The following is a 126454-nucleotide window of genomic DNA, read 5'->3' as shown; positions in this document are numbered from 1 at the left end:
CATGTGACCTCAAAGGGTCCTTGACACTTGGCAAATAATTTAGACTTCGACATGGGCAGCAAAACGAGCACTGTATCTCCTGGTGCAAACTCCCATAGCTGAGTACCCCTGTATGTTCTAATGGTAAGGGGTGCAATGGCGCTTTTGGGGTGGCCAGTGAATTCAGCAGCTGACATTTGCGGCATGCGGCGAATGCCTGGCCAATAAAAACGAACCATTAGATGGTCTAGTGTTTTGTCCTGCCCTAAATGCCCAGCCATGGGATTATAACGAGCCATCTGGAATAACATTTCCCAACAGCTCTTTGGGACCACCAGTTGGGTTGTCTCGTCTCTAGTTTGAGTGTCAGGCATCACTCTGTACAACCTATCCTTAATAATTGAAAAATGGGGGTGGGAGAGCACAACATTAGGCTGGATTTGCTGACCATCGATTACTCTCACTTGGTTTAAGGTGTGTCTGAGGGTCCCATCGTGCGACTGCTCCAAGAGGAAATCCCCGAGGGGAATCCCTGCCAAGAGGGAAGGAGCGGGGCTCTCCCCACTCTCTGTGTCCCCTCTGACATGGAGCTGACGTTGATGGCCCTGGCACCACCTCCCCAGCCAATGCTGCGCACATTCCACACCATCTCTCATTACTGCAGGACCCATCCACAACGTTTCTTTCACTAATGTCTTAAACTCTTGTCAATTAGTTCCCAGGATCAGTGGATGGGTGAGGCAAGGACTATCTGCCACCTCCACTATGTGTTTTTGCCCCGGAAATTTAAGGATGATGGGCTCCAGTGGATATTCGTGAACATCCCCTGTACATACCTTACCTTCACCAACCGTGCATTTCCCAGTGCCTGCCCTTGAACCAAGCACTTGTGAATAGAGATGTGGTTACAGCCTGAATCCACCAATACCTGGTATGTACCCCTTTGAACACTTACCAGTATGCAGTATGTCCCTGCTTGATCAGGGGCAGCCTATGCTGCGTCACTGGTCCTGGAAGTGCCCAGGCTCCTGGCAGCGCCAGCAGACCCGCCCAGACTTGACTCCTACACTCGCGGCCCCAGATTCACCCATCTGTGGGAAAGAGGACAAAATTCAATTCAATTCAATTTTATTTGTATAGCGCTTTTAACAATGAACATTGTCTCAAAGCAGCTTTACAAAACATAAGAAACAAAAAGCATGCAAACAGAAACAAAAACATGCAAACAGTCCTAGATGTTAGACAAAATTATCCCTAGTGAGCAAGCCTGAGGTGACTGTGGCAAGGAAAAACTCCCTTAGATGATATGAGGAAGAAACCTTGAGAGGAACCAGACTCAAAAGGGAACCCATCCTCATTTGGGTGACACTGGAGAGTGTGATATGAACAATGTCCTTTCTGCATTTATTTATAGTCATGTAGAATTTTATGTGTATATTAATTTGGAGGTTGTTGTCTTCCTCAAAGTCCACATTGGGTTGGCAGCGTTGCTTTGAATACCCAAATCCTCACGAGGCAGAAACCAGCTGGAGCAGGTCCATCTCTGGATGCCTCAGGTTCCTCGTAGGGTTGGCCTCTATCTACTGGAGCTGGCACAATCTCTATGTGCCTAGGGATGGGTAGAAGAAGGGAAACAAGTGGAAAGGAATTAGCGTAGCTGCTGTTCATAATATTAGTAAGCCCTAAATCATAATGTGAAATTAATCAGATGTACTGAAGTACAAGGTTATGGTATGTGTTAAGTGTATGCCTGGCTAAAGATGTCTTCAATCTACGTTTGAACTGGGAAACTGTGTCTGAGCCCTGAACACTGTCAGGAGGGCTATTCCAAAGTTTAGGAGCTAAATACGAAAATGATCTACCCCCTTTTGTAGACTTTGATATTCTGGGAACTACCAAAAGTCTGGAGTTTTGAGATCTTAAGGAGCGTGGTGGATTGTGACATGTTAGAAGACTGGCTAGATACATGGGAGCTAAACCATTTAGAGCCTTGTACGTAAGTAGTGCTAGTTTATAATCAATTCTAAACTTAACAGGTAGCCAGTGCACTCTACAGAGTGTTTTCTTTTTTATGTTTGACTGCACTTCACCTGTCTCATGTATGAGGATTTCCATGCCTTTTGAGTATAGGTAATTAAAAGTGTGGATAACTCGCTTACTGCTGTCTTTACCTGTTGCTTTCTTTTCTCCCAACGCTTGGCAACCCACCTTTATTTCTTTCAACTCTGGGCAAAAAACCAAAGACACCTGCCGCACATTACATTAAGTCCAAACTGACTGGATACTGTTATGTGCCAAGGGAGGACGATATAACTAGAGACAGTAATGTACAAAACTCTCGCTTTTGTGAGGCAATAGCTAATGGGTAAGCAATGAGTGTGCTAATAGACACAGGGAGCTCCATGTCAGTTATTAAGATGTGTTTTGTGCCAGACAGCCTAACTTACTATGCAAAATGTGTGTTCATGGGGAAAAATGTACCCTAGTGCAGCTGTTACACTGATGATAGATGAACAAGTGTATTTATTGAGTGTTGGGGTAGTTGACAGGCTGCCAGCTGACATAATTTTGGGGTAGGACTTGGGTGTGCTGTTACAAGCCTCTAAAGCCTGTGTGCAAAATACTGTATCTTTCCCAGTGTTAACAAGAGCCCAAGCCAAAATGGATTTGCAGCCACTGCCAGACTTATGATACTAGTACTATGTGGGGTTGTGTGTGACCAATAAAATTTGAACTTGAATGAGAGATGAGAAGACAAATGAAGCTTTGAAAAGCAGCTGCCTTCATCTCTGCTGTTATAACATCGCCTTTAATCATTATCTTAGTGGTATAGAGCTCAACTGTTCATCAAGATTTCCAAACATGACTATGTATTCTCTGGCAAGGGCAGTGACACAGTCAATTAGTTGGTCCTTCTTGTCAAATTTGTCTTTCTAATTCTAAGTAGCAACAAAAGTAAGTAAAGTGGCAGGTGATCATAAGGTGACTGTAATTAAAAAGGGACCATAAGAAAAAAATTATAAATACAGTGTGGTGGAATGTCATGTTATTGCACAGTTAACACAGGGTGTATGAGTTGTACAGTCTGATATCAGTGGATATGAAAGACTTCCTGCACCACTCTTTGCTGCACTGTGGCTATATCACTCTGGAGCTGAAAGTGCTCAGCTGCATGATGAGGTGTTCATGGAGTTGGGGGGAGACACTGTTCATGATGAGCAGCAGTTTAGCCAGGATCCTGACACCAGTGAAGCCAGTGATCAGCTTAATGCCACACCACATATTCATGATATAATTCTGTTGCATCTTCATCTCCCGTTTCCTTTTGTAGGGGTCCTTGCATGCCCTTATCTTTCAGTTCTCTTTCTACCCATTTCATGTCATCCTTGTCCCTTACTCTAAAAGCACTCTCTTCTTGTTTCAGATTGCCTTCATCTCACTGGTTATCCAGGGCTAATTTTTGGAAAGCAGTGAAATATATCAGCCAGTTCAAACTTTAGTGCTAACAGAGCTACGTCAGTCCAGTTAAAAATTATTAACTTTATTGTACAGTCAAAATCTGGTAAATTTTTGTGAGTGTAGTTTCCTTCCTTTTATAACTCTCCTTGTTTGTGTTGTCTTTCTGTCATCTTTGTTCTGACAAGTTTCGGGTCCCATTTTAACCCAGTATGTCCTCACATGTTCATCAAATTTATCCCAGCATGCAGGATCCGAGCTATAGGTAGCGGGATTTGCGGCCTCCTGTGCCCTCTCAGCAGCAACAGGTGAGGGCATCATGGAGGGATTTGTGGCAGCTGGGACATGGCTAATTCCAGGGGTGTTGGTGGTACAACATACTGGTATTTTGGGTGGTTGAAGTCTCAGTCCCTCTGTCTCAGACTCATTATCTGAGTGAGATGGTTATGAGGCATGTTCACATGGCTACAGCTAAGGATCTCGTTGCAGTTGTTTCAACCATTCCAATGTTAGCCCTTAGCTGGTAGTCCTCCTGCTGTGGATCTTCATTATTTAGTTGACTAGAAATATCCAGTCAATTTAGGGATTTTCTTTGGTAGATCTTGGGCATGGTGTTCTTTCAGCCATTGTGCCTTTCGTTTTTGTGCTCCGCTATGTCAGGTTAGCGCCTAAAGGGTGCTGAACTACAGTATCCATCAGATACTGCATGTCACATGACCACCTCACATGTTCCACTGTTCACCTGTTTCCTGTTTCACCCTAATCAGCACCACCATTTAAGTTCCAGTTTTTTGAGTGTCATTTTGTCAAGCTTCTGTTGTTGTTGTCATGCATACGTGTCATCGTGTTTGTCACAGCCTTGCTAATAGCCTGCCTGTTTGCCTTGTACCTCGTATCTATGTTTATGGTTCTGGTTTCGTTCTGCTGTCCAGGAAGCCCTCCTGGAAAGGAACTGTTGTGGGAGCAACAGGGGAAGGGAAGTTGGGTTAAGGCCACTTGGGAGTGGCTCGACGCCATGCACCCCTTCAAAAATTTTTTGAGGGGGGCTACTACCCAGCTATAGCAATCTCTTTCTCTGCCACCCTGCTCCATTGAGGACATCGCTCTGCCACCGTGCACCTTTGAAGGTGTGGCTCTGCCACCCTGCTCCATTGAGGGTGTTGTTCTGCCACCTTGCTCTATTGAGGACGCCGCTCCTCCTCCCTGCTCCATTGAGGACATTGCTCTACCACCCTGCTCCACTGAGGGCGTTCCCCTGCCCCTTTGCCTCGGAGAGAATGCCATTACAAAACAGATCTCAGCCTCACCAAGGGCGTCAATTCATCTCCCTGCTCCGCCTTGGACATCATTATGCCACCTGCAACCGGACGGTAGTCATTGAAGCAGCAGGGTGACGACTTCTTCGGGACTGGAATGATGGTGGTGGCTTTGAAGCATGTGGGAACAACAGCCTGACTAAGTGAGATGTTAAATATGTCTGTGAAGACATCAGTGAGTTCTACTGCACAGTCTCTCAGTACACGACCAGGTATGTTGTCAGGACCCGGAGCTTTGCGTGCGTTGATCCTGCTGAGGGATCTCCTCATGCTGTGCGTGGACAATGTCATCACCTGTTCGCCAGGAGGAGGTGGAGTCTTCTGTGCAGTGGTGCTGTTTTGTGCCTCAAAGCGAGCAAAGAAAGCGTTTAGCTTGTTCAGCAGGGAGATGGTGCTGTCACAGGTCTGTGGCGGGGGCTTGTAGTCCGTAATGGTCTGTATCCCTCGCCACAGGCTTCGAGTGTCTCTGCTGTCGTTAAAACAATGAACTATCCTCCTGGAGTACTGTCTCTTAGCCTCTCTGATGCCTCGGGACAGGTTGGCCCTAGCTGTCCTCAGTCCCTCCTCATCTCCAGATCTGATGGCAGCGTTACGAGCCTTCAGGAGTCTGTAGACCTTGCCTGTCAGCCACGGCTTCTGATTGGCCCGAACAGTGATGGTCTTGGTGACCGTTACATCTTCAATACACTTCCTGATGTAGGCAGTGACAGTCTCTGTGTACTCCTGGAGGTCAGTGGTGTTGTTGTATGTGGCAGCTTGCTTAAACATATTACAGTCTGTGGTGCTGAAACAGTCCTGAAGAGCCTCTGAAGACCCCTCTGGCCACACCAGTATTTGTTTGCGAACTGGTTTGGCAACTTTAACAAGCGATCTGTATGCAGGCATTAGCATGACAGTGATGTGGTCTGAGGCACCAAGGTGGGGGAGGGGAAGAGCCTTGTAAGCTCCACTCTGGGTGGTGTAAACAAAGTCCAGTATGTTGTTTCCCCTAGTTGGAAAGTCTATGTGTTGATATATTTTAGGAAACACACTCTTTAGGTCTGCATGGTTGAAATCCCCAGCCAAGATGAGAAATGCATCAGGGTGGGCTGTCTGCTGCTCATTGATGTGCTGGTATAGTTCATTCAGTGTCTCACTCCTGTTGTTGTTACTGGAGCTGGGAGGGATGTATACAGCAATGAGCAGTATGGCTGTATATTCCCTCGGTAGATAGAACGGACGGCACTTAATAATCATGAACTCCGCCAGGGGTGAACAGTGTCTGCAGACCACAACAGCGTCACGGCACCAAGCATCATTGATGTAAGAACAAAGCCCGCCGCCGTGGAACTTACCTCCCTCGACGAGAACTCTGTCTGCACGATAGCATGTTAGCTGGTCGAGCTGAATGGCAGAGTCCGGGACGCTGTTGCTGAGCCATGTTTCCGTGAATACAAAAACACAACAGTCACTTACAATCCTCTGAGTGGAGCGCAGTAAACAGATGTAGTCCAGTTTATTTTCCAAAGAGCGTACGTTGGCCAGTACGATGGTGGGGATCACTGGCTTGTGTGGGTTAGCCGGTAGCCTAGCCCGGATACCTCCGTGCTTACCCATCTTCTGCTTCCTCTCACGCTGCTTGTGGCGCATCCACTGTGGGCAAGATACAGGAGTGGGGGTCGGTGATGGAATAGACCTCCGGAGCAGACCGAGGTCACGCAGCTCTTCGGCGTGCGCAGAGTTTAACTCTAAAAATGAGGTTCTACCGACGTCGAGCAGAAACTCACGACTGTATACACGCTTAAAGACAGACAGACGTGACGAATACTTACAATAACACTGCGACTTACAAGATAAAAAACACGAAAACACCGTTCTGTCAGGTTCTGTTCCGCAGCGTGTGCACACGCCGCCATCTTGAAGTACATCTCAAAGGGCACTGAACAGTACCCATCAGCCAATGCACATCACATGACCACATGTTCCACTGTTCACCTGTTTCCTGTTTTACCCTAATCAGCACCACTAAGTTCCAGTTTTTCTGTGTCATTTTGTCAAGCTTCTGTTGTTGTCGTTGTCACATATATGTCGTCGTGTTTGCCACAGGTTTGCTAATGGTCTGCCTGTTTGCCTTGTATCTCGTGTTTATGTTTATGGTTCTGGTAGCTTTCTGTTTTGTAATTTATAAATAAAATCTGCACATGCAGATTTGTGGCCCCTAGGCTGTAGCCTAGGCCAGCCTGTGCATTAATCCATCCCAGGACTCCACAATATGACTCCAACAAACAGCTATCATTCAGTACACTACAGGGCAGGGTTTTTCAATTGAAAAAGTTGAGAAAGTATAGTTACATAAAATTCCTTCCTTATAAAGGTCATGGGCCAGGTGTGATAAAAAGTTTGGCGTGTTGCTTGTGCATGTCCTGAAAAATGAATGTGACGCATCTGCGTGGTGCAGTATGTAGCTAAATTAAATAGTGGACAACCACATGACAACCACAACTGAACAAACAAACTAATCAATAATACTTATGTACTATTCTAGACTGTTACTGAGTACTAACACTAATGCTTTTCCTATTACAGTTAGTGTTTTAATTTTAATGTTAGTGTCTTAAACTTACCAAAAAGTCTGGTTTGGGTCCCACTCTTCATTCTGAAGATGAAACAGAATTTCCCCTTTAAGCATAACAATGACCCAAAGCATACATCCAAACGAACAAAGGAATGGCTTAACCAAAAGAAGATCAATGTTTTTGAATTACCTATCCAGAGCCCAGACCTGAATCCAACTAAAAATCTGTGGGATGACCTGAAGCGGGCTGTGCACAGGAGATGCCCTTACAATCTGGTGGATCTAGAATGTTTTTGCAAGAAGGAGTGAGAAAATATTGCCAAGTCAAGCTGTACCACACTGTCTCTTAGCCAGAAAGACTGAGTGGTGTTATATAATCAAGATGCTTCAACAATGTATTAGTTTAGGGGTGTGCACACTTATGCAACCAGTTTATTGTACGTTTTTTATTTTTCCTATTTTTCCCTAAAATGTTTCTGATTGTCTTTCACTTAATTCTTATATGTTGTAATTTCACATTGAGGGTTGAAAAAGTTCTGACATGATTTATTTCGTTTTCATTCTTTTACAGAAAGTGTGCCATTTTTTAATAGGGATATGTAGATCTGTACAGCACTCTGTGACATCAAATGGTGGATCAGTAAAAGTGCAGGGTGGCAATGAAACTCCACGATATGACTCCATATTAAGGATATGCATTGTTTTATTATCATACTGGAATGAGGAAATTGCAAATCTTGTGTGGACTACTCTAAACCTCATTTCACAATACAGGCTAGGTCTTTTTCCTTGGATTGAATTCATCAAGTCATGATGGTGAGCCACCCAGATCTGGTGAAGAAATTGCATGCAGAAGACTGACAATATTGCGTAACATCTGGTGTAGCGTGGTGTGGTAGGACTGAGTAATACATAAACAGACAAAACGCACAACCCCATGCATGTACAAAGATCTACCTCATATTAATATACAAACACTGTAACTACCCAAAAGTTACAGTGTTGAAGTTTAATTGCCTGAATTTCAACTGCCATTGTATGATTTATTATTTTGTTTTATTTATCGTCTTTTTATTTTAATTTAAACCCAAATTTGACAAAAACCACATAATCTTATAATTGTTACAAATTTAAGTCACTTCCTAGCTACCTAGTCACTGGCATTCTTTTATTTGTAGAACACGGACCTAAACGTGTATTTACCCTCTTATGGGTTCTTCTTCGTCTTCTTCTTCTCCTACTTCTCAATGTTCATTCAGATGACTATTCTTCATCTGAGTTATGACATATCCTCATGGTTTGGTTCCCCTCAGAATAAAGAAATTTGTGAAGTGTGTGCCTGTGTGTGTTTGTGTGTGTGTGTGTGTGTGTGTGTCATGACAGTGTACGAAAGCAACAAAGCAACATAAAGATTTGAATAAAAAAAGATTTGAATTTTAAAAGCTATTGAATTCTTAATTTTGAAATTTAAAGACCACTGAATTCAGAATATTGAAATATAGTAGGCTGAAAACCACACATCTGTATTTATTTATTTATTTAGAATTTTTATATTCAAATATTTTTTATATTCAATTTTTATATTCAAATCTGTATGTTGCTTTTTTGCTTTCATACACTGTCATGAAACAACACACACACACACAGTTACTTCCACACTTCCATATGCAGTGAGGCAGCGAGATAATTACCCCTCCATGAATTGCCACCATATCACGGTGGATGGGTTTGTGATCCTAGGAGCTATTGATGTCAGGGGCGAATAGCCCCTGGTAGGGATTCCCAAGGCAAACTGGTCCTAGGTGAGAGGCCAGACTAAGAGCAATTCATAGATCCTTATGAAAGAAAAAACAATTACCCAGATACCTCACCTGGAATAGGGAAACCGGAGCCCCTCCCTAGAGCCAGGCGTGGGGGGGAGCTCATCAGCGAGCACATGGTGGTGGGGACCTTACCCATGGGGCCTGGCTGGGCACATCCCGAACGAGCTACATGGGACTGTCCTCTTGTGGGCCTACCACCTGCAGGAGGAGTAGTAACAGTCTGGTGCATTGTGGATCAGGCAGCAGTCGAAGGCAGAGGCCTTGGCGGACCTATCCCTGGCTACTCAAACGTAAGCTTTAGGAACATGGAACATGACCTCTCTGGTGGGAAAGGAGCCGGAGCTAGTGCTGGAGGTGGAGGGATACAGTCTGTCGGGTTCACCTCAACGCACAGCATGGGCTCATAGCCCCCCAGTTCGGTGCTGGTATGTTGGAGTTTACCCCGGTTAACAAGAGGGTCTCCTCCTTTCGGCTTCATGCCAGGAGACATACTCTAACTATTGTTTGTGCTTATGCAGTGAACATCAGTTCAGAGTATTCGGCTGCCTAGCGGAGCCTAGCGGACCTTAACGTTCATGTGGGTAACGACAGCAAAACCTGGAGTTGAGTGGTTGGGAGGAAAGACCCGTCTGATCTGAACCAGAGTGGTGTTCTGTTATTGCATTTTTGTGCTAATCATGATTTATCAATAACGAATACCATGTTCGAAAATAAGGGTGTCAACTGATCACCACCTGGTGGTTAGTTGGATCAGTTGAGGGGGGAAGATGCCGGACAGACCTGGTAAGTCCAAGCGTGCAGTGAGGGTTTTCTGGGAGCGTTTGGCAGAGACCCCTGTCCAGAAGATCTTCAACTCTCCCCTCCAACAGAACTTCTCCTGCATTCCGAGGGAGGCTGGAGACATTGAACCAGAATGGGTGATGTTCCAGACCTCCATTGCTTACAGCTGTGGCTGTAAGGTTGTTGGTGCCTATCATGGTGGTAGTCCCCAAACCCGTTGGTGGACACCAGGGGTAAAGGGAGCCATTAGGCTGAAGAAGGAGGCCTTTGGAGCTAGGTTAGCTTCTGGGACTCCAGAAGCAGCTGACAGATACCGGCAGGCCAAGCAGAATGCAGCAATAGCAATAGTGGAAGCAAAAACTCAAATATTGGAGGAGTTTAGCGAGTCCATGGAAAATGACTTTCATTTGGCCTCAAAGAGATCCTGGCAAACCATCAGACAACTCAGGAGGGGGAAGCAGGGCTTGTCCATGCTGTTTACAGCGGGGATAGAGAACTGTTGACCTCATCTGAGGAGATAGTTAGATGGTGGAAGGAGTACTTCGAGCCTGCAGACCTTCTGAATCCCACACCTTCCACTGAGGAAGTACAGTTGGAGGACTCAGAGTAGGACCTGCCCATCACTAGGGCTGAGGTCACTGAGGCAGTTAAACAACTCCTTAGTGGCAGGGCTCCTGGGGTGGATGAGATTTGCCCTGAGTTCCTGAAGGCTCTTGATGTTTTTGAAATGTTGTTGAAATGTCCTGGCTGACATGCCTTTTCAACAATGTGTGTACCTCTGGATTGGCAGACTGGGGTGGTGGTCCCTATCTTTATGGAGGGGTACCAGAGGGTGTATTCCAACTTTAGGGGGATCCCATTCCTCAGCCTTCTTATGAAAGTCTATGCCAGGGTACTGGAGAGAAGGGTTTGGACATTAGTCGAACCGCAGATTCAGGAGGAGCAATGTGGTTTCCGCCCTGGCCGTGGAACAATGAACCAACTCTTCAGTGACCTCCAGCGTGCTCTAGGGCGGTTTGCAAAGCAGCCAGGATGAGGGTCAGAGGCCATGGTTCTCAGCCGGAAATGGGTGGGTTGTTCCCTTCATATTGGGAATGAGAATTACTGCCTCAAGCAGAGGAGTTTATGTATTTTGGGGTCTTGTTCACAAGTTAAGGTAGAGTGGAGCAAGAGATTGACAGATGGATCAGTGCAGCATTAGCAGTTATGCAGACATTGAACTGGTTTGTCATGGTGAAGAGAGAGTTGAACTGAAAGGCAAAGCTGTCAATTTACCGGTCAATCTACTTCCCAACCCACACCTATGCTCGCAAGCTTTGGGTAATGACTGAAAGAATGAGGTCGTGGATACAAGTGGCTTCCTTTGCAGGGTGGCTGTGCTCAGCCTTAAAGATAAGGTGAGGAGCTTGGATATTCAGGGGGGGACTCAAAGTGGAATCGCTGCTCCTCTACATCGAAAGGAGCCAGTTGAGCTGGTTTGGGTATCTGGCTTGGGTGCCCTGTGGAGGTGTTTCGGGCATGTCCAATGGGGAGAAGACCACAGGGCAGACCAAGGAGTAGATAGAGAGATTATATCTCTCAACTGGCCTGGGAGCACCTGGGTATCCCCATGGAGGAGCTGGAGGAGGTGGCTAGGGAGAGGGAGGTCTGGGCATCTCTCCCTAGACTGCTGCCCCCGTGATCTGGATAATTGGGAAAAAATGGATGGATGGATAGATGGATGGAAATTCAAATTATTTTTCTTTCAGGGATTCAGGTATTCAAAAAAATATTTACAAATATATATATTTTTTCTGTGTTCACAAATTCAGATTCAATAATTCACTTTTTAAATATTCAAAGTGCTCAAATTCAACCAGTCAAATTCAGGGTCCAAAATTCAATACAAAAAAAAAAAAAAAAAAAAAAAAAAAAAAAAAAAAAAACATCCAGGCTACTCAGGTAGGCAAAGGCAATCAAGCCAGGTGTGTCATTTTGAATCTCCTATCGTTAAATACCAACCCCATCCTACAGACATTTCCACACACGACAGTGTCTAGAGTTTACTCAGGATGGTGCAATATAGAAAAAACATCCAGTCAGCAGTAGCTCTGCAGACGGAAATGCCTTGCTGATGAGAGAGTTTAATGGAGAATTGCCAGACTGGTTTGAACTGACTGAAAGGCTACAGTCACTAAGATAACTAAGCTGTACAATTGTAGTGAGCAGAAAGGCATCTCAGAATGCACATGTCAAACCTTGAGGCAGATGGGCTACAGCAGCAGAAGACCATGTCAAGTTCCACTTCTTTCAACCAAGAACAGAAAGCTGAGGCTGCACTGAGCATAGGCTGGACAGTTAAAGATTGGAAAAATGTAGCCTGGTCTGATGAGTCTTGATTTCTGCTGAAGCACACAAATGGTAGGGTCAGAATTTGGCACCAAAAGCAGGAATCCATGGACCCAACCTGTCTGGTGTCAACAGTCCAGGCTGGTGGAGGTGGTGTAATGGTGTGGGAAATGTTTTCTTGGCATGCTTTGGGCCCATTAATACCAATCATCGCCTGAATGCCACAACTTATTTGAGTAATGTTGCGGAACATGTGCATCCCTTCATGGCCACAATTTACCCATCTTCTAATGCCTACTACCAGCAGGATAATGCACCATGACACAAAGCAAAAGTCATCAAACTGGTTTCATGAACATGACAATGAGTTCAGTGATTTTCAGTGGCCTTCCCAGTCACCAGATCTGAATCCAATAGAACACCTTTGGGATGTGGTAGAATGGGAGATTCACAGCATGAAAGTGCACCTGAAAAATCTGCAGGAATTGTAATCATGTCAACATGGACGAGAATCTCAAAGGAATGTTTCCAACATCTTGTGGAATCCATGCCACGAAGAATTGAGGCTGTTTTGAGCACAAACGGAGGCCCTACCAACAAGTAGCATAGTGTTCCTAATAAGTACTCAGTGAGTATGAATCAGATTAATAAAGAAATCTGTCTTTTATCTGTCTTCTGTTCTTTAGTAGGAGTGTGCAGTGGGGGTGTTGAGGAATGAGCAAATTATAAAGGGGCACACCTGATGCTCATTGTGTGGTTCTTACTCTCTCTCTCTCTCTCTCGCTCTCTCTCGTGTTTGCGGGAGAGAAGGGAGCTGAAAGACGATGTATACACTTAAAAGAATGATTCAGTAGTTCAATAAAGATAATGGCTACCCACAAATTAATATTTTTTGTGTTTCCTTTGCAATTGTTTAGTAGCAAAGTTGAAGTTAAAAATTATTACGGTCTGTGCCAGACTAAGGTAAGGAAAGTTTGGTTTCCACATTTCTTGTTTTCTGTTGGCTTTACGACCTAGGACTGTTGTCTTATGAAATGTTTTGCAATTTCATTTGTTTCAGTAATGTTTTCTTAATTCACCCTCTTTGTGTCTCTCAGTCAGATGTATGGGGTGTGTGTTGGTTAAGTAGTGATGTTAGATTCTGTAAATTTAGTCATTATAAAGACTGCCATGCATCTTCCCATTACTATTTCGTTTTTGGTTTGCACTGTATAAGATGGTCATTTAGCAGTAATCATTACAAATCACTGGCAAAATAAAACCATTTGAAACAGGCACATTTAGTGTACTCTGTGCAAAGTACACTGATCACATGTGAATTTAACAAGACTATTTATGTCACGGTTCATGGGTTCACAATTTAACCAGTTTGTATGCACACACAGACAATTCAACTGACTGAGAAACACAAAGAGGGTGAACTAAAAAAAGTGTTACCGAAACACTTGATGATATTACACAGTTCATAAGACAGTAGCCCTAGGCTAGGGGTTCCCAAACTAGGATTGCATGATTTACAGAAGGGAGAGAAACTCACAATTACTTCTTTTGTTTCATTCATTTATTTCACAAATTAATATGAAGAAATATTGAAGATTCTAAATTAATTGGGTACATGTTATTTTAATCTTTTTCACTATCCTGACAATAGGCAAATTTCCCTGTCCATCTACCTCTACTAAACCAAACTAGCACTGTGTCTCAAATCATATACTTATGTACTATTCTAGACCGTTATTGAGTACTAACACTAACCAGAATTTCTAATATAGTTAGCCAATTTTAAAAACCTTTTTTTTAAACGTCACTTTCGACCCTAACCAAATTTCTGTTTTGTGCACCTGTCTACTAGATTTTCTAGACTAGTAAATACTTTTGAATGTAAAGTCAGAGTTTTGATTTGAGATGCAGCACATGACATCAGTCACAAAGACAGAGGAAAGCTTTAAACTTATAAGCTCTGTCTCTCCTAATGTTGCTGTCCATAAAATCACAAAGCATTTTACAGACAGGGATGTTTTTGCTCTGATGCACCATCTAGTGAATGTAGCTTTTAAATCTTCTGGATGTACATAAGATATGCAGTGACTGCGTGAATAACAATGCGTTGTGAATAAAGGGCTGATCAAGGATGGGGTGCAGAAAATTCATAAGGTCCATTTGGGGTCTTTTGCTCAAAAAGTTTGGGAACCCCTGTCCTAGGCCTTAAAACAAACACAGCACAAGAAATGTTGAAAACAACCTTTCCATAACACTCAAAATTAAATCATTAAACTTTTTTTTTTTTCATATTGAATTTTGCAACATGAATTTGACTGGTTAAATTTGAGCACTGAAATTAGCGACCTGAATATAGGATTTTGGATATTTGAAAAATTAATTATTGAATCTGATTTTGCGAAGACTGAAAAAAAAATTTAAATATAGATACTTTATTATTTGAATTTTAAAATGTGTATCTCTAAACACAGAAAAAAACATAACTTGAATTCATTCAAAATAAATAAAAGCAGATGTGTGGTTTTCAACATAGTATATTCCAATATTATGAATTCAGTTGTCTTTAATTTTCAATATTAACAATTAAGTAGCTTTTAAAATTCAAATCTATTTTTTTTATTCAAATCTTAGTAATTTTTTGGCTTCCATACTCCATTTTCCAGATAAGAGTTTAATCATTTATAACACGCTCACAGTGCGTTATGGGTAATACACACACTGAGATTAGCAACGTATGAACACTACGACAACAAATAACTATCATCAGGAAGAACAGAGTGTGCACATACAAAAAAAATTGAAAAAAAATTCCAATAAAATTTTATTTGAATTATGGTCCATCTCTTCTGTCCACTGGTTTGGCTTTATCAATGGAATTGATGTCGACGTGGGTTCTTTAAGGTTCTACACTGGTTATTGAAGGTTCTGCACAGGTTTTTCAAGGTTCTGTATGGGTTCCTCAAGGTTCTACAGTGGTTCTTCAAGGTTCTACACTAGTTGTTCAAGACGTCTTTGAATAGGTAAGGGTTCTGAGCTTCCACAAGAGGTTTTACTTTGTGAAAGGGAAAAATTCTGTTGTGGTGTACTCCATAGAGAAGGACAAACCAAGGAAATCTTAAGGGTTCTAGATTTAATCATTTTTTTCCTATTTTTCTAGACTATAAGTCTTTCAATTCATGTGATTGTCAATATTTGAACCCATGTGATGTATTTTACTGATGCTTGCCTTGACCCCCCCTGGCTAAAGAACAGCTGACACACACACACACACACACACACACACACACACACACACACACACACACACACACACACACACACACACACAAATTCCATCCAGGTTTGTGAATGAGTCCTATGCCCTTGTGGAGGTTTGACTTCAGTGTCAGTAATGAATGGTGAACATAATAATACAGACTCAATACAAAATGTGTCACAGTGCCACCTACTGGCTGACAGGGATAGATAGATAGATAGATAGATAGATAGAGGGAACTTTCTGTCCTTGGTACCAAGTACTACGTTTGGTGAAATTGCACCACTGCTGATCACCCTGAGAACACCATCCCCTCTGTGGTGGTATGCATGGTGGTGGTAGCATCATGTTATGGAGATGCTTTTCATCAGCAGTGAAACTGGTCAATGTTGATAGACAGATAGACAGACACATTATCAAATAAGAACTTATGTACATATTTCATTTTCGTCTCCACACTGAAAACCATGAAACAGCGGTTTAAAATGCTTTTTTGAGAAGGTTCATTTGTCAGTGACGCAAACCAGGTGTTCATGTGGACGTGAGGCCAAAACCCACAGAAATAAAACTACGCTTTCAGAAATATCTGTGTGCGTGTGGACGCTAAGTCTGAGATTCTCAGAGTGAATCTGCTAAACCTGTTAGTGATGCTGTAAGAGAACATTGAATCAACGTGGCTCTGTATCTTTCTCAGCCCGAAGAGAAAAAGGAGTGTTTAACCCTCCTGTGGTGCACACTACTCCTCATGGCTGTGTGTCATTTCCCCCTCAGCCATCTCCTGAGGTTTTAGATTTTATCAGATTCAGCTGTACACACAGGATTGTATGCAGTATTTTAATTAATTGTTCCATTTGAATGTAAAGGTTACAAGGTGTTGTTTTGACTTTTATATCTCTCTGTGTGTGTTTGTGTGCCTTAAAATGTATTTATTTCAACCATCCACACCTCTACAAACCCAGCACAGCATTTCAGAGAGAGGAATAAAAATAGACAATAATGCAGGAAAGAGAGCAAAAAGAGGGTGAGTCAGTCATTGGAGGAGGGGCATTTGTTTTCTCTCGTGTGGAATATCTCAGGATGAAACTGCATACAGCACTATGAGAACTCAAACCAGTGTATCTTTCTTACTTTATTTGCTTTAGGAACCAGAAATTAGGAACCAGGAACTTTAGTTTCTGAGTAAAAGTTCCAGGAAAAAAAAAATTTGTTTCTGTTCCAGAGTCTGTACATTATTGGGAACAGGAGCTGTCTGAGACAGACCTAATATTATTAAAACCCATAGGTGTCATGTTGGCTAAAGTACTTAAATTAGCAACAACAACAAAAAATTGTATTGTCTGAGCGCTTGTTACTATATTACCTCCCCAACAGAGTTTTTGGACTGATGGTATTCCTAGTTTGTGACCTAGTGAGCCATTATCAGAATGTATTTATTGATAGACTTCAAAGATCTGGATAAGGGTATCTGCCAAATGCCATAAATGTAAATGTAAATGTGGAGTAGTGTTTAGGAAGCAATCAACAATGAACAAAGCACTATTGTGACTCAACCTATGAGCAAAGCAGAGCTCCAGATGGTTTTGGCACTTTGGGTAGTAGAAGAAGACTCTGATGTGGCACTGGAATATATATTCTTGTTGTGTGACAGTAGTACAGTGCGTAGCATTGGCTCCTCACATTTCCAGGATTCTAGGTTTGATCCTAAGCTTAGGCGAATGTCTCTGTGATGTTTCACATGTGCTCCCAGAGTTCTCTGGTTTCCTCCCACCTCCCTAAACATGCAGGCAAGTGGGATTGGCTAAGATATATTGTCCATTAGGGTGTGAATGTGTGTGTTTCATGAGCTGGAGGGAGAGAAAGTTTGCATATCTGTGTAGAGGAAAGGCAGTAAAATGAAACTTAGAGGATTCTGCACTAGATCACTTTCAGATGCTAGTGAGTTCCTGATTAACACTAATGTTGTTTTTATCAGTGTATCACAACATTGTGGTGAACAGCTGTTATCTGCGTGAATGAGATCAGATTAAATTTGTCACTGCAATACACACTGCTCAAAACATTAAAAAAACAAAAAAGCTGATCTTTGGCCTTGTCCCTGTGTGTGCTCAGAAACCTGATTTATTTCATCTCTCTGTTTTCTCTGTTGTTTTTATCCTCAGCATAGTGAGCGGTGGTGTGTGTGTGTGTGTCTGTGTGTGTGTGTGTGGGTGTTTTGTATATTTTGTTCCTTATGTTACTATGTATTGTACATGTAGAACAATTTACCTGAGCCTCAATATAAGCATTTCAGTATACATATGTCTTGACATACTGAATGAAAGATAAATAAACCTGACTTGACTTGATCTAATTTGGTGATTAACGCTATCCCATTGACTCATACTAATCCTAACTAGTCCTAACTAGTCCTAAAAGTCATTATTTCATCCTTTGTATCATATGATAATTCTGTTTGTGGGCCATTAGACTGTGTGCAGCCTTTCTGCTGCCACCTGTTGGAGACAAGCAGATAAAATCTTGAAAGTGGGATCATTTTTGTCTAAGAGTACAGTGGTGCACCTGAGGCTTACCTATATAAGAGCTTTCAGAAAACCTCATCTACTCTCCTGAGAAGACTACAGTGCAAGTCAAGTGGATCTTTACGGTCATCTTAACCATATACAATGTACAGTACTCAGTGAGATAGTGTAACATATAAATGATATATATCCCATGCTGACACAACATAAATCACAATTTAAATTTAACATTTAAAATTACAGTAAAGACACTGACATCACACTAAACACTAACAAGGTCCATAGCTGCAACTTGAAATTTTAAAGAGGTAGTGATGTGTTGTGGTTGTGAAATTGAGATGAAATTTTAAAGTGGCAGTGCAGTATTGCGGTGTGAACCTGAGATGAAATTTTAAAGCACCAGTGCAGTATTGTGGTTGTGAGCTTGCATAGCAGCTCGTAGTGCTATGGTGCAAACTTCCTGGTTGTCAAGTGTTTGTTTATGTTGCCATGTGTGTTTTGTTTTGGCTCATGCCTTGTCAATGGTTGTCTCCCTTGTGTGTCATGATTACTCTGATATTGTTGTTCTCTGATCACCTGACCTTTGCCTGTGTACTGTGTAAAGTTTCATTTCACATTTTGGATTTGTCTGCCTACTCATCAAATAAAGGCTTAACTGCACTTGCATCCTTCTCAGCCTCGCTAACATGGCAGAATACTTCACCACTACCATGGACACAGCAGGAAGGCAAGAGTGGCTTAAAACCAAGATGACCATGCCAGCGTTCGACTCAATCCATTTCCCCAATTTATGCAACACCCCAGCTCCCTATGAGGGTACTGAATTCACTCTGGATGGATACCTGCTACAGTGACAAGTTTATTTTGAAAGCTTGATGGACCTCAAGCCTGAGGAGAGGGAATGGCTGCAGTTCACGTTGTCCCTGATTACCAGCCAATCAAGCCAATGGGCTGAAAACCTGGTCGCCTAAGAACACCCAAGCCTGAAGAAAACCACCAAGTTTGTTAACCTCCTGAGAAGGGTGTTCCGGCTGCCCGGGTATGAGCTCCCAAGGCTGACGCTGCTACACAGAGGGAAGGGCTGGAGACGAAGGGGAGACGAAAGCTCCAGCCAAGCTCATGTCAGAGGCCGATGGTGTGGTCTCTCAAGCCAAAGCTCACTACGGAGGCCTACAAGGCAGCCTCACAAGCCAAGACCATGCCGGAGGCTGATGGGGTGTCCTCCCAAGCCAAGCTCAAGCCAGAGGCTGACGAGGCAGCCTCCCATGCCATGCTGAAGTTGAAGGCCAATGGGCCTCCCATACCAAGCTCCCTCCAGAGGCCGATGTGGCAACCTCCCCAGTCAAGCCAGCCAAGCTCATGTTAGAGGCCGACTGGGTCTACGTCCTTGCCGGAGTCAGGTCACTGGGATTGACCTGGGAGCCCGGCCCGCCAGCCTCTGGAATGGGCTGGAGAGGCTGCCCAGTCAGCCTCTGGCTTGCACTTGGATTGAGAGGCCATCCTGTCGGGCTCTCCAGCCAAGCACAAGCCAGAGGTCGACTGGGCAGCCTCTCCAGCCAAGAGCAAGCCAGAGGCCAACAGGGCGGCCTCTCCAGCCAAGGTACACGTGGCACGGTCGGCCACGCCAGAGGCCATCGGGGTGGCATCCCATGGCATGCTCCCTCCAGACGCCTATGAGGCAGCCTCTCCAACCAAGCTTATGTCAGAGGCTGACTGGATGGTCTCTCAAGCCAAGTGCAAAGCCAGAGGCTGACTGGGCAGCCTCTCCAGCCAAGCCCATTCCAGAGGCTGGCAGGCCGGACTCCCAGGTCAGTCCAAGTGACCTGATCCCGGCAAGGACATACCCGCTCTGCCACCTGACCTTGGCGAAGACGTCCTCGTGCCACCACCAGACCCTGGCAATATCGTCACAGGTGCACCACCTGACCCTGGCAAGGACATCGTTGCCCTGCCTCCTGCCAAGTGGTCCAAGTTCTGCTCCCAGGTGCCTCTGGGAAGAGCACCATGCTGGACAATGCCTGCCTCAGGACCCTGGGAATCTTGTGGATATTTTACCCGGGGGTGCTGGATCTCCTTGGGGAGTGTTAGAAGGCGCTTCGGGTTTTGTTTTGTTTTGTTTCGGCTTTGGTGTTTGGTTTTTTTATGCTGCCACATGTGTTTTGTTTTGGTTCATGTCTTGTCTCCTTCCCTGTCTTGTCATTGGTTGTCTCCTGTTTTCAATTTGCCCTTTGATTACTCTATGTATTTAAACTCGTGTATTTCTTTGTTTGGTGCAAAAAATTGTTCAGTGCTAAACTGATCAAGGTCAGGATGCTCTCTATGGTGCCCCTGTAGAACATAGTGAGCAGGAGGATGTGATTATGGGACATGCCATGTGTCCAAAACTACTGAATTACTTATAACTGTTTGGTTAACAGCTATGGAAAGCTGTTGTAACTGCTCCTTGGTATACCCATTACCATACATGGTTAGTGAGTGCAGTACAAAAGGTTTAAATCTATACTGTGCTCGGTTGTAAATTAGCCAAGTGCCATGTAACGAGTAGGTGCTAGCACCCAGAAGGCTGTGAGTTCAAATCCCAGGATTTGTAGAGAGATGCTGTTGGTCCTCTGAGCCCTCTGTGTTTTGAACCATCAGTTGCTTATATCTTTACCTGAATTCTACCTCACTTGTAAGTCACTTTGGATAGATGAATCAATGCCAACTGAATAAATACATATATGAAATAGAATTTCATTTTGCATATTTCAGATGCAAGTTACTTACAAGTGAACATTCTTTTTTTTAGGGTGCTTATGCACAATTTAGGGATGCAACCGAATATGAATGCATTATTTGTTTTGAACACATAATGCATTCTAAATTAATATGAATATAGATATGAACAATAGGCAAAGTATTTTTTTTTTTAAAGAAAGCTTTGCACTAGGTGCATGCATCGGGACTGTGATCCCACATGATGAAACAAAAGTCACACAAGAGCAAGATTTTTGCTTTATTATTAAGCTTTAAAGGACAGCTCACCGCTGCTCATGGAGAGGGTTGCCATGTTTCAGATAGTCCCACTCAACTACATCTCAAAACCATACAAAAAGGCATGAAATGTTCTGGGATAGTTGAGGTTAGATGTATTTTTCTTTAAAAATTTTTTTTTTTCAAACTTGTAGGTTCATTATGCAAGTCGAGCATGTTCTTTGGCCTCATTCTCCATTGCTATTAAAAGAAAATGTTCCCAGAAAATCATATGAGCATTATAATGAAGTGCTGGGGGTGCATACCAGCTCTACAGTAGATTCTGATAACGTGACAGTGAACCTTTCCTATCCTTCTGGAACCCAAAAACTGATGTAAATCTGTCAAAATAATATTATATGCTATTGTTGTCAACTGTATCCTAAATAAAAGTTTCTTGATTTGGGAAAGACATTGTTGCTTTGAAACGTTAGCTTGCTTATGTCACAGCACTTCTGGTTTTGGCCACAAAATGGCCGACAAGGACTCCACATCCCAGTCTGTCACGCCAGCACTGATAATGGCACAGAACTACATTACCCATCATTGCCAGCACATCACATGACCTGGTCACATGCCTTACTGATTACTCACACCTGTTTTCTGTTTTACCTAATTAGCACCCCTACATAAGTTTCTATGTTTTTGTTTGTTTTTTTTTTTGTCAAGCATTTGTTGTGAGTAACCTGATGTCTTGTGTAGTATTTCTGTGTTTCATACCACAGTTTCCTAGCTCTTGCTGATGACTCTTGCTTTTAGTTTGTTTCATGTTATCTACAATAAATTGCCTGCACTTGCATACGCCAACCCAAATCGGACAGCTTACACAGTCACATTAGACAGAAAGCTTTCCAGAATGTTCCACAGAGCACCTGGTTCAGGAGTTGAATAAAGTTGTTGTAATGTTCTGCAAATTGCTGTTTGTTGTTATAATATGTGAGCCCTGTTTTTCCCCAGGGTTTTCCAGTATTTCCCAGGCATACTGGCAGGGTTAACATTAAAAAAAAACATCTTGTATAGACCACACTCACTTCCAGTTTAACTCTAAAAATGAAACCAGATATGAATATTTTGAGTAGGAAACACATGCAGATAATAATATAGCTTTACAGTGCCTATAGAAAATCATCATATCCTGTGAAAACCTTTACCTTTTGTCACATTACACCTTGGAAAATAAAATAAATTAAGTCTAACTTTTTCGAGCTGCATTTACACATTATAACCCTCATCATTAAAGTAAAAATATCATTAAAAAAATTCTGGAGGATTATTAAAAATTAATCAGTGAAATGCCTGGTTTGGTAAAGTGATCAGCCCCTTAGAGTATACCATTATAAACTTGCTCAGGTGCAAGCAATCAACTTCCAGATTAAACACCAGGCTAACTGCCTCACCTGACATCGATAGTAGTGGTATTGATTACTTCAGAATAAAACGAGCTGTTTCTTGAAGATTCCACTGTTAGTAGTGCATGGTACGGCAAAGAATTCACCATGGTTGGGAAATTGTTTTCAAAAGACCTCCGGGATGAAGTTGTAGAAAGGCACAAAAACATTTCAAAGGCTTTAGCTATCCCTCAGAGTACTGTTCAGAGCATCATTAAGAAGTGGAAAGCGTATGGCACCACCAGCACATTGCCTAGATCAGGCCGTCCATCCAAAGTGGATGACAGAGCCAGGAGGACATTGATAAGAGAAGCTACCAGGAGGCCAAAGGCAACTTTGAAGGACTTACAAGGCTTTATGGCTGGGTCTGATCAGTCTGTGCATGTGATAACAATCTCCCAAGCTTTATACAAAGCTGGCCTGTATGGCAGGGTGGCATGAAAGAAGCCTTTCCTAAAAAAGTGTCACACTCAGTCTCGTTTGCGCTATGCAAAAACAGATTTGGAAGAGTCTGATACCTTCTGGCAAAAGGTGCTATGGTCTGATGAGACCAAAATTGACCTTTTTGGACTGAACTCCAAGCGCAATGTTTGGCGAAAAGCAAACACAGCACACCACCCAAAACACATCATACCTACTATGAAGCATGGTGGTGGCAGCATTATGTTGTGGGGGTGTTTCTCTTCAGCTGAGACTGGGCGATTGGTCAGGATTGAAGGGAAAACGGATGCTGCCAAGTACATCCAAATTCTTGAGGAAAACCCGCGTCCCTCTGCTAGACAGCTGAAGATGGGCAGGTCACTCACCTTCCTACATGACAATGACCCTAAATATACTGCCAAAACAACAACGAAATGGCTTAAGGATAAGAAGGTGAATGTCCTTGAGTGGCCAAATCAGAGCCCTGACTTAAATCCAATCGAAAATCTGTGGATGGATTTGAAGAGAGCAGTCCATTGCTGCTCACCACAGAATTTGACTGAACTTGAGCAATTCTGCAAGGAAGAATGGGGAAATATTCCCCAATCAAGGTGTGCAAAGCTAGTACAGACATATCCAGAAAGACTGATGGCTGTAATTAAAGCAAAAGGTGGCTCTACGAAGTATTAAATCAAGGGACTGATGACTTTTCCAACCTTGTTATTCTAGTTTTTTTGTTTTTTATTAATTTGCAGAACTGTTGTGTTTTTTCTTTCACTGGTTTGATGTTGTAAGACCAAAATTGTAAATAAAGCTGGAAAAGTTATTTGGAATGGGGTTTGATTTCAAGCTGTATGACAAATAAAGTACTATTTCAAAGGGGTATGATGATTTTCTATAGGCACTGTACATCCCTAGGACAATTCAGTAATCAGATTCCCTCCAAGAAAATAGGAGAATTTACATTTTACATTTGTATCTGTAAAAAATGCTAATAATATAGTAAGAATAAAGTATGAATAATAATAAGCTATAGTATCTGATTGTTTACAACAACAACAACAACAATAATAATAATAATAAAGAATTTTTAATAAATAATATTAAATTACAAACAATATAAAAAAGTATTATTATATTATATTATATTATATTATATTATATTATATTATATTATATTATATTATATTATATTATATAAAAAGTATTATTACAAATTCCCCCTCTCAGAACATGGTGTGTTCCCCAGCATGGAAAGTGCTGGTCTCTTTTTTAATAGTCTATAATCACTGCTCTCTTTTGGTTTGTTTATAGGCACTATGTACATTTTGTTTTTATTTTGATCCTTGTCTCCGCCCCATCCTGTCATTGGTGTGTTTCCTGATTGTGTTCAGGTGTTCTGTGTTTAGTCCTTCATTAGCCTGTCTTTACATAGCCTGTTGTGTTCTACTAATTGTGAAGTCTTATCATTTTGTCCGTTAAGAGCCTTAGGTTCTTGTTCCTGCGGGCCTCATTATTTCTAGGTTTATTGTTTGCGATTATGGGTTATCCCCTTTTGACAATGTCCTCATTTGATTGCCCTCTACCATGGACTATGACTTTAATTACTGGATTGCCCCTAATAAACACTATGCTGAGTATTTGCACTTGTGTCCTGCCTCATTAACCTGCATATTACAAGTATTCTTTAAAATGCAAAAATTATTTTATTTTTGCATTTTAAAGAATAATAAATATATATTAATATATAATAAATATATATTAATAAATATAAATATATAACAATAATAAACCTAAACTATATTTTTACTAAAGATTTTAAATAAAAATAAAATATTCATTAAGCATAAATCCATAGAAAAGATACTGGTAAACAAAAAAAAAACTAAATAACTGACTTAATTAATAATAAATAGTCATAAATAACTGACTTGATTATTACTATAAGAAGACATTTTATCCAGATTCTGTGTGATAAATGTTAAATGACACCTTTCAGAGATTTTTTTTTAATCAAATATCATCTATTTTTCATGCGGATCATCAAGTCTGAACCAGTTGGCATTTTCACTTGGTCCATTAAGTTTGTTGAACAGTGGTTTCCTTTTTACCCTCTCTGTGAGGAGCCTGTGTTTCTCTCAGCTCTCTAAATCTTCCTCTGTTTGCTCATTCACTTACTCTTCATCCCCACTGCTCTCTCTCTCTTTCTCTCTTCCTTTTCCTCTCTTTCTCTCCCTCCCTATTTAGATCTCTCTCCCTACCCAGGTTTCCAAAAAAGTAGTCAAGGGATTCTTGTTGTGTAAATCCCTCAGTAGATCCCCTCTGCATTTCCATATTATATTGTTGTCTTGTGTTTTTTTTTAAACATAACTTTGATTTTGAAAAATAGACTATGCATTTGTCTCAGAATCTAAAGTCAAAAATAAACTTGATGGAGCTGTTTATTTCTATTTAAAGGGTGCACTCTTGTGTGAAAATAATTCCTGACTGTTTGTTTTAAAGCTACAATCTCACTATAGACAACTGTCCCAATAATTCAGATTACCATCAATATTTGGAATGTCTTTGAACATTTTTGAATGACTATTATTTACGCACTATTTAGACACACCAACCCTTATCTGATAGCTTAGAAGTTAATGATCTCTGTGAAACAATAACCATACTAGAAAGGTTGTGAGAGGCAGAGAGAGAGAGAGAGAGAGAGACAGATGGAAAGGGAAAAGTAGGACTAGTGAATGATGTTCAGGTGTGAACACACCCCTTCTTTCTTTGACTTGTTTTTCTCCTCCTTGCTCAGGCCTTTATGGAAGTTACAGTAATTTTTCTGCTGTACTGGGACTTGACATGTAATTAATCACTGTGAGGTCACCAGTGAACGAGGATTTCAGCTGGGTCACTATACACTGTGAATATAAAGTAGCCTAAAATGCTGGATAGCGGCCAGGTTGAATTTTAAGTGACCTCCTAAAATCTCTGTTTCTCTCTCTCTGTCTCTCTCTTTTTCTTTCTCTTTCTCTCTCTGTCTCTTTCTTTTTTTTCTCCCTTTCTTTCTTTCTTTCTTTCTTTCTTTTTCTTTCTTTCTTTCTTTCCTTCTTTCTTTCTCTCCTTCTCTCTCTCCATTTAGCCTCCATCTCCTGACTCTCCATTTGTGTTCTGGGAAGAGTGATCATTACATATGCAGTTTGTTCACTCCTCTTTTCGGGTTCTGATTCTCTGCCCACTCCAAAAACGCCCACTGTCTCGTCTCACTATAAAAGCATGTGTCACTATCTAAGAGAGAGGGAGTAAAAAAAGTTGTTGATAAGGCATGCGTCCACAGAGCAGTGAAGGGTCATGAAGTTTAAAGTCCTGTTGTGTTTCTGTGTCCTGAGCCAAATAAAGCAGGGTGAGTATGCGAATGCAATGATCATTTTGTTCTGGTTAAATCAAACAGGTAAGACAGTGTTAGGTGAGATTTGTGGGAGTGTCTATATCAAAGTATGAATATTAGCATGCAGCAGCATGACCAGTAATCACTCAGTTCTCTGTGAAGTCAATCACAGTCAGTGGCAATGCACTTCAATATACATGTTTACTAATGTCTACTAATTTAACTGTGTAAAGTGTGTAGAAATCTTATCCAGTTTGACCATCAGAACCTGTCTAAGTGTAAAAAAAGATCTCTGACAGATAATACTGTGACAAATCAGCCATATATACTATTTATCTGTTTGTTTGTTTGTTTGTTTGTTTGTTTGTTTTTTTATCTTGCTAGCTAACTAGCAAGCATATGTTAGGTAAACTTGCATGAAATGAAACATGTAATTATATGTTATGTGCATATGATACATACATATCGCAGTTTGAACTTAAGAATAATTTATTTGCATACTCATACTGCACGTGCAAACTTTAACAACATTACTACCCTCATGATGACAACTAGGATCATGGTGACCTTGTATATACTATATGGAAGGGCTTCCAATTTTCTTTAGCAGACATAAAGTATCATGTTATAACTGCTATATCAGTTTTTGTATCCAAGAATGAGTTTCATTTCATTTTAGTTTTTCCATTGTATTTTTCCACTGTAATCACTTTTGCCCCATGTTGCTGCTCTATCGTATCATCTTAAGTCTGCAAATGTTCGCTTGATTCTTGGCATGTAGCTCCTTCATTGACTCCCTTATCAGTGGTTACAAAAAGTATATTCAACACACCATCAAATCATTCTCAACTGTAAAAGTTCACTGATCTAGCACAGGACTGAAGCAATACTTACAAACTCTTGATTTGGTCTCATGTTTGAAAGTTCAATTAGTTGACATTCATCATTTTTTCTCAATCAGACTTCTCAATGTTTTTCTTTCAACTCAACATGGAAAAGAATTAATTTTCCTGCTTTATCCTTTTATTTTACATCACACCTCAGGTTTTCATAGTAAATGTTACTAAACAAATGCAAGAAGAATAACTATATGTCTTGGACAGAAAAATGAGTGTCTTTCATTAGTTTAATAAATGACCAGAACAATAAATATTTGTCGGTAAGACATAAGAGTATGACGGAGTAATTGCACTTGGCATTAAGTCAAGGACTTATTACATCCCTTCTTTATGATAGATGATCAGATAACAAAAACGAATGATGGAAAGACAGAGGTTAATGGTTCTTATCTTGATGTTGGTTAATCCAACTGAAAGGAAGTTATCACTTGTACTGAACAGTGTGCAAATAGCATTGTAAAAAATCATATAAAAAACAACTCTCATGTCTTTTATGAATCAGGCTTTAACTGGGCATTATTGTTAAATGCTACTGTGAGTCAGATTATGTATTTATGATCACAAAGTGTGTGTGTGTTTGTATTAAAGACAACCTGGAAACAAATTAGACTTTAAAATCTTGTTAGCTCATGGTCTTGTTTAGTTTTTGCACAATTCATCTTTACAAATTAGTTAAAAGACAAAATTCTTCTTTCTCTATGATCTTTCACAAGTGCAATGATTTGTGTCACATTTTCGTATTTGACAGTGTTACTATGGAACATGTTAATCATGAATATTAATTGGAATAGAGCATGGCTTTTAACTTGTAACTAGTCCTGGCTGCACCTACAGGCTTATATCATTTTCAAGTCATGTCAAATGGGTTTTTATTGTAATTCCTCTATATAGCTTATATACTTTGGAACGAAATGTGTTTTCTCCAGGACCATGGTGCAACACGTAACAGCATGCAAGACTACATAAAGTGCAAATGTACAAAAGTGTGAGACAAGTACAGGACAATAAATATACAAAACAATAAATACAAAGAACAATGAGTACATAGGTGAATAAGTATACAGGACAGGACAATAAATACACAGAACATGGGCTGTAACTTTAAACTATTTTGTAGTGTAGCAACAATAGGTATAGCAGCAATACTGGCAGCAAAACGGGCTTCCATAAATATAAATTGACTGACGCAGCTTTGTAAAGTGCAGTTGTGCAATGTTTTTGAGTCATACTTTGTTAGGTGTTTGACTAGCCCAGATGAGCATTGGGAGGCAGCAGGGTGTTGAGTAATCTGACTGCCTCAGGGAAGAAACTGTTGCAGAGTCTGCTGGTGGTGGCACAGATGCTTCTGTACCTTCTGCCAGATGGCAGGAGAGTGAAGAGTCCATGGCATGGGTGAGAGGGGTTGTCTCCGATGCTGGTGGCTTTTTGGCCTTATTCCTGGGACTATTCCTGGGACTAAATTTAAATTTTCAGCTGCCTCCTCTAATGAGCCTGTGATGTTGGAGGCGAGCAGTCCTACATGACTGACTGTAAGGTTTTTTTTGTTTGTTTGTTTGTTTTGTTTTGTTTTGTTTGACATGGCATGCCAATGAAAATCTGATGGATAAAAATTCTGATGAAACTGATGAAATCTAACTCGAATATGCCGTTTCACTCAGAAATACATCAAGCTGTGGAAGAAAAATGCCTTTGATTTTTCACTTAATGTTGTCTTTTACCACTTGCTTTTTGTTAAATAAGTCCACATAGCAGTATTACTAAACAAGCTCTATGCTGATACAGTGGTATCATTTCCACCAAACTCAAGATAAACTCCACCCTAAAACACATTAAATAAATATATGTATTGAAATTGTAATGAGTTTAAAGATTGTGGTGCCAATTTTTCGGTATTTTCACTGATGTTACATGGGGCCATTGCTAGCTCAGTTATAATGGCGTTTAATAAGAGAACAAATTTCAACAATCTCAAACATCATAACCGGATAACTGGATAACAATCAGATCTCACTGTTAGCTCCTAAAAAGAAAAACTCAAGAGCTTCTTGTCTCACCCACCATGTTCCCATGTTCAGTGGGAAATCAAATATAGAAGTAATGAAGACTGCAAATGTTGGACTCACAGAGTTCCAGATGCAACACGGCCATATGATGCTGAGCTTCTGAGTTACAGTAGAGACTCTTGGCTATACAGTGATCTACAAGATGACCAGTGTCGTGGCAATTACAGCAGTAACAGCATGAAAGTTAAAGCATTAGAACCTGAGCAAAGTGTACAGATGAGGAGATGAGAGAGCTGGACAGACTAAAGACTAAGCAGCACGCTGCGTCACTCTCTTTAGTTTGAGATAAACCAGTGGCTAAATTTCAGCGGGTATTCGAACATGTAGGTAATGTAGGAAACTGTTATCCAAAGTTTAAACCAAAACAAGTCAAATTTTATGAATTTAATCATAAAATAAATCTTTTGTACCAAAGGACATCAGGAATTGGTTATATATATTGATATGCAAGTCATTCAGGGTGCATTTTTCCTTTAGGCTATTACTCAGTCAAGCTACAAACACTAACAAAGCACTCAATCAACAATTGAAGAAGAAGAATATTCAGTCAACACAGACTCTTTCTTCTGATAACTGTTGTAACATTATGTAATTCCTTTGTTACAACATTCTGGTTTGTATGTAAGTGATGTTTAATTACCTCTGCCCATTTCTGTCTTCTGCATCCCAGTATTTCCCACAGAGATATCTGTGCATCTGAGCTCCTCTGCTGTCCTGCCCTGTTCGTTTCAGCTTCCAGACAACGATGAACTTCTCAACGTCACTTGGTCCTTCAACGGATCCGTCATTGCATCCAATAATCAAACAGAAAGTGGACATCACTTGACTCTGTCAGCCAGTGGACTCAGTGGATTTTTCCCCCTGATAGTGTATAATGCTACTCTACACAATCAGGGGGTGTATGAGTGCCATGTAAAGAGCAATCTGACCAATTATTTCAACAATGTCACACTGATCATTTTGGGTAAGTTACAGGAGTTACGTATCGCCATGAGGATGATTCCATGATTTGGGTTGCCTTTTAACGATTAATTAACTTTTAATAAAATAAACCTTTTTTAAAACATGTGGTGACAGCAGCTGCATTTTTCTCTTAAATGAGTAACATGGTGGAATTTTTTAGCTTAGAATTTGCAAATACACTAAATAACCAAAACGTGGTTAACTAGCATCCATGCTATTGGCATGAAGACATTAAGGATGTTCTAATGATTTAGTTGAAATGTTTTTTTTTTTTCATAATTTAGTTTTGATCTATAAATTGGGTAAAAGGGTTGTACTTTCAAAGTGACCTTGTCAGTCAATATCACAATATTACAACTTATGCAAAAAGAATGAGAGAACATATTTTTATCCTTCTCCTGATCTTCAGATGACTTGTGGAATATTCCAAATATTTCACGGGGGGAATGTGTTCAGGTAACAGGGTTGAGTTAATTTTGTGGGACATCCAACAAAAAAAAATTTACATTTTTTTCATAACCTATAATGGATTACTCATGGAAAAGAATAGTGTCTTTTAAATACACATTACATACATATTTGTGAATTTAACTTCAGTGGTACACAAACGGAATCCCAATTATGGACTCAGCCATGAAATCTATATTCCTGTAAGCAACCTATAAGCATAGAGAAGAAGAAAAGACATAACATAATGTCTAGCAGCAGTAAGTAATGTCGACTTGACTTCTGGTAGAATTTTGAAGATGTTTCATCATTCAACTAAGAAGCTTCATCAGGTCTAGGTTATGCTCTACCACAAGTCCAGTCACTTAAAATGACCTGGACAATTAAACACCTTACAGGACAAACAAAAAATTTCTTTTTAGCACTTACTTTCTCATCTAGTGAGTGACTGTTCTGTGGGTAGAAGAACTTTGTTGATCAGAGAATAATGTCCAGACTGGTTCAAGCTGACAGCAAGTCTACAGTAACCCAAATAATCTTTTTCCAATCTTCAGCTGTCTAGTTTCGGTGAACTTGGGCCAGATGTAGCCTCAGATTCCTGTTCTTGGCTGACAGGAGTGGAACCTGATGTGGACTTCTGCTGTTGTAGAGCATCCACCTAAATGTTTGACATGTTGTGCATTCTGAGATGCTTTTCTGCTCACCATAGTTGTAAAGAGTGGTTATTTGAGCTACTGTAGCCCTTCTGTCAGTTTCTCCTTACTGACCTCTCTCACTAACAAGGTGTTTCCAATCAAAGAACTACTTCTCACTAGTTAGATTTGTTTGTTTGTTTGTTTTTCACACCATTCTAAACTATAGAGACTGTTGTGTGTGGAAATCCCAAGAGATCCACAGTTTCTGAAATACTCCAGCCAGCCTGTCTGGCACCAGCAACCATGCCACAGTTAAAATGGCTGATTGGATAATACACGAATGTGCAAGTATGTTTCTAAATCTCACTCTTCTTCATTCGCAGCTCCACCGTCCATATCCGTGCCTTCTCCAGAGGTGGTGTTGGGGCGAGAGAGTGCAGTAGATTGTTGGGCGAAAGGCTTCAGTCCTCCTAATATCACATTCTCTTGGACACGAGCAGGCAAAGAGATCAGAGCTCCTCAAAAAGCCAAAACAAACCACACAGAGGATGGTCTATATGAAGGTCTCAGCCAGCTGGTGTTCATTCCTGAACTTGCTGATCGAAACACTACATATGCCTGTGTGGTGAACCATGAAACTCTGGAGAAACCACTTGTGAGAGAGTTCAGAATAAACATCACCAGTGAGTTTCTTGTATTACTGATAGCCTGGGGGTCATCACTGCAGTCTATGTGTTTGAGGTGTTACTTTAACTTTATTTTTATCTTTCGCAGGAACATGTAAAAAGGGAACCTTACCAACATTCCAATGATTTTTTTCTCTTGTACATTGCTAATGTCTTAAATTGTATGCACTTAATACATTACTCTGCAGAATATAGCCCATTATACAGTTGGTTCCAGTCCACTAATTTGATTGGACAAGCAGCATTCCAGGAGTGCTTATATTTAGTATAACCGCATTGCGCCGTTTCACTGCTTACATCATTCTGCATTTCTGTGTTCGCCACGTACAATTCCAATTCTAGCAACAGTCCCATTGAAACTGTTACTACAGTAGTGTTAGTGATATCATCAGTGATAAATGATACATTTGTCATGAATATAACCTCTGACTTACAATATGAAAGCTTATCAGATAAAGATGGAAAGGAAGAAGGGAAGCCAATTTCACCAGATGCACCTTTAACGGGAATGTACAAATCAATGTGAGCCAGCTAGCTCAGTTATTAGTGAGTGTGGGTTCTTCAGGATTTATTTCCACTCACAGAGCAAAATAAACAAATTATTTGGTCATATTGTGTCCAAAATGTCAGTTACTAGATACTAATTTCTTATTTATAAAATTATTCTATAAAAGCAACATCACACTCCCAATCGTGTTGATACACTGAAGGTCTGTGGCCTCATGCCTACAGCTGAATGACAGCCGTGCCGATATTCAGCATAACCGCACTCTTGCTCGTGTGATATTGCTTAATTAAATCACAGCACTGGTGAAATCTCTCTTCTGAATGTGGCAGAAGGTGTTCGTTCAAATGAACAGCAGCTCTGACACTATCAGTGTTGGGTGTGAGACAAATCATTTCTAGTAACAGCTTACACAAGGACTTGTATGGCAGACATGTCACTTAAACAGATTAAAACATATATTATTTAGGTTTTCTGACATGGGAGAGTCTTCAGGACAGAGAGCTTTGCTTATTACAGTTTCTGGTTAACAAGATAAGTCTGAATTTCTTTTGTCTTTCTAACATCAAGAGAGAAGAAAAGATTAATGAGTGAACTCCTGTTTATAGCTGTTATAACAAGTGATAACAGGAACTGACTTGTATCATGGACATTCCACAACACTAAAAGTAACTAAAAACAGATCTTTAAAAAATATGCTGTTGTGTTTTTTTTTTTTTTTAATGCTGTGGTATAAGAGGAATAAGATATGCTGTTTTTGGAATGTTATTGGACCAGCATGCCCTGTTCTGTTTTATTATTCTTATACCACAGCAATTTGCCAATGCTAACAGTTTTTTTTTTATTTGTTAAAACAGTGTGTCATAAGTCTGTTTATAGTTACTTTTAATGTTGCAGAACATCCTTGAGACAAGTTAGCTCCTGTTATCAGCTATCAGCTTTATTTTCATGTTATCTTAATCTTATGTACATGTTCATATATCACTCACTACATACTGGATGTGTGTATGGCATGGGATGAAATGACACTAAAATTGGACTGACCTAATTTCTTTCAATCTTCCTGCTTTTCCTATCTTCCAGTCCTTCCCAAAGTCACTGTGTCTGTTGTGCCATCCTCTTCGCGCTCATCCCCCCTCACTTTAGCATGCGAAATCAACGGATTCTACCCACAGAATGTGTCTGTGCTGTGGATCAGGAATGGCACTGTCCTGCCTGAGACTCCTCAGATCCAACAGAACAATGATGGAACATATAGAATGCGTCGTTTTCACACTCTCAGCATCGAGGAGAGAGAGAGAGCTGGACAAGTGCAGTGTGTGGCTCAACAACCTCACATATCTCAACCAGCTTTGAGCTCCATTGACCCATCAGCTGCTGATTCGTTGGGTAACTTTCATAAATATACTGCATGTCAAGTGATTTTCACTTAATGATCTTTGTCTCTGATTCCTGAAAAGCATCAGCATTGAGAACAGTGTTAAGACTGAGTTTGGGAGAAGTTGAGATTTTTCATGTTTTATTGTCTTTTGTAATGTTTAATAAGTAAAAGGGCTATTGGCTTCTCATCAGTGTTTATTGTGCTTCTTTCTCAGTGCAGAAGCTTGTTCTGACTAAATCTGCAAAAGCCTCAGTGGCAATGATGATCATCTCCCTGGTACTCGTCCTTCTGCTTTGTTTTGGCTTCTCCTGGAAGAGAAGAGATGGTGAGATAGCATGGAGAAACAAACATACCTGAACAAACATGTTCCTAATTTTTCATGCCATTATAGAGTTTGTGTTGCCACAGCTCAATTCAGACATCGGACATCTGGGGTTGGACTGTTATGAAACTCTGTACCAGGGATTAGTGGTGTCAAACTCATTTTAGGCAACAGACCACATTACACTTAGTCCAATGTCAAGTGGGCCAGACCAAAAAAAACAAGTTTAGTAGACCAATAACACATCAAGATCTGTAGTTTCAATGAGCCTATGCCCAGGGTAGCCTCAGAGTCCTGTTCTTCTTCCACCTCAAGGTTTGGCATGTTGAGATGCTTTTCTGCTCACCAGAATTGTAAAGAGTGGTTATTTGAATTACTGTAGCCTTCCTGTCAGTTCAATTCTTCCAGTGTTACAGACTCAAGTCACATGGACTTGACTTGGACTCAGGTCACAAATTTCAACTCAACTTGACATAATCAAAGAAGACTTGTGACTCAACTATTATGACTTTTGACTGCACTTCGACTCGGGCCCTTTGACTTGTAAAGACTTGATTCTCAAAACCAAAGATTAAAAATGGTACATTTAACTGTGGGCAGTGAATCAATTATTTAATTGAATTATTTATCAGTTACTTTTTCTAATTTTCTAGTTTTCTAATATTAACTATTCTAATTTTTAGCAAATCAGCACCATTCTTCATTTCCAGGGTCAACATTCAAGCAGCCAATCAGCTTTCCATAGACAATGACAAAGATGAAAGACCGCTTTTTCACTGACGACAGAGGTACTTTTTCAAGAGCCATGCTCCTGAAGACAAAGACAAAGATTACGATGTTTGCAACAACAAAAGGGTTGCAACATGTAGAACCTGTGGCTCAAGAATATCAGATGCAAAAGGAACTTAAAATTTTAGCTATTATTTAACTTAGCTTCCTTGTGCTGTCTGTTGCAATGCGTCATAGGACCTATTCCTCTTATACCACACTCACACATGCATACCCTTATTCACACATTCTCTCTCTCTCTCTCTCTCTCTCTCTCTCTCTCACTATCTCATACACACACAATCTGTAGTTAATCTGTATGAGTATCTTGGATCTGCAAAGTGTTTCGCTGATGCACAGGCCAGTGTTCAAACTGTTGGCCTAATTCAAGTTTGGTAACAGTTGTGTTGAATAGCAGTTGTGTTGTTTACGTGATTTTGCCTTCATGGCAGGGTTTTTCTGCTTCTGTGTTCTTCTCAGGTATCCCAGGGGTATAAGTAAACAGAACTGGACAGAAAATAGAGGAACTGATAGGTCTGGTGTGAATGAATTTTTTTTTTCTATACAAATTATTACTCTGGCATTAAATTTGGTAAAGAGCACATTATGGCTTGTTTAGGACTGAAAACCTAAGTTAAGGAATTGTAACCTGACTTGTGCTTGTTAGTCTTGACTTGAGAATTGACTTGAGACTTGAATGCCAAGACTTGAGACGTACTTGGTCCCAACTCTGCATTCTTCTCTGACCTCTCTCATCAACAAGACATTTCTGTCTGCAGAACTGCCACTCATTGGATTTTTTTTTTTTTTACGTATCATACAGTGTAAACACTAGAGTTGTGCATGAAAAAACCCAGTTTCTGAAATACTCGAGTTGTTTCGGAAAGATATCTATTTACAGAGTCACACTTTTAGCGTGCTAATGAATACATAACACATTTTGTCAGTAGTTGAGTTTAGGGCCATGAGTTCATTGCTATATTCTGCCCCGTAGTGGAATAACAAATTCCAGCTCTTTTTAAATCTTTCAATTCAGTTACAGTCCATGGCATCTGGCTAGCTCAGTTGGTAGAGCATGGGACTCAGGATTGTGAGTTTGAGACTTGGGCGCCAACCCCAGCCTCTAGGGGGTACACAGGCCAGTGCGCTCTCAGTGTGGGTCCCAAGCCTGGATAAATGGGGAGGGTTGCATCAGGAAGGGCATCTGGCATAAAATCTGTGCCAAATCAATATACAGACAATGGAAGGTGATCCACTGTGGCAACCCCTAATGGAGCGGCCGAGAGAACAACAATTCTTGGTCCACAAGATGATTTTAATTTAGAACATGGATGAACCATATATTTGACACCCCTGTTCTATACAAAAAAAAAATCACCTTGACTTAACACTGAAAAGCTATAACATCTCCAAATATCTCTCTACTCCTTGTAGAGAAGCAGAAAAGTTTAAGTGTGTCATGCATCATTCTGCCCCCGAGGGTTGTGGTGGGACAGAAAGGCCGGGTCACCATCAGCATAGAAGGAAGAAGAGCAGATCAAGTCCAAACTGCCTGGTTTCTCAACGATGTCCCCATAGTAGATACATCTTACAGAGGTAACTCTCCCCACTACAAACCTTTAGAGGTAGAGATAAAATAATATTTAATATGTGATTTAATTATAAAGAGTGTGTACATGTATATAAATTAGCGTTCAACAAAACACACACACTCTACCAAGACAAGCATCAGTGCAGTCAGATCCTCAGTCACACCCAGATGAGAGACAAAGGTGTTTACATTCTCGCTAGAACTCTAGACACTGATCCATTTCAATTATGGAGGTACTGTATATGATTAACCATGTTAAAGAATTATGAAAGCAGAATATTGTTGATATTTTGATGGATCAATTGCGACCCTGACCAGGATAAGACAGTTACTGAAGATAAATGAATGAATCATGATAATGTCTAAACTGTGAAAAACATTAGCCAAACAATAGGACAAGATAAGATAAGATAAACTTTATTGATCCCACAGTGGGGAAATTCACTTATCACAGCAGCTCACAGACAGTTAAAGAGCAGGTATTAAAGAAAAAGAACTATATATATATATATATATATATATATATATATATATATATATATATATATATATATATATGTATATATATATATTATATGGAAATATAAAAAGAAATATATAATATATATAATATGGTATGAAAATTTTATATTGGGACTAACAACAGACCATTATTCACCCTCTGTGTCTCTTCCTGTGGAGAAGAAAGCAATGGCTCAAGAAGTCACACTCCAAGGGCATCCCGTATATCAGTATTGTCAGAAAAAGCCCCTCTGCTGGCCTCTACTGCTCGAGGTTATTACAAACTGCATATGCGGAAGCCCGTGCACTCGACCGGCCCCACCAAACAGCTCCTTTCCTCCTTCACCTTCATCCCCAACTTGTCTGTTCACAAGGGGGCAGTCTTCAAATGCCAGATTTCCTATAAAGGGAAGGACAAGATAGTGATGGAGAGAGTGTCAGAGAAGTTTACTGTTCTGTGTAAGGAAGCAACTTTTAAAACAACATTTTAAATTTTTGTTTTTATATTGCATATTTAAACACAGTGTAAGTTTTCTTTCAACAAGCAAGCTATTTTTTTTATTGTTTTTCTTCTATTGTTTTCATATACATATTCCCTTGTTATTATTATTTTTTTTTGACTGTGTGCATTACTGTTCATTAATTAACTAATACATTTTTTTGTAGCACCACCTGAGGTCTCAGAAATCCATCTCTCAGAGCCAAATGAAGAGACAGGTATGAGGCACACACACACACACACACACACACACACACTCACTCACACACAAATGTCAGTAACAGACAATCCTTTTTCCAGGTATTGTCATAATGACTGTCGAGGCCTCCCACTTCCACCCAGACGTCATCACCTTCCGCTGGTTCTGTGAGGGGGGAGAGCTGAGCCCCGTGGCTGTCCCCTCAGCCCTGGCAGCACCACGTCCCAATGCCCAAGGCTTCTTCTCAGCCCGGAGCCAGTGCAGGTTACCCAAGACCGAGCTGGAGACAGGAGGAACTGCAGTGTGGGTCACCATCCATCACATGTCTCTCAAACAGCCTATCACACGAAAGACCAGAGGTGAGAGCATGCAAGCATCCAAGCTATCAGTGTATGTAAATATGTTCTGTAAACATATACTGTACATTAAATTACAATAGATTTTATTTGTTTGTTTGCTTGTTTGCTTGCTTTCAATTAATATTTAGGTGTAAAACCTCTTATGTATATTCACACTAATGTGTAAATAACACTTTATTTATTTATTTGTTTGTTTGTTTGTTTGCTTGTAATATATATTTATATTAAAGTAGGAAACCTCTTACATATATCATATATCCAGTGGTGTGTAAGTAACACATAAATTGTTTGTTTGTTTGTTTTGTTTAATTGTTTATTTGTTTGTGGGTTTGTTTAATCTTTTAATTATTTATTTATATTTAAATTGAGGTGTAACCCTCTTACTTACTGTATATTCATTGGTATATAAATAACACATTATTTATTTGTTTGTTTGTTTGTTTATGTGTTTGTTTAATCATTTAATCATTTATTTATATGTAAATTGAGGCATAAATCCTCTTACATACTGTATATTAATTGGTGTATAAATAACACATTATTTATTTATTTGTTTGCTTTTAATATTTAGGTGTAAAATTTCTTACATATATCCAGTGTCATGTAAATCATATATTATTCATTTATATTTTTACTTTTGATTAATATTTACATGTAAAAATTCTTACATAAATTCAGCAGTGTATGTAAAAACATATGTATTATTTATTTATGTATTTATTTATGTATTTGTTTAACTGGTGCTCTATACATAAAAGTAGTACATATATAATATATGGCAAAACTAATTGAAAACTGAAGAATAGAAGATAGAATGGTGAACGTAAACAGGGCTAATGACAGAAATGAATATACGAATATGGCTCATAATATAGTTTCTTTTCTTCTCCTTGTACCAGGGTTCATAAAGAAGCCCACTGTATCAGAAATCAGCTGCGCACCCTACCCATCAAGCCCACAACAGGGACTGTTAACATTGGCCTGTAGAATCACAAGCTTCTACCCTCCTGACATTGCAGTGAAATGGCTGAAGCGATGCAACAATGGGGAGAGGGAAGTTAAGAAAGAGGAAGGGCTGGTGGAAGTATGGGGGCCCATCCAGACACAGCTGAGGACATTTAGGGCCATGGCTGTGCTAACAGAAGTGGAGAACGGGCTGAAGGACTTAGATAAGGATGGAAAGATTGTGTGCAGAGTTGAGCACTGCTCCCTCCTCGAGCCAATAGAGCGAGTCTGGACAAACTCTCACTTTGGTAAGGCAATCTCAGTGCACATTAATGCAATCTGTCATGTAGGAATAGTTTGGGTTATCAAACATGAATACCTCGTTCTTCATCAATATACCTCAAAATAGGTATTGGCTGATATCAGCAGCTATGATCCTGTATCGTATATTGATGCCTGTACTAAAGAAATCAACAAATAAAACAAAAAAATTAATACTGTGCATTATGAGTGTACGAGTAATGCAAATGGTGTTAAGTAAACAAAGTAGAAACAGGACATTCAGACATACAGTGGCTTTCATAAATATCCACCCTCCTTGAACCTTTCCACTTTTTGTGTTGCTGTAACCTACAACTGAAATGTACTTAATTGGGATTATGGCTGAATACAGGAGGCCATCCACCAAAAGCCAGTAACTGGATAAAGAGGAGATTAGTCATAGAAGTAACCAAGAGGCCAAGGGTAATGCTCAGCATGATGCTACCACCACCATGCTTCACTGTGGAGATGTTCTTAGATTGCAACTGTATTTTATACAACCTTTTTTTTTTTCAGAAAAATAGATTTGTCTCAGTTTTAAATAATGTAGTCTTTAGTAATATATTGACTGAATTAATTCTTCTACTGGTTTTTGATACATTATATCCCTTCCATACTTTTCTTTCAGCAAATCTTTCAGATTTAAGTTAATATGAATGTGGAGTCATAGTGAATATGGCTGTACTACACGAACATATTCATTTACTGTGTTTTATTTATTTACTAAAATAGTTTTGATAACTTTTCATGTGATCTTTCTTTTCTGCCCAGTGGCTCCCTCCATCCCTGCATCCTTGTCTGTTAACTGGAATAATGATGGTGTAGGGGTGTTTTCCTTGTGCCTGTCTGGTGGCATTCCACATCCCAAACTGCAGTGGGCTGCAGGGGGTTCCACTCTCACACCACTCATCTCCAGAGAGACAGAGGAAGTGACAGACAAAGCAGGAAGAGAGCTACACAGTGTCTGTGCTTTGGTGAAGTCCAAGGTACCACAAGGAAGCGAAGCCAACGTTCGCAATCTCCGAAGTGGACATCCATGCAGTGAGTAGGCTGTACATGTTATAAACTATGAGAGGTTATGGGGTTAATTATGTCTATTAAGGTCACTTTTAAATATCTAATAATAGTAAGTGAAGAAATCTGGCCTTGTTTCAAGTCACACATACTGTAGTGCAACATACAAGATAACCGTTGCATGTCTTCTGTAACTTTATCAAAACCATCTTTGTCAACATCTTAAAGACCATACCCTGCTTAATGAACTTTGTAAGATGAAGCCAATGGGATCAAGTGGACATTGCTGTAGACTTCAAGTTTTGAATTGGTCCAAAAGGCCATGACACAGTTAAAACAGCAAAACAATTGGTGAATGAAGCTGTGTATAAGTGTACAAGGGGCAATAATTTTAAATTTTAATATCGATATTAAATATTTAATATTGATATGAAACATATCAATAAAAAATTCATGATTCCATCTACCTCTAGCTAGTTAATCTAGTCAAGCCTGTTTTAGAGTGTGATTACATCAGACCTTTAAGTTTATTACTTGTCAAACAACTTACTTGTTTATTACATACAAGTTTATTACTTGTATGAAATGATCCCTCTTGAATTCTGTAACAGACTGTGCGATAAAGTGTGCTTGAAGTAATAAGGATTTTTCTGCCTATTAGCATGTTTCATTTTCATTTTGCCATCACTGCTAACGTATTTCTAGCTGTATCATGAGTTTTGCATCATCCTGTGCTGTCCTCCTATAGGTGGCTTTTAGATGAGTGTCATAGCAGTGCTCACACTCTGAGATTTTAATAATAAAATTCTGCTGTACTTGGTAACAATGACACTAAAGTTTTACACTGTATGACTTCTAACACGAGTTTGCTGTTGCAGAAAAAAAAATTGCACATCATAAAAGAAGTCTTTGGTCATGTGTTAAGATGGTCTTACAGTGTGATCTACCAGTGGTGATTCAGTGCCACGGCTTGTTCAAATCTGTGACTGGCAAATGCATTACGTGATTAATGAGAATAAACAGTTACCTAATTGTTTAAATGCAAAAATGATTGACAGACCCACACTTACGTACCTGCTCACTCTATTCTATTCACTCTAAACTGCAGCATTCCCCTACTTCTACACTTCAGAGTAATGAAGGGAAATTGAATAGTGAAATGTAGGGAATACCGGGGCATGAATACTGTCCAAATAACACAACCATGTCATTCAAAACAATTGGAGCATAATGCAATAACCACTCAGGACAGTACAAGTTACTCCACAATACATGCTAACTACACAGAAAAACAGAAACAGCATCAGTTTAACCCTAACAGCACAAAGACGCAAACCTGATTTCTAGTATATCATTCTTCAATCATCTTCAGTAAAAAAATAATAAAATAAGACCTAGGAAAACAAGGCTAGTAAATTAGTGCAGTCTATAAGAGAAACAGGTCCAGTTGCTTCAAATTCCTTCTATTAGGTTCCTATTTTATACTTCACAGGAATGTTAGACTGCAGGGGGAAAAAAATAGAGAATTGTGCATTAGGAACAAGCAAATCTAGTAACAAACTGTAGATTGAAGAATAAGTGTCATGTCCCCTAGCCTAGTATAATCAAGCCATACTAAAAAGATGTGTTTGTTTAATAGATTCTCAGTTTCCAGTATTGCAAAGTGAAGCAAAAGATGAGATGACAGACAGTGAAAGAGGACAAGAGAAGCAAACAGAAAGAGCTGCAGTGACACCAGACATCACAGAGGAGACGACAAGAGAAGCTGGACAGACTGAACTTGAGTCTTTGTACATAAACGCAGTATATGTGGGGAAAGAAGGAGGACGGGCAGAGAGAGAGTGTCTGAGAGTCACAGTGGAGATTACCCATCCTGCACTTCACCTGCCTGTTTACTGCACCTGGACAGGTAACTGACACGTGGCTAACACGAGCATCATTTTATTATCAATATCTATTAAACCAGGCCATTTCTTTAGAATTTATAGCAATTTAAATTCACCTAATATATTCAGTTTTAGATTATTAGAATATAAATGGTATTTAAAGAAATATAATAATTCAGAAATGTGACAGTGTCTAAAGTCACCTTTTTGTTCAGTATTTGAATTTTACAAAATGACCTGAATATCATGTCTGTAATATTATTTTTCAACCAAGTGCATAAAATTTTTCTTACATTGTTTAGTGTTGTTCCTCTCTAACAAGGTTAATAATAACAAGGTTCCTCTCTAACATTAGTTAACAATTTGTTTCTTTTTGTACACATTCAAAATATTTTCCTAAATATGTAATTTATGCTTCTGTTATTTTTACAGAGCCTGAAGAGGAAGTACACTCCTAATAATGAAGAAAAAATTATCCAACATTTTTTTTTTGCCTTTTTATTTTCTCCTTACATTTACAACTTACAGCATGTATTATTTTCATTTATATGTTAATTCTATAATACTATGAATTTCAGTTTTAGGACTAATAACTTATTTTTACAAAAGTGTTAAATTATGAAGAAAGTTCTGTGCTGTACACTTTAGATGCTTGAATTTACCACGTGCCAAAATGGCATGACAAGTTGCAGATGTTTATCTGTTGTAATAATACTGTTTATTGGTGGTTTGTCCTAATGTGTAACACTACTGTATAAAGGCGGTGTGTGTGAGAGGAGGTGGAGCGAGGGGTTGTGTATAGCATGTTAGTTATAATAAAGTTTTTATTTTGCAAAAGAGAAGAATTTTGGTCTACAGTGCCATTCTTAGACCTTGAGGAACTGGACAGTGGCAGTTGTTGGTATGGCATATGAAACTGAATGAAAGTAACATAACTGATAAAAGTAGTTTTGTGCATGTAAATGTGCATGTGAAGTAGAAACTGGGTTTATTAAAATGCTTTGTTAAATAAAGATAGTTGGATTTAAAAATGCAGATTTTTATAAAAACATAAATCAGGTTTACAATTTAGCTCCATATTCTGTCTTTCATTATCATTTAGACCATAAAATGATATCAATAACATGCAATGTTACTACATAAAAGAAGAAGTAACAACTATTCCTTCATAAGAAGGGTATAATTTTATAATATTACTGGGGTATTTTTACAGTTATCCATCTCGAGTACTACTGAAGTGTCGTTCATAAATGAGTCGACTCTTTGAGCCGGCTCTTTTAGGTGAACACTGGGAGCCGACTCGCATATCTGTAGCGCTGTAATTAAAGCTTTCTGCTCAGCATGTTCAGCAGTAAAGCCTTGGCAGTTATTTTAATACTGTATGTAGCAGGCTTAGTAATATAATAATGCAGTAATATAATAATACTGTCTGTCAATGCGACTTGAAGCATGATGGTTTTATGATTTATTTAAATACATTTTATTAAAGACAATGCAACGTGTAAGCTAATGTTATACAGTTAATATATAAGAATGTAGAGTAAGGTATTGAACATAGATAGGTAAGATCAGCGACTTTGAACAGCTTTGAGTGGAAAAAAGCTGGAAAGAGCCGAAAGAGTCGACTCTTTTAGGTGAGCTGAGTCGATTGATCTGACTCACTGAAAAGAGCCGGAATTCCCATCACTAGGATTCAGGCTCTCTATAGTCTGTTAGTTCCAGTGAATAAGGCGTGGCTTCACACTTTCTCAAAAAAGTTAAAAACATATATATGTTCATTTTTTTTTTAAACTAAAGCTGTTATGAAGTCTAAAATGGAAATGTTTGTGCATTAGCTGCTGACTCGCCCTGCATGTCCTCGCGCGCGTTAGTGCTGCTGCTGATGCGTTCCTCTTACATCACAGCCTCCCCTGGCTAACACTCCACTACATCACACACAGGCGATTATTTCTTCCTGGTTTGTTAGAGTATTAAAGTTTAGGGAAGTGGACACAGCAGCAGTCCGTTTAGAGAAGTGTTTATCGCGTGGATCATCTAACAGTGTTTCAGCTATACTTTTTTTTTTTTTGTAATTAACCACAAAGCCACACATGTCCTGTGCTGTGTATTGCTCATGTAATACTTTTCTCTTCAACCAGACCTGATCTGTTCTGCTCCTTCCTCTTTAAAACAGCAACTCGTCAACCTCACGAGCTAAAGCCTGACGACCTGCATGTACTTCACACACATTACTAACTGATCTGAACGACTCGCTTCATCGTTTTTTGACTAAAAGAACATTTGGTTGAAGGTTGTCAGAGATGGAAGGCTCCGAAAGCGCAATAAACCGATTTGGTCGTGCTATATGGACTGTCTGGGTGAGTGCTTGTTTGTTTGTTTGTTTGTTTGTTTGTTTTTCCATAAGTTTCATAGGTTTGTCAGCCAGTAAATTCTTGTGGCCTGTGTTCAGGAGGTAAAGCCTGTTTCCTGAAGGCATTTCAGACTACTAACTTTACCTCAAATTCAAGATCAAGATCAAATTATCTTTTCTTTTCTTTTTTTTTTTAAATTATTATTGTGGACCCTTGTCCTCAGGTTCTGATCCACTGATTCTGAAGCTTAGTCTCCAGTTAAGTACAACCGGCTGTCAAAGTAGAGTCTGTGATCATTATTTAATTTATCATTGATCATTTTTAGTATACTAAATATACTTACATACTTATTGTTATATTTATGATTAAGTTCTTATTGTTATTTATACTGGTGACTTGAATTGAATGGGTTAAATCCAAATGTCTGATTATAAATTGGCCTATAAATAACGTCAGCTTGGATCTAATGTGTTCTGTAAGTGTAAAGTTCAAGAATAAAAAGCGATAGATAGATAGATAGATAGATAGATAATGGTATTGAAATACTAGACAAAGGTATAACGGAGACTGAGACATGTATGCTATACAGCCAAAAGTATGTGGACACCTGAGCATCACACCCGTATGTGGTTCTTTCCCAAACTGTTGCCACAAAGTTGGAAGCACACAGTTGTGTAGAATGTCTTTGTGTGCTGTAGTGTTACGATTTCCTTTCACTGGTACTAAGAGGCCCAAACCTGCTCCAGCATGACAATGCAACTGTGCACAAAGCGAGCTCCATGAAGACATGGTTTGCCAAAGTTGGAGTGGAAGAACTTGAGTGTCCTGCACAGAGCCCTGACCTCAACCCCAATGAACACCTTTGAGATGAACTGAAACACCGATTGCACCCTAGACCTCCTCACCAACATCACTGCCTGATCTCACTAATGCTCTTGTGGCTGAATGAACACAAATCCCCATGGCCACGCTCCAAAAATCTAATGGAAAGCCTTCCCAGAAGAGTGGAGCTTATTATAACAGCAAAGGGGGACTAACTCTGGAATGGGATTTTCAAAAAGCACATATTCATGTGATGTTCAGGTGTCCACAAACTTTTGGCCGTATAGTGTATATTAACAAATAAGACAGTGTAAAGAGAAATTAGTCATTATGCGCAAAAATACCATGTCATGTAATAAGGTGCAGAAGGACAGCATCAGAATATGAATAAGTGCAAAACTACAACAAGCAGCAGCAGACATTCACAATGACCAAGTGGTGGTGATCTGTGTGTGTGTGTGTGTGTGTGTGTGTGGGAGAGAGAGAGAGAGAGAGAGATAGAGAGAGAGAGAATAAATTCTGACCAGTTGTTCATTCAATCTGAAAAGCTAGAGGTGCGGCTCAGTGGCTCAAATTATTAGCCAAATCATTCTTGTACATGTTTAAATAATGAGCTTCGTATTTGCGAAGTGAGATTACACTCATGAAGCAGTGCTAAGCGAGTGTTAAAGTGGTGAGCGGCACACCCCTCACAGCTTCAGGGTCCCTGGTTCATCTTGAGCTTGAGTTAAACTCTGCACAGCGTTTCTGTGCATAGTCTCCCCATATCCACATAGATTTCTTCTGGGTTCTCTGGTTTCCATCCACCTCCCAAAAACATGCCAGGAGGTGGACTGACTATGAAAAATTACCTTTAGGTGTGACTGTGTGTGTGCCCTGCGATAACATGGTGTCCCTCCCAGGGTGTATTCCTGCCTCTCACCCATTGTTTCCAAGATAGGCTCCGGATCTACTTCACTGACAAGGATAAAGTACATACTGAAAGTCAGTGAGTGACTTAAATGCCTGCAAAAAGTTTGAGAACCTTTGACGTAGGCTAGCTATGTGAGTATGTAATAGAAATAAACTGCCAAAGTCAACATCTTGCCAACATCTTGCATGGTTTCATGTAAAAGTTTTTTGTTGGAATATTTCTGGATTGATGAATATAATGTAAACCAATATTTGATCAACACGCCACTCAAGATTTCCATTTGTATAAAGAACTACACCTGTATACTGTAATGATTTTATAATAGCACTATCCAGTATCACCCAGAAGAGGCTAGGTTCCCTTTTGAGTGTGGTTCCTCTGAAGATTCTTCCTCATGTTTTGTCAGAAAGATTTTCCGTGGCACTGTCACCACTGAGTTGCTCAATAGGGATCTAAATCTGGATTTCTGTAAAGAAAATGGAAAGAGAATCAGGGTGTTGATATGAAAGACAGCATATACTGTGTATGGCAAGAAAAACAAAGAAGAACAATTTTTCTGGAAAAAAAAGCAAGTTCATGCACATATGTAGGATCTTTTGGAGGTGAAGAAGCACGTTTATATGCTAAAAGGACTGGGGGTGGGGGGGTGGTGGTATAGAAAGAAACATAGAAGGGATGGACAAGTTTAGACATGTGTAGGTGTGCAATAAGCAGGTTTTTACTCCAGCAACACCAGCTTACACTGCTGCAGCACATATCCTTGCACAGTTGATTCAATTCATCAAATATTTGTATGTAATACTGGTCTCCTGTCTGAAAAAAAAAAATGTTGCTGATATAGGCGCCTGAGTATCAGTTGCAAAGTCGTTTCCGTTTCAAGTCAACACCTAACTTATCATTTTGCTGTTTTGTAATAATAACTCAGGGCCTCAGCTCTGTAGGGCAGTGTTCAGTTTTGACTTTTGTAGCTGCTACTGTGTCTCTCCCATGATACACTGAGCAAGATGTCAAGGCTTTTTTTTTGTATTAAAAGCATAGCAGCAGATCCCAGCAGCATTTCTTGAAGTGATTCAAGAAAATTAAAAGGTTTACTGCAGATGCATTGTGAAATACAGTACCAGTCAAAAGTTTGAACACACCTTCTTATTCAATGGTTTTTCTTTATTTTTATTGTTTTCAACATTGTATATTAATACTGAAGACATCCAAACTATGAAAGAATACGTATGGAATTATGTAGTAAACAAAAACGTGTTAAATAACCCAGAATATGTTTTATATTTTCGATTCTTCAAAGTAGCCGCCTTTTGCTTTGAAGACAGCTTTGCACACTCTTGGCATTCTCTCAGACAGCCTCATGAGGTAGTCACCTGAAATGGTTTTCCAACAATCTCGAAGGAGTTCCCAGAGGTGTTGAGTACTTGTTGGCTGCTTTTCCTTCACTCTCTGGTCCAACTCATCCCAAACCATCTAAATTGGATTTAGATCGGGTGATCGTGGAGGCCAGGTCTTCTGATGCAGCACTCCATCGCTCTCCTTCTTGGACAAATAGCTCTTACATAACCTAGAGGTGTGTTTGGGGTCATTGTCCTGTTGGAAAACAAATGATGGCCCCACTAAGTGCGAACCAGATGGGATGGCATGTCTCTGCAAAATGCTGTGCTAGCCTGGTTGTGCTGTGCTGGTTCAGTGTGCCCTCAATTTTGACTAAGTCACTAACAGTGTCACCAGCAAAGCACCCCACACCATCACACCTCCTCCTCGATGCTTCACAGTGGGAACCACACATTCAAGAACTGTCCGTTCACCCTCTCTATGTCTAACAAAGACACGGCGGTTAGAAGCAAAAAATCTCAAATTTGGACTCATCAGACCAAAGGACAGTTTTCGACTCATCTAATGTCCATTCCTTGTGTTTCTTGGCCCAAGCAAGTCTCTTCTGCTTGTTATTCTTCCGAAGTAATGGTTTCTTTGCCGCTATTCGACCATGAAGGCCTGACTCACGCAGTCTCCTCTGAACAGTGGACGTTGAAATATGTCTGCCACTTGAACTCCGAGAAGCATTTATGTGGGCTGTAATCTGAGGTGCTGTAAATCGGCAGTTTCTGAGGCTGGTAATTCTAAAAAACTTATCCTCTGCAGCAGAGGTAGCTCTTGGTCTTCCTTTCCTGGGACGGTCCTCATGAGAGCCAGTTTCATCATAGCGTTTGATGGTTTTGGCGACTGCACTTGGGGATACATTCAAAGTTCTTGAGATTTTTCAGACTGACCTTCATTTTTTAAAGTAATGATGGACTGTCTTTTCTCTTTACTTAACTGAGTGTTTCTTGCCATAATATGGATATGTAGTAGTTGTAGTAGCACTAATAGGGCTATTGACTCTGTACCCACCCTTCCTCTGCACAAGACAACTGATGGTCTAAAGCACATTAAGAAGGCAAGAAATGTCACAAATTAACTCTTGACAAGGCACACCTATGGCACACACCGGTGACTACCTCGTGAATCTGATGAGAGAATGCGATGAGTGTGCCAAGCTGTCATCAAAGCTAAATGTAGCTACTTTGGACAATCTAAAATATAAAACATATTCTGGGTTGTTGAACACTTTTTTGTTTACTACATAATTCTATATGTGTTCTTTCATAGTTTGGATGTTTTCAGTATTAATGTACAATGTTGAAAATAATAAAAATAAAGAAAAATCACTGAAGGAGAAGGTGTGTCCAAACTTTTGACTGGTATTGTACATTTTCACAGATCAAACATGAGGTGATCAGTGATTAAATGCTGTTTTAGCAAAAGTTAACTAAATAATTCAACCCCTGCATTGCTGCTACAGTGTTATATGACCTTTAATAGTCTCCTTTTTTCATGTGCAGCCGTGATATTTTCATTACAAAGTTCATCTTGGAAATTTATTATACCATTCCAGATGCAGCAAACATGCAAGTGTGCAACGATGTGAAAAGGATCAGTACGTGCTGATTACCCATACTTTATAGGTGCTGATCCTACTCAGTGTTCATTACTAGCACTCTATAGAGCATGGGTTTTGAACGTCAGTCCTAATGACCCCCTGCCTTGCACAGTTTAACGTTTTCCCTACTGTCAACACACCGAATCCTTCAGATCGGCTAATTATTAAGCCCTTAATGAAGTGTGCTAGGGGTGTTGAGGGTAGACACAACTTCAAACTGTGCAGAGCAGGGGGTGTTCAGGACTGGAGATAAAACGTCTGCTATAGAAGTACACTTAGGAAAGAAAATATCTGCAGCTGGGAGCTTTGTAAGCTGAAAAATAGTGTTCCTGAACTAAAAATTGTGTTCCTGAACTAAAATACACTGTATGTTTCCTTATACATGTATCTCAACCACACTTATAAGTACATGCTACCATTTTAAGGTCTGGTTACCTCCAAAAGTGAAAAGGAAGAAATTTGCATTTAAAAATTCCACTCTGACTGCAGCGCAAGAGCAATTTTCACAGCCAATACAAGATTACAAACTGAATTAATTAGACTGACAACTTGGCTATCTAACAGCTTGATCAATGTGTGAAATTCACTGAAGAAGTCAGATCTTAGAGATCTTGAGATAGATCGACATTTTCTCATGCCGTCACAAATATATGTAATCATCAGCGTTTTTTTTTTTGGTTGTGTATTTTTTTTTAAATAAGTATCCATTCTGTCTTGCTCTCTCTGGACACATTATATCTGAAATGTGCCATATTGATTATAGCAACATAAAGTATCAAAATAAAGTAACTGAGAGGCACTGTGTGACATGCATATGATAACTAAAGGCCATGTAGCAATGTTGTACTAAATTGCAACACAGTAAAAGCATGAGCAAGACAGCTGCAAGAAATAAATACATGTGCCAGGCAGTATCCAGTATGCATTATACAAGGTTGTACAAGGTTATGCAAGGTTATGAGGTCAACAAAAAGTATGTGGCCCCTATCCACCCCCTCTCCATGATGCCGTACAGGTGACTATATTCCCTTTTTGCTAACATCGACCATAAGCATGTGACCAAACCATCTTAAACTAAACACAAAATACATGGCACTTACACTGACTTTGTTGTTTGCTTGTTTTTCACTGCTGTGTCTACAGGGTTACCTCACAGGCAGTGTAGGAAGATATCTCAGACCAGATGTCACAAATGAAGAGGCCCATAATGTGCATTTTAAACAAGAAGACACTGTACCAATCGGTAAGGGTCATAAGGAGTTAAAAGTAAAGGAAGAAGAAAAAGAAAGAATTGAAACAAAGACAAGTGAGAGAAGGACAAGAGAAGATCTGCAGTATCCCGGGGTTAGAGTGCGGGCTGCTGCTGTTCAGTGGGAAAAGGGGAACATTGCTCATGATGGTCATGAAGGAAAAGACAAGAGCAAACCCACTTGCGCTAGCTCAGAGGGCACAGACAAGAAATCGCAGATGAAGAAGGATAATGAAAATACATTGGATAATAAAAGTGGGTCAAGAAAAACTCACAGTAACCAATTTACTGAGCTAAAAGATTCACCTGCTTACATTGATGCAGACATAAAGTACCAAGACAGAACTGGAAGCGAGGAAGCTGATCTAAATGTTGAGAGGAGTGAAACCCATCAGGAACAGACAAATAAACTGGAAGAGGAAGAGAAAATCATGAGGAGAGAGTTTGATGAAACTGAAGAAGAACCAGTTAAAAGTGAATTTATTGACCAGGGCTTATTGGCCAAGGAAGCTGATCTAAATGTTGAGAGGAGTGAAACCCATCAGGAACAGACAATTACACCAGAAGAGGAAGAGAAAATCATGAGGAGAGAGTTTGATGAAACTGAAGAAGAACCAATTAAAAGTGAATTTATTGACCAGGGCTTATTGGCCAAGGAAGCTGATCTAAATGTAAAGATGAGTGACAACAGTCAAGAGCAGAGAAGGAAATCCGAAGAGGAAGAGGAAAGTGTCAGTGCAGTTATGAGGAGAGAGAATGATGAAACTGAAGAACCAATTAAAAGGGAGTCTATTGACCAAGGCTTACTGGCCAAGGAAGCTGATCTAAATGTTGAGATGGATGAAAACAATCAGGAGCAGAGAACGAAGCAGGAAGAGGACGAGGGATATGTTGATGAAATTATGAAAAGAGAGAATGATGAAACCAAAGAAGAACCAATTAAAAGTGAGTTTATTGACCAGGGCTTATTAACAAAGGAAGCTGATCTAAATGTGGAGAGGAGTGAAAGCAGCCAGGAGCAGAGAAAGAAACTAGAAGAGGAAGGCCTTGTTGAAATGATGAGGAGAGACAATGATGAACCTGGAGAAGAACCAATTAAAAGCAAGTTCATTGAGCAGGGCTTTCTGGCTGAGGAAGCTGATCTAAATGTTGAGAGGGATGAAAACAATCAGCAGCAGAGAATGAAGCAGGAAGAGGACGAGGAATGTGTTGATGAAATTATGAAGAGAGAGAATGATGAAACTGATGAAGAACCAATTAAAAGTGAGTTTATTGACCAGGGCTTATTAACAAAGGAAGCTGATCTAAATGTTGAGCAGAGTGAAATCAGTCAGGAACAAATAATGGAACCTGAAGAGGAAGATATTATTGAAATAATAAGGAGAGAGAATGATGAACCCGGAGAAGAACCGATTAAAAGCAAGTTCATTGAGCAGGGCTTACTGGCCAAGGAAGCGGATCTAAATGTTGAGATGGATGAAAACAATCAGGAACAGAGAACGAAGCAGGAAGAGGAAAGTGTCAGTGCAGTTATGAGGAGAGACAATGATGAACCTGGAGAAGAACCAATTAAAAGCAAGTTCATTGAGCAGGGCTTACTGGCTGAGGAAGCTGATCTAAATGTTGAGATGGATGAAAACAATCAGGAACAGAGAAGGAAACCAGAAGAGGGAGAGGAAGGTGTTGATGAAATCTTGAGGAGAGAGGAAGGTGTCGATGAAATCTTGAGGACAGAGTATGATGAAACTGAAGAAGAACTAATTAAAAGTGAGTCTATTGACCAAGGCTTACTGGCCAAGGAAGCTGATCTAAATGTTGAGAGGAATGAAAACAATCAGCAGCAGAGAAGGAAAGAGGAAGAGGAGTGTGTTGATGAAATTATGAAGAAAGAGAATGATGAAACTGAAGAAGAACCAATTAAAAGTGAGTTTATTGACCAGGACATAATAACAAAGGAAGCTGATCTTAATGTTGAGAGGAGTGAAAGCAGCCAGGAGCAGAGAAAGAAACTAGAAGAGGAAGGCCTTGTTGAAATGATGAGGAGAGACAATGATGAACCTGGAGAAGAACCAATTAAAAGCAAGTTCATTGAGCAGGGCTTACTGGCTGAGGAAGCTGATCTAAATGTTGAGATGGATGAAAACAATCAGGAACAAAGAAGGAAACCAGAAGAGGGAGAGGAAGGTGTCGATGAAATCTTGAGGAGAGAGTATGATGAAACTGAAGAAGAACCAATTAAAAGTGAGTTTACTGACCAAGGCTTACTGGCCAAGGAAGCTGATCTAAATGTTGAGAGGAATGAAAACAATCAGCAGCAGAGAAAGAAAGAGGAAGAGGAGTGTGTTGATGAAATTATGAAGAAAGAGTATGATGAAACTGAAGAAGAACCAATTAAAAGTGAGTTTATTGACCAAGGCTTACTGGCCAAGGAAGCTGATCTAAATGTTGAGAGGAATGAAAACAGTCAGCAGCAGAGTAACAAATCCAAAGAAGAAGAGGGAGGTGCTGATGAAATCTCGAGGAGAGAGTATGAGAGAGAAACTGAAGAAAAACCAATTAAAGGCAGGTTCACTGACCAAGGCTTAGACCCTGAAGAACAGGCAAGTGTGTGTGGTATGGGAGATACAGCAGTGGTCAGTCAGGGAACAACTGAGCATGAAAATGAAGCAAGTAAATCACGAATGGTGGATGAGGGTTTGTTTATTCAGCTGGCCTCAACATGGGAAGGGAGGGTCCCTTTAAACGACGGCCTCAAGCTGGAAAATGCCTTACTGTTGCAAGAAAAGGAAGTGATTGAAGTCAGCATTGAGGAAACAAAGCAAGAGACTGTGGGAAAATTGAAGGATGGATATCAGGAAGAGTTCTCAGTGTGTGAGCAGTTCACAGGCACTGACATTGTTGAAGAACAGAAAGTCTGTGACACAGAAATGAAAGAAACTTTGAAACAAACTGAAGTTATTGATAGAAGTGTGGATACTGAATGCCAACTTTTGGAGACAGCAGATATAGAAAATGCAGAAATATACAAAAAAGTGTCTGAGCCCAGCAGAATGTCTGAAGATGAGGACAATAATTTGGCTGTTACAATGAAAATGCAGCAGTTAGAGCAAAGTAACAAAGAACAAAAAGCCATATCAGAGGTGGCCCTGAATGTAGATCTCAGACAGTTAGATGATACAGCTCATGATCACAATGTACCACAACGGCCAGCTGTAGTGACTAAACAAGACTTTGAGGGTTTCATTACACGACCAGAAACAAGGACAGGAAACAAGATGGAAACTGTTGAAACCACATCAAAATTCAGAGCAGAAGTTGCTGCAGTAGATGTGAAGAAATCAGCTGAGGGAGAGAGTAGCTTTCATGAGCAGCCCATAGATAGAGAAGAGGTGGCTGTACAGGAAATAATGAGCCAGTGCTTGCTTGAACAAGGGTCTTTGCTAGAAGAATCAGCTGAATCAAGAATAAATGAATTGAGCTTACTGGAAGCACCATTTAGTCAGTCAATAAAGTCAGTTCCTATCGAGCAATTAGATGACAGTGCAGTTGAGTCTGTTGATGAAATGCAAAGTTCTTCACTGCAGGAACTGGATGAGTGCTCCAGTAAAGCTGAACTAAAAGTGGAAGCAAAGTCCAGCTCTCCTGAACAGACAGCCGAATGTGAGATTTCTTTTGTAGAGAACACTTGTGATAAGTCAATTCTCGATGAGACCCCATTAGCGGATCAGATAAATCAGGATGAGTGCACACTGCAAGATTCAACTGCTGAAGCTTCATCACATAAACTTCAGATTGGACTCTCAGAGGCTTTGTACTTGCCAGAGAGGGAATCAGAACAGGAAGCACTGGAGATGCAGAGAGATTCACAGAAAGATACAGAGGAACAAGAGAGGACTGGTGAGGCAGAGACTGGATTATTAGATGAAATAAAGGATGCTGCATCCTGTTTGGGAGTTGTGGAGGAAATAGCAAAGGAAAGAGAGGATAGTGAGTGGGAATTATTGAGAGAAATGGAGGCTCCTGAAAGAAAAGAGCATAAAAGTGAACTTGAAAGCCATGAGGAAATGTCAGAGAGCAGCATGAATGTGGAATTACTGAATGACACATGGGAATGTAAAAAAGAACTGGTAGCAGAAATGACAGATATTGAAACCATGGTAGTTTCAACAGGTGGGGAGATGGAGTCAATGAAAAAAATGGAAGAACCTATCACAGAGGAAGAAAAGGATAAGTGTCAGCTAGTCTTTTCTGAATCGGAAGCATCAAAGGAAATTAGCAAAGAGCATGAAGAAAAATTTGAACATGGAGAATCAGTAGTAGACAGTAAGGAGGACGTAGAGGAAAGAGGCAGACCTGGACTGAAGAGAGGGTTCGAAAAAATGGCAGGAGACAATGACGAGGATAAACCAGGAGTATTAACAGATCTTTTACTTCCATCACAGGTAAAATACTGATTAATGCACTTGGGGTAACATGGATTGATCGTTTCTGGAATTTTTATTTTAGTTGACTGCTGTTGTTATTTTTATTTCACCATTGTAGGCTTCATCCTTGGACTTTACAGTCCAGAAGTCGAAGATCGCTGTTAAAAACCCTCTCGTTCGACCCCCTAAAGACCCTCGTACGCTTATAAACATGGCTTCTGTAGAACCCTTGACTCCTCCTCAACCTTCACAGCCCGGCTTTCTAAAAAAGAGTCATATACAAGGTCCATCGGTACCAAGCAAAGGTGTGATTGGATTCAAACTCCCTGGTGAGTTGATAAATCTAGAGTAAGGCTAATTATTATTATCCAAAGACTTGCAAGTAAGTATGTCCAGTGTTAAAAGGCTTTGCTTCCATTGATTGACCAGAGGTAAGTGCAAAACAGTTATAGGGAGAACATGTTGACACTAAGCACAAACGTTCATAAAGAGACATTTATATAAAAAAAAACATAACTACACACAAGGATTGGAATAAAGATAACAAACCTTGTCAGATAAATGCTGACAGGCCATTTTAATAGGAACACCTGTATACCTGGCTTGAAACAGGACAAATTAGGCCATGTTAGTCCAATGTTCCACAGTTGCGGTGATCCTGTGCACATTGCAGACTCAGATTCTAGTTCTTGGCTGCCAGGAGCAGAACCCAAAGCAACTGCAGAATTGCTGTTGACTCGATGGTTTTTTTCCGCACCATTCTGTGCAAACTCTACAGATTGTTGTGTGTGAAAATCCCAGGAGATCAGCAGTTTCTGAAATACTCACACCAGCCAGTCTGGCTCCAAGAACCATGCCTCAGTTAAAGTCACTGAGATCGCATTCTTCCCCAAATCTGATGTTCGATGAGAACATTAACATGTTGTGTATCTGCACGATTGTATGCATTATACTGCAGCCACATGATTGGCTGATTGGATACTTTCATGAATGAGCAGGTGTACAGGAGATCTTATTAAAGTAGCAAGTAAGTGGATACACATACTTAAAGGTAGAATTCTGGGGTAATTTAAAATCTAAAATGTCCATTTCCATTGTCCAAATGTCCATTGTTTGCTAATCTGCTATAAAACTTTGAAATATGTTAATTTTCTGAATAGCAAGATGTGGTTTGTGCTATTCTGCTATAAAACTTTGAAATATGTTAATTTTCTGAATAGCAAGATGTGGTTTGTGCTTATTTGGGATTAAATTTAGTAATCTTGTTATGAGTCATGTTGAGTTCAACTGGAAATATGGTTCCTGTTTTAATTTGAATTCAAATATTGTTTGATTGCAATGCCTCATATCACTGCCCACCCTGATAGTCCATTCCATAACTCTGATGCACTTCTTATTGACTATGAATATTAAAATGAATTGCAGGTATATTCAGTGACTTGGAGAATGGTCAGTTATATCCATGTACAATGCAATTCATGTGATACTAGTGAGTTTATGTTGTTGTGGATGGTCCTACATGGATATCCTTAAGATCTGCACTTTATACAGTTTATCGCTAAGTCTCACTCTTGTTTCAGTGGATAACCTCACCTCGATACTGTAGATTTGTAGGTTCTAAGAACTGCTGCTGTAATCATAAAAACTGCCCTGTGCATATTCCAGGACTCTTATTCACAATCTGCCCATACCACACTTTTAACACACTTAAAAAGTTATATATATGTATATGTACATAGAAGAGTAATGATTTACTGTATAATCCCTTAGGATGGGTTCTCTCTTGTGTATGGTTCCTCGCAAGTTTCTTTCCTCCTCATGTTATCTTGGAGTTTTTTTTCTTGCCACTGTCACCTCTAGCTTGCTCATTAGGGATCTAATTTTACATCTGCTTTGTGACAATGCCTATTGTTAAAAGCACTATACGAGTCAAATTTGATTTAATTAAAATGACTGGATGTTTAAGAAAATGTCTACATCATTGTGCATTAGCATACGTTAGAGGACAACTGATAGTGTGATCATAATGAGGCATGTGTATATATAGTTTGCAAAAGAAAAAGGCTTTGGTATGCTAGCATTGGTACTGTGATGTTGTGAAATAGTGACTTCCTCTTATTCTGTTGTTGAGGTCTGGGTGCAGGTTTCCCTGCACTGAGAAAAACCGAAGCTGGAAGAAAAATAAGAGATGGGGAAGATTCAGAGAGTGTAACATCACAGGTACAGGTATAAAAATAAACTGCGAAACCAGAAATTTCAACTTAAAATATGTATGACATGTTCACAAACAGTAATTAGACTATTGGATTTAATGTCAGTATATTACTGGATTTGAATTACTAGATGTAGTAGTATAACTACAGTACCTACTGTTTATCATGCAGAAATCTGACTCAGGCTCACAGTCAACAGATGATAATGTCAAGCAAGAGACATCGCCTCCCAAACCAAAATGGACACCACCAAGACAACCTGGGTACAGCTGTCTATTTTATTCTGTAGATGGGTGACGAATTAAAGGAAAACCAACATAAATTGTGTTAGTAAGGTGTTGGGACACCACAAGCCACCAGAACAGCTTCAATGCACCTTGGCATTGATTCTACACATCTCAGGTCCAAAATGTGACTGCAAGGTTATAGTATTTACATGATTTACATGATTTTCATCCTCATTAACCAATTTCATGAGCCTTGATGGTCTGTGGATGGGGGCGGAGTCATCCTAGAAGAGACCACTCCCATCAGGATAGAAATGCTTCATCATAGGATAAAGGGGATCAGTCAGAAAAACTTTGTACTGATTTGTTATCAACTTTCCGTGCAAGGGGACAAGTGGACCCAAACGTGGCACAAAAAAAATTCTGTTCCTCCCATAGCATAACAGAGCTTGTGTTTTTTTTCCCCTTTGTCACCCACCTGTTAAAAAAAAAAAAAAAAACCAAAAACTGCATATTGAGACAAAATTAGACATTACTGCTAAAATCAGACTAGTTTCTTGTGTTTATGCAAATCACTTTTCCCCCTTCAACAAATGTTTTGTGTGGTGTTGTGTGTGCAGGATGGGCAGCCCCCTGATGATGGCAGAGCTGAAGAGCAAACTCAAAAAACCTGCAAAAGAGTAAAAGAAATTTACCAAAAGATGAATTATTTTTATTTTCACATCTGTGCAATGTAAATAAATTAGTGTTTAAATGATATATAATGTGTGTTTATAATTAAAAATATTTGTTGAAAATGATATACCTTGCTGTGGTGTAAGTTTTTATTATGATTAGATAGATAGATAGATAGATAGATAGGAGTCATTTTTTCCCCACTATTTTATCAGTGTATGCATTCTTGTTCCTCTGGCAGAGAAATTTTATCACATTACATCCATGGATATCTCTTTTTAACATCAGTTTCAGGTTGTAACACTCAACAATGTGCAAAAGTTGAAGGGGGTGAATACTTAAGTAACCAACTGTAGATAAGCAGATATGGTAAAAGTACAGTGTAGTACACACAGCTTCTAGAGTAACAGGACGTTTCGGACAAAGTCCTTCATAAGCCGTCCACATACACACACACACACACACACACTTTCCCCCAATATTATACTCTGCTGTTTGTTGGCTCTTTGAAGTGATGTGTCGTTCGGCAGTGAGTCGGTTCTTTTGAGTGAACGTTGAGAACCGACTCACATAGTCGTTTGGCTTTTTTAAATTATTTTTAAAAAACTAACAGTGTAGTTTAATCACATTAGTGTTTTTAACATCTGATCTGTTCTTGAATGGTGAGGGATGAGTTCATGGGCTCTGACTCTTGAGATGTGTGTTTGAGGCAGCATAACAACGGTTTAAACGGATTTTAAAATCGTTTAAATAAAAAAAAATCCGATTAAGAAGGTTATTTTGTCGATTAGAAAGTAGAGTAAGATTTCATGAAACAAGTTAATCCTTAGTTAAGCAAAGAACAGCAATCGAGTTTATCCGCTTTAGAAAAAAAAAAAAAACAGGTAAGGAGCCGTTTGCGAGCCGAAAGAGTCGACTCTTATTGGTGAACCGAACCAAAAGATCTGACTCACTGAAAAGAGTCGGTATTCTCTCCCCCAGGCGGCGAGGGAGACGCTTTCAGTCAGCGAGACACAAGGGCTGTATTCAAAATGTGATTCAATCCGCTGAATAAAAGCACTACAGAGTGTATGAAGGGATGGATTTTGCACGCTATTAGAAAGCACTACATGTGCAGCAGGGAGCTGTTTGGGACGGAGCCGCGGTCTGGGCGGGGTGATGAGGGGGGATGATGACGCGGGATGATGACGGAGTGGGGGTGAAAGGGGCGGGGTGATGACGCGAGGGGGCGGAGCCTCGCGCCGGTAGATGGTGTCGAATGAAAAAAAACGGCGAGCCGGTTGAAAGAAAAAAAGACTCGCGAGGGAGAAGTTTCCTGGGTTTTTCTGAACTCACCCTAAATCCCAGTGAAGTGTTTCAGGTAATTTAAACAACCGCTTGTAATCGAGTTGTTGTAATTGTGTTGACTTCAGTGTCGCGCAGTTGTAGGTTTTAGCCGAAGTGCCGTTGTCGTAAAAATGTTCCAGGCCTAGCTAAGCTAAGCTAAATTAAGCTAAGCTAACGCTCCCTTCCCTAAGCACAGGAGCTGACATTTTAATATTTAATTTTTTAACACGCCATCTGTTGGGGTTCATTTGAAAATTCGCGGGTCGTCTAGAACAATCCCTAAGTGTGTTTTAGCAGTTTGAATGCTGAGAAAATGTGTTAGAATTGTGTCCTTAACCTGTCGCGTTGATTAGCTCAGTTAGCTTAGCTGAGAAGTCTGGAACGATGAGCTAACGGCTCTCAGGGCTAGCATTCCAGAGCCGAGCGCCTTAAACACAGTACACCCCCAAAATATATATCTAAATCATTCATATATACATAAATATTAATAATAATAACAACCTGGCAGGTGTGGGACGATAATAAACGCGTATTTCAGCCCTATTGTGTGACTTAGCCATGCTAAGATAAGCTAGCAGTGCTATTTATTAGTGTTTGCGTCAGAGTTTGGTTCCGCTGGCTGGAACTGGTTTTTCACAGAACTCACTGGATCACGGACAAACACTTTCTTGTAACTTTGGAGATTTAAAAAAAAAAAAAAACATCAGTACCAGGTAATATAAGTTATTTACATTATTTTAAGCCATTGTGGGAGTTGTCTTTGCTGAGTAGCATTTTGTTTTTATAGTTAATGAATGAAGTTTGGAGTTTTAGCAGATTCGCCATTTTTCTTTTTTTTATTCACTTTTACTTTAATTTAATTTAAGGCAGGACACTACAGGTGGGTTAGGGGTTTATTTTATTTTTTAAGCTATATTATGATTAGTATTCTCGAGTTTTAATATTCATTTTAATATGCTTGTATTGTAACTTTTTAGAAAATTACAGTTCTGAAACATAAGGTTTCATAAACTTGCCTATTTAATAAAAAAAAAAATCAAGTCTTTTAATGTTATTAGGATTAAAAAATTTCAGTGTTGAGACACTCTGAAGAAGAAAATCATTCACTCTTCTAATAATGTGGGTTTCAACGTTAAATTATCAACATTTATTTTGGAAAATTAGTACCAGTTAGGGATCACAGTGAACTTTCATGCATGTATGTCATCTAATATATATGTATATGTATGTATATGAGAGAGAGAGAGCTTTAGTTAGTGTGTTTTTAAGGTTTATAAAGGAAACTGACGTGTGTGTATATCACAAAATGTGTATTTTAGAGACACGAGGTGATTGTGCATGCAAGTTTCAGGTTATAAGGTGGACAAAAACAGTGACATTAACACTTTTCTGTTCAAATTTTTATTATTTTTTGTTTTGTTTTGTTTGTTTATTTTTTTGCACTACAGTTTAAGATGAGCTTTGTTGTCTTCTATCAGATTGTTTCTTTCTGTAGTGTCTTGCCTTGAGGCGTACAGAGACAGGGTGGTGTTGGTGTTTTTCTGGGTGGAAACGTGAAGCAGTTTGGGGCTGAATCCAGCGCACCCTGCACACTCCCATTATAACTACACTACGTCTGCCTGGCGATCGCTGCGTATCTGCCTTTACTCGTCACGTAATAGCTGATCTAATAGCCTACTCTAGCTTTTCTTTTCTTTTTAGTCTTTTCCCCTTTTATTTATTTTAATCTCCTTGAAAGAAAATAGAGAGTATAACACTGTGTATATACAGCTATAATGCACAACATGGACATTGTGTTAATCTCTATCACTGTATAAATTTGCAGACTGAATACCGACTGCAGTTTGAACATAAACTCTGTAAAGTTTCTTTGATACATCTAGGGCTGGATTGTAAAAACCCTCTCAAATGTTAACATTTCCTGTTAATAGCATCTGTCGTTCTGAACAGTACATTTTTCCTGAACTTATCTACTTCATATCTCAACCAGAAGTCAAGTTTTAAAGTCTCACAAGTTTTACAAAGTTTTTAAACACTGTGTTCAGACACGATCCTCATCGTCTCCTTTGATTAATTCAGTCGTTTCTCTTCTCGTTCTGTTAAAAGCTAAAAGCTTGCTCTGCTGTCATCCGTACAGCACTTGCAAACGCGCGTCTCTGTTTTGACAATGTGACGACACGTGAGTGGCGAACATTTTAGATCGCTATCTAACAGCTTGACAAAATCCTGACGTTCACTCTGATCTCACACTTAGCTAGAAAGGTTTTCTGGGCATCGTGAGACTTGAGTTTGTTAAACTGATTCCTTATCCGAGACAGTCAGTCAATGGAAGGTTAGAAAGTAACCTAAATAAAAATATTTCCAAGTGTTCTGGTAAAATACAGTATATTGATTTACTTAAAGTAGATATGTTTCTGTATGTTACTGTCATAAAATCTCCAGAAATTAGTTTTTCAAAATGTAGTCGTGACATCCGGCACATCAGCAGAGTCTGCCAGACCCCCGCCACCTCATTCATCAGGAAAATGACCTGAAACTGACCCCGATGAAGCGGTGGAGAACAATTGACATGTACTGTGCAAGCTGAACTGTCCGTCTATATTGTGTAGATTTTTTTGTGTCTGAAGCATTCATAGCCGCAAACATGAAAGCATGCCACTGTTCAGTGCGTTCATACCTGTGGAGCGACTTCTATAAACTAGTACACAGTGAGGGATGGCACAAATTTAGGTGTACCTAATAAACTGGTCATTAAGTGTAGCATGGTTTTATTCTCTATTCCGCAGGAGTCTTTACCGTCAGGATCCCTGCCACCCCAGCGCCGTATCCATATAGTGTGTTGTCTTGCTGTGTGAGTGTGTGTGTGTGTGTGAGAGTGTGTGTGGGGAAACGATTCAGCTTGCTTTGTGCGCTTCACCATGGGTGACATCAGTGATCTGGACCGACAGATCGACCAGCTGCGGAGATGTGAGCTCATCAAGGAGAACGAGGTCAAGGCTCTGTGTGCCAAAGCCAGGTAATAAACAACGAGCAAAGAAAAAATGCCTCTGACTAACGATAGCTCAATACTGATTTAACACTGTATTCCATAACAAAGCTGTCTGAAGTTATGATCGTCTGGATAAATGACATCAAAAGATCACCTACTTCTAGCAAAAAAATGAGAGGAAACAGTATTTCCTTATGCATGTTGTGATTATTTCCGTCCTAATTGCAGTGTGGGTTTGTTTTGATCTGTTTGTGTTCCAGAGAGATTCTTGTGGAAGAGAGTAATGTACAGAGGGTGGATTCTCCAGTCACAGTAAGTAAAGGGAATCCTCTGAATCACTCGAATTAAATGACTCATTGCAATTTAATGATTCACGGGAGTCAAGTGGATTATCGAAATGTTTTCATTATCTGTGTCTGAAAGTCTTGTTTTCTTCTGCTGGTGTTATTGGTAAAGAATCGAATGGCAGATTTCTCAGGCCCTGACCCATCCTCCCAACACATTTGTTTAACATCCAGTTATATTAAATGTATGTATAATGTGTAAAAGGGTTAGTGGTGCGTTCGACTTACTTCGGAAGCCAGAAGTCAGAGCTCGAAATTATTGTAATTTTAGCCGTGCGTTTGAGCTGCGAAGTGGGGGAACCGTGGACACCTCCGTGTTCGTCTTTTGTTAGCAGCAAGTTAGTCAGCTAACTGTGACCAGCGATCTGTATAGTGATTGATATAGATTTAACAAACTAGTATCTGTGTATGTTGTTTGATCTAATGCTAATATGTTCGTCCTGATGTTTGGAGGCCACGAGTTCGAATCCTGATGATGCCGCTAGTCACAGAGGCACTAGTCAATCGTGGCTGTCTCACCTCTTGTATGCAGAAGTCGGCGGATAGCTCCTTCCTCTGTGTACATTTTGCTGCCTCTCGTCACAGCTGGCTGGCTTCACGCGTCTCGGAGAAAGACTTTGTTTACGTGACTTTGTTTACCGTTGATGCTGTAAGCAGCCATGTTGATTTGACGTCACTTGCTGAACTCCCGACCTTCCTGAGCTCCCGAGTAGGAATTCTGAGTCGGACCTGTAGTCGAAAGCTGTATAAGTATTGAATACTGTCCTACCTTTAAGATCTACAGAAATGTCTAACTCCATTTTATACCACAGCGCTGTTGAATGCTCATTCTAATCATCATTTCTAAAGTAACAGCTCATTCACAGTTATTTAACAAAGAAATACTTACAGTCGTTATTGTGCTGAAGAAAGTTTATTTGACATTTATGGAATGAGTCTCTAGTGACAGCGCAGTAAGTTTTTTTTTGCCATAGAAGGAGACAGAAGAGTTTGAGCTTTCTGTGACAAGCTGAGTTTTTTTTTTTTTGGCTTAATTTCAAGAGGAAGAAAAAAGAGAGGCTGGTAAGGGAACATCTGTTTATTAACAGGAAATAACTTTTCTCACAGACGTTCTACAGTGTTAAGCATAACTATAAACGGATTTAAAAAGTATGAAGTGCTGTTCTTTAATGCTGTGGTAACAATAATAGTAATAAAAACACAGGTAGCAGTAACTCTGTTTCGCATCAGGCCACATCGCACCACCCTGTTGCCGATTATTTTCCTTTAACAGCACACGTTTGTACCATAGCCGATACGCTCTCAGATTTAGGTTAGGAAGACATTTGTTTTACATCAGAGATGTTCTAGATAGCGCAGTTTCGCACGATGTTGTGGAAAAACGATGATAAATATCATGAGATGAGACACCGTGCTGTGTGAAAGAGGGCTGCAGCTGTTCATATCCCATCATGGGCCACTGGGGATTAAATTATTTTTATTAAACAAGATACAATGTTTGCTTAATCTTGGAAAACATGTCTGTCCTCTTAACAGATGATTAGTCATCATAAGATCAAAAAAGTGTATGATCTTATGGCTTTTAATCATTTGCAAACAGCAAGGTCATGCAAATTTAACTTGCATTTAAATGTCATTGATATTTACTTAGATCTAGCCAATTCTGTGGGTTTGTAAAATGCTGTTATTTGCCAAATGCCACTATCAGATTGGTGCTGATGGAGTGATTAACATTTATGCAGTTTGTATTTCTTGTGTGTGTTTCTCGTGACTAAAACAGTGATGTCGAGAGAAGCTATGAAAAACCACAGTGTCTAGAATACACTCTGCTCACACCCATGCGAACAACAAACACTCAGCCTTTTAGACTTTTTTTTTTTTTTTTTTTTTTTATAAACAAACCCAGATGGTTGTATGTGTTCACATTTTTTGTTGTTGTACCTGGATAAACATGCAGATCGATGTAACATCACATGATCTTTTTCCCCCTCAGGTGTGTGGTGATATCCACGGACAGTTTTATGACCTGAAGGAGTTATTCAGAGTGAGTCTTGCGTTCACACCCACATATAATGTGCTCAGTTAAGTTACTGGATTTTAAATCATTTAAGTATCAAAGGTGCTAAAAATGATTTTAGTGAGAATTATAAATAAGAAATGATCTAATTTCCAGTGTAATGGAAAGATTTTATGTTCAAATTCTAGTTAACCACCATGATTAATATTCACATTAAACTATAACTGAGCCATAAAAGAGCCAAGTCCAACATACAAAAACACCTAATCAATAATCGTCCCTGATTGTACAGTGAGCTCGACAGTAACAGTATTGTGACATTGACGCATCACTGCCCAGGACATGCAGATTACGTTTCCAGGCGATCAGTTTTTCGTTCAGTTGCCTGGTGTACAAGCAGGTTCAACCAGCTGTTCATATAACTGCCACTAAAAATTTATCACACTCACTCGTCTAACAACCAGAAGGAAAAAGTTCGTCTCTGTACTGACTCATGCAAAGAAGAATTTGATATATTTTTTTAAATACAACACACCCCAGCTGGTTCACATATTTCCTAATCCTAATACTTGCTGTACGATGCACACACACACACACACCCAGAATGTGATCAGCTGTTGGTAGGAACTGTTTCTGTTTTTACTAGTCGTATTAATTGGCTTGGACAGATCTCTCTAGAATGTTAGAGTTGCACAAAACTGTAAGTGTAACACAACACACTGTCTGCTCAAGAATGAAGACGGTAGCGAAAGAGGATAAAGGTTTTTGACTACATGAAGTCGCTCCTCACAATAATTCATGCACTCACTCATTGTCCGTTGTCTGTATTAATGCATTTATTCAGCTGGGCTTGGCATACTTTTTGAGTTAATCTCTGTTAGTCATCACTTTTAGTCTAGATAATTGGACTTTCGGGCATGAGCCGGGTCAGCACATTGGAGTTTTCACTTTCCTGATGGGCTTGCTAATGGATTTATCATTTGTCCACCCCAAAGTATACAATATAACTGATTGTTATCTCAGAAGTTTTTATTTATAGAAATTGGATTTCTGGTTCTGTTTATTTTAAAGTTAAAAGGTCTTTTGCTTGCTGCATGAAAAAAAAAGTTATTTCATTAAAAGCATATTTAAATGGACTTTTCTGTACAGGTGGGAGGTGATGTTCCAGAGACAAACTACCTTTTCATGGGAGATTTTGTGGACAGAGGCTTTTACAGTGTTGAGACTTTCCTGTTGCTCCTAGCTCTTAAGGTTTGTAATTTGTTTCTCACTACTTTTTTTTTTTTTTATTGTTGGTTTAGTTTAGATGTGTGTGTTTGCCTAAGCTTTTATCCAAAATGACCTAAAGTGAAGTAGAAGTGCATCTGATCATAGAGCTGAGTAGTCAGGGGTCAGGGTTTTTTTTTTTTTTTTTTTAAGGGGCTGCCAGTGGTTCTCTAGCAGTTCTGGGATTTGAATAATGACTGTTTGTTCACTAGCACTGAGCCAGTGTTGCACAGGAAAATTCAGTGCATTAGCATTTTGGAGCCTAGGGTAGGGCATCTTGCTGGGAGAGAAAGTTAAAGTTCTACTAGCGCTAATGGTTAATAAAAAGTGACTTTAAAGTGAATTATCAGTCTAAAGTTTGTGGTGGTCCACTTCAGGTGCGCTACCCAGACAGAATCACGCTGATCCGAGGCAACCATGAGTCCAGACAGATCACGCAGGTGTATGGCTTCTACGATGAGTGCTTAAGGAAGTACGGCTCTGTCACAGTGTGGAGGTACTGCACCGAGATCTTCGACTACCTCTCCCTGTCGGCCATCATCGACGGCAAGGTCAGTCTAAAAACAACAAAAATACATATCGCTCGCTTACTTTGATATGTTTTTGGGGTAATGTGGTATTTAGAAGAAGAAGAAAGCCTTTATTTGTCACATATACATTACAGTACAGCAAAATTCTTCTCTTTGCATATCCCAGCATGTTAGGAAGTTCACAGGGTCAGACATGATGCAGCGCCCCTGGGGCAGAGAAGGTTAAAAGCTTTGGTCAAGGGGCCAGAAGTGGCAGCTTGGCAGTTTTTGAGGGTTTGAACCCCATGACCTTCTGATCAGTAAAGACCAATTTATACTTTTGCTTTAATGAGTCTTTGCATCGCCATGCAGAGAGAGATGAAACTGCTTCCTGATAATATAGTCTGTTTAAAAACCTTAAAACAGGTTTTAAAACTTAAAATCTCAGTTAAAACATATTCACTCTTAGTTTCTCAGACTTGTGTCATTTGCCGAATACTTTTTATAATCAAGTGTCAGTTATAATCAGGTATTCTTGACAGCCCTAGTGACTTGCATTTTAAAAAAAAAAAAAAAAAAAGCAATTATGTCCACAATGTCTTCAATTTATCGCAATATTAATATTAATACTCATATTGCAAAGCCCCTAATTGTAGGAACACAACTAGGACAATCTAGCCATTAGTTCTGTCTCAACAGCAGAAGCTTTGGTAAATAATACTGTCAGATAACTTTATTTGACTAACATTGCCTCTGAAACATTCTCAAACACCGTAGCACTTTGAGCTCACTTTATGTGCATTTCAAATGGCAGAAGTGGTGTGTGTGTGTGTGTGTGTGTGTGTGTGTGTGTGTGTGTGTGTGTGTGTGTGTGTGTGGGGGGGTGTGTGGGGGGGTGTGTTGTGTGTAAAGATGGTAGTGTGTTATGAAATAGTTCAGTTACTGCAACAAGATGCAACGTCCTGTGTATAGAACAGCACAGCTGTAGTTTGTTTCTCAGATGCAACATTAGACTAAACACACCGTTCTGTAACAAGCACAGCCATTTTCTGCTCTACAGACGTTGTTTGTCATGACGTTTGGAGACATAATAGTTCTTTTGCACAGCTTTTACCACGAAAGGAAAGAATTACTAGCTCATTTTCCACTACGCATGAGCATGCACCACAGGGCTTTTAACCACCGTCTATCGCCTTTCTTTGTTGTGTTTTGACGTATAAATGTAGCATACGTATAAATATCGGTAGTTACAATGTGGTGAGTTATACTAGTGTAAGCTTACTTTATAGAAGGCGGTTAGTTTGTGTCAAATATTTATCATTCGTTATCTTTACAAGTTATTTACTATGCTTGTATTATGTCTAACAAGAGTCTTATCTCATTTTTAAGAAGTCAGATAATCATTGGTCTAGACCTGATATGAACGATTTTGTGGTCTCGGTTTGCTCTGCAGATTTTCTGTGTGCATGGTGGCCTCTCGCCCTCCATCCAGACTTTGGATCAGATCCGAACCATCGATAGGAAACAGGAAGTGCCGCACGACGGGCCAATGTGCGACCTGTTGTGGTCAGACCCTGAAGGTAACACAGGATTTTTGGGATTCACAACAACTAGGGTTACATAGATTCAGGTGCCAGATGCTTTTATCCTAATCTGATCCATTTCAGACATTTTGTACTCACTGGTACCAGTGAAAAACTATTACTAATAATTAATTTTAATTATTCACAATTAAACATGTGAAAACATTTTTTAGAAGATTCTGGAAATCTTGTCCTGAAACCTTATGGCATGAATAGGACTGAGACGGAATAATACCCCAAGGCTTTTCAGTTATTTGAGTAATCCACTGCTGTATAAATTTCCTGATTTAAGCAGTGTTTTTTTTTTTTGTACTTTCATTTAGTCTATATCACAGCACTGTTGAATTCTTGAATCTGATTTGTCAGAAGCATTGATTCATTTTCTAGAACTGCAGCCCTTATAGTAGTGCCGGCTGTAAGCCAAATCACAGGTTTATATCAGTTCATTCGTTCTAATACATAATAGCTTCTACTGTAACGGTGAGATTTAGACATTTATGGAAGGAGTCTGCAGTGTCAGCGCTTTGTAAAGCAGAGGACTTTGTGAATGTCTTATTCCTCACATAATTGAGTAGTAAAATTGAATGAAATATGATGGTGGATGATACTATTTCCTGAATTAAAGCTAGGTTGGATTAGTCTGTACAGATGTTTATGAAGATGCAGAAATTGCACCAGGCGTCTAAATGATAATGTGTTTGTGTGCAGATACCACGGGCTGGGGAGTGAGCCCAAGAGGAGCGGGATACCTGTTCGGCAGCGACGTCGTGGCCCAGTTCAACGCCGCTAATGACATAGACATGATCTGTCGAGCCCACCAGCTTGTCATGGAGGGCTACAAGTGGCACTTCAACGAGACCGTGCTCACTGTGTGGTCTGCACCCAACTACTGCTATAGGTGTGTGTGTGTGTTATTTTTAAAACAGGAAGTGTTTGAGACCATATAGTTAGTTTCATACAAACACTCGAATTGTATTAGGTCGATATTAATGTTTATGTGGACGTCGAAACCTTCAGGATAGGGTCTCTATTGCACCATTTCCACAGACATGGGGTTGGAGGCAGGAAACCTGTTAGCCTTAAGACACAGTTCTGCCAGTTTGAGTGATTATGCAACCAGAAACAGCATAATCCCCTTGCCCCCCTTTTATTTTATTTATTTATTTATTTATTTGGCTGTCATGTTAAAGACTGACCTCCGAGCCATGGCTGTTGTTGGTCCATCGATTCGAGTCCAGCTGATCGAGCCAAATTTAATTTTTTGGACTTTTTCCTAGCACTGGCACTGTGATGATGGAAATGTGCTGTGTGTAAACTGTTCTTCATTTTTACTCCTACTGAGTAATTTTTCTCTCTTCCCTGTCAGGTGTGGGAACGTAGCAGCCATCCTGGAGCTGGACGAGCACCTGCAGAAAGAGTTTATTATATTTGAAGCTGCCCCACAGGAAACCAGAGGCATTCCCTCCAAAAAGCCGGTGGCTGACTACTTCCTGTGAGCCTGCCGCAACTGTAGGAAAGGAAATGCCGCCTTTGCAGGAAGCGTCATCATATATTTACCTGTGTTTCTCTCTGTCCCACCCTTCCCTGCCCAGGTGTCTTAACTGTGCGTTCTTTTTCTTTTTAAGACTTTTTCCTTTTTTCTTTTTTTTTTCCTTTTTGTCTTTCTGCTTATTTTCTCTCTTAGCCACGCACTGTCACCTAAACTTCTGTTCTGTCTCTCTCTCTCTCTCTCTCACACACACACACACACACACACACACACACACACGGACAGAGACTGGCTTTGTAGTTCCTCATACTGCTGTAAAGTCACTTGCTCTCATAAATACACTGTAGCTGTATGCAGTTCTAACCAATGTGAATAGCACTATGGTCAGTTGAAAGCAGCAGGGAAATGGAGGTAAAGACGGATATGGTGTTTTGCAGACTCATCAAAGAGCCCTCGTTTGTTTAAGGAAATCTATCGGATATCCGCATTACTTTTTTTTTTTTTTTCCTTTCTTTTTTTTTTTTTTTTAAACTCTTTTCATCCTCTGTACCCTTTGTTTTAAACATGTGGGCAAACGAAAGTGACACTACTGCCCATTGTTATAGTTTATGCATCTTTTTTTTCCCCTCTTGAGCCTTAGTCTTACAGGTTTTGACTTTTGTGAAGGAATGCCTACGATCCCTGCAGTGATCAGGAGCCACACTGGAAAGTATTGGAACAAAACCAAACTTTTAGGCAACATGCTTTTTTTCCTCCCATCTGACTTCTCTCAATAGAGGAAATGTTGATTTTTATTATTTTGTGACAATAAACTGTACTTTTGTATGAACATAATGCTGTGTTGATGCTTGCTTTATGCATTTGAATAAAGATGCATGGCTACCTGCATATAAGGTTTTAATAATCATAATGGTATATACATAATGTTTATAGATATTAATAATGTACACTCACTGTCCACTTTAACGGGAACACCTGTATACCTGCTCATTTATGCAGTTATCCAATCAGCCAATCATGTGGCAGCAGCACAATGCATAAAATCATACAGTTGCAGATCAAGAGCTTCAGTTAATGTTCACATCAAACATCAGAATGGGGATAAGTGTGATCTCTGTGACTTTAACCGTAGCATGGTTGTTGGTGCCAAATGGGCTGGTGTGTGGATTTCAGAGACTGCTGATCTCCTGGGATTTTCACACACGACAGTCTAGAGTTTATACAGAATGGTGCGAAAAACAAAAAACATCCTGTGAGTGGAGGGTCTGCAGCGTGAAATACCTTGTTGATGAGCGAGCTCAGATGAGAATGACCAGACTGATCTTATCTGACAGGAAGTCTATAGTAACTCAAATACGCTCTCTTTACAACTGTGGTGAGAAGGCACAACACATCAAATCACAAAAGTGGATGGGCTACAACAGCAGAAGACCACATCAGGTTCCACTCCTGTCTCCAGTGATCCATGGCGACCCTGACCAGGATAAAGTGCTTACTGAAAATAAAAGCATGAATTTGTTGTTACCTTCCTGTGTAAAGATGTAAGAGTGTATCTATAGTAACTATCTATAGTAATTTTACTGTTTTGAGGCATATTTCACATATTTATAACTAGAACTGGAATTAGACATACACTACATGACCATCACACCCATAAGTGGTTCTTCCCCAAACTGTTACCAAGAAATTGGAAGCACTCGATTGTATAAGATGCCTTTTGTATGTTGTAGCTTTACAGTTTCCCTTCATTGGAACTAAGAGACTCAAACAAAGCAAGGTCCATGAAGACAAGGTTGGAGTGGAAGAACTCGGTAGCCTGCACAGAGCTCTGATCTCAAACCCTATTGGGATGAACTGGAATGCCGACTTCTTGCTGGACATTAGCTCCCAACCTCCTGCTCCCCTACCTGGGAATTGTCCTTGATAACCAGTTGACATTCAAGCCACATATTGATCATATTGTTCTTAAACTTAAATTAAAATTAGGTTTTTATTTTAGAAATAAATCTTCTTTTCCTATCAGTGCCAGAAAGTAATTGGTATCTTCAACATTCTTACCGATACTCGACTATGGTGATATATTAGATATGCATGCCCCAGTGCAATGCTTTGGAAAATTAGACACCCTTTATCCCAGCGCTTTACGTTTTGTTACTGGTTGTGATTATAAAACCCATCACTGTTCTCTTTATGCTAAGGCTGAACTGCCACCTCTGGACTTACGACGGTGTTCACACTGGTGCTGTTTTATTTATAAATCTATATGTGGTTTGTTACCTAATTATTTGTCATCCATCATTTCTGTAAAAACCGGACATTACAATCTTCGCACAGAGGACATTTTTCAACTTGTTGTTCCCCGTCTTAGAACTGAGCTGGGTTTTAAATTTAATGCCTCTCCAACATGGAACACCTTACAGGAACCCTTAAAGCTGACTGTGCTGCCTTCGCTGGTCGAATCTACGGCACTTATAAATAATTTTGAGTGCAGCCATATTGGAAGTTGCTTCTTCGATACTTGACTGTTTTACTATGTATTTTTATATTTCTTTTGATTAATTTTTATTTTTCTACTAATTCTTTCCATCTGGTATTTATTTATTTATTTATTATTTTGTTGTTGTTGTTGTTCTGTTAATTGTTGTGTCTTTCGCTGCCTTCTTGGCTAGGTCACTCTTGTAAAAGAGATTTTATCTCAGTGAGTTTTTATCCTGGTTAAATAAAGGTTACTTACTTACTTACTTACTAGCTCTTGTGGCTGAATGAACACAAATCCCCACAGCCACAGTCCAGAATCTAGTGGAAAGCCTTCCCAGAAGAGTGGAGGCTGTTATAACCTCAAAGAAGGACAAACTCCCATAGTTAATGCCCATGGTTTCGGAATGGGATGTTCAACAGTCACGTGTCCCCATACTTTTGGCCATGTGGTGTATTAAAGTGATTATTTCTACTGCAGAAATATGTATCTGTAAATGGCTCAGTGACTTGATAAAATGTTTTTGCCCTCAGGTTGTGTAGTTCAGGCAGTTTGTGGTGCTGCTGATTGTCTACTCGCCACTACGCCAGGTGGCAGCTGTTCTGGCGGGCTACGCTACGTCATTTCCTCTCTCGCCGGAAGTAGCCAAAAAGGCTCGGGCGCACGCCGTCATTTGTGCTGACCAATTTGCAAATCTGGCTTTTAAATCGGGTCAGAATAAACTCATAACACAAGAACTGACCAGTTTTATTAGATAGCAGGTAAGTCTAGGTGTGGATTTTTAGATGTTTCTAATCCAGTCACAGCGACGATGTTAATGTTGATGTAGAACCGTTAGCCGGCGTCATCAGCCTCTCGTGCGTTAGCTAGCATGCTAGTTATCTTAGCGGCAGATCTTTAGCTTAGCATAGCCGGTATAATAGTCACATTATTGCTATTATTGTAGGTTTATTTACCACTGAGGAGCCGGTGTGTGATTTATTCTGCAGTTAGCTGTTGTTCAGAACAGACATGGTGGTAGTTTTTTTGCCTTTTAGACGCTGAGCTAAGATTAGTGTAGCGGTGAAAAGGTGTTTTAGGAATTTCCTCCATTTCAGCCTCGTGTTTATTAACTGCTTCACTCAGTGTATGTAGAAGTGGCAGTCTATCTTAGTTAATATTATTTTTAACAATATATTCTCGACTTGCACAGCTCTCCGTGCGTCACAGCCCAGTCCAGTGTAGCCAGGTCTTTTCAGGGGAAAGTAGCTGATGCGTGCTCAAAATGTCGCCAGAACTCGCCGCGTGACGTCACGCGCTCATTTGCATATCCATTCACCTATGAGTGTTCATTCAATCATTCACGGTAATTTGCATATCACAACAGATTAGAGTTTTATCAGGACAGGATGGACAGTAATATATGATAACATTTCTTTTAGATGTTCATGACCTCACTGTTCGCTTTTTCAAAATTAATTTGCATGATTAATTAAAAATTAATTTCAAAATGTATTGGCTTGATTTGATTTGCGTGACTGATGAAAATCTGATTATAGATTCATAGCACTGCTGAATTCTCGATTCTGATTGGTCAGAAGGTGTGCATTATTCTCAGGCAGTAGTTCCTGCTGGAATATGAACACTAGGTTAATATTAATGCACAGGAATCATACAGCTCATACACAGGGATGTATAAGCTTAGCTGTTGATGTGATAGTTTGTTTTTTGTTGTTTAGAGACACTTATTTAACATTTATGGGAGGAGTCTCGGTTGTAAGCGCTTTATAACAGTCATATATACATATAGACAAGGATGTGGAAAGACACTTACATACAAGATATGTACATTTTATAATCAAATTTTCCTTTAATTTTCACCACCAGCTTGTAAATACTGTGATATGGTGAGAACTGTGAGAAAGAATTAGATGGAAGAATTTGCAGTTGTTACTTGTAAATATAACTGAGAAGAGAGATTAAAAAGAAGTGCACAGGTGGGACAAACAGTGATTGGTCCCTCAGCTCGTATATCCAGCGGCTGTGATGAGAGCTGACAGTCGCTAAAAGGGGTCTAATAATCAAGCGGCAGAGTTACTGAGTTGGCAGCACTGGTCCAGTTAGTGGCAGCAATGCACCAGTTACTAGGTTTTGCAACCGCCACTGAAACTACAGAAAAAAGAAAATTGTGGAGCATTGGTGTTTTTTTTTTTTTTTGCTGGTGCTAAACTTTTAATCTTTTTACTCCCAAATCTACAGCGTGAACAGCCTTTGCCATGTCCCGTTTCTTCGCCACCGGATCCGACAGCGAGTCGGAAGAGTCCTCATCCGCCGATGAGATCGCCCCTAAAGCGACCGGGGCTACTTTCAACAAACAGTCAGTGTTCTTTCATTCACATTCTTCACACAAACACTCTGGTCTGTTTTGTTTTTTTTTCTGTGATTTTTCAGTTTTTTTTTAAAATTTATTTATTTTTTTTCCTTCTTCTCAGAGCCTTGCTGTTGAGTGACGATGAAGAAGACACCAAAAGAGTGGTGCGCAGCGCCAAGGACAAGAGGTGAGATGGGGTTTGGGGTGTATATACACACAGAGACACGTAGAGGGAGAGGGTGCAAAGTGTTTTGTAATAATGAAGGAATACAGTTGTGATCTATATGATATCATCGTACTGGGTGTGTGTAATCTAGTTACTTTATTAAAACGATCAGCTAATCCTTGTGTTTTTTACTTTAGGTTTGAGGAGCTGACAAACTTGATCAAGACAATCCGCAACGCCATGAAGATTCGTGACATGGCCAAGTGTCTGGAGGAGTTTGAGCAGCTGTGCCGAGCGTTCCTCAAGAGCAAAGCGATTGTGGATAAAGAAGGAGTTCCACAGTTCTACATTCGCCTGCTGGCCGACTTGGAGGATTATCTCAACCAAGTACGCGTGATAAAGGGAGAAAAGGACGCTTCGCTAAACAAAAGCCAATGAAGGCTTTTTTATTTCAGCTTTAATTTCTCAGCTATTCCTTGGGAACATTTTGGTGACCTTTGTTTTGAGAGTTTAACAGGTACATGTGGTTTGCTCTTGCAGCTATGGGAGGATAAGGAGGGCAAGAAAAAGATGAACAAAAACAACGCTAAAGCTCTGAGCACCCTGCGCCAGAAGATCCGCAAGTACAATCGTGACTTCGAGACGGAGATCGCCACTTACAAGGAGGTCAGTTCAACATTTTAAGAAGGCTATAATAAAGTAATATGAGTTTTGAATTGATCCATTTTGTGCTTAGGATTATCTTATAAAAAGAAAGTTTTTTTTTTTTTTTTTTATATAAATCTGTGGCTGAGTTGGAAATTTGACATGAATAAATGCATACATCCATGAGCAATATGGCAGAAATCTTATCACAATTCTCATACATTTCAGTGTCGAATAATGTCACAATATTTAGATTTAGTGAACATATTGCAGCATACTGCCATCATTTTCATAATTTTTTGTCTTAAACACAAAACTAGTGGGGAAACTGTCCTAATATTACACACATGCACTTAATGAAATCAAACAGATGCTTGGCGAAATAAATTAGATCTCATTTGCCTTACCAGTATCATCCTCTGTGTTGTGCTCTAGTCTCTCACACTGTGCTTATTATATTTTTTAACTGTAAGAGAACAGAAGATGAAGGAAACTGAGTTTTCTTTCATTCTTAAGATCCCCTCTTCCTTGCCTTTAGAACCCTGAACAGTCTGCTGATGAAGAGGAAGAGAAGGAGGAAGCTGGATCTGGTACGTCATGGATCTGGTATCTGTGTGGTGTTTGTTGTTACACATAGATACTGGTCAGGGTCTGAAATGATCATGTGTCAAATGTAGATGAACTGCTAGTTTAACTCATCAGCCAGCTTGGAAAGTAATGTTGTGTATTATTTTAATATAAAGATTAGATATTAATACAAATTTGAATATTCCAAGTGCGATATAAAGTCAGTCCTGCTGCTGCTGTACCACAAAACGGCATATAATTCCTGTCATTAGATTTACTGTATTGACTAGATGTAACGAGTATCAGTAAATACAGAAAGAGAAGTTTATTTTCTGTAAAATGTCAGCACTAGTTACTATATATGGCAGAATTTTCCAAACCTAAAGCAGCATCTCCGACCATATGCTTAATGCTTTGGTATTTAAGAACAAACAATGTTTTTCATGCAGATTTCTGAGGCAGGTAAAGCTGATCACGTCCCTGCAGCAGGGAGAGGAAGTTCCATTCTGGTGTGCAAGTGTAATTTTGATGATGTTATGTCCTGACTTGGATTTAACGCATGTCTTCTCTGCATGTGTGTGATGTGCAGGCTCGTCCTCGGACAGCGAAGGAGAGGGAGCAGGGGAAGGCGTCACAGCGAAGAGTTTTATGAAGAAGAAGCCCGCGGCTGAGCCAGCTCCCGAAGCCAGCAAGTTCCTCAAGGGAGCAACTGCTGTAAGCCAGTGACCTTATTTCTATACCTCAAAGCAAATACAAGAGCATCAGGAAACAAAAATATATAATATTAAGTCATGATACCCAAATCTGAAAGACTGCTTTCCCAATTCTGACCAGCAGCTGTGACATTAGTGCCAGCTGTAATTCACATCACAGGTTTATATTAACGTCATTGTTCTAACATGTTATTGTTTCTCATTCACAAATTCACAAACAATTTAAAAACATGCTGTTATTTAACAAAGAAAAACACTGATGTGGTGAAGCTTTCTGTAAGATGACGTTAGGGAAGGAGTCTCCAGTGTCAGTATGTTTTTTGTCAAGGGAAGGTCTTCAGGACAGAGGATTTAAAAAAAAATATATATATATTTTTTTTAATTGTAACTTGGAGAGAAAGAAATAGACACTAGTGAGGGAACGAAAGTTTCACTAGGTGCTTTAACATGAAAGGTAACAGGAACTAACTTGTTCTGTTGATGTTCCACCACTATACATGTTAACTGTAACACTATAAATGGATTAAAAAGTATAGCTTCTGGTCCACTAATTGGACTGGTCGGGCAACGTTCCAAGAGTGCTTATATTTCCTATAACCGCACTGGGACGTTTCACTGTGTGTGTCACTCCACTCGTTTGTGTTCACCACATAAAATTCCACTTCTGGTTCGAAACAGTTACTACAGTACTGTTAACGACATCATCAGCGTACATGGCAAATGATGCATTTTTCATGAATATGGCTTTTCACTTATGTGAAATATGAAAGCTCATCAGATAAAGATGAAAAGGAAGAAGTGAACCCAATTTTACCGGAAGCATCTTTAACGGGAATGTATAAATCAGTGTGAGTTAGCTAGAGATATTGCTTAAATACATCACTACTATAACAAAAAGAGTCTGGTCAGTGTGTTACCAGGCAGGTAGAACCGTTAGCTTGTTAGCTGACACAGTCCTCAGCTGTCGTATTGACAGACTTTTCTGTGCTGTAGGATGATGAATCAGAGAGCAGCGATGATGACGATGAAGACTGGGGCAGTGACTCCATGGACAGCAGCAGTGAAAGCGATGACAACGAAGGCAACACTGCATCCCTGGCTACGGCTTTCCTCAAAAAGTAAGTCTCGCACAGGAGTGTAAGGAGCGTGGAGAGGTTTTTTTGGTGCAGGGTGTATTTTTGTACATTTTTACTGAATTTTTTATTTATTTATTTATTTATTTTTGCATCATCAAATTTACATTTGCTGTTTGACTTTTGTAAGGAACATATTTAGCTAAACGTATGTTCACTGTGCTACTAGAGTATTGCTGTAAAAGATGTCCTGTGTTAACGAGACTTCTGTTGCCAAAGTAGTGAACAAAAGGTGTGTTTCTCAGGACCCAGGATGGAGACAAGCAGCTGAGCGAGCGCAAAAAGGACGACAGGAAGAGGAGGACCAAGAAGAAGGAGCGTGCCGATGAGGAGGGCGAGGAGGGAGAGGAGGAGGGCGGAGAAGGCGATGATGGAGGCTGGAAGAAGGTGAGGGGAGGAGTTCCGCTGGTCAAGGAGAAGCCCAAGATGTTCGCCAAAGGCACAGAGATTAACACAGCCGTGGTGGTGAAGAAGCTCAACGAGATCCTGCAGGCACGAGGAAAGAAGGGAACTGACAGGTATTCACACACTCCTCACACTGCTGTATTTAACTGTGTGTGTAATTTGTCTTTTCTTGATATAGCCATATCAAGTGTACTGTATCAGGATCAGTTCGACCCAAATGTTTTATCGTTTATGTTATTAGCACAGAGACGTCCAGTCCACTGAAATACACTCGGGTTTTTGTATTTTCTTTCTGGTTATGATTTTCCTGTTAGCAATCTTGGCACTGCAGCATACTTTTCGTACAGTAATATGTGGTGTGACATGTGGACCTCTTTTGATTACATCTTGTAATGCAAGAAAACAACCGTTGTCAGTATTTTTCTACCTTTTCAGAATTCTGCTTTGCCAGAATTGAATTGGATTCTAAACAGAATCTGATGGTAGTTTTCAGTGCTGCTGTATTCCTTGTGTTGAAATGGTGTGTATGTGTTCGTGTGTGTCAGAGCTGCTCAGATTGAGCTCCTCCATGCTCTCGCGGGCATCGCCAATGAGAACAACCTGGGTGAAGGCATCATGGTTAAGATCAAGTTCAACATCATCGCCTCCCTGTATGACTACAACCCCAATCTGGCTGCCTTCATGAAGGTGGGAGGTTTTTATACTTACTTAATTACTTACTTTATTTAATTATGTAGTATAGTTTTGAATTGGGTTTGACATGTTTGTGCGTTCAAACATCTATACGTGCATAAGAACAGTTGTTTCTTTCTCCTTCCATCTATTCCTTTCTCAGGCGGAAATGTGGAAGAAGTGCCTGGACTGCATCGATGAGCTGCTGAACATCCTGTTCGGCAACAACAACATCTTCATCGGCGAGAACATCGCTGAAGACAGTGAGAACCTGGCCGTCTCTGACCAGGTCAGCATTTCTTTTCATCGCCCCTTATCCTAAGAAAATCCAGGGGAAAAAAAATCTGTAAGGTTCTGCCCAAGCTAACCTGCATAAATAATTAAGGGTGGGGAAAGGGGCGGAGTTAGCTCTAGTAGCTTTTCTTATGATGTCATTGGTTCAAAATCCAATGAAATCACTTTTGTTAGACCTCCAGGTTTTGCCTGAGATCAGGTTAAGCCTTTATATTTCTAGTTCATAGCAACAGTTCCAGGGGTTTTCACATGGACAGCGTGGGAATTCCTTGCATTTTTTGCGTTGTGTTGCAGCCTTTCCGTGTTCGTGGTTGCATCCTGACTCTGGTGGAGAGAATGGATGAGGAGTTCACCAAGATCATGCAGAACACAGATCCCCATTCCCAGGGTGAGCCAAATAACTAACTAAGAGTGTGTCTCATTTATACTAATATTAATGTGATTTTGTACCAGATAGACTTGTGCTCAGAATTTTCCATTTTAAAATCCAGAACCATTAGCCTAAGCAGGAAATCGAACATTTCCACCATTTCTGGTTTAAGGAGAGGGCAAAATGGAGGGCGAAATAATATCAGCTGTGCAGTCGGACCTGCGACAATCGCAAAAAGAGTTTATAGACTGAGTACAGCAAAACAGTGAAACACAGAGGGATCAGTGTATTAAAAATTCACTACAAACCTTAACACCTTTGCTTTTTCAGAGTATGTGGACAACCTGAAAGACGAGGGCCGCGTCTGTTGCATCATCGACCGCCTGCTGCAGTACCTGGAGAGCAAAGGCACAACGGAGGAAGTGTGCCGCGTGTACCTGCGCCGCATCATGCACACATACTACAAGTTTGACTACAAGGCCCATCGTCGCAGCCTGGGCCTGCAGGGGGAGAGCAAAGTAAGTGAGCACATATATACACTCTCCACAATTCCAAGGGACTTGAAAAAAACAGCTCGTACAAAAAGCATCAGTTTTTATTTTCATTAATAGTTGTTAGCATAAAAGCATTTTTAGCATTTGGCTCATAAATGAACTACCTTTTTCCCCCCTCAGTCTGAGCAGGACCAGGAAGAGAGCGAAGGGGAGGACAGCGCCGTCCTCATGGACCGCTTGTGTAAGTTCATCTACGCTAAGGACCGCACCGACCGCATCCGCACGTGTGCTATTCTGTGCCACATCTACCACCACGCCCTGCACAGCCGCTGGTACCAGGCTCGTGATCTCATGCTTATGAGTCACCTGCAGGATAATATTCAGCATGCTGACCCTCCTGTACAGGTACACACACACACACACACACACAAACATACATATACACAGATGCCTGTATGATTTAAATGTAGCACTAGTGAGTTGCAATCATTTTTAATATTATAATATCACTTTTACTTGTTTTCTGGCTTGGGAGAACATTAATTTGATAAATGCTGATAAAATCAGGTTTGGGATTTGAACAGTGTTCAAAGGCATATTAAAGACAACAGCCAAAAGAACCAGAGAAACAACACCGTCATCTACATTTATTCTGTACCAAATAAACAGAAAATAGGATTAGGACCTAATGCAGATCCCTATCTGTGGGCACCTTTTTGTTTATTGATGTGTAATTTTTTTTTTTTTTACACTGCTCCTATTCTACTAACACCAAAGAAAACCTTTAAATATAATGCATATTTAAATATAATGCAAGAAAACCTTTAAATATAATGCAAATATAGCACATAATAAACTACAGTCTGGGATTGATTTATTTAATTATCCATTTTTGCCCCACAGATCCTCTACAACAGGACCATGGTGCAGCTGGGCATCTGTGCGTTTCGCCAGGGCATGATCAAAGACGCTCACAATGCCCTGCTGGACATCCAGTCGAGCGGCAGGGCGAAGGAGCTGCTCGGCCAGGGCCTGCTCATGAGGAACATGCAGGAGAGAAACGCAGAGCAAGAGAAGATTGAGAAGAGGCGACAGGTACGATAAGTGCTGCTGATCAATAATAAATAACACGCAAGAGTAGATTTTTCATTAATGGTTATTTTCCAAGCGTAATGGTTTGGCATCATGTAGGACCACATAAAACTTGTTGTGACATCAGTTTTATATCACATTTAACAATAGACCTTTTCGCAAAGCAGTTTTGCAAAAATCTGGATGTAAATTTAGGTCGAGGAAACTCTATACCATAAATTATTCTGGTATAGAGGTGTAGAAGAGTAATGTCAAACTGTACTAGGTATGATGGAAGGAAGTTCAGTATGAGCATCATGGTCTTTATGATTACTGCAGCAGTTCTTGGGTTCAAGTCTACATTATACATGTGAAGGAAGTGTAAGACTTGGACACAAGCTGTTTTGGGAAATACAGATCTTTAGAGTATCTGTGTGGGGACATCAACTGCATCAGAAAGTGAGTCACAAGTGCAGAAGCTCGAAGCAGAAAAAGAGCTCCGAGGTTAAGCTCTGGGCCTCGGAAGGTTGTTAGTTTACCACCCGTTTACCATCAGTGGGCTTTTGAGCAAGGCCCTTAACCCTCTCTGCTCCAGGGCAGATCCTAGTGTACTGTAGTTATATATGTGAGAATAAAGACTGTGCTTCTTCAGTCACTTATCCTTTACTTTGTCATTATCAGTGGTGATGGACACATTTTCAGACCTCTGTCATCATCTTAACCAAGTTTAATTGAACTGAGACATATAAATGCTGCTGAAGTTCCTTGGATAAGTGCTAGAATGTAGTTTAGGCTGCATAATAATTTGTGGCTTCCTAATTTAATTAAACCTGCTGTGATATTGAGCTTGGGTATGAAATGTGGTTCAGTGCACCACTCCCAATGGTCCCTGACAATTTTCTGATCTCTGCCTCCCAAATATTCTCGTTCATTCAGTTACACTGGGGGGAAAAAAGTAGACAACTAGACCAGGTAGACTAGCTTGCTATGACTCTAGACTATGTAAGGAAGGAAGCACAATGGATAATGTTCTCATAGGAAATTAATCAAGGCTGGAGTGATGGAAGTTGATTATTTTCCCATAACAGCACATTCCGAAGTGTTTTATTCCTCTTGTATTACACCGATTTGCCAACAGTTCAATTTTTCTGTTTTAAAGAATGACACATCATACTTTTTATCTATTTGTTGTTACTTTTAATGTTGTGGAACGTCCATGAAAAACAGAAAGGCTTGTGAGGGAGCAACTGTTTATAGCTGCTGTAACGTTAGATATTAGTTAGTTCGCACTTGCATTATCACAGTTATTACAGTTTTTATTTATAACGGCTATAAACAGTTGGTCCCTCAGAAGCCTTTCTCTTTCTTCTTTCTCTTTAAAACTTACTGTTACCATGCGCCAACACACAGACTCCTTCCATGAATGTTAAATAAATGTCTCCTTACAGAAAACTTCACCATATTAATGATTATATGTTTTTCTTTTTCAAATAAATGTGTTTTTAATGTGTTTACTGTTAGTCTTAGATTATTATGGATCATCCATGTGAATGAGTTGTTTGTATAGAAATTAATCAACACCTTCTGACCAGTCTGATTTGGGAAGTCAACAATCAAAATATAGCCACAGACTTGTCCTGTATCTTGCAATAGGATGGTGTGAACAAGTGATGATAAGAGCCAAAATCGTGCATAACATTTACTCTATCACTTGTGTTTTTTGCTCAGGTGCCATTCCACATGCACATCAACCTAGAGCTGCTGGAGTGTGTGTATTTGGTGTCGGCCATGTTGCTGGAGATCCCCTACATGGCAGCGCACGAGTTTGATGCCCGTCGCCGCATGATCAGCAAACAGTTCCACCACCAGCTGCGTGTGGGCGAGAGACAGCCGCTACTGGGTGAGTGCCTGAGTGCATTTTGGGTTCTTAAGATGCTATGATGTTGTATTTCATTTTAATAGTCTATAAGTGCTCTAGGTAGAATGCAAAGGAATTCTTGTGTAACAAGTTTTTCCATGTACACTCCCAAAAGCCTTAATCATTATCATTCCTTTTATTTATACATAGCATACACCTTCCGCACACTCAGGGTCACGTTACCACTGAAATAAGATCTGTTCTCTATCTCCAGGCCCCCCTGAGAGCATGAGGGAGCACGTAGTGGCTGCTAGCAAAGCCATGAAGATGGGTGACTGGCGCACCTGCCACTCCTTCATCATCAATGAGAAGATGAACAGCAAAGTGTGGGATTTATTCCCCGAGGCACAGCGCGTACGGGAAATGCTTGTCAGGTAAAGACCACATTCATGATCCGCACGTGTTACCTTAGCTAACTTGCCTAACTTGCCTAACTTACCTTATGAGTTTTTTCTAGGTAGCTAGATGGAAAAGGGTTACTACTTGTAGCTAGTTAACAAAGTTCTATGCACTGGAGTACAAGATAAATTAAATAATTAAGCAATAAAATACTTGGGGGCATGGAGTTTTTGGAAAATAATTAGTGAAAGAGTGGTGTGATGGGGCTGACCCAAAGCGGAGTTACTTTTAGCAGCCCGAAGTTGTTATACCACAACACTTTTCCAACAATTAAAAGAATTTATTGGTTAATAAAACTACATGTGATGGTTTCAGTTTATAGTTGCATTTAGGGCCGGTTGCATAAACATAGCTATTATCTTAAGACTGTGTCTAAGAATTAGTCTGACCAACTAAAGTCACCGGGGAAAGACTGTTGCATAAAATAAGCTCATGGCTGTCTTTAGTAAGACAGTCTAATTCGCATTGCTTTGTGCTAAGATGCTGAACAACTTTAAACAAAATGGCTGATAGTGGGCAAGCGTCACAGTTTTCCTTTGCTGAAAACATGTGTATATTAGAGGAATACAAGGCTGCCAAATCGATTTTGATGAACAAATTTAGTGATTATAACGCAAGTAATAATTACAAGGTTTGGACCACAATAACAGAGAACTTTGTGTCAATCCGTTGGTCACACAAACTGTCAAAGATGTGCAGAAATATTTTAAAAACATGGTGCAAGAGGCCCTGTGGGGAGGGAGAGCGGAGTTGAGCTCTACTCTCGGGAGTAGTAATGTCTTTGCTATTGTTTCTGTCGTTAAGTGTTCGGTAGCTCAGAAAGTGATTCATATTTTATTGCCTGTTTATAAAACTAAAGATTAAAGTTTGCCATTGTAGAAGTCAAAGTCAGCAGGCCACTTTTGTGAATCTAGTGCAGCAGACAGTTAGTTTCCATGGCAACATAGAATATAAAGAAAATGGGTAACCAGTCTTACTTTTTGGTCTTAAATTAGACCAAGCTAAGATTTTAGCCGACTTAAAAAGTAAAGACCAGTCTTAATGAAATAATTTAGATGACTAACTTATGACTAGTCTAAAACAGATCTATGCAACCGGCCCATAATTTCATGGAACGACCGTGAAGCAAGTTAGGTCATGTCATCTGCATTGTAGCAGCTGTAAACAGTCAAGCTTTTTAATATTTTGTTATTTTCCAATTCTACAGGAAGATTCAGGAGGAGTCATTACGTACCTACTTGTTTACCTACAGCAGTGTGTACGACTCTATCAGGTACTGCTACAGTGAGCTGGGTTTACATCTAGATTGCTGACTGTTTTGTGGTGATGATGCTACATGACGTGTGTGTGTGTGTGTGTGTGTGTGTGTGTGTGTGGGTTTGTTTCCACAGTATGGCGACTCTATCTGAGATGTTTGAGCTGGAGTTGCCCACAGTGCACAGCATCATCAGCAAGATGATCATCAACGAGGAGCTTATGGTAAAGGCCAAAGTGCTGGGTGTCACTGTGGATTTGCCCTTTTTCTTTCAAGCGGTTTGATTATATTAGATTTTACACCTTTTGCTGTATTTCTCTTCCAGGCGTCTCTCGACCAGCCGACACAGACGGTGGTAATGCACAGGACAGAGCCCACGTGCCTGCAAAACATGGCTCTGCAGCTGGCAGAGAAGCTGGGCGGCCTGGTGGAGAACAACGAGCGCGTCTTTGACCTTAAACAGGGCGTCTACGGAGGCTACTTCAACAGAGGTGAGGAGCAAATTACAGATTTGTGATAAATAAGCTATCGTCATTCCATCAGTATACAATGGGGCATAATATTAAGTGTGCATATGAAATACGAATAGTGTAAGGCATTATCACTGTACAAAAGGTTCAGCTGCAGTAAAGTAGAAGTAGAAATAACTACACAGTTCACACAATGTATAACAGTAGCAGCATGAGAATAAACTAAATGACATGTACCGAGAGCATTGCATATAAACAACCATCAGTGTGTGGCATTCTGGGAAAACACAGCAGGTTTACTCAGAAGTAAAACCTATCATACACTATGTAAATGTCTCTGTACTGATAGCAGGCTGTGAGAGGTTTGAATAGCAGTAATGTGAGTTCTTCGTTTAAGACTATTATTCAAAGGAACAGAAAGTGAGATCATGGATCTCACATGGATCTCTTCTTATAAAGCTGCTTATATACTGGGAAATTCTAAGACACTTGAATATCTAACTCCTCATTCTGTTTAACAGATCAGAAAGGAGGTTACCAACAGAAGCAAGGCTACCAGAGAGGTAGGTGTACAGCCATGGCCAAAGGTTTTGACACACTTTTTATATATATATATATATATATATATATATATATATATATATATATATATATATATATATATATATATATATATATATATATATATATATATATATAAAAAACACACAAACACACGCATATATATATATATATATATATATATATATATATATATATATATATATATATATATATATATATATATATATAAAAAAAATGTATATAATTTTGTGTGTGCAGCAATTAATCGGAGATTGTAGATTGTCTAAAATAAATGTTTTGTTTAATCTATAAATCCTATCCATGTAATGCATGAAATTTTGGATAGAAAATGAAGTTTTGTGTGTGTGTGTAATATAAAATATATAGCCTTTTAATCTTGATTGTAAAGCTGGACACTTCAAATTAAAACATATCTGATCACCTACCGTGGATTATTTTCCTATAACAGTGTTTATTCAAGTGTTTTTTACGTAATAAGGAGTGCTGTTGTGAGGAACATAAGACTGCATGCATGATCACAGCAACACTGACTGTGCTCTCATTGCTAACTGTTTCTTTTCTGTTCTCTCTCCCTCTCAGATCAGAAAGGTGGCTACCAGCAGAAACAAAACTACCAGCGAGGATCCTACAGGAGCCAGAACCAGGGCTCTTACTGAGTTCTGTTCGAGCGAATCTCTCATTCCATTCTCGCCTCTGTGCACTTCCATCATCTCCACTGCTTCAAAATATCAGCATATTTACTGCTTGTACCCTAGTGCAGTTTTGTAGCTGGAGCAAACATCCATCCAGATATCTGAAGTTATGCTTAAACCAGATTTGCTTCCCCTTTGAATGCATTAAGGGTGGAGCGGATTTTAAGGTAGAATATGAGCAGGCATGGGGAAGCATTTTTTTTCTGTGATGCCCGATACACTTGATGAAACAATAAATATTATTCAGTTGATAAAGCTGCTTGTTGTTTGTGTGGCAATTTGTGGTTTATGATAGGTTTTATATATTTATATATCTCACCTGTGTTTTTTTTTTTTCTTTTTCTTTTTTCCCCTGATGTTTTGAATAACGTATTGGCCATTTTCTTCATGTGAAGGTGTTCCCATGTAAACAGCAACGCTGCTGCCGGTAGATGAACTCTTTGCCACACACGGGTAACTGCACAGGTCAAAGTTCAAATATGTTCAATATTTGCTCGATCCTCTACAAACTACCAGTGTGAACGCAGGGAGTGTGTCATGAGCAAATCAGAAGCTAGCAACCGTTTGACACAAATAATTTTAGCATTACCTGAACACAATTGTATAATATAAACAACTGTATAATATACTGGTATAAATTCTGTTGAAAACTGGCAAAAAAAGGGAGCAGGTCCATGTCAGGTAGGTCCTCAAGGTTTGTATTATAATTTCAACACCCTGCACTAATGGTGAACACACACTGGATAGAAAATGAACAGATTGGATGCACTCAAGCAATGTCAGGTGGCTAAAATTACCAACAGAGCTAACTATCTTGCTATAAAGTTAACTAGTTGGCTAGAGCACAGACACAGACTGTTAACAGTGCAGCGAGGGAACATCAGCATTTCACTTTTTTTCTGCATTTCACTGGCATGAAGTTGGTTTGGTTTTGAATCAAGGAAGCTCACTGTCTGAAATACAGACATTTATTTTGCAGAAAATAAGGCGAGTTGACTTGGTATATCCAAGAACCATGCAAAACTGATTTTTTTTTTTAAATAAGTAGCCAATGTTAGTCTCATTCTACATAATGTAAATATAGTTTTAAAACAAACATTAGTGTTTTGATGTATAAAAAATGATTGCTGCAGGTTTTTTCATGCATTCATGTTCAGTAAGCACTTTATCCTGTTCACAACTGCAGTGGATGTGGATCTGAAACCTATCCCAGGAACCCCTGAAATACACACACTCACTCAAACCTAGGGGAAATTTATCCTAGCCGCTGTATCTACTGGCATGTTTTTGGGATGTGGGAGGAAACCAGAGAACCCAGAAGAAACCTCACAAAGACATGGAGAGAACATGCAAGGTTCTTGTTGCATTTTAGTGAGAATTGTTTCGATTTCACTGCATATTGAGCAAGTTACACCTGAATGTGCAGGTAGTTGCATTGTTTTAAAAAGGAGCCTACGGAATGACTTGTCTCCATAAGTGAAAAGCTTCGAGATTGCCGTGATAAAATATGTAAATCAGACATACCCAACTCAGCAAGCCAGCAGGGTGGCAGGATTTCTGAAAATCTGAATATCTGGTATCTGAAAGAATTATTCCTGAATTAACAATGTGCTTGAATTCTGACGCCTATTATTATATCAGGCCATAATTAGAGCAAAGACAAGCTCATATCGGATACTGTTCACTTTATTTCTCCCAGAAGTTATCACTCCCATCATTTAATTGTTTAATTTGAGTTAATTATGAGAAATCAGTATGCAGTATGATTATGAGTTTACTTTCTGGAGCAACAGTAGTGATGCAAGTTGTAGCTTAATTTTTGGCCCCTGGTTTGTTTGCAGGGTCAGTTTCGGATCAAAGTCTGTGTCTAGAGTTGGAGTCTAGAGTTGTCACTGACCACTAATGTCACTGGGTCCATTTTATTTGTTTTGTGGCTTTTGCCTTTGACTTGATTGTTTCATTTTTTTTCAAGTCAATTGAAATGTTTGTGTGGAATGTTACAGTTACTGTTTCTGCAAAGGAAAAAAAAAAAAAAAAAACATCACCACCATTAGTCAAATTTCTCTCTCTCTCTCTTTCTGCTTTGGTCATTTGGGACATCTTGAAAATGGTTTTGTTCCAGTAGTATATGTGCATAATAAATATGTCTAATATATTAGTCATGGAAACTTTATAACTTATTTTTCTTGTTTCAAGATTTTTGGGGTCAACTTCCTGTTTGATGCTGAACTCAAGCTTTATATGATGGCACATGAATTAAGTCATGTTATTTCTATCAAGCAGTTTCACTTCAAGGGCTCAGTAACAAAAATGTTAACGTCCACATCAGGCCAGAAAATAAAAGCTGCCAAGTGAAACTGTTCCAATTTAACTGATGTCCCAATATAACTGACTTCACCCTAATATCAGCATCCAGAATGAACAAATGAACTACTGTGTTCTTCCTTAAAGGGATACACATGGTCACTCGTATAGTGGAACATAGACTGAAAATCAGTGACAAAATTGTCCACATTCTCCTGCTGTTTAACTGCCTGAAGAAAGTCGGTCTCAAATCAGTGGCTTTGCCTAGAATCATGTAGCATTGCGGTGAAAAAGGCAACGCTAGAGCAGCCAAATAATATAGACTCAGATAGTTCATGAGTGCCATAGAAAAAAAATATAAATCCATCATTCATAATGGAAACACCGATTTAAAAACTGCTTGATGATACGATTCATTAGAAACACAGATGACTTTTTTATCTGCACAATGGGACACTGAACTGTTTAACATAAAACATGGGGTTTGAGGAAAGCACTTGTGATCCTGCAAAATGGGTATTTCACTGGTAATATCTAGATATTATACATAAAATATACATATGTGAGAATCACGTGTGTGTGTGTGTGTGTGTGTATACACATATACATATTTACTTAAGTAAATATGTATATATACTCACTCTCCCTCCTTATCTCTCTCTGTCTCATTCCCTCCCTCTCACTCTCTCTGTCTCTGTGTCCATCTCTCCCTCTCTGTCTCTCTCTCCCTCCTTATGTGTCTGTCTGTCTGTCTGTCTGTCTCTCTGTCTATCTCTGTCTGTCTCTCACTCTCTCTGTCTCTGTCTCTGTGTCTGTGTCCATCTCTTCCTCTCTGTCTCTCTATCCCTCCTTCTTTATCTCTGTCTTTCTGTCTGTCTCTCCCATTCTCTTGTGATCTCTATCTGTCTGTCTGTCTGTCTGTCTGTCTCTCTCTCTCTCTCTCTGTCTCTCTCTCCTCATTCTAAATGGGCCTTCAGTTTTATTTAAATATAATGACCTGTAATGAGGTCAAAGAAAACTGTTTTTCCCTTTAATCCTAATCTCAGTAACACATAATAATCCCACAGTGCATTTCAATGTTAGGCTGTGATCGAATGCGTTTAGCTATTTTTTTTTCAGCGCACCAACCAAAATGAATTGACCAAAAGTTTGTTCCTAGAGGTGTTCCCCACTGCACGGCCCAAAGTTCATTCTGTTTGTCAGTAATTAACCATGAGATCCAACATTAACCCCAAACCTCCATCCTCTCTCCTCTTTCATCCAAATTTTTCTTTCGTTGAGTATTCTCCCACCTGTCAGTTTTAGTTACAGCATTCACGTAGTAATCACTCGTCTTTCTGGAAGTAACTGCTTGGGCTTGGGAAGGTATGAACTTGGACTTGAATGTCAAAGTATGCTGTTTGATAACTCATGGCAAATAGATAAGTGGATTTTTGTATAAATTTCAAGTGAGAGCTTTGTTGGATTTGAAGAGGGCAAGGTTAGTATCACTACTCAAAGTGTGCTATCTATCATAATATATAACTACACATTATACTAAGCCTTTCACTAAACATGCACTTCACGTACAGATCTCTGGAAAGCTCTACCAGAGGAGAGATTTGGACTTGGAATTATTTAAATTCCAGTTTGAGGATAAAGGGCTTCAACATACACAAAGTTCTGCACCAAATCCACAGAGATGTCCTCTGTTCTCCGCTCGAGTATTTTACATCATTTCCAGTCCCTGCACATGATAGGTGTACGGACGCTGACATCAGAACGTGTGGGGTTTGCACCCGTCGGGAGTCATGAGCTCAGGGACCCGGTTCCACCTGCCCTGCTAGCTTTCAAGGACCCACGAGCGTTCCAGGTTAAGAGCTGGTGGGAGCTAATACGAGCGCTTGGGGTTTTTAGACTCTGCTCTTACCCTGTGCTGGTCAATAACTGTGGCAAGGTTAGTTGTTATATCTCAGTTATGATTCTCGTTTCTTTCAATTTCATACAGTTTGGTGAAGTCAGTCAAAGATGTTTGTGGCTGAAGCACACTGGATCATAATGGAGGCTGAAATGCAGAACAGCAGCTTCTATTTGAATGAATATATTTACCTTTTATTAGCTAAATCATATATGAATATCATGAGGACACTAAATCATATATGAATATCATGAGGACACTAAATATATTCATTCTATTTGAATGAATATATTTACCTTTTATTAGCTAAATCATATATGAACAAACATATCATGAGGACACTAAATAACTGGTCACTTGGATGCTTAGTTACTCCTTTTTCAACTATGTTTCAGTGCATCATTAATACAGACACCCATATACCGAAGCTGACAGAATCAATTCTATATGTACTCTATATGTATATATTATGTATATGTTTTATATGTATGTTTTCTATATGGAGTGAATAGAAGTTGCAGATAGAAGTTGTCTCTCTGTATGAAGACCAGAAATTGCCAATGCCAATTAGTAAAAGAAATTCCAGCTCTTTTCAGTGAATCAGTTTCTTTCATTTTCTCCCAAATGACTAATTTTTTTCTAAACTAGACATTTGCAGTAGGTTATTGTTCTTCTTTGCCTAACTATTTATGAACACTACTTTGTATTGCATTTCATAGTCTATTTAAATAATCATTAAATCAACAAGGCACTACAAATGTGCACTGACAAAAATATGCACACGTATCCCTGAATGAATGTTATTGTGCCTGCTGTATCTGCTTCATTAAGAAGATTCATTTTAATCCTGATAATCCTGATTGCCTCCCATAATACACATGACAACATACAACAAATCTTCAACCAGAAGCAGTGCACACAGATCCTCTCTGTCACACTGCCTCATTCATACAACTGAGTTAAACAGATGTCTAACTTTTCACACTGTTGAACAGCTCATTTTTAGTTAACTGAAGAATTTGGGAACCACCTCTGACAGTACCCACCTTGCTACAGGACAGACCTAAAAATATACTAAAATATTGCAGGCCTAGCAGATCATCACCAGGGAAAATCAATGTCTGGCCTTAAATAGACTGTATTTACAACAGAGTATTAAAATTATACTAGTTGGCTTTGATTCCTATATGCTTCATTTATATAGATTAATATATGCTGGAAGTATAGATGACATTCTGCCCTTTAACTCCATAACCATTGTTGTTCACTGTATAATCAAAATTCAAATAATTGTGCAACATTTCATTTTTCTGCAGGCTATTAAATTACTTTTTACTCCTTACTTTTGAGTAAGGAGTACTCATTACAAATCTCGAACTAGTACTCGTTACAAAATACGAGTACTCATATAAAATGAGGCATCTCCTTTTGCGTCTCTAGATGGCATGAACTACGTCTAATTTGAAAAAGCATGCCGAGGTAAGTTTGGTAATTTGTTAACATGAACTGGCTATATTTAACTAAGTTAGCCTGTTTTTCTTGCTAACACCAGGTTAGCATTGATTCCTGTAGCTAACATAAATGGCTAGGCAGCGAGTCAAATTCTAGCTAATGATAAATAATAGTTACTTACATGACATTTTAGTTCTGATTAATCCATAAGCAAACTATGACCAGCAAACTTATAGAGACTGAATGATGTTTTCAGGCATGGCATCATTGCTTGTAACAGTTTTAGATACTTGAGTACATTTAAAAGTAGCACTTTTTTGACTTTCACTTTTGAGCAATAATGTGATTTTGACACATTATCTGTACTTTCCATTAAGTATAATTTCTCAGTACTTTTACCAGCCCTGAAAATATGTTTCAGTAAAAAAAAAACTTGGCATCATATTGCTTCAGCCTATCCCTCCTGCTTGCTCTTATACAGTCCCCTTGGAAAGTAACGTCGAGAAACGGCAAGGCCAATTCATTTGTTTTTGCTATACACTGATTCTAAATGGCTTGCTTTTCTCCCATAGACAGCTCTCTGGTCTTCATATTGGTTTATCCTTTTTAACAACAAATGCAGTCTTCACAGGCAAAATCCAGGGCTCAACACCAAGAGTAGACATTCAGAGCTATTAACTGTTTAAACAATCAATCTAACAGGTCACACCTGGGCAACAAGAAACACCTGTCAGTCACACGTTTCAATATTTTTGAGCTCTTGAAAAATGGGTAAATATCAGGAAATAAAAGCTACAATTCTGATCTATTGTCTCATATTCATCTTTTTGCTCTCAAACCCACAAAGGTTTTCAGTGTATAGCAAAAAAAAAAAAAAAAAAAAAAAAGATGGTCTTGTCATTCCAATACTTTCAGAGGGGGTGTATGTATATACACAGGACATACAGTATATCATGATGTGTACCCATATGTATCCATGACTGTCATTTCCTTTTGAAACCTCAGAGTGTAGTATATTTCAAATTTCATGCATGTCCTGCTTTCTCTTAGATTATGTCGTTTACACGGGCTATCCTGGGCAAACGAGTTTTCGCCATGGTCCTTCGGCCTTTTGTTTACGCTCAGTTTGTTGCTGGGGAAACAGAGAGTGAGATTGCAGTGTCCATGGAGAAGATGAACTCGCTTGGACTACATCCCATGTTGGCTGTTCCCATTGAAGAGGATCTAGGAGAAAGCTCTGGGTAGTAAATTAAAATAATACATAAGCATATAATTACATTATGAAAGAAAGGGGCTAAAAATAGTCAATGCCTGACTGACATATCTACTGTTACAACATAAACAGAGAGAAGAGGTATGATGACAACTTGGCAGCCATGTTGGAGTGTGTGCGCATGTCTCACAGCAATGGCTGGAGCAAAGATCCCATGATGCAGCTGAAGATCACTGCCTTGGTCAGCCCTGAGCTTTGTGTAGGTGACTGATATCAGATATTAATGTTAGCAAGATGCCAATCAATCTGCAACATGCTGTTGTTTATGCATAATTTTTTGCGTACTGGTCATTAGACAAAGACGGCTGGTCATACTATTGAATGAGAGGGCAAAAAAAATTCTACTACTTATCAGTAACTTGCTGTTAATATTATGAAACCATAGGGTTAGCCTTATAGCAGAGTCTCAATGTAGACTGTAAACTATTACATAAAGGAACACACACTCACTGAAAAACAGATAGGCAGGACAATTCATTTGTACTGTCCCAAAAAAATCGTAAGCAAAATAACCAGGTATACTTGCTTCTGTGCTTCTGTCATTTGTCGTTTTGTGTAATTTGTATTTTGATGCTTAGTCTATTTACTTAGTCTAGCTTCTCCTCCAAAGGTATTTAGAAAAATTAATAGTTGAGAAAGTAATCCACCTTGTTCATGTTTATTACACCTGCTATTGAATTACATTTGTGCCTTCTCAATCGCTGCTGATGACAGGTTACAGATGTGTCTGTGAGGCAGGCTTAAATAATTTAGCTCCAATGGGCACCAAATGTAGTGGGCGTTTCACTCCATGTAATCACATGATACAATGGCTAACAATAGAATCCATATTCTGGGCTAGACAGAACTCAGCCCCAGCCTGTTGTATGTGATTTTTTTCTTATAATAATTGGTGCAATTGTTCCTGGTTCCACACACACAAAAAATAATAATCCACGGTACTTATTAACAGCAAATAAGACAGTGTGGATGCCAAAAATCCAAGAAGGGCTTAGCCTTGCTAGGCCATGTATACCAGCCCGCCCTGGTGCTTACTGTATTGGCTATTTACTGCCTTGTTGAATGTTGTGCCAACGTTTAGGTTAAGCTGACTTCCTTGCTGAAGAAGCAACATTATGATCTTGACCTTTTGGTTAGAGCAATGGACGGAGAGGTACAAATACTTGGCAGCTTATTCTCTTATTCCTTTGTTCCATATTTACAAGAAATTGTCAAAGCCAATAAACATTTGATTAATGTTGCATGTTTTTGGACCCTTCTTTCTTCAATCAGGCTATTACATTTCCTGGGCTCAGTGAAACTGAAAACACACATTTTCTACTTGGACTCAAGAGACTAAACCAAATTGGAGAGGTACCAAACATCAAGAAACTTAAACTGTCTTAAAACAGTAATATAAAAATGCTGATATGACAACCAAGTAATTGTTTTTTGTCAATAGGCAAGTGTTAACAAAGTCAGAGTTCTAGTGGATGCCGAGTACACGTACATGAATCCTGCGCTCTCTCTCATCACCATGGCCATGATGAAGAAGTTCAATCGAGATAGTGCCTGGATCTGGAACACATACCAATGCTACCTGAAGGTTAGTTGTCATTTAAATCAAAAAGAGCAGTTTATACACATTTAAGTTCTTCCTTCTCCTCCCACCTCCCAAAAACATGCCAAATTGCCCTAGGTGTGAATGTGTGTGCTTGGTGGTGTCCCATTCAGGGTTGTGTCTGCGACTCATACCCAATGTTCTCCAGATTCACCATGATGCTGACAAGGATATAGCGGTTACTGATGAATGAATGAAAGAATGAAAGAATTATGCTTTTCCATCTCTTCCCAGGAGTCCAGAGACCTTGTGTTTGATGCTATCCGCTTGTCTGTGGACCAGTCTTTCTGCCTTGGGGTTAAACTTGTCCGAGGTGCATATATGGACAAGGAGAGGAAGCTGGCTAAAAAGGAAGGACGAGCTGACCCCATTCACCAATCCTGGGAGCACACAAATGATAGGTGAACGGATCACACAGTCAGAATATTAAGAATTCAGAAATGTCCTGCATGCTGGTTTCTGGTTTCATGCTGTGGCAACTTTTGAATGCAGCTACAACGGATCTCTGGAAGTGATGCTTAACCTGATTTCCCAGCAGCCTGACCACTACAAGATCATTGTAGCAACTCACAATGAAGAATCTGTTAGAAAGGCAGTGACATGGTATGGTGCATGATGTCGTCTTGCTAGAGTGTGACTAGCAATGCTAGTCACATTGCTGTCATCTTTGAATTTGTTCTTGACTTCCAATTCCAAGATTTCCAATTCTGTAGCTTTAAAAAATACATTTGCTGGGGAAAATATAATTAATATCTTTTTCAGGATGACTGAGTTAGGGATTGCTCGAGACAGGGGTTCAGTGTGTTTTGGTCAACTTCTGGGGATGTGTGATCATGTGTCTCTCACTCTGGGTAAATATCATCATTTGCTTCTAATATGTAAGGAATAAACCAAGATGGCCAGTGCTGTTAATTTTGTGTTTTATACCTCTTATACTACGTCAAATTTCCAGCAATTACAATATTACCATGTTATTTACAGAACAACACATCATACTTATTTCATTTTGTAGTTACTTTAAATATAAGGGAACATGCAAAAGACAAGTTGGTTCCCATTATTACAGACATTATTGACTCACCAGCTGACACTGGAGACTCCTTCCAAAAATGTTAAATATCTCATATTATTTCTTTGTTAATTAACACCACATTTTAATTAGTTTATTATTAGGCTTAGATTATAGAGATCCATGCAAGTCCCTGTGAATTAGTTGTTACTATAGAAACAATAACATATTAGAGTGAACACATTTATATAAACTTGTGATTTGAATTACAGCTGGCATGTTTGTCAGAATCAGATTTGAAAAATTATTCTTTAAACGTTAGTGCTAATATCCTTATTAAGCTTTTTATTCTTTCTTTTTGACTATTTGACTTCCCTCCAGCTCAGCAGGGTTTCTCAGTGTATAAGTCCGTTCCTTATGGCTCAGTGGATGACACGCTGCCGTATCTGGTACGGAGGGCTCAGGAGAACCGCACCGTGTTGCAGGGGATCCGCAAAGAGAGAGACCTGCTGAGGCAAGAGCTACGTCGTAGAGTCCGGGAGAAGATCACTCGAGCAAAGTAGAGAGAGGGAGAACGAACAAAAAAACGACAAATCAGAGAAAATGCAGAAAAAAGGGTCTGCAATATGAATGTGGTTTGTTGGTAGTTATGATAGTTACATGTAGGTATGTGACAAAAGGGTGACTATGGCATACCTATAGAAAATTAAAGGGAATTTAGTTAGACTGCTGTTTTTGCTTAGGTGTTGGCTAAACTGATGTCTTGAGTTGAAGTAAAAGCAAGCGAAAAGTAATTGGTAAAAAAAAAAAGAAAGAAAAAACATGATTTTATGGTAAGTGTAACAATATATTTTATTAAACAACAAAGACTGCATAGGTATGGTTTGCAAAATGTAATGAAACTAGTACATATTCTTTCATTATGGTATTTTCATGTGATATTATTCCTACGTACCTCTGCTTAAAGTGTGCCTCAGTTTATTGTATTTCATCAACTTGCAGGCTTCTGTATGTTTTTTCCTCAAAGATAATTAACTCTATAGGACTTGTTTACCTAGCCTTTCAATTTTTCTCCAATCCACTGCATCACCAAATGGAGAGAAAAGGAGAGGAGGGGTTTGTAGTCATTATCACCTGCTCTTTAATGACTTTCAGCACTACAGCCAGTTCACTCCCGTTCAAAACCTGTTCTTGAGCAAATGGGCCTGTACTCTATTACTCTGCAGGATAACAAAAATACTGATGATGATGAATGAAGAGGGAAAAAAGTGCAACAATTCAAAGTTCCAACCTTCATTGTGTAAATAACACCAAGGAAGAAATGAAAATAGGAACACTAAAAACAGAACTCTAAAACAGCAAAAGGAAATCCACGACAAATGTGAACATTTATGACAGCCATCCACAGTTTTTCAGTACTTTGTGTGAGTGCTCTTTACAGCCACTTCTACTTGATACCCCTGGGGTAGGGAACTGGAAATCTTCTGAATCATGAAGAAGCTATTGAGCAGCAGAATGCACAGTTGTGCGATGTTCTCTACACATACATCCCCTCAAATGAGCCAGGGTTTCACAATGGTGTGCCAGGACCGGATCTTTGAGATATCTCTAATCTTTGTCTGCACAATGACACAGGACACACTGGAGCAGCTTTACTGGGATGCCAGCTTGAAGCGTTCCAGTTCACTCACCCTCACTTCTCATGAAATATGGAGTATTATTGGATGTACAAGAAAAAGTGTGGCCTTGTAAATTAAGGGAATTTAGGGACTTTTAATGAAATATACCTCACCAAACTTGGTACACTGCAGTATGTCAATATCTGTAACAAATCAGTGTTGTTCTTTAAAAATACACAATCTACAGTGGGGCCCAAAACTCTGAGGTCACTAGTGAAAATGCTGAAAATTAAAATTTTGCATTCTTTTCAAATTTAATACAAGATATTTCATTACAAATTACATTATCAGCAATTTGAGTGAAAAGTAGAATCTTAAAATACTGACATGAATTTCAGAATTTCTTAGTGTGTGATATGCCACCTTTTGTTTTAAAGCTGGTATGGATGCAACAAGTTTGTGCAAAATCTGGCGATCAGCGTTTGGATCCAATGGCGTGTTGTCTGAATAAGTGCTGCTTTCTTTGTTTTAATTTTTTTTTCAAAATTCTAAAACTTTCTGTTTATTTCCAGCTTTAAATAGAAAAAGAAAACAGATTTTCAAAGTGATCTCAGACATTTGGACCCCACTGTATAATTATAGTTGTTTCATTTAAAAAATGTTTTTACTTTTCTGATCTCTGTATATTAATTGAGGGATTCCAAGTAGAACTATGTGAAATGCTAAACTATACTGCCAAAATTTTGTGGACATCTGACCATAACACTATGTGCTTTCCGAGCATCCCATTCCAGATTTAGTCCCCCTTTTGTTGTTATAAAAACCTCCACTCTTCTGGGAAGCCTTTCCACTAGATTTGGACAAGAGCTTAAGTGAGGTCAGGCACTGATGTTGGGTGAGGAGGTCTGGGGCACAGTTAGTGTTCCAATTCATCCCAAAGGTGTTCAGTGGGGTTGAAATCAGGGCTCTGTGCAGGACACTCAAGTTTTCTGCTCCAATTCCGAAAACAAACCATGGAAAACCATGTCTTCATGGAGCTTGCTTTGTGCACAGGGGCATTGTCATGCTGGGACACTGTTTTGGCCACTTAGTTCAAGTAAAGGGAAACTGTAACGCTACAGCATATGAAGACATGTTATACAATTGTGTGCTTCCAACTTTGTGACAACAGTTTGAGGAAGAACCACGTATGGGTGTGATGGTCAGGTGTCCACATACTTTTGGCCAAATAATGTATAATGAGAACTGTGAATTTGCTCTAGACATTAGAAATTACAAGCTAGAAATTAGATGAGAACATTCACAGCACTCTTGGCACATTCATTAATTCATTCATATTTAGTAAGTCCTTGTCAGAGTCATAGTAAATCTCGAGCCTATGGTGGGAGCACTGGGTGTGAGGTGGGAATACATCCTGGATGGGATGCCAATCCATTGCAAGACACCATTTACACAAACACTCACACACTGTTTAACACCTAGGGGCAATTTTTGTGTTTTTGGGAGGTTGGAAGACACTGGAGAACCCAGAGGAAACATGCAAAACCCTGAAGCTGTGAAGTGGCCAAACTACCTGCTGCTTATCACATTAATGTTTTACTTGAATAGATGATTTCTTTTTTTGATGAACTTTATGATGTCACAGGTTTACCATGATTTAAAGAGTGTTCCTAAAGTTTATTTTAATATAAACTGGAATGATGTCTCAGTGTTTTTGGTATGAAAGTGTTTAGAACTAAAATGAAGTTAATTGTGTATATCGAATTCATTTTCTTAGATGAATTTATACAAGTACATTTATAAAAATACATTAAAGGGTTATTCATACTTGTTTTGTTCGTATTTTTTGATTCTTCAGTCATAAAAGAAACAGAAAGAAAATGTTAAACACTTTATTTGCTAGATTCAGTATACAGATGTTTTAAAATAAGTAAAAAAAAATGATACATTTGATTAATCTATCCTGAATGCAAAAATAAACACTAAATCTATCACATAGAGTTTTAAAGCTGTAGTCTGTCATCTGTTGACGTCGGCAGAAATTCCTTCATCTCATTTATAACATTTTGTGTCACTTCTCAAAATGCAGGCCTTCCTCCAAGGTCTAGGTAGGACCCCTGGCTGTTAGCATGTACATGTTGGGGCTGCCTGTAAATGTGTCTGAGCTGTAAATGGAAAGAGGATCGGGGGTCCTGACAGAGGCGGAGAGGATAAGAAGGAAATGGGTTATAAAGGGAAGTAGCGGAAGAGGGCAGGGTGTTATCTAATGAAGGGAGAAGAGAAGGGTGCAATACCATATCAGAAAGGTAGGGGGCAGGTGGGTTAAGCTGAGAAAAGGACCCTATCTCTGAAGGCGCTACTGGAGGATATGCAGTGGAAGTAACAGGGTACTGTGTATGGGATGATCCTGGTGGGATGGGGTGGTTTTGTAGGGCTGAATGTGGAAGAAGTGAAGCTGTAGGAGCTGGCATAGGTGCAAAGGACTGTGATGGGATTTGAGAAGAATTTGCACACTGGGGAGGGATATGGGAAAAAGTGGAGGTTGAGAATGACTGGGGCATAGTTGGCTGGACCTGGGCTATATTTGGAAGAGCTGGAACAACCTGAGAAGACCCAATAGCTGGCATTGCTACATTCTGGAGAGGAGGGGGACCAGATGGGATGGAAGAGGGTAAGGGATAAGACATGTAAGAGGTTTGAGTTGAGTTAGAAATGGACCCAGAGACTACATGTGTGGGCAGAGATGCAGGGAGAGAAGAGAGTGAAGACGCAGGGATTGGATTGACTATGGGGTTGGTAATGACTTGTGAACGGGCTCCATTTACAGAACTGGAAGGCATAGTGAAGAATCCAGTTGCTGAATTTGTTGGGTTTTGGTAAGATGAAGGATTCATATCGGATATTGCTGATGATTGGAAAGAGTAAGGTGCTAGGGTTTGTACAGGCAAAGAGGTTGAAGAATTTGTATTGCTGGGTTGTGGTGGGAAAGGAAAAGCAGTGGTGTTGCTATCCTGATCTGATGGGGTATTTAGAGGCGGGGAGTTGGATTCTGGCACAGAATTAAAAGGGAAAGATGTTGGGATTTGATTTGAATCTGGTTGTCCATTTGGATGTGCCACTGGAGGAAAGGGAAAGGCAGTTTGGGATAGGATTTGGGATGGGGGAGTAGTGGAATCTGGATTGTTGGAGGACTGCACTGGTGGGAAGGGGAAGGCAGTTGGGGTGGAGTCTTGGACAGCAGAAGGTGTAGAATTGGAGGAAGCCAAACCACCAATAGCCTGGCTCTGAGCTGTGTCAACAGAAAGACCAGAAGCACAATTGTTGATTGACTGGCAAGGAGGTTGAGGAAGAGAATGGAAGGGTGGGTTTGTAGGTGTGTGAGGGCTTAGGTTTTCTTGGGATGGAAGAATGGAGTGGTAGGAGGAAGAAGGCAGTTGGGTAGAAGAGGATGAGTGACGGATGGAGGTATGTGTAGAATCTTGGGCAGGGGTAGAGGAAGAGGTGATTGGAGAAGAGGAATCCAGGGTAGGATAGTGAGCTGAAACTATGGAAGAATAATCTTGCACAGATGTTGGATTGGAATGAGAGGATGGTAGATCAGTCTGAGTGGAGGACAGAGAGGAATAGAAGGATGTAGGCTGTGATAGAGGCACTGACAAATGAGATGAGGGTGTAATTGAAGCAGCTGCAAATGTGGTGTATGAAGAAGGGCCTATCATCTGAGTAGACCTGTGAAAAAGAAATACAGTTGAAAGGTTGATATTTCACTGGTGTTTTCATTCACATAATTCATTAAACTTTTTTAAAGCAGCTTATGACTATAGTTTATGTTTTATATATGAATTTTTTTGTAGGTTTATTTGTAACAGTGTAAGACTCACCCATCAAGCAATCCATTGTTCACCTCATTATTTGAGGTTGCCTGAGACTGATTCCCTACTGAATTTGGAATCTCTGAAATCTCAGGCACCTGGGTCATCTGGGAACTCAGAAATGTTTGACCAGAGCTATGTTGCTGTACTGTCTGCTCTGGTAAAGATGGCACATCAGAGCAGAAGCCTGAATCAGACAGAGACAGAGTGGTGCTTTCCAGTTCCATTGGCTGTGGTAACACCTTGGTGGAATCACACGGGTCACATGATTCTGGTGGAAAGACAGAAAAACACTGGGTTACAGAAACAACTAGTCTATGTGGTTTCTGTTTTGATAAATTCTAACTGAATTTGGTTACCTATGTCTAAAGGTTCCTCTTGATTGGGTTGGTTTAATTTCCTCTTTTGCCTTGCTTCTCTTTGTCTGAAAGAAAAAGGATATGAGTAATAATGACATGGTTTTCCACAAACATGTTCTTGTATAAACTATGCTTGTCCATAGGTATTAACTTACTTCTTGCTGTTCATGCCATTGTCCCTGAAACCTTTGGCAAAGGGATTGGAATTGATCTTCAGTTCAGTTATCTAAGAAAACACCCAAAATCAGGCTTTTTCTCAAGTACTGTTAAAGTGAGCTGCTCTCTTCCTATGTTTTATACTTAACTGTGAATAATGAATCTGCACGTTAAATGTAAAGTCTCTAACATTAATTTATTTATACCTTGTTGTTCTGGTAGGCTGTAACAGTGATGAACTGGGTCTCAGGGAAGGTGAAGGTGTGTTGAGCTCCACCCCACATCATCACATCTCTGGTTTCAACCACATGCACTCGTGCTTGGTACTTGTGCAGGGAGTGCAGAATGATCTGGTGGACAGGGATTTCAAAGGAAAGTAAAAATGCTTTTTGATGGGACAATTGCCCTTTTGCAAAAAAAAAAAAAAAAGAAAAATTTCCTTTACTTGCTAAGAACTAGATTCACATATAAAATATAAATACACCATGATGAGCATGTATATACTCACATATCCTTGTCCATCCAGTGTGTTGTTGGTGAGTTTGGCTCTGTGGAAAGAGATGGTTCGGTTCTGCCAGTGTTCACCAGTTGCAGGAGAGTCTGGGTGGATGAACACTCTGTCTGGAAGTCGAGCTTCAGCTCCTCCCACCACCTGCCAATTGTCATCTTGGAACCGATAGCGAAAGGAGTCTACAGGTATGATGTCCAGCAGGAGGATGTAACGCAGAGATGGGTTCAAGCCAGACACCTTCACTTTTAGCTGAGGAAACATCCGTCTGATGGAGAAAAATGAATATATAAATGTTTAATAATACCAAGTTCATTAAGTCATCTTCAGTAAGCACTATATCCTGGTCAGGGTTGTGGTGGATCCAGAGCTTATCCCAGGAACACTAGGGACAAGGTTTTAAACAACATATTTCAAACACAGAAAATGATCATGCCAAGTACTTTGCACACATTTCTATGTGAAGATATAAAGAGTACTTAAACGAACAGTATCATTTTATTTTATTTATTTCTGAAGGAATGTTCAAAATGTTCAAATAAACAGAGGACATCTTGAAATGGTATGAAAATGCATAAGTGATACAAATAACCACTTTGTTTTACTAAAGTCTATTTTCCATAGTGCTGAAATGAATTACACTCCATTAAGTGATTCAACAGCTTTCCTGTCAATTCATGCATCAAATAAAAAAAAAAAAAATGCACTACCTGCCCTTCTTGGTAATGATCATCTCTGTGCCAACAGTGCTAAACTGTTTCCATAGTGATACATTTTCCAGCTCTATCTTTATAATGTCTTCAGATTTCCCAGTGTTATCTCTTTTTGCCGGGGGCGGGGGTAGCAGGCGAGGAGGCAGGCTTCGGGCCGCCATGTCACATGATGTAGGGTACAGGGGCACGTGCGCAGGGGGCTCTCGATCTGGAGGGAAATTTACAATGACAATATATCATGCATAGAATCAGCATTAGAAACTGGCACAGTTTATTCCTGTATGTCAGTCATATCATCTAAGGATCACATTTCACCCTTCTCCTATCTGAGGTGTTCACAACCTACTAAATAATTTGATAAATAGCTGATAACTGAATGAAGAGCAGTAAATTGTTCCGAGTTGTAGTGTTACAAGATTGGCACAGTTTATTCTTCATTCAGCTTTTTTAACTAATTGTTTTGTAAGCCCAAGGCTGCTCTAAAATACCCCTAAACAGTCAATCAGTCTGTCTTAACTGTCAATCCTGATTGAATTAATACCAATCATATCATAATATATCAGTTAATATCAGTAATATATATCAGTATCAATAATATCAGTTAATATCAGTAATATATATCAGTATCAATAATATCAGTTATTTAGGCAACACACACACACACACACACACACAAAGCGATCAATAAATGGAGCACTTGGGAATGTGTGGCAGAAATTTCCCTTTCATTTCCCATTCATTTAAATTCAAAGTCTTGCACTCACAATTTCTTCTTTGACTCATCTGCTCATCTGATTCTGAAATTTGAGAACCTTTCAATGGTTATTTCTTATTTTGTGGCTACTTTAATTCTCTTTTTGTCTTTAAACAGAAAACACTCTCTTACCTCGATAGCAGCAGTCTCCAAGTCTTTGTGCTGCAAGAGCTAAACTCGGATACATCTCTACTCCCAACATCCTCTTGCCTGTTTCCCTTCTTTTTTCCCTTTAGAACTTCAATAAATCCTTTCTAGTGTCCAATCTTCCAACTTATCTTGAATGTCTTAACATGTCTTATGCTTCAGTATCTTCTTCTTCTTTCTTCTAGTCTTGCTTCTTTTCACAGCCAGTGGCTCTGTCTCTCTGTGTTATATAGGTGAGTGTGTATTAGCATATCAACCAAATGGCAAAGTTTTCACACTCCCTCCCTTTCCTTCGGTCTCCATCAGGCCCAAAGGACCACACTCCTGTCCTTTGCATACTGTTTAAACAAACAAACACATACACACTCACGTGCACATGCATGCAAATTTCTATGAAGACAAACAAAATTCTCACACACTTGGGGTTACCGAACAAACAAACAAAAACAACAAAAAACCCAATATGGAGTAATTAATCATATACAGTTATATTACACTTTAAGTGTGTTACATAATAGGGGTTAGTTAGTCGTGGGTAGCTTCAGCAGATACTTCTCACTGAGTTTGAAATACTAGTAACAGATATTTAGACTCACTTGTTAGAAAACCTAACCTAATTCGCGGCAAGGTTTGAACAATGTATTAAATACCATCTAGATACCTTGTTGACAATGTAGACGTTATTTGTTCCTCTATAAAGCTGTAAGAAGTGACCTATTAATGGACTGTATGACTGGATTGTGTACATCAGTGATTGTCAAAGTGGCTCATGAAGCAAAGTCAGGGGGTCCGTGATATTTTAATACTTTGTCACAGTGTTACAGCTTTGTTTCAGCTATCTTTATTATAAGTTCTTACCAATATTAGACAAACTGAATCAATCGAAACCTCAGTAACTCAAAAACAAATAGGCTTAAAAATAATGTTCATTTAAATCTAATTAAAATGTGTTCTAGTAGAAATTTCAGGAATTAAAAAATCTCCATGGTTCCAGTCAATAGCCAAATTAATTTTGTACAGATGTACAATGTAAAAAAAAAAAACCAAGCCTAATATAAAAACAAAACAAACATAATATTTGAATAATTCGATTCAATTTTAATTCAATTAAATTTTTATTTGTATAGCGCTTTTAACAATGGACATTGTCAAAAAGCAGCTTTACAGATATGTATAAATTCAGGATATAAATTTAAAATTTATGAATTTGTCCCTATCGAGCAAGCCAGAGGCGACGGTGGTGAGGAAAAACTCCCCGAGGAAGAAACCTTGAGAGGAACCAGACTCAAAAGGGAACCCATCCTCATCTGGGTGACACCAGATAGTGCGATTATAAATAATTCCCTTCTAAACTGTACACTATATGGTCAAAAAGTGCAATTGTGTAACCACGAAAGTTCATTATAGTTTAAACACAAAGTCTTTTTTTGTTGAAGTTATCAAATCTTCACTAAGAACAGAAGATCCTCAATCCTCAATCAAGAATCAGAGGTAGACCTGTGATTAAAGAAAATAACTACATTCTGCTTACATCATCAGTCAGCGTTATCTGGAGATCGGAAAACGTTCTCACATTAAAAAAAAAATAGTATGGAATAGTTGGATTAAGGTCATGAAATAAATCAGTACTCTGGGAGTGTGTGGAATTTATTTCACAGTTAAAGGTGTACATAATAATAAAGTTACTCTTCTTGGTGGAATCTAATGGACATTTTATTATTCAAGTAAGGTGTACATGGCGGTCAGGGAACTGTTTAACAGAATACAGAATACAGTGATAGGAAATGAAACAAGCTAAATGTTAGCATGTACCTTTAAGGTATCAGATATCTGACAAGATAAAATAACTTTCTAAGTTGTAACATTACTTGTACCTCCCACTGTCTTTCTCCTTCTCTCCACTGGAGGTGTGGAGGGCAGGGTTTTTCAGGCAGAAGCATGTGGCACAGTTTGGTCTTATTGCTGCAGTTTGGTCTTCAAGGTAAACACTGCAGCTCAGACACGATGTATCCACACGTCTCAGAAACAGCCTTACAATAACACTGAGCTGTAGAATAACAACCAATGAGGTGCTGGATGAAATAACAACTTCCCACAGCCATTAAGCCTTGAATAGTTTAGTCTGTTTAGTCAGGTGAATAGTTTGGAGTGTAGTGTTAGTCTATTTTATTCTTATTCTCCACAGTAAGCAATGAAGTGCACTGCTTGTCCTGACAGATAACAATCACAGTACAATGAAAAATATTTGTGTTGCACGATCCTTTAGATCTGGTGTAAGTATAACATTTTCATCAGAGGATGGATTCCTTTCTGAATCTAGTTCATCTCAAGGTTTCTTCCTCATGTTTCATGTCTCGAGGAGTTTTTCTCTCCACTGTCGCCTCTGGCTTAGAAGAAGCCTTTATTTGTCACATATACATTACAGCACAGTGAAATTCTTTTCTCGTATATCCAAGCTTGTTAGGAAGCTGGGGTCAGAACGCAGGGTCAGCCATGATAAAGAACTTGCTCAAGGGCCCAACAGTGAAAACAGAACCTTAACCTCTGAGCCACCACAAGTAATGGCTTGCTCTTTAATTCAATTCAATTCAATAGACATTGTCACCAAGCAGCTTTACAGAAATCCAGATGTAAATTTAGGTCCCTAATGAGCAAGCCAGAGGTGACAGTGGCAAGGAAAATGAGGCAGAAACCTTGAGAGTCACCAGACTCAAAAAGAAACCATCTTATTCTTGGTGACACCGGATAGTGGGATTATAAATAATTATTCTTCTACTACTCTATAACCAAAAAATCAAACAATGCTATGTGTGTTGAAAGAGTGTTCAGGATGAACATTATATTTTTAACGATGCCAGCAGCAGTTCTTCGGTACAAGTCTACAGAATCCAGGTGAGATTATCCACTAAAGAAAGTGTAGGATTTAGGACATGTAGATTTCTGTAAAGCTGCTTTGTGACAATGTCTATTGTTATATATAAATAAAATTGAATAGAAACTTCTAGGCAAATCAGGTTCAGATGTAATGACCTTGACAAGCTTAAACTTTCACCTTAGGAAGACCCCCTCAGGTTAGAAGCAACTTCTCCATTTCCACAGGCCTTAATGTTAAGTCCAGTGTTGTTGTAGTTGTTGTTTTCATTTGCCACTTGATGGGGGGTTATGAAAGACAAACTGGGCGAGAGAGGAAGTTGAGGTGTGAATGTTCCGCCTCCTAAAGTTTGTCTCACAGTCTTAAGGTCATTACGTACCCATGTGTGTATAAGGGAGTGTGGGATCGGAGACTGTTAAGTGTAACGACCTTTAATGTGTTTACGAGTGGACAGGTGTGTCATGCTAGGAACCAGTAGCAGTACAGGCACACTTATGATATTAGTGGTAATGAGTGGGTTTTTTTATGCTACGGAACAGTGAACTGTGCTAAAGCTAAATGGGTTTACTGTGCTGTTTAACTGCAAACTGAAACTTTAACACCTCACTTGTAACACATCAGTGCTAAATACCTGTTACGTTGCTATTAATACGATTAGGATATATTGTTTTAAGTCAATATACACACTATAATTTTAAAGTTGTCTGTCATTTTTATTCATCTAAAGAGTCTTTCTTAGCTGAGGAAGTCCTTTTAAGGTGATCTGCATTATACTATGATTGGTTACAGCATTGTGTAATTGTGGGAAGCACAGCAGCTTTGTGGTCTCCATTGTGATACGCAGTGCTTAACACTGACACCAAGATATGTGCAATACATTCTTAGAAAGAGGATATCGCAGATATGTGCAAGGATAAGGGATTTCAGGCTTACGAAGAGGTCAACAGTCCATGTGACGTCTCGTGGAAAACGGACGTTTTGTGGTGTGTCTTCAGCAGAAGCTAAAGATTAAAAAGCTTAAAAAGACATACTTTGCAGAAATGATTCCTAGCAGTTATAAAGTTTACAGGCTTATTTCTACTTATTCCACTTCACCTCAGTGTGTCATGCAACAGTGAGAAGGTCATATTGTACTATTATACTACATAAGAACCTCTGTCTCCCATCCAGTATACTGTTTAAGTTGTGTCATACCTGACCATACACACGCTTCTCACACTTATCACACCCACATACACTCACATGTTCCCTCACATGCATACTCCAATGGTTTAGGTCATGTATGAACAATGTGATCAGACCAGAAGTCCGGTAAAGATAAATTAACCTGTTGCTCAGTTTCTGAATCATTTCAGCAAAACAGCGTACTAGTACACACTATGGAGGCTGTGGTGGGCATTGGGGTGTTGGTCGTGGCTGTAGGATTTTATATCTTATGCTCTGTGTATCTGCTGTGTAACCCACTTATTCTCCACAAGAAGAAATATTTAGCCTTTCACAGCAGACACATTTCTCACAGAGGTGGTGAGTGCTCCACGTATTCTGATTTGTCTCTGCTTTTTTGCATATTGTTAAGTTAATGAACAACTATATTATTTTACACAGTGTTTGTTCTCTGGTACGCTCCATTAATTGGTGATATTTGCTTGTTTGGATACTAACAGTGATGATCATCTAATACAGTACTTAGATGCATTTTTGATCATTTTACTCAGGTGCGGGTGAGAGGATAGAAAACACCATGGAGGCTTTTACACAGTAAGTAAGGCAGAGCTCTCTCAAAGGTTTCTCACTTCAATTCAGTTTAATATGTCTCCGTTTATAGACTGAATGTGTTAGACTATGAGTTGCCAAAGACAGGGTACATATGCAAGATGAAACGAAATACGTCTTGTATAATAAATAAAATATTGAAGATACACAACACACCAACTAATATAAATATATTTACTATTACTCTTCCTAATTCTTTTTGATTAATAGTGAATAGTATAGGAATTTTAATTAAGAAAGTTTGTTAACAACTAATATACATTGATATAGTTTACTCTGACAAAATGTCATTTTAAGATTATTAAAATATGTAGCATTGTATTGTAACAATGTTGTATTATAGCATACAAAATCATCAATATCATGTGTGTATGTGTGTGTGTGTGTGTGTATATATATATATATATATATATATATATATATATATATATATATATATATATATATATATATATACATATATGTAGCATTATATTGTAACAATGTTGTATTGTAGCATACAATATCATCAATATCATGTGTGTGTGTGTGTATATATATATATATATATATTCTTAATAATTGTTTAATTGTTTCACTTAATAATAACACTATGATATATAGTCTGTTATAATACTACATTATGTTACAATACAATGCTCATATTTAACCCTTTCCATGCTAGTCCATTCTTATGGTCAGTCAGTTTAAGGCTCTTTTTTCTATTTTAGGGAAATATAAGATCCTCCAAATCACTTGAGTACGTTACTGTAAATTAACATAAGCTTTGAGACTATTTGTCATTCTCAATATTTGCAAGCTTTCTATATAAAACTAACAAGCAAACAAACAAACAAATAAATACATATTTTAAGTAAAAATGTTTTGTGCCACACTCCACTGAACGCCTTAGATTTTTTGTTCGTTTGTTATTTTGTGGGAAAGATAGATTTTTTTTTACCTCCTAGCGTCATGTAACAGTCCTAAACTGTGTAACTTTTGTGTGTTCAGAAATTGTTAAAAACTTTGTACTTTTTTAAAAATTATCATTTTAATCCATTTACTTTTTAATATAAGTGATATATGAATTCTGATTCTAAATATCATGCAATTTGAAGTAAAAATTAAAAAAATCTGGATATGTGTGTAAATACTTTATGCACGAAAGGGTTAATTGTTACATGTTACAGTTACACAGGAAAATATAGAATACTAATACTAATTATACTACTATTACTACTAATAATAATAACAGCAACAACAACAACAACAATCAGTCAGTACAGTCAGTAGTCCAGCAGAGGAGGATCACAGGTTGTGGGAAGGAGAGCAGATAGGCAAGAGGATACTGTAATAATAATAATAATAATAATAATAATAATAATAATAATAATAATAATGAACCCTCTACCTTCCCCCTCAGTGCAGTGGATGTGGGAACTGAGATGTTGGAAGTGGACTGTCATTTAACTCTAGACGGTTATGTTGTGGTGTGCCATGACAAAAACCTTGAAAGACAGACAGGATGTGACGTGGACGTCTCTTTGGTTAAATATCAGGTGAGCATTATACAAATTCTGCTTATTCTGTGCTTTATTAAACCTATTTTAATTAAGTACAGTTTTATTATAATGTTTTATTATTTATTATTTAGGACTTGCCACTCTATAGAGAGAAGCTTGAGGTCACATTCAATGCTGGTAAGTTAGTCCAGATTCCAGTGCAATAAAATGTTAGATTATGAAGTGTGAAAGAGTAAAAAAAAAAAAAGACTCTTACAGTGAACTTGTATAAAAATATGAACACCTGAAAATCTCCATCAGGGCAATTCAGTACGGGGAAGGACCGGAGAATCGCCCTGCTGGAGGACGTCTTCAAGAAATTCCCCCAAATGCCAATCAACATCGAGGTTAAACAAAACAATGATCTGCTGATACAAAAGGTATTCACCACTGTGCTTGCCTGATTACCAGTAGAGAAATGTAATCTCTGTCATTTTAGCTATAATAACAGCGCTGTGTTATTTAGGTCTCCTCCCTGGTGAAAGAGTATGGCAGGGACAACATCACTGTCTGGGCCTCTGAAGACTCTCAAATCATGGCAAAATGCAGGAAACAGGTACATCACCGCATTACATGTGTCTATGATCTAGATGCGGCTACGATCATATCTGAAGTGACAAAGACTTGTGACCATAAGTCATCTACTGTATCACTGGTTTTATTTTAACACCATTTACTTAAACACAATGCAACTACAATTTAAATAAATCACTCACTAGCCCGAAGTATGAAAGAAAATTGTTCATTATTAAATAGCAAAGTGAGTACTAAAGATCATTAAATGGCAATGTGAGTACGGATTTGGCATTCTATACACTGACTTGTGAAACTGCATGCACAGAATCCCTTCATGCCATACAGCTTCACCATCAGACGAGGAATCCTTCTTCTAGCACTCTACTACACTGGCCTTCTGCCCTTCTGCCCTCTGGGAGAAAGTCTATTGCAGTTCTACCTGCCCAGAGTAATCAACAGGTGAGGAGCTTTTTCACTCCAACATCTCCCACAGAGTTTCAGTTGGATTGAGATTAAGTGACAGTGTAAGTCATAGCATATGATTTACATTAGGGGTGCAAGACATACAGCCTGCCTGAGGGTACCATCTGTTTCACGGGATGATGAGTCAAATATAAGAGAAAAAACTCATTATAGTTCTTTGTTTATTTAGTACGTGTCAGCTTCTGGCTTTTACTGATGCCCAAATGCAGATATTTTATCCACTCATTTATCAACTAGTGGTCTGTTTTTAGCATTATTTACCAGCTCATAGGACTCTGTGACAGACACATGACACAATAATCATGTTCTTTAGCTAAAGTAAAACCCCTTGACAATCTTTATACTGTAAGAGTCTAATAGACATATGACACAATAATGACATGCTCTATAGCTAAAGTAATTAAATTCTTGTCACTAAAGTAAAGCAAGCTCCATTTTAACTTATAACGCTGTATGACTGAAACGTGACACAATAATGACATGTTCTATAGCTAAAGTAAAGAAAGCCCCTTTTTAACAATCTTTATGCTTATCTTAACATGATGTGACAGACACAGCAATGAAGCGTTCTATAGCTAAAGAAACGCAAGTAAAACCCCCAACAGTCTTAAGGCTCTAAAACACAAGGCCAGTAATGGCTAAAGTAAAGCAAGCTCCATTTTAAGTTATGATACACTATGACTGAAATACGACACAATAATGACATGTTCTATAGCTAAAGTAAAGAAAGCCCCCTTTTAACAATCTTTATGCTTATCACAGACACATGACACAACAATGAAGCGTTCTAGAGCTAAAGTAAAACAAGCTCCTTGAAAATCTTAACACTCTAAAACAGACATATGACACACACACACACACACACACACAATAATGACATTTACTGTAGTTAAAGTAAAGAAAGACCCTTTATAAACAATCCTAAGTCTGTAAGAGACATATTAGTTTTTTAGTAAAAGTAAATGAAAATAAAGAAAGCTCCTTTTAAACAATCTTAACAGCCTATGATAGACACATGACACAACAATGACATGTTCTATATCTAAAGTAATGCAAGTAATGCTTCATAATAATATTAGCACTATATGACATACACATGACACAACAATTACTTATGTTATAGTAAAAGTACAAAAAAGTCCCTTTAAATCATCTTAAGACTCTATGACACTCATGACACAACAATGCCGTTCTATAGTAAAAGTAGAAAGCCCCTTTTAAATAACACCTTATGAGACACAAGACACAATAATGACATGTATAGCTAAAGTAAAGCATAAAAACCCTTAAGCATAAACCCCTTGTTAACAGTTATACACTCTAAGAGAGACATATTCCATAGCTAAAGCAAATAAGGCCACTTTTTTGTGTTTAAAAATAAAATTGTCTATGACACACATGACACAATACTAACATGGTCTATAGTAAAAGTAAAGCACGCCCCCTTGTTAACAGCCATGACAGGGTCATGATATTTTCTATAGCAGCGGTGCAAATCATATGGCTCGTTTAATGGTATGGTCTGGCCAGTGGAATGACGGGTAAAAACGAAGGCGAAAACTCATTATAGTTCCTGATTTGTATACTAGCTGCCAATTTCTGACTTTAATTGATGCAGATGCAGTTAGTAATTTAAATTAAGAATTATTTAGCGCGGTTTCCCAGTCTCAATAGGGCACACAGGCTAATGTACACATAGCAATGTACATTGTTAGCATTGTGCAACATAATGGAAATATGTTTGTTAAATAAAAATAACAAACCTCATAAAATGAAAAAAGCACATATTATAAATGACTGGTGATTGGATGTATTGGTGCAACCCCTTTATTCTGAGATTTTAACCGTTGAACTACTCTGCCGGCCCAGATTTACATACAAATTTTCATCCTCATCGAACCATTCAGTGAGCCCTCATGCCCTGTAGATGGGGGTGGAGTCATCCTGGAAGAGACCACACCCAGAATTGACCATTTCATCAAATGGATAAAGTGGAGCCAAACCATGTCAGTAAAATGCCTCAGCATTACAGAGCCACGAGTTTGAACTTTTTGACCCATCTGTATATTTATCAATTGTGTTCTGATGTGGTGTTAATCATGCTGACACACTATATGCCCAAAAGTATGTGGACACCTGACCATCACACCCGTATGCGGTTCTTCCCCAAAGTTTTAAGCACACAATTGTATAGAATGCCTTAGCATGCTTTAGCGTTACAATTTCCCTTCACTTGAACTAAGATGCCCAAACATGCTCCAGCATGACAATTCCCCTGTGCACAAACTGAGCTCCATGAAGACATGGTGTGTGAAGGTTGAAGTGGAAAAACTTGAGTGTCCTGCACAGAGCCCTGACCTCAACCCCACTGAACACCTTTGGGATGAACTGGAACACCGACTGAACCCCAGACCTCCTCACCAACATCAGCGCCTGACCTCACTAATGCTCTTGTGGCTGAATGAACACAAACCCCCACAGCCACGCTCCAACATCTAGTGGAAAGCCTTCTCAGAAGAGTGGAGCTTATTATGACAGCAAATGGAGACTAAATCTGTAATGAGATGTTCAAAAAACACATACAAGCGTGATAGTCATGTAGTGTACACACATGTGCTAAAGATTTGCGCGCTCATCAAAAAAGATTTGTGCTAACATGCCAACTGTATATACTCTTACAGGAGTTATATTCCAGAAGAGTCTTTCCTTAAGAAAAGATTTGTGGTCTCGCTCATTGAAAAGTAAGTCATAAATTCTATTCTGGTTAGTGTGTGGAATTTCTGTGCATGTTCTCTGTGTGTCTATATGAGTTTCCTCTGGGTTCTCCAGTTTCCTCCCCCAGTAGGTGGATTGGCTATTCTAAATTGCCTTAATTTGTGAGTGAATATGTGTGTGTGTGTGTGTGTGTGTGTGTGTGTGTGATGCCCTGCGATGGATTTACATCCCATCCAAGGTCTATTCCTGCTTCATGCCCAGTGTTCCTGGGACAGACACCTCGACCTTAACCAGGATAAAGAGCTTTCTGAAGATGAATGAATGAATAAATGAAAAGGTTTAGTGTTTTTTTTTCCCTTCTCCAGGCTGACTATGAGAAAGTCTTTGTTTGAGCACTTGGAGAAGCGAGGCATGCAGGTGTGTTTGTCAGTTTCTTTCCTCAGTAATCAGGATTAAATCACACAGCCGTGATACTCTCTATAAACTGCGTCCTGTGCTCTTTCTTCCTCAGGTGCAGTTGTTTGTGTGTAACAAGGAGAAGGACATGGCTGCGGCTTTCGGATTCGGTGCTACAGGAGTGATGTCTGATTATCCCACCATCCTATCAGACTACCTGCAAAAACATCGGGCTGTTTAAGTTTCTTACTGCAAAAATGTGACAACAAAAAAGGGACGACATTCCAGTGTTGCATAGTGATCACGTTTATTCTTTTTAAATCATTCAGAAATCCAATGTTAAATATCTGAAAAGGTGCGATGATTTGGTACTTCAGCAGAGTAACTTTAATGTAATGAGCGTGAGATAATGAGATCACATGACCTGCAGCGGGTCTTTGTCTTTTTGGGAGATAATTACGGTAACAGAGTCTGGTAGGTGTGCAGATAGCCGCTCCTTAAACACAGTGAGAAAACCCCTCTCGCTGTTACTGTGCTCACTCAGAATCACACTCGTGCCTTTAGAAACAGCATCCAGCACCTCGTGATGGGACATCTCACCTGAGAAAAAAAAAAAAAAATACACATCATTCTTAGCTCTTAATGCAGGGGTTTCCAAACTACAGGGTCACGACCCCATGTGGGGAAACTTAATTTACAAACAGGGTTTTAATTGTCTCCTCTTTTGTAATTACTTCACTCTAACTATGAAGACGCATTTTGTCTGCTACTGATTGTACTTTAGTCTTACTTTAGTTCGCTATCCTGATTTGCTGCATTAGCGTAGGAGTTCAGCAATATTATTCCATCCGTTTACTTCTGCTAGTTCCTAAACAATATCAAGTCAAGACTGAAGTCAGGAAAACAAACACAAAAATATGCCGAACTATCTATTAAAATAATTCCTAAATTATAAATGTGGAATAAAAAAATGCACAGTGGTCAAGGCAAAAAAGTCCATTTGGGGTTGTTTGCCCAAAAAGTCTGGATTAATCCTACTATCACTATGGAATACCAAATTATATCATCATGAGGACTGTTAAACCCCTGCAATTAATCTGAAGTCTTTAACGAGATGAAATTAAAATAACTTTCCTCCTCCTAAAACTCCATGAAGTAAGGATACTATACATATTTCACAAGTTCATCATAATTAACTATACCTTGTACATAATAAATAAAAAAACCTCTGCTCTAAACAGCATTCTGAAGGACTTTAAAACAAAGTAGCACAGTAAAACTCAATCCCATCTCCAACTCTAATTATTAAATCAGTTGAAATTACGATCTGGCCACCAATTCAGTTCTCAAAGTAAGACCTCTAGAATATCATTTTATTTTTAAACCAGGATTTTATACTTTTTGTCATTACCATTAGCATATGTATCCTCATTTCACTTCATCTTGTCTAATGTGGAGAAAAAAAGAGGCTTAGAAAAACAGAATCATTTACCTTCTCTTAAATTATTGTATTTATTGTACTGTATTGTGTTTATAATTATTTTAAACAATATGTCATCTACACTATAGTATAATAACTTGGCAAAAAAACAAGAGTAAGTTAAATGTGCAGATAAATCTGCTTAAAAGTATCAACACACACACAAATGGAACACGCTCCACGAGAGAATTTGTTTCCGATTTGTTTCTTCGCTTACTCCAAGACACAAGAAACAAATTGCGCAGGGATTTTGCCTTCAGCCAACTCAATTCCCCTTTCAAAGCCTCGCTGCCTTCCGAGAGCCAGACATCATTCTGGCAAACCAGGAAGTATAATCAGTTAAAGATCCCTAGAATTTCATGAGGTACTGAGAGGTACAGAAAATCATCATGATTAGAATTTTAAATGAAGTTATCAACTGTTCATCTTTGGAATATTATATAATAATTTCATCTTTGCTGCTTTGATTATGTTCAAGTCCATCGTTAAAATAAAGTCACCAGGAGGACCTTGCGTTCAACGTGCTTGCATATAAAATAACAAAATATACAAATCTAAAAGTTTGTTGAGACGGAAGATTCATTTGGTATAGATTTACAGTTTACGTGGCTCTTACATAGTTATGTGTAAAATGTTTTATTGCTTACCTTGCTGTATTATTTCTAGTACTATTGATCACAAAGCCATAACCTTAACCTACAGGTTATATTATTATTTTTCTTTATTTATTTCTAAATTAAATATTAAATGAATTCTGTTTCTAATTATTTTGTCTTCATAAACATTTTGTATTTCATTTTCGATCACATAAATAAATGCCCTGTAAGAGAACTGAATTGTATATGTGTGTGTGTGTGTGTGTGTGTGTGTGTGTGTGTGTGTGTGTGTGTGTGTGTGTGTGTGCACGTGTGTCTGAAGGTATACCGGTGATGTAGAGGTCTGCTTTCACGCCCTGCAGGACTGAAGCTCCTGAGCCAGCACACACAGCTACACTCTTCACAACAGAATCTTGGGAAATATTGGCAACAAAACACACAGCCTTCAATAACTGTGAACTGAAAACAATAGTAAATAAACACGCCTGGTCTTGCTAGGCAATAACAGCTGCTACACGGACTAATCCTAGTGCTACAGTCTGAATGCTTTCTTTTTACTTTCTGTTTCAGTTTTTCCCAGGAAAGAGAAAATTTGTCATTTAATTGAATTTAAATTAAAAGAATTTGTCATTTAAAGTTGACCAGCACACTAAGTCCCTGTTCACCCTTCACCAATCCACTTACAAAATAAAATAAAAAATAAAATAAAATACAATAATAAAATGGCACAGGGTCAGGCCAACTGTATTAAAGCTTGGAATATCAAGGTCACTAATCTTACAGAAAAAAAAAGTGGAAAAAGAAGTGCTGTGTGTCAGATCTGAGTGAGAATAGAGAAAACGTCGCCAGTAAGCACAAGATGGATGAGTAGCAGATTTCCACTTTGCTAAAATCGTACAGGAAACTATAACACTGTACTGTGAAGCAGAGAGTGAAACGTACACCAAATAAGACAACTAAAGTGCAGAGCTTAAGAAAGCTTTTTAAATAAAGAATTCCTAACTAAAAGTGTCATTTCATTCAGGACCAGGTTTAAACCTTGCCGGGAAAATCACAAATTTAGAATATTTGGTTCAGTTTCGCTGTCTGACTCTCACACTTTCACACTTCCTTACAAAGATATTACATAAATAAAAAGAATTATTAGTAATAATGGTTCATCATCATTACCTAATGTTTTCTGATTTCCCAGAGCCAGTCTAAGGTGAGGCAGACCGAGGTGTTTCTTCATTCTCTGGAGTGCCACAGCTATGGATATCGGCTCATCCAACACAGCATGCCGTCCTTGACCACAGCCGAGTAAAGGGGGCTACGGATAAACACAGTAAGACGGACGGCTTCTCATTCCACTGGCCACCTGATAATATGTACATTAGCAATAAAATCTGAATTTCTAACCTTTAGAAGGCTTTGCTAGCTTTGATTGTTTTTCACTTCCTTTCTCATTAGACGCAGAGGCAGTAAATATCATCAAAACGTCATGTCATTTTTTTTAACTGGATAAATGACAGACTGAATATACAGTAAAAAATAAAGGCATTTAAAATACTTACATAAAATAATTTCTAAGTATGTTATAAATATACTAACAATTTTTTGCACTTAATTAAAATATGCTAAAAAATATAAAACTTTCAAAAGTATACTTGTTGATCACACTTTAAACAACTGTGAAAACAATTGCATTGTAGTAGATTTTAATAAATACATTAGTGTAAAATATACTTTAATTTAATATTTAGCTAAATGTAACAATTTAACAAAATTCTCTTTTCAGCACATTAAAAACTGAACTATAAATTTTATTTAAAAAAATTATTCAAATTACTTGAATGCACTACATTAAAACACAATTTAATTACAACGCTTTAAGCACTTCTTTTTAAATTAAAGTTTGATATTTTAAAATATTTTTGTAACTGCCCTAAGGCTATTGGGAAAAAGTAAAAAGGACAGCCTAAGCACTGGTTTGAGAACCGCTGGTTTTACATAAACCAAAATATTGCCCTCAAGCGTATAAACTCCTCCGAGTTGAGGGATATTTGCATGCATGTATCAGTCTGTCGTCCATTTGCTTTGCGCTGCTATGTTACTTCTGTGATTGTCTTTGTAAAGCATCACAGAACTTTAGAAAGACACTCTGTAAATTACATATACTTTGCCTTAGAAAGACTGTACATGGATCCTCAAAACCATTTGTCTCGGTCAGGCCAAGAATATGACCATGAACATCCCATACACACCTTCTGCCTACTGACACCAAATTGGTGCACATGTATGATACATGACTCTGAAATTAGCTACCAATTTTGACTCACATATCCCAGTAGGAGGAGCTATAACCTTCAATTAACTGATTTTGGGAACAATGGGATTTCCATAGATGACTTCATTACCTGAAAACATAGCCAGCATTGGCCAATCAGCTTTCAGCATGCATTTGAGTTACAGAATTACCTTTGTATGGAAGTATTTTGGAGCCTGCCAAAATTCAAATGCAATCGCAATTCTCTTTGCATTTGCATTTCCGATTGCATTTGAATTTTGGCAGGCTCCAAACGTGACACCGAGGAACTGAAATAGCTCACAGGGTAACTGATACTGCTATTTCGATATGACAGCATCATAACTCTTAAGACATGGGAAATGCAATTGCAAATGGACTTTGCTTTTCCTTTGAAATTTGGCAGACACTGTACTTTCGTGTCAACTAAAATGCAAACTGTAATACGCAATTTGCATTTTTATTTGAATTATGTGAATGGCTATCCACTAGTGTTCAGAAGGATAAGACACAAAAGGTTTTGTTTGTAATAATAAGAAGAAATATAAGCTCAAGTGGCAATCACTGGGTTCCAAGCACTCCTTCGTATGTAGCGCCCCTAGTGGCCAATTCATGTAATATTACATAGAACACTAGTGGGCAGCCATTCACATAATTAGAACATCTCATCAGATACAACTGAGCTCATGACCACACAAATATTCTGAGACTAAATCACAGGAATCCATGTCATTTAAAATATCAAGCTGGACATCAGCACTTAACACAGTATATTAGGAATAGAGAATATATACAGTGTATGAGGTGTAAAGACAGCTGCTTTTACCTGCTGGACCTGCGTGATGGTGAGAGTCTGGCTGGCTGTGGCGTTTCCTGATATCGCCTGAACAGCAGAGGTCAGTTCTGAGCTGGGACAGTTCAGGATCACATGCTGTGCCTCTTGTTCAGTCCTGAAACACACATGAACAAATACATTACCGTACCAGACACTTTCTAAATACTAGCAGCCTATGTAGTCTTACAATTTTGGTGCTTCGGTGATGGGAAGTAAAAATACCAGGACTGCCATAGAACCGTGGTTGGAAACTGTGTCAAGGAAGTTAACACTCTATTAGACATATATTTATATCATATACCTGGATTCTGCTTCTGCTATTTCAATTTTCCTACGAAATACCATGTTTACAGTCAGATTTATGGACCTCGTTTGTGCACAGGGGCATTGTCAAGCTGGAACATGTTTGGGTTTCTTAGTTCCAGTGAAGGAAAATGTTAATACTCCAGGACACAAAGACATTCTATACAATTGTGTGATTACAGCTTTGTGGCAACAGCTTGGGTGTGATGGTCAGGCGTCTACAAACATTTGGCCGTATTGTGCATGTTTCGTGTAGATAAACGGACACACTTCCCTTTCCAAGGCTTGTAATGTAAAATCACCCATAGTGACTGAGATTAAATATGATATTACTGTACCTGCAATCTTTTACTAGAGAATATGAAAAAGTATCTTATACTCATGTCTGTTTTACAAGTGCTTGACACTTAACTAGAATTTGTAACAGACAAGCAACTATGACTTTTCATCTATACTAGATGGCAGTGATGTTCGCATGTCATGTTCATATCAAAACAATATACATACAATTTCTGCCTCTAAAACAAGTTTTGATGCAAATCAGAACCAATATTAAGAACTTGTGTCTGAACACCCACATACCTAAGTATATTGTACTGAAAGGTTTCGCTGTTTTCTGTCTTTCTCATGTCCTTCACGATATTATTGAGCTCCTCTTCATTTCTGGCTGTAAACTCCAATCTGTGCTTTTTGTGGGCACTACAGAGAGCCTGGCTTAGCACCAACACTTGTCCACTACCTGTACATAATAAATACATTTTAGGATTAATAAAAATGACAAGAAAAAAAAACAAGCATATTACAGTGATTTACCTGGCATTAGATTTAAACAACCAACCTACGCCTTCTATCAACCAATCATTAAGGCCGCCTTTCACGCTATCCCAGGACGTATGCGGTGAGAAGACAGCTACCCCACTTTCTATAGCTCTGATGGCCAACTGCTGTTTCCAGTCTTTCTGAACGAGTCGTTTGAAAGGCCGGAAAAGAGGTGGGTGATATGAAATGATGAGGTCACATGTCATCCCTTCAGCTTCATCCATAACGTCAGCGGTCAGATCATTGGTGAGGAGGATCGTCTTGACTGGACGCTGTTTGCTCGGTTCCACCAAGAGACCAACATTATCCCAAGATTCAGCCAATGAGAGTGGAGCAAGCTGCTCAAGAACTTCCAGGACTGTCTTTAAATCCATGGAAGAAGGAGGATGAGAGTAAGGACGAGAAGAAAGAACGAACGGCGGGGTGCAAAATGGATGACAAATGGAAGAATGCAGCACGGAATAAAGACAGGATGAATGATCGAATGTTGCAGAGGCTGCTCTCAGGAAGTGGGGTTTTCTTTTGAGGGCAGTGTTCGAGATGACATTAAACCGAGACGGGCTGCAGCTCAACCTGAAGAATCTCCTCGAGATGTTCGTAGACCTAGTAAACATGGATGAAGTCAGCTCTGGGAAGGAATAAGAAACAATGATTACACAGTGTGCAATCTCCAAATTATATGGAGAAATATCTAGTCCCATCTTTTAGGTACAATAATATCAGAACATGTCTATCTTCACAAGAAAGAAAGCAAGAATAAATATAAATAATCTTACAGTATAATGCAGTTTATTTCATTGCATTTCTATGCTATTATATGAAACTAGCTTACTACAAAATGATCACTGTGTTTATATTTTGTAAAACTATCTAACAGCTGCAGGACTGACCAATACACGTTGTAAATCTACATGGCTGAATGCCATTTGGCTTCCTAGTGGACATGCAGTGCACTATGTAGAGTGTAGACGCTGTTAGCATGAACCCTACGCATGTAGTGCATGTATACAGGGAGTACAGAGGGATTTGAGATTGAGCCCTTACTTAGGCAGCTCGCGAGCTAACACACCTCCGTTAGCAAGCCTTACATTAGCTTTACAAAAAGCTAGTGCTAATTAGACTGTTTCGCGCACAAAATGGATGCACACTAGTATTACAGATAAACCCTATTTGTTTACAGCCAGTGAAAGCAAGCTAAAAGTAAACTAGCGTATAATATCACTACCACAACACCAACTCACCCAGCAGTGACACTGCTAACACTTCCGGTGGGTGGGCGGGGCTTTTAAACAACGCCAACTCTGATTGGACGAATAAACATTTTGTATTGCGTTACCTGAAAAGAGGCTAGTCACAAAAACTACTCAGATAAGTCAAATATAATTCACATATTTCACTGATTAAACTATCACTTCACTATCCCCAGTGGTAGTATTACGTATAGTAAGCGAGAAAGCTTATTTATTACCTAAATACATCCTTAAATACACTGGCTTTGAAAAGCAACTCCCTTCCTCTATATGATATTTGATTGTAACAAAAAAGGGAAAAAAACTACCCGGGTCCAGCCTGACCCAAGCTTGCCCTTTTTTTTTTCTTATACAGTAACATCTGTCACAATAAACCCTAAAAGTGAAAAGTACAACACATTCATGTATAGCCTATATTACAACATTAATGCATACAGTAGATTCACATTATACATTCTGTTAGAAATAAAGAAAATTAGCTTATTGTACATGTACGTATTCTTGTACATGTACGTCTCCACACCCCCATGGCCGACTCCGGATACTCTAAATAGCTGAGAGTGATGTGTGACACATCACACCAGCTGTGCTGCTGAATAACCCTGGGTCATGAGAGAGGCAAGAGCAGATTAATTTGGATTAATGAGATCGAGAGCAAGAGCCCAGGAACATCCTGGATGTATCACAATATCTTCTTATAGTGGCTAGTTGCCAATTCTTGTCCATCCAATCACAAATTTTACCTCTAAGAAATTACCCTGTTGCTGTCTTCTGACAAATGTGCATGGTGCATGACAGATGTGAGAGAGACACCCATGACAGTCCTGTATGGATAATTGATGTTGTAAGCCTCTGATAGCCAGCTGGAAATATTTGTATTCGTATTCGTATTCGTATAGGATTTAATACCAGAATTGTGCATTTCTATATTGAGACCTCAGGCATAATTCCAGATTTAATGTGATAGTTATTAGCAATTAGCACTCTTCATGCAGCAATATATTGCCAGTATACTAGACAGCAACAAATTGGCCATATACTAGAACAAAACATTATTTCCATCTTCAATCTGCATTTTCTATCCCTGATTTTTTGTGTTTGAAGGCAGTGTTTGAAAGAGGCTACTGAAAAACCCTGCCTTGGACACTTTTACTAAAAAAAAAAGTGCCAAGGTGTGAATTACACACAGGTAATTTGCATGATCTGAACAGTGCATCAAGAAATTCCCCATGAACTCCGCATGAACTCCACAAGATCTCTGAAGGTGTGCTGTGGTATCTGGCACCAAGACATTAGCAGCAGATCCTTTAAGTTCTGTAGGTTGCGAGGTGGAGCCTCCATGGATCCATGGATGGTGCTAGATGTTTGTCTAGCACATCCCACAGATGCTCGATTGGATTGAGATCTGGGGAATTTGGAGGCCAAGTCAACACCTTGAACTCTTTGTCATGTTCCTCAAACCATTCCTGAACAATTTTTACAGTATGGCAGTGAACATTATCTTGCTGAAAGAGGCCACTGAGCATCACACTGCCTCCGCCAGCTTTCCTTCTTCCTATAGTGCATCCTGGTGCCATCTCTACCCCAGGTAAGTGACGCACATGCACCCGGCCATCCACATGATGTAAAAGACAACATGATTCATCAGACCAGGCCACCTTCTTCCACTGCTCCATGGTCCAGTTCTGATGCTCACGTGTCCATTGTAGGCACTTTCGGTGATGGACAGGGGTCAGCATGGACACCGTGACCGGTCTGCAGCTACGCAGCCCCATAGGCAGCAAGCTGTGATGCACTGTGTGTTCTGACACCTTTCTATCATAGCCAGCATTAACTTTTTCAGCAATTTGTGCTACAGTAGCTCTTCTGTGGGATCAGACCAGACGGGCTAACCTTCGCTCCCCACGTGCATCAGTGAGCCTTGGGCACTCATGACCCTGTCTCTGGTTCACCGGTTGTCCTTCCTTGGACCACTTTCGGTAGGTGCTAACCACTGCATACCGGGAACACCCCACAAGACCTGCTGTTTTAGAGATGCTCTGACCCAGTCGTCTAGCCAGCACAGTTTGGCCCTTGTCAAAGTTGCTCAGATCCTTACACTTGCCCATTTTTCCTGCTTCCAACACATCAACTTCAAGAACTGACTGTTTTTAAGTGCTGTTGTGCCGAACATTGACAGGTGCCCATAACCAATACAACAGCATGAGTGTTTATACAACAGCTCTATAAACACGAAATTAATATCAAGTAAGTGACATTTTAGTCACAATATGGCCAAATATTTTTAGTTAGGCCAAATAATTCCGAAAGAAGGCACAGGCATTTGAATAGAGCGTTGCATGTTGCCATGCAATGCACAGACTGAGAGCCCATAGTAAGTGTAGTAGCTGTTTCAACATAACAAACTATTGCTAGAATCGAAATTTTATGGGGTGAACGCAGACAAACGGAGTGATACAAACAGTGAAATGTACCAGTGCTTTTATACTAACTATCAGCACTCTTATCAGAATGCCGCTTGTCCAATCAAGTTAGTGAATTGGAACGAACTGCTGTGGAAAAGAATAATATTATACTCATAGAGACATAATTGTCATATTCCTGTTTCATTCATTCCTATTCAGTAACCCTTTCATCCTAGTCAGGGTCATTCCTCAACTCTCTGACCCACATCTTAAAGAGTCTCTGTGTTGTGGAATCACAGCCAGTGATTTCTATTTGGCACAGATGCAGGTTTCAGGGAATCAAATCTTGTCTCAGAGGACAAGTGAATAACTGCAGGGGAAAAAGGAAAGGGTTGCTGCACACATGCCTCTCACTGAGCTCAGTGGCTGTGCTGGTGAATGATGCTGGGTCATGACAGCGACAAGGGCGGATTAATTTGGATTAATGAGTTTGAGAGAGAACAGAAATGTCCTGGATTGGGGACATGAGACCAAAAATCAAGTGCAGATGCTTCACCAAGATCACCAATATTATCTCTTTCTCACACACACACACACACACACACACACTTGCCTTTGTCTAATTGTCTAATTTCCAATAAAATTCTCTTTCAAACCCTGATTGATTGATCAACCTTGACTGATTTTCAATATATTACAAATCTATTACAGTATCTTTTGGCAGTGATAGTTACCTTTACTTTTTTGTGTACATCTGTCTGATCAGCCAAATGTTTGAGTGTGTGACTGAATAAAGCATGTATTTGAAATAAACACCAAGATGGTTAAACCTGAGAAAGTGCACAGCATTTTAATCGTGTATCATTTAGAGATCTGTACTTGCTTGATCTGCGGTCATCTGATACCTGTGCTTGGATGATGTTCTACAAATAGCAGAAAATAGCATTCACTAGAGCATATGAGATTAGAGATTTGAACATTACAGTTTGGAGACATTTTAGTTAATCATCGCCCAGTTTCGTAAAAGATATGTCTTGGCCTTGGTTTTATTACATGCTCTCAGTACAGCTTTTATTCAGCTGCAAGGACAGCCAGATCCAGGGCAGTTTGGGATTTTAATACTCAGTAATCACATTTTCCTTCCATGTTGTTCTCTAGCAAGTTCTGTCTGTCTGAGATTTCTGCACTGTGTATCCTTAATTCATTCATCCTCACTGACCTTTGTTAAGATCATGCAAGAGCAGCAATATTCATTGCTGGCCTGAATTATTGTTTAGCATTCCTCCCTGAATCGTGGTTGACTTCTGTATATATTGTATTAATAGTAAATTTGCATTGATAATCTTATAATTTTTTTTCATTATGATGTTAAACCAGAAGCAGGCCTGTCTGACCTTTATCAATGATGGATCAACAGCAACAAATGTTCACACCTATGGTAAAGTTTATTGTCATATGTTTTCAGAATACTGAGTACACAAACACAATGCAATACCTCTGCTATAGTAACATACAACATAACGATCAGTGGCTTCTGTAGGTTCCATAGTGTAGTGGTTATCACGTCTGCTTTACATGCAGAAGGTCCTGCGTTCGAGCCCCAGTGGAACCAATATATTTAGGACTAGAGCTTGGACTTGCTTGCACAGCCCTGACTATTTCAGACTGTTGTTGCACAGCATACAGTCAGGTCCATATGTATTTGTACAGCAACACAATTTTGATAATTTTGCCTCTGTACACCACCACAAAGATGTGTTGATGCAAGTGAAGGAGGCCATCATTAGGCTGAAAAAAACAAAAGTGATCTATCAGAGAGACAGAAGAAAATTTAGCAGTGCATTCCTTCTTAAAAAGAAGGAATGCACTGGCGAGCTCAGCAACACCATGAAGGATGAAGGAGTGGCTGGAGACGCCGAGGGGGAGAGAGAGATACAGGCATGTTTTGTGTTTGTGTTTTACGGTATGTTTATGTTATGCTTGATTTATGATTAAACGTTACATTTATGTTCACTTGGTTCCCGCCTCCTCCTGTTACCACCATACATGACAACAACATAAAGAGAGAATTGCATGTGTATTATTGCACAAGTTGGAGATCGCACATAATATGAATAATGCAAATTATGTTGATATAGATGATACGGAACATACAATGTAGTGGTACAGAGGTACGAGGATGATGGTATACATCATAGAACAAAAAAGTCTGTCACAGTGCAAAAAGCATGCATTAAAAAGTATGTAGAATAGTAAGCTAGTGGAAAATACAGTATATAAGTA

At 39.2% G+C, this 126454-nt stretch overlaps 8 protein-coding genes and 1 non-coding gene across 14 annotated transcripts; 7 read left to right on the top strand and 2 right to left on the bottom strand.

Annotated features, from left to right (window-relative positions):
- Positions 1-26083: 26083 nt before the first annotated feature.
- si:ch211-180a12.2 (uncharacterized) lies at positions 26084-43033 on the top strand. Its single transcript, XM_026915644.3, has 13 exons — positions 26084-26219; positions 29837-30130; positions 31595-31894; positions 33486-33791; positions 33998-34108; positions 36308-36469; positions 37149-37424; positions 37632-37682; positions 37765-38022; positions 38922-39275; positions 40060-40329; positions 41942-42211; positions 42621-43033. Exons 1-13 carry the CDS (start codon positions 26168-26170, stop codon positions 42644-42646), a joined length of 2730 nt encoding a protein of 909 aa, XP_026771445.3. The 5' UTR covers positions 26084-26167; the 3' UTR covers positions 42647-43033.
- An 879-nt stretch (positions 43034-43912) lies between these two features.
- si:ch211-136m16.8 (trichohyalin) lies at positions 43913-58167 on the top strand. Of its 3 annotated transcripts, XM_053238628.1 has the most exons (7): positions 43913-44545; positions 50398-52183; positions 52214-54945; positions 55046-55256; positions 57059-57153; positions 57312-57403; positions 57988-58167. In XM_053238628.1, exons 1-7 carry the CDS (start codon positions 44489-44491, stop codon positions 58049-58051), a joined length of 5037 nt encoding a protein of 1678 aa, XP_053094603.1. In that variant the 5' UTR covers positions 43913-44488; the 3' UTR covers positions 58052-58167. The 3 variants fall into 3 exon arrangements, with proteins under 3 accessions (XP_053094603.1, XP_034165188.2, XP_034165189.2); XM_034309297.2 differs by having other exon boundaries at positions 43916-44545; positions 50398-54945; XM_034309298.2 differs by having other exon boundaries at positions 43919-44545; positions 50398-54945; positions 57059-57147.
- Positions 58168-59242: 1075 nt separating this feature from the next.
- On the top strand, positions 59243-70399 carry ppp4cb (protein phosphatase 4, catalytic subunit b). 2 transcript variants are annotated; one of them, XM_053238629.1, is made up of 10 exons: positions 59267-59402; positions 60008-60081; positions 62155-62384; positions 62618-62669; positions 64695-64745; positions 65868-65969; positions 66362-66535; positions 67947-68073; positions 68785-68974; positions 69443-70399. In XM_053238629.1, the coding sequence occupies exons 3-10, from the start codon at positions 62287-62289 to the stop codon at positions 69570-69572; spliced, it is 924 nt and encodes a 307-aa protein (XP_053094604.1). In that variant the 5' UTR covers positions 59267-59402; positions 60008-60081; positions 62155-62286; the 3' UTR covers positions 69573-70399. The 2 variants fall into 2 exon arrangements, with proteins under 2 accessions (XP_026771403.1, XP_053094604.1); XM_026915602.3 differs by lacking the exon at positions 60008-60081 and having other exon boundaries at positions 59243-59402.
- A 2247-nt stretch (positions 70400-72646) lies between these two features.
- eif3c (eukaryotic translation initiation factor 3, subunit C) lies at positions 72647-86498 on the top strand. Its single transcript, XM_026915248.3, has 22 exons — positions 72647-72802; positions 74280-74397; positions 74513-74578; positions 74755-74944; positions 75098-75223; positions 75741-75792; positions 76359-76483; positions 77476-77600; positions 77861-78133; positions 78566-78707; positions 78856-78981; positions 79281-79374; positions 79687-79874; positions 80031-80255; positions 80754-80945; positions 82650-82821; positions 83054-83213; positions 84446-84511; positions 84630-84717; positions 84819-84984; positions 85485-85526; positions 86128-86498. Exons 2-22 carry the CDS (start codon positions 74297-74299, stop codon positions 86202-86204), a joined length of 2796 nt encoding a protein of 931 aa, XP_026771049.1. The 5' UTR covers positions 72647-72802; positions 74280-74296; the 3' UTR covers positions 86205-86498.
- Positions 86499-89785: 3287 nt separating this feature from the next.
- On the top strand, positions 89786-99221 carry prodh2 (proline dehydrogenase 2). Its single transcript, XM_026914514.3, has 11 exons — positions 89786-90024; positions 90116-90480; positions 92944-93134; positions 93239-93365; positions 94248-94319; positions 94439-94519; positions 94608-94751; positions 95001-95167; positions 95259-95369; positions 95529-95617; positions 96157-99221. Exons 2-11 carry the CDS (start codon positions 90226-90228, stop codon positions 96336-96338), a joined length of 1419 nt encoding a protein of 472 aa, XP_026770315.2. The 5' UTR covers positions 89786-90024; positions 90116-90225; the 3' UTR covers positions 96339-99221.
- A 114-nt stretch (positions 99222-99335) lies between these two features.
- Positions 99336-104110, bottom strand: tbx6 (T-box transcription factor 6). Its single transcript, XM_026914933.3, has 8 exons — positions 103889-104110; positions 103000-103210; positions 102290-102557; positions 101988-102131; positions 101781-101851; positions 101626-101690; positions 101276-101537; positions 99336-101123 (listed from the first exon to the last, which is right to left on the bottom strand). Exons 1-8 carry the CDS (start codon positions 103956-103958, stop codon positions 99473-99475), a joined length of 2742 nt encoding a protein of 913 aa, XP_026770734.3. The 5' UTR covers positions 103959-104110; the 3' UTR covers positions 99336-99472.
- Positions 104111-108012: 3902 nt separating this feature from the next.
- On the top strand, positions 108013-114440 carry gdpd3b (glycerophosphodiester phosphodiesterase domain containing 3b). The gene is made up of 10 exons (XM_026915826.3): positions 108013-108299; positions 108491-108533; positions 109951-110086; positions 110182-110227; positions 110351-110469; positions 110556-110645; positions 110931-111064; positions 113770-113829; positions 114169-114220; positions 114315-114440. The coding sequence occupies exons 1-10, from the start codon at positions 108155-108157 to the stop codon at positions 114438-114440; spliced, it is 951 nt and encodes a 316-aa protein (XP_026771627.3). The 5' UTR covers positions 108013-108154.
- nif3l1 (NIF3 NGG1 interacting factor 3-like 1 (S. cerevisiae)) lies at positions 112900-121842 on the bottom strand. 3 transcript variants are annotated; one of them, XM_026915824.3, is made up of 7 exons: positions 121758-121842; positions 120536-121144; positions 120280-120436; positions 119386-119509; positions 117446-117584; positions 116604-116687; positions 112900-114799 (listed from the first exon to the last, which is right to left on the bottom strand). In XM_026915824.3, exons 2-7 carry the CDS (start codon positions 121128-121130, stop codon positions 114615-114617), a joined length of 1284 nt encoding a protein of 427 aa, XP_026771625.3. In that variant the 5' UTR covers positions 121131-121144; positions 121758-121842; the 3' UTR covers positions 112900-114614. The 3 variants fall into 3 exon arrangements, with proteins under 3 accessions (XP_026771625.3, XP_026771626.3, XP_034165524.2); XM_026915825.3 differs by lacking the exon at positions 121758-121842 and adding an exon at positions 121561-121714; XM_034309633.2 differs by lacking the exon at positions 121758-121842 and adding an exon at positions 121293-121403.
- A 3868-nt stretch (positions 121843-125710) lies between these two features.
- Positions 125711-125783, top strand: trnav-uac (transfer RNA valine (anticodon UAC)). The gene has a single exon. It is a non-coding gene; the product is annotated as a tRNA-Val (tRNA).
- Positions 125784-126454: the final 671 nt, after the last annotated feature.

Source organism: Pangasianodon hypophthalmus, chromosome 12 (assembly GCF_027358585.1).
Source record: "Pangasianodon hypophthalmus isolate fPanHyp1 chromosome 12, fPanHyp1.pri, whole genome shotgun sequence".
NCBI lineage: Eukaryota > Metazoa > Chordata > Actinopteri > Siluriformes > Pangasiidae > Pangasianodon > Pangasianodon hypophthalmus.
This window is presented reverse-complemented; position numbering and strand designations above follow the sequence as displayed.

What these genes read in the sequence shown, in the direction of transcription:
- si:ch211-180a12.2 (XM_026915644.3), top strand. Translation starts at nt 26,168, where the DNA reads ATGAAGTTTAAAGTCCTGTTGTGTTTCTGTGTCCTGAGCCAAATAAAG. An exon ending in ATCAGCTGCTGATTCGTTGG is followed by an intron (nt 33,792 to 33,997) that starts GTAACTTTCATA and finishes CTTCTTTCTCAG; the next exon opens with TGCAGAAGCTTGTTCTGACT. An exon ending in AGTAGATACATCTTACAGAG is followed by an intron (nt 36,470 to 37,148) that starts GTAACTCTCCCC and finishes CCTGTGGAGAAG; the next exon opens with AAAGCAATGGCTCAAGAAGT.
- si:ch211-136m16.8 (XM_034309297.2), top strand. Translation starts at nt 44,489, where the DNA reads ATGGAAGGCTCCGAAAGCGCAATAAACCGATTTGGTCGTGCTATATGG. An exon ending in GATTGGATTCAAACTCCCTG is followed by an intron (nt 55,257 to 57,058) that starts GTGAGTTGATAA and finishes TCTGTTGTTGAG; the next exon opens with GTCTGGGTGCAGGTTTCCCT. An exon ending in GTGTAACATCACAGGTACAG is followed by an intron (nt 57,154 to 57,311) that starts GTATAAAAATAA and finishes TTTATCATGCAG; the next exon opens with AAATCTGACTCAGGCTCACA.
- ppp4cb (XM_026915602.3), top strand. Translation starts at nt 62,287, where the DNA reads ATGGGTGACATCAGTGATCTGGACCGACAGATCGACCAGCTGCGGAGA. An exon ending in GGGTGGATTCTCCAGTCACA is followed by an intron (nt 62,670 to 64,694) that starts GTAAGTAAAGGG and finishes TTTCCCCCTCAG; the next exon opens with GTGTGTGGTGATATCCACGG. An exon ending in GTTGTGGTCAGACCCTGAAG is followed by an intron (nt 68,074 to 68,784) that starts GTAACACAGGAT and finishes GTTTGTGTGCAG; the next exon opens with ATACCACGGGCTGGGGAGTG.
- eif3c (XM_026915248.3), top strand. Translation starts at nt 74,297, where the DNA reads ATGTCCCGTTTCTTCGCCACCGGATCCGACAGCGAGTCGGAAGAGTCC. An exon ending in AGATCGCCACTTACAAGGAG is followed by an intron (nt 75,224 to 75,740) that starts GTCAGTTCAACA and finishes CCTTGCCTTTAG; the next exon opens with AACCCTGAACAGTCTGCTGA. An exon ending in ATGCTGACCCTCCTGTACAG is followed by an intron (nt 80,256 to 80,753) that starts GTACACACACAC and finishes TTTGCCCCACAG; the next exon opens with ATCCTCTACAACAGGACCAT.
- prodh2 (XM_026914514.3), top strand. Translation starts at nt 90,226, where the DNA reads ATGTCCTCTGTTCTCCGCTCGAGTATTTTACATCATTTCCAGTCCCTG. An exon ending in GACTAAACCAAATTGGAGAG is followed by an intron (nt 94,520 to 94,607) that starts GTACCAAACATC and finishes TTTTGTCAATAG; the next exon opens with GCAAGTGTTAACAAAGTCAG. An exon ending in GTTAGAAAGGCAGTGACATG is followed by an intron (nt 95,370 to 95,528) that starts GTATGGTGCATG and finishes TATCTTTTTCAG; the next exon opens with GATGACTGAGTTAGGGATTG.
- tbx6 (XM_026914933.3), bottom strand. Translation starts at nt 103,958, where the DNA reads ATGTTGGGAGTAGAGATGTATCCGAGTTTAGCTCTTGCAGCACAAAGA. An exon ending in CAGCCTACCAGAACAACAAG is followed by an intron (nt 101,852 to 101,987) that starts GTATAAATAAAT and finishes GTGTTTTCTTAG; the next exon opens with ATAACTGAACTGAAGATCAA. An exon ending in AATGGCATGAACAGCAAGAA is followed by an intron (nt 101,691 to 101,780) that starts GTAAGTTAATAC and finishes TTTTTCTTTCAG; the next exon opens with ACAAAGAGAAGCAAGGCAAA.
- gdpd3b (XM_026915826.3), top strand. Translation starts at nt 108,155, where the DNA reads ATGGAGGCTGTGGTGGGCATTGGGGTGTTGGTCGTGGCTGTAGGATTT. An exon ending in ACACATTTCTCACAGAGGTG is followed by an intron (nt 108,300 to 108,490) that starts GTGAGTGCTCCA and finishes CATTTTACTCAG; the next exon opens with GTGCGGGTGAGAGGATAGAA. An exon ending in ATGATCTGCTGATACAAAAG is followed by an intron (nt 110,470 to 110,555) that starts GTATTCACCACT and finishes TGTGTTATTTAG; the next exon opens with GTCTCCTCCCTGGTGAAAGA.
- nif3l1 (XM_026915824.3), bottom strand. Translation starts at nt 121,130, where the DNA reads ATGTTTACTAGGTCTACGAACATCTCGAGGAGATTCTTCAGGTTGAGC. An exon ending in CCATCACGCAGGTCCAGCAG is followed by an intron (nt 117,585 to 119,385) that starts GTAAAAGCAGCT and finishes GTTTATCCGTAG; the next exon opens with CCCCCTTTACTCGGCTGTGG. An exon ending in AGCAGACCTCTACATCACCG is followed by an intron (nt 114,800 to 116,603) that starts GTATACCTTCAG and finishes TTTTTTTCTCAG; the next exon opens with GTGAGATGTCCCATCACGAG.